The sequence below is a fragment of the Narcine bancroftii genome, chromosome 14 (genome assembly GCF_036971445.1).
Source record: "Narcine bancroftii isolate sNarBan1 chromosome 14, sNarBan1.hap1, whole genome shotgun sequence".
In the NCBI taxonomy this organism is placed as follows: domain Eukaryota; kingdom Metazoa; phylum Chordata; class Chondrichthyes; order Torpediniformes; family Narcinidae; genus Narcine; species Narcine bancroftii.
The window spans coordinates 53508820-53652998 of record NC_091482.1 but is presented as its reverse complement, the minus strand read 5'-3'; the positions used below and the strand labels follow the sequence as shown (position 1 = coordinate 53652998).

At 41.0% G+C, this 144179-nt stretch overlaps 2 long non-coding RNA genes across 2 annotated transcripts; both read right to left on the bottom strand.

Moving 5' to 3' along the window:
- Nucleotides 1-24648: 24648 nt before the first annotated feature.
- On the bottom strand, nt 24649-78223 carry LOC138749738 (uncharacterized). Its single transcript, XR_011348848.1, has 5 exons — nt 78163-78223; nt 52838-52957; nt 28404-28568; nt 25557-25641; nt 24649-24869 (listed from the first exon to the last, which is right to left on the bottom strand). It is a non-coding gene; the product is annotated as an uncharacterized lncRNA (long non-coding RNA).
- Nucleotides 78224-115887: 37664 nt separating this feature from the next.
- LOC138749374 (uncharacterized) lies at nt 115888-132356 on the bottom strand. The gene is made up of 3 exons (XR_011348589.1): nt 132286-132356; nt 125787-125875; nt 115888-117480 (listed from the first exon to the last, which is right to left on the bottom strand). It is a non-coding gene; the product is annotated as an uncharacterized lncRNA (long non-coding RNA).
- Between the last annotated feature and the right edge of the window lie 11823 nt (nt 132357-144179).

Here is a 144179-nt window from a genome sequence, read left to right as displayed (position 1 = left end):
GTTGCTTGCTATGCACTCACCGATCTGGAGGATTAGCAAGATGGACTACAATCTCCAGCCCAACCTTTCTCTCCAACTCACTTTCAAGTTTGCCACTGAAAGCCACAAAAAAACTCCATGGTGGCTGCTCGACTGATTTCTTCCAATCCTCAAGAACCAGATAACATCTACTTTGTAGTTTTCATGCCAGAGGAAAGTTATTTCCATATGATTCATGAGTTATGAAACCAAAGTGATGGCATACGTTGAAGTGATTCTGTCATTGTGCACCTTGATCAGTGCCAACTGCCAAACTATGCTCTCTATGGATAAGTGTAACCTCTTCTAGATCTGCTGCAATGTAAGAAGTTCATATCCCTTTTTAATTCTTTGGGTTCACGATCCTGAGAGCAGTGGTTCTCCACCTTTTTCTTTCCACTCACATACCACTTTAAGTAATCCCTATGCCATCTGGAATTGTTTAAGGTGGTATGTGAGTGGGAAGGTTGAGAACCACTTGCTCTAGACCCAATTGTTACTGAAATATTTTAATAAATTGTCATTTGGCCCATTTCCTTTGAAGTGATGAAACCCTGCACATAACAATTAGGTACAATTAAAACAGTGGTTTTCAAACTTTTATTTCCATCCACATACGACTTTAAGCAAACCCTTACGAATCACAGAGCAGCTATGGCGTAGGGAATACGTAAAGTGGTATGTGAGTGGAGAGAAAAAGGTTGAGAACCACTGCCTTGGAGTATATCCAGCTGGCTTTAGTGTGGTCTTAGAAAACAGCACACAACTTGTTGATTTCACAATATTGCCTCAAGACTGAAAGCTTGTTTTGGATTCACCTTGAAGAATTGATGGTGGGACAAGGCGAAGGGGAAGGTGTTATATCTCCTGCAGTTACTGGGAATTGCCCTTGAGGTGGGAGATGGCCATGGGTACAAGTGGAAGAGTGAACTCCTGAGTGGTGGAGAGGACAGTTCCTTTGGAATGTAGAAAGGAGATAGAAGGAGAAGATGATGAACAAATAGAAAGTGGTGGATATTACCCATGGATGATCCAAAGGATCAAGATGGTGAGGTTCAAGGTGAAGACAAAAGGAATCATCCCCCTTGTTCTGGACGTCAGAGCAAAATATGTACAAAGGAACAAGTTTTTAGTTCCATGAACTGCAGCACAGTTAAGGAAAAAGAGAAATATCTCAGCACCAGTGTGAAAGGTGTCACCATCAGAATAAATACCACAAAAATGGAGAAATGGAATAAAGTCGATAGAGGAAGGAAGATAGGAGATGGTATCATCGATAAAGCAGTGGACATCTGTTGCTTTTTAAAGGACATTGGTTGTATCCTGGACCCCGAGATGGAGACAGAGGGAAGGGAATGTGTGAAGAGGGTGGAATGACAAGAAAAATAATTAAATATTTGTGTTCATTACAAAACAACTTTGATATATTTTAAAAAATGCAAAATGATGGTCATAGCTTATTTCAGTCCTTTGTATCCCACATAGAAAAAGGCAAAGCTTGAACTGATTGAGGGAAGTATAGTGTGGAGGGTCATGTGAATTTTCTGGTGGGAATGTCATCAGAAGCCACTACATCTGTCAATCAAGGTCAAGACCACGCACACTCCTTGCCATTAACCCGTTTAAAAGAACATAACACTGGCTCCTATAATTACATGCAAGTCCAGTTTCATTATTCAGGTGACAGTTGCAATTATTGTAATCCATTGCTTGAAAATGCATGGGATTTTCATTTTGCTCTATGTGTAATAATGCCTTAAAGGTAATACTTTATCTTTTTCAATTGATCTGCCCTTGTGTTGACTTCATGCTGCCAATGCCATCTTCTGTATTTTCAGCTATTCATTTCACCATGTCACCCAGGCCAATATTAGTGGTCCACACAAGTCTCCTCCCACCTGCAGTTATTAACATGTTCCCCATTCTTTTTTTTCCTTCAAGGCCTTATCTAGTTCCACTTGAATTGCATTTGTGTGCAATTCACTTCAACTATTCCTTTTGGCAGCAAGTCCTACAATTTAACCTTTGTTTGTGTAAGCTTGCATTTTTCTATTTGGCACAGACAACGTAGTGGGTAGCACAAGGCTGTTACAGTGGCAGCGACCCAGGTTTGAATCCAGTGCAGTCTGCAAGGAGTTCGTACGTTCTCTCTGTGTCTGCTTGGGTTCCACCCCCACCACCAGAAGAGCTGCAGTTTCATCTCACCCTTCAAAGACATACTAGGGGTAATCAGACAATTGGGGCTCATGGGCAAGAAGGGACAGTTACTTTGTTGTACGCCTATTTCGATCTCATGTCCAAAATGCTGAAATTTGCAGTTACGTAAAAGTTTCTGGACACTCTCAGCTGGTCAGGCATCACCTGTGGGAATTCAAATAAATCTAACATTACAGTTTAAATTAATGTTTTAGTTCTTATTCACCAGAAATGTGGTAATAAAAAATGCAAACCTAAAACATTAATTCTGTTTCTCCGTAACAAATGCTGCCTGAACTGTTCAACATCTCCACCATTTTCATTGTTCTTTTGGATTTAATGGCCACAACTGACATTCTGGCCCCAGGTTTTGCTCCCCACCTCCCCCCCATCCCCAATCCTCATGTCTACTTTTTTTTAAAATCCATTTGTAATTTTAATGACATGCTCGGTGTTACACTTTCATCCTTCTCTTTTCTAAAGCATTCAGCTTGGACATCCTGTTTGAATAAGTACAATCACCCAGATTGCCCTTGTGAAATATAGAGACATTCATAATTTTATTGAAATTATATACTTACTGTAAAAGATTATATTCCAAGTAGCAAACTAACACCAGCACATTTAGCAATATCCAGGCCACGTACTGTCAGATCTATTGCTATCTGAATATTCAATACTGTAGCACATTCTCATCCACATACAGGATGTCCATAGACATTACTGCCTGACAATTCAATGCGTCAGTATATTGCTGTCTGAGTACTGGAAGTCTCAGCAAAATGATATCAGAGAACTCACTGAAGTCAAAGCCCGAGATGGCAGCACACATGCTCAGCAGCTCTGTCCACAAGTGTGGCAGGGCCCAGGGGAGAACCAAACTCGTGCAGGCCCTGCTCCTACCTCTACACCACTGCTGTGGAGGAGGAGCCTGGGAGAGGATCTGACAGGAATGGAGACGGCAGCAGTGGACTAGCAAGGAGCTCAATGGTCAAGGGCCTGTGGGTTGCTGGCTTGTGGGTTGCTGGCTTGTGGGAAACAGATACCGAGACCGGGATATGTTATAGGCCTCCTGAAAGGCCTCAGATACTAGTGTTTCATAATTATATTGGGGGATTCAGAACCAGAGACCAAGGAAGGCAATTTGGATGCCCGGAGCTCGGGGTCGCCGCTGGACTGGACAGGAAGCCATACAGCCATGGAGATTACAGGAATGCAGGAGGCTGAGGCATCAGAGGGGGTGGCAGGATCTAGGGACTCTCTTTTTCTTTTTTTTTCTCATCTTAATAATGACACTAGAGTAATGGCACCTCTTGATGGGCCTATATAGGGAAATAAAAGTGAACAAATTTATGAATTTCTTTTCATGATAATAAAAAAACTCTTGAATGCTAGATGTTCTCAGCGCTAGATGACTTGTTGATGAGGCAAACTCTGAGGTGTTCAAATATAGAATTCAGAATCAGTGAATAATTAAATATAACTTACCATATTTTCTGTGCATCAGAACTGACCAACAGCTGTAGGTTATTTAACTGCAATATTAATTACATGTTTCTCATTAACATCTACTGAGCATTTCTGCTGCTTTGAGTTGCATTTCACAACCTTTTACTTATTTCCCCCTTTCTCCTTAATTGGTCTCATTAATCAATCAACCAGGTGGCTCAATCTACATCCAATCACCACAAGAACTCTGGCCTCATCCTATCACAGACATTCCCTCGATCACAGTGGTTCGGAGATTGTCATTGGCCCCATTTCTTTTGGAGTTATGAAACTGTGCACATAACGAGTCAATACTTTTAAGTATTCCCTAATGTCATAGGTGCTCTGTGATTAGTTAGGAATCGCTTAAGGTGGCATGTGGGTGGAAAGAAAAAGTTTGAAAACCACTGTTTTAATCATACCTAATTGGCTCGTCATCTGCACAGTTTCATAACTCCGAAGGAAATGATGCCATTGACAATTTTTCTCAAGAAACAATTGGGTCAAGAGCAGTGCGATTCTCAACCTTCCCACTCACATACCACCTTAAGCAATCCCTTACTAATCACAGAGCACTGTTGGCATTAAGGATTACTTAAAGTGGAATGTGAGTTTAGAGGGGGCAGTTTGAAAACCACTGATTTAAACAAGCAGCACAGTAACAGGCTCTTCTGGCCCATGAGCCTGTACTGTCCATTTACGCCCAATTAATTCACAACCCCCCTACATTTTGAAGGGTGGAAGGAAACCAGAGCCTCCAGAGGAAACCCATGGAGACACAGGGAGAACTACAAACTCCTGAGATTGGATGTATTTGGGCTGGGCTGCCCTGTGGGCTAGAAGGGCTTGTTATGTGCTGTATCTCTAAATTTAAAAATATAGAACAGATACTCTCTCAGAATCATCATTTAGTTTTCATCAGTTTCTTGGACTTCTATTTCAGAAAATTCACTTCACAAGCAGACTTTAATATGCTCAAGTGCGCTCTCTTGTTGTCACCTGTGACTGGAATATAGTGGCTGTGAGTTTTCTAGAAAATTTGCCTCTGGAATTCACAGAAATGCATTTGAGAAGTTCAGAGGAGAGCACTCATTAACTAACAACATGTCTAAAGAGGCTTGATGTTTTCCCATCTTCCTGACACCAATGCACAAACCTTTATATAGCTCATTCTGAACAGACGCAGCGCTCATCTTGCTTTAGACTACTGCACTACAGATTGAAGGGAAGTTTATTGTGCATTCAGTTCTTTCCCAAAACTGGGATTACATCAATTGCCTTAAGATAGAGAGCAATTTCTCCATTACAAAATGAGAGAAGAAAAATTAAAAATGTACCTGAGGCATTAAAAATCAAGCTTATGGTGATGACTTTTGTCAATTCTGTTATTGACCTTTAAAAGATCATCAGTTAACTTCTAGTGATATTTGTACATATGAGTCAGTCTCCACCATAGAATAAAAATGTTGTAGAATTAATTGCTGAATAACTGTATATTACTGAAGGCAGATAGAAATGAGCACGTCTCTCATATCATTATATTCCAACAATTCTATCTATAAAGGGTAGCATCCATATGCAAAAGAATGAAGCAGATGTTCTGATTAGCATTCAGATGAACAGTTGTCGTGGACAAGTTATTTATTCATCAGAAAGTTATTCCTGAGTTTGCTAAGTTGAAATTAATAGCTAACAAAGATAGAGGACAGTATATCACTCCTTACATAATGTCGTGCCATCATGGCAATACTGTTTGAATTTGTGTAATAGGACTGTGAAAGACAAATGCATGTGGAAGTGTTTAATAATGATCTCATTTATCAACACAAGATTGATGGTTGCAGTGTTAAATACCAGTAAGGATAAAGTTTGCTAAACCCTTTGAGTACTGAATTTTCTCAGCACTTTGGTCAACATGTTATTTGCTAACATCAATGTCTATAATTTCCAGCAAAATCTGAATATCAATTATTTAGCAAGGGATATAACACATACAGCATGAAAACCATGACTTGATTTGAGGAGTGTCAGGACTCAAACTTTTTTACACCACCCCTTGTGACACAGTTTTAAGAAATGAATTTGGTTCTTTTAGAGAAAAGGCCTTTTCACTCTTAACTGTCCAAAAGGTGATTTTATTCTCTACATTGTCTAATGCTGATATCGTGTATTCATGTTAAAAAAAAAAAGGATTTTTCACTTCTTGGTATGAGATTGACTCTGTATTTAATGTTGATTGTCAGGATAATATGTTAAGTGTGACACAATGGGGGTCTTGCACACTCTACGTTTGGTTTATCATTCATCACGGTAACCAAACTGAAGAAATTGCTGTAGGGAACGCACATCTGGACAAGATATATTTCCTACTGTTCATTAAAAATGACCTGAGGAGATCTCAGGTACTGCTGGTGTAGCTGAGGAATGAACTTCTGACAATGAAGGCACTGGTATTAATTTGTTCCAGTCGTCCTTCTTTTTACATTGCTGGGAAAGGTCAACAGCAACATTGAAATAAAAATGAAAACACATGGTTCCTATTCCAAGAGAGACAAAGTCATTCGCAGGTTCAACCCCACCTGCCTGCCAAGTTGAACTGATATCTTTACATCTGCTTCACACTACAAGTGTGATCAGCGGTGATGTGCAGCCTACCGCTCGTCCTTTCTACATCTTGGGAGATTAGTTCCTAATTCTCTCTGAAAAGCAAATTCCCAATCCAATGACAGATATTTTAGGGGTACTCTGTCTAGAATGATTGCATGGGTTCAAGAACGTGGCCAAACCACTATTTCTCAAGAGAGCTTAACAAAGAAATTCTTAATTGACTGCAGCTCAGCCTTCAAAACCATTATTCCCTCAGTGCTGGTCAAGAAGCTACAAGCTCTAGGCCTCTGTACCCAACTCTGCAACTGGATCCTTGACTTTCTCATTGGAAGACCACGTCTCCTCTTCACTGATTATCAAAACAGGCACACCCCAAGGATGTGTGCTTAGCCCACTGTTCTATTCATAATACACCAATGGCCAGTCACAATTCCAATTCTTTCTACAAATTTGCCAATGACACCACAGTTATCGGCAGAATCACAAACGACAATGAGGAAGCATACTGGAGGGAGAAAGATCAGCTCGTTGATGGTGTAATGACCACAACCTTGCGTTCAATGTTAGCAAAACAAAGGAGATGATTGTGGACCTCAGAAGGAAGTCAGGGGAACACAACCCAGTCCTCATCGAGGGCTCAGTAGTGGAGAGGGTCAAGAACTTCAAATTCCTGGATGTCAACATCTCTGAGGATCTGTCCAGGTGCCTCCACGTTGATGCAATCACAAAAAAAAGGCTTGCCAGCTGCTATATTTTGTGAGGTATCTGAGGAGATTTGGTAGATCATTGAACTCTACAGGTGTACCATAGAGAGCATTCTGGCTGGTTGCCTCCTTGTCTAGAGGCTTTTTAACTTGGCCTGCGACAGGCAACAGACTTCACTCCATCGAGGACATCTACATGAGGCGGTATCTTAAACAAGCAGCCTCTATGCTCAAAGACCCCCACCTCCCAGGCCATTCACTCTGCTACTATTGGGAAAAAGGTACAGGAGCCAAAAATAAACACTCAATGGCACAAGGACAGCACCTTCTCCACTGCCATCAGATTCCTGAATAATCATAGACCCTGTCTTACTTTTCATGCAGTATTTTTATTATTATTTTATTTTATAGTATTGTTGTAAGATGGCTATAATATGAATGTTAGCTCTATGATACTGCTGCAGGCATTGAAATTCATGACTTGTTCATGACGATAAATCTTGATTTTGATTCTAAATGCTGTTTTTTCCATCGACACCTAACGCATTCACAGATAAATAAAAGGATCTCTATACAGAAATATTGATGCTATCCTCTGGATGTAATGTTAAATAAAAACACTCATATTGGTCTCAACTACTCCACAGCATCTGTATCTCAGTGGTAACTAAAACAAAGTTGGTGTAGCAGTTAGCGCAACGTCTTTATAGCGCCAGAGATCTGGACCGGACCTGGGCTTGAATCCTGCACTGTCTGTAAGGAGTTTGTACATTCTCCCAGTGTCTGCTTGGGTTTTCTCCGGGGGCTCCGGTTTCCTTCCCCCCTTCAAAAATGTCCCAGGGTGTAAAATGGGTGACATGGACTTGTAGGGCCGAATTGGTCTGTAATAGTGATGTATGTTTTAATTTTAAAAAGATTAATTAAATTTAAATTTAAATTTGTCATCTGTTTCATTCATTTGGTGGAATCTTATCGACCATAAACTTCCCAAAGTCACAACCTTGGCTACACCTCAACACTATTTTGCTGTCTGTAGACCCCTTGAGGAGATCTTGAGGCTGTGATATTGATGATGTAATCACATTTATCTTTCTCATGTAGAAGACATACTCAGTGGTAGTATCATCTTTTCACCGTGTTGAAGAGAAAAAAGGTGTCTTTAAGTGCCAAAGAGCTTCTGACGTGCGCAAGATGGTGTCTTGAGCTAAAAATGCAGCTTTACTTACCTTTAATGGAAATTGGATCCCAGTAAGGAAATTGAAGGATGCTTGAAGAAAATCTGTCTCAAGATTGCTAATGTGTTCATGACAATTAATTTGCCTGTAACATTCATAGAAGTGACTACATGCCATTTTAGTGGGATGGCATCTCAATTAAATCCCTTCTTTTACAATGACCAACGGATAGAGGAGCAAAGATCTGCTGAGCATTTCCAACGCAAATTAAAGCCATAATTCACCTTTCACTGTTTGCCTTCTAAGTGAGATAGATTGTGTTTGAAAAGGAATGTTAAAGTACAATGAGAAAATCTCTTGAATAAAATGATGGACTTCACTATCATTTTCTCAACAAGTTTTCCTGGAATCACTCACAGATCGTTATCTGCAAAGATGATACAAGATCCTATTGCATCATGAAATATTTAGTTGTGTCATATGTCATAGTTAAGCACCCTTACTCCTTGTATGAACGAGAGTACATCCACTCTCTACGAAAGTTGCTTCTAAAGCATATCTTCTTTCATTAACCTGAATAAATCTGTTGTAGAAGCTCCGGAGTTGTTTAATTTACTGTAATTTGCTGTAAAATTACTGGCTAAAATCAGATTTTCAGACCATTTTGTCTTACTAACAAACCAACTATTTCACATTTCTTTTGCACTCTAATCCTTCCTGTTTTTTGCTAATTCAGACACACAGTCCTTGCATTGATTGTCTCCCATTGCCCAGCTTACAACCAACTACACCAATATTCCTTCACCTCTCTTTTGCTTTTGGACAAATGTTCATTGACTCTATGCTTATGACAAGTTTGTCTGGTGAATGTTTCTTTGGAATGTCCTAATGTTGTAAAAAGGCAATAGGAGGATACATACACTATTTTGAAATTGTATTTTTGTGCATTTACCAAAATAATGTTGAAGAAAAGTGTAAAAGAAATCTGGGCTATGGGAGACCAAGCCCATAGCACCCTGAAAGGGCCCATGAAAGTAGATAAGGCAGTCAAGAGGGCTTTCTTAGGTCAGTACAAAACTAAGGTAGTCATGTTACAACTATGCAAAATGTTAGTTAGGCCGTACTTTAATTATCGTATTGTAGGAATAGTGAATGTTGTTGACAAGAAAGAGAATAGCCAAGTCATAGTTCCTAATCTTCAGGCTCTTTCCTGATCGATCCTCAGCAATCCCACCAATCTTTTGGAGAACTGATTACAAGAATAGCGTTCAAACTTCAAAGGATGTTTGAACATTAGAAATCAGTGGAATGGAAATAGTTACCTCAGCCATCTGCCCAGGGGATGGTTCCACTGAATGTTGAGACTGAGCTGGAGAGTACTTCCACACAGGAAACAATAAAGTCCTGGCCCCAATAAAAAAAAACTGTGCCCAGTTATAGAACAAAGAAAAGCAGCAGAAGGCTATACAGTCCTTGAATTTATCAGTCAGTTAAAAAAAATACCTTATTAAGTCAGAGATTTACAGCAGGGAAACATGCCAACCAGTTGTCTACCTAAGCTTGTCCCATTTGCTTTCATTTGGCTCATATCCCTGTACATGTCTAAATATCATTTAAACATTGAAATTATACCTGCCTCTGCCAGTTCAATTCATATACCAATCACCTCCATGTGAAATAGATGTTCCTTTCAAATCTTTCCTCCCTCACCTACAACCCGTGGCCTCTAGTTTTAAATTCCCTTACTCTGGGGAAAAGACTATGACCGTTTTCTTTATCGATTTCCCTCATGATTTTGTATACCTCTGTAAGATCTCCCATCGTCGTTCTGTGCGCAGAAGTCCAGCAACTTCTCATAACTGAAGCCTGCCCATCCCAGTTACATTTGAGTGATTTTTTTTTCCCCCCTTGCAACATTTCCATCCTGGCTCCCCTGGTCCACTTTCCTGGTTGAACTATAGATCACACAAATCTTTTTATCTCTAAATATGTAACAATCTCATTTCTGAACATATTCTAAATACAGGAAACCCTCTGGTATCCGGCCCTATTGATAGAAGTGGGTAAATGAATTTTACGGTTGCTTAAGATTGCATACTGTGTGATTGGCGAACTAACGGCAAGATGCGCCTATTATAAACAGGTGGAAAATTGTTTTCCACATTTTTTTTTGCCGGTTGCTTGAGGTTGCCAATGGTTTGAATCCCAGATAACAGGGGTTTCACTGTGCTCATAATCCTCAATAAAAAGAAATTTTTCATCCTTTCTATTCCCTTATTGTGGATCAGAATAAATGGGCAAACGTGAACTCAGAACTGACATTTTCTTAAAAAATCTGGGATGTTATTCTTGACATTGTCATTGATGTCAGAAATATCAATTCTTCAACACTTATTTCAATTCTCATTGATGCACACACAGACAGACTTCTAGAGTAATTAAATAGCCAAGCTTAAGGGGTGCAGGTCATCTTCATATTTGAATAACCAGCGTTCATTTCTTCAGGTTTTCTGATCACCTGTAATTTGTGTGCGATACAGATGTATATCAGACATTTAGACATATAGCACAGGGACAGGCCCTTCAATCCAAGGCCCCCTGCTGCTCAATTACACCCAATTGACCTAAAACCCCGGTACATTTTGAATGGTGGGTGGAAACCGGAGCACCCAGAGGAAACCCATACAGACATGGAGAATATACAAACCCCTTACAGAGGCACTGGATTTAAACCTTTGTTGCTGGCACTGTAACAGCGTTATGCTGACGTAGCTTTAGAATGTTCATCTAAATTTTCCTGGCAAGATGAAATTGGTCCCTTTCAGGGTGACTATTTAAAAAAAAAATCACAACTGTGTTGTGGAGAAAAGGACGTGAAATAGAAGAAACAAAAATGTACTGAAGTATCCAGGATGGAGCATGCTCTCATTTCCATCTAAATTGACCCGACCAACAAATGGATGCAGCTGAATAGGTGAGTGCTACTGTTTCATGAGTCAGCCATCGATATCTGCTTTTAGAGTTTTAATGTCAATCATACTGGAGTTGCCATTTCACCATTAAGATGAGCAGCCATATCCTGATTGTCCAATGCTTCTGAAAGTGTTCTCCAAAATGAAGTTGGGTGAATAAATATGGTGCCAACCACCACAAAGGCCATTTCCATTTCTTTTCTAATATTTTGCGATTTTGCAATTGAATCAATGATTTCAAGAAAGTGATTAGCTAAGTTGATTTTTGTTGTACAGATGTATTGAACTGTGAACTGCAGACGACTACCAACAACCTCATCATCCAAAGGGTTAAACTCTGGTTTTCTGACAAGGAAAATGACACTGGACACCTTTTTTTTCTTCAAAAGCTTTGCTTCCTGAAGGAAAATTAGGGGTAATGATAGACAACCCCAAGCTGAACACAAAGATAATTTCAGATTTGCTGTATCATATAATAAATTGGAGAAAAATTAAGTTAACATTTATTGAATTTAGAATGTTTAATCACATAATGATGCTGTCACATTGCATTTGTTCAAATGACCTAAAATGTTTTGCTGCTCCTTTTCCTTTGCACTCAGCATCTGATGCCTCTCATGCCAGTGTCCAACAATAGTCGGCCGGCATTGATGGATTCCAGTAGCGCAGATTCTGCTTTTCCATGGTCGCAATGTCCTGGTGAAACCATTCACCATGTTCGTCACTGTCTGCACCAAAATCAGCGGGGAAGAAAGCCCAAGTCCGAATGCAGACGATGAATTTTCAACAACATGTGACATTTCATATGCTTGAAGTAGACTTGAAGTATGACAGGAAATAGGTTGTATCTCAAAAAAAGGTATGTGATATGTTAAGGTAATTTTCAAGATCAGCAGCCCAAAATCCATAAAATACACCTAGGAAGCAAAGTTTTAGTTGTCCAGCGTTATTGTAGCAGAATAGCTGGTAGCTGTGTGACCCTCTATTCAGAACCTCAACCTACAACAATGTTTGGCTTAGACTTGAATGTAGCTGAATATATGGTGTTCTCCATGACTGATGAACCTATTGATTATTTTCTTGGCTCTAATACTGAGAACAGACAATGCAAGAGCTTTCTATCTATATAATCATCAAGCAATCATGTAAAGATAAATATGAAAGCAAGAGAGCTGTTAGATTAAACTAGACCGCTTTTAATTCAGCTCTCGAAGTCTTCATCGAGCAATTGAGAGTTGCTGCAATACGGTGTGATTTTTTTTTCCACAGGACTAACAGGATCACGATGAGATGAAACAGGTCAATAGATTGTGTTCATCAACAAAGACTTGCAATTATACAAAAATTATCTTAAATTATTTTTCCGTCGGCTAAAATCTGTCATGAATCATGGTTGAAAGGATTTTTCTGAGCCGCTGCCAATTACTGACATGTCCAGTGCCTTTCAACAAACCCTTCAAGGCATCATGGGGATCCACAGAGAAAATTATTTTGAGTTGGCATCCGACCCAATAGGCATTAGGAGTCTATCTGCATAAAGCTGGAACTGCCAATGGAATGTGCTGCACAGATAGAAGGCCTTAATTAAACAGTTCACTGGAAGAAAGTGAGCTCCACACTGCATCACCAATTAATGGCATGGATTTTACTTATGCCGAATTCTTAAAGGTTGCTCTAGGCAAAGAAAAGAAGAGGCTATTAATGATCTTAGAAATCTGTGCCTTGGGCTACCTTCTTCCTCTGGAGTTGTCCTTCTGAGCCAGGGATTCTGTTCGACGTGGATATTTCTTAAGTGTCCTGGTTTCTATCAACTGGAAGAGGACTCAAGCAAAAGTGAAAACTACAGAGAAATTCTCATGATCTCAAGGATTCCAAAAGTGGCTTCGAAGATACAAGCAGTGCGCAAATTGACTGTGATACAGTCTGCTTTTTGTCCGTGTGTTACTGTGCAGGCTATGAGGACATGTTGTACAATACAGCAGCTCGGGGAAATCCACTTATCCAGTTTCAGCAACTTTTATGATGCTTTTAACAATGCATGTTGCCCTCAGGAAAGAGACTGAAAGCTGTAGGAACAATTCTGAAATGCTTGGATTCACTCCAGGAATGCATTAGGCCAAATCGCAGCTCTAGTGAACCAATAAAAATAGAAGGATGAAAATAGAAGGATGACATCGAGAAAATTTCATGACCTCAATAATGCATTGAAGGTCAATTTAAATAATAATCTTGGAAACACTACTCTTAAGTAATACTCAGAGAATTGTTACTGATGTATTGTTGACAATGACACCCACTATTCCCATAAACTTCAATGTCACCTTGAAAGATGGCCTTCATATTTATGTGTGTACTGGATGCCTTCACTGCAAGATGGTGGTAGTGCCATTCAAAAAGGGACCTTGAACAAATTGTTTGGAAGATTCAAGATGCATTAGCCTTAATTAATTTTCCCTAAATGTACCAGAACAAAGAGTGGTGACGGACAACGCCTGCTACATCAGAGGAGGCAGGTGATCCTCGACCACTCGCCACCTCCAAAAGGAGTTTCTTTCCTTTCTTCTCTCTTTCTTTTGCAAGATTTAGACAGACTGTGACTAGATTTTCACTGGGTGTTGGTGTACTAGGACAGCCTAGATGGATATATCAGATTGCTCTTTATTGACTGCAGTTTTGCATTCAACACCATTTTAATTTAATTTAACCATACAGCACGGTAACAGGCTCTTCTGGCCCTCAAGCCCGTGCCACCCAATTACACTTGATTGGCCTATAACCCCCATATGTTTTGAAGAGTGGGAGGAACCTGGAGCACCCGGATGAAACCCACGCAGACATGGGGAAAACATACAAACTCCTGACAAACCGCCGGCTTGCTGCTGCTATAACAATGTTGCATTAAAAGCGACATTAAATGTGCCAGTATCCCCTCAAAACTGAAAAGCAAACTCCAAGACCTAGGCCTCAATACCCATTGTGTAATTAGATCCTCGATTTCCACACCTGCAGAACTTAATCAGTGAGGATTGGCAAGACCACCTCTTCCACAATCTCCATCGGCACCAGAGCACCATAGGGCTGCGTACTTAACCCCCACCCCCACCCCCCCGCTCGATTCGTGTTCCAGCTTTGACTGTATGGCTCAGTATGACAACACCATTTACAAATTTGTTGACAATATCACAGTAGTACACACACACACACACACGCACACATACACACACACACACATACATGCACTCACACACACACACACACGCACACACGTGTGCACACACACACACGCACACACGCACGCACACACACACTCACACACGCACTCACACACGCACTCACACACGCACGCACACACGCACGCACGCACACACACACGCACACACACTCTCACACACTCTCTCACACACACTCACTCACACACACTCACTCACACACACACACACTCACACACACACACTCACACACACACACTCACACACACACACACACACACACACACACACACACCACTCTCCTCCCCCCCCCCCAAGGTAACAATGAAGACTGTTCCATTGCATCAGTGATAGGCAATCAATCATTGTTCAATGTTTGCTTGCTCTTTATCCAGACTCCAGAATCTGCAAACCAATTGCAAAATCTGCAGATGTTAAAGATCTGAAATAAATCAGTAAATGCTGGAAAGTCAACAAAGGCAGAAAAGGAAACAGAACTGACATTTCAGGTCAAAGGCCTTACAAAAGTGTTTTATTCCAGAATTTATGATCCGCGTAGAATGCATTTATTTCCAATCGAACCAATATCACCTCAGAGGAAAATAATTACACTCCCTATGGATTTGAATTACTTTTAAAATGTCACATCTGATGGAAGAAAACTGCAAAGAACTAATTCTGAAGCTTTTATTCCCGAGAGTGAAAGAAGCAATAGAATAATGGAGAGATTTATAAATTCATGAGGAGATGGGACAACGTGAATGAGGCATGTAATTGATTTGTGTTAATCTTTCATTATAAAATATATAGTAGGTTAGTCTGGGGGCTGGATACAGGGTCACACACATCACATTACATTTACAGTGACTCAGAAAGGGAGTTCATTTTCGGAGTCGACGCCTCTGGAAAAACAAAGACATAAAGCTGAAGTTGTTTCTTGATTGAAAACTCAAGTACTATGTGTTGTTCTTAAAAGCATTTTTGTGTACATTCAGCATAATTCTGGCAGCTGTTTCAAAACTCAAGTACCATTGGAATAACCTGTGTAGATTTACAGAGTCAAATAACCTCTTAAACCAGTGGGTCTTGACCTTTATCTTTCCACTCACATACCACTTTAAGTGATCCCTATGCCAGCAGAGCTTTGTGATTAGTAAGGGATTGCTTACGGTGTATGTGAGTGGAATCACTGGCCTAGACCCAGTTGTTACTGAAATATTTTGAATGAGAAAAATTGGCATTGGCCCATATCTTTTGGAGTTATGAAACCATGCACATTATGAGTCAATTATGTATGATTAAAACAGTGGTTTTCATACTTTTTCTTTCCACCCACATATCACCTTAAACAATCCCTTACTAAACACAGAGCACTTATTGCATAGGGAATACTTAAAGTGGTATGTGAGTGGAAAGAAAAAGATTGAGAACCATTGACTTGACAAAGATGAGGTCAGAAGTGTGTTTTGGACAGAAATGAAACTGAAACGGTAGTGATAACAGAAAACGTCAATGAAGAGAGAGAGATACTTTGAAACCATTTAGAAGAAATGAACCCTCCTGTGAGAGAGGAAATGCTGTTTTATCCTTATCATAGGACGTACACAAAATCAGTGGCCGTGAAGAAGCATCATTTCACTGTCTCTTTGAAAATGAAGGACAGTTTTGGGATTGAAGATACGGTAACCAAAAAAGTTACTGTTGTGTGTTACTTCTGAAAGAAGGAGAAACACAAAATAAGTGGCAGGAAAGGTAAGAGTCTCCACACCTCTTAAGCAAGATAAGAGAGATTTTGTGAAATCACTCAGATGAAGAAATATCTCTCAAAGGCAACTCATCAAAAGACTCGTGAATTTAAAGTGCTTCATAATTACCTCTGAACTGTGATTTAAATATCTTCAAGCAAATTAAGAATTTTGATGCTGATGTTTAAAATTGACTTTTCAGACTCAAGATTTACTGTAATGTTTTAAATTTTAACACATACACACATATCTACATTTGTGCCTTATGGGAATTAAATTAGATTTAAGTAAGTAATGTTATGTTATTAATAGTTTAATAAAAACTATTATTTCTAATTTACCAATGACTGGTGAATTTTCTATTGCTGTTAATAAGATTTTATTAGTTCATAACATGGACATCTTGTTCTCAGAGGGCATGGTTTAAAATGAGAGCAGGAGGCTTGAAGATAAGAACCAAGGAGGCAACTTTTTTTTGCCTGGAAGGTGACCTGTATCTGGAGTAAAGTAGTAGAGAAGTGGTTGCAATCACAACATTAAAAAAAAACCATTTGAATGGGTTATTGGATAGGAAGGGCTTAAAAGGAAATGGACCAGGCCAAGTCAAGTTTATTGTCATCTGATTGTACAAGTACACCCCGAAAAAGTAAACTCAAAAGTGTGCAGACACTGTGGTTGAAGTAAGAACATAATGCTAGAGAAACACAGCAGGTCAACATCGTACTTCATAGAGAAAAGATAAAGACACTTAACAACATTTTGGGCTTGAGCGCTAGGTATGGAATGATATAAGTATTTAATCTCAACAAATAAATATTTTTTTCATGAATATGAGTGTCTTGGGATAAGAAACCCTTTGAGAGTTTGCCAAATGCAGGTAAAAAGGACTAGCCAGAATACCAACTTGGCTGGCATGGTTACGTTGGGCTAGAGTGCCTGCTCTATGCCACATGACTTGATGAGATCCTTCATGTCATATTTAGTATATATTTTATCTTAATTTAGACATACAGTATGGTAATAGGCCATTTCGGCCGACGAGTCTGTGCTGCCCAACTTACCCCCAATTAACCAGTATGATTTTTTTTTAAACAATGGAAGGAAACTGGAGCCCCTGGAGAAAACCCACACAGGCATGGGGAGAATGTACAAACTTCTTACAGACAGCACGGGTTTCGAACGCCGGTCTGGTCCTGATCATTGGTGCTGTAAAGGCATTGCCAACCATGCCACCCCTGATGATATCTATAGTTCACTTAATAATTGAACTGAGAGGGAGAAGTAGACAGAAGAATGAAATTCCATCCTTTTAACCATATGTAACAACGCCAACTAACATACTGACCTTCTGCTGGTGTGATTTGGACCAACAGAAGCCCAAAACCATTCAACAACAATAAACTTCCCTATATTGGACAATTAAACCATGGCATTCCTCGGGAACCTTGACTATTCTCTATCCACAACTAAAATTGACTATTAAAAATAAATTAATAGATTAATGGAAGCGTTGATTCATTTATTAATTTAGGCTATTGAACAGCAAATATTATGATTCACCAAATCAGCAAATCTGGCTCAGCAGCAGAATGACATGAATGTATTGTTATTTATTCAAATGTTGGCTCACTCTAATTGCCCTTGAGAAGATGGCAATGAGCAAACTTCTTGAACTTTTGGTTCATGCGGTATTTGATTAAATTCAGCGATCATTTGATTTTTTTTTTTGTAAAGCCAATTCTGCTAAAGCCACAGCTGTGAGATTCCTTTGCAGATTAGCTTTCAGCGTAATTTTACAATAGTCATAACCCTAGCACATAGAGACATAATTGCCAGTGACAAGGAGATGCCAACTGACAGAGGTTTGATAAGCATTACATACAGATGACAGAAATCAGAGATGTATTACTGGTGCTGTGACATATTGCATTACCAGTGCGAATAAAATAAGAGAGATACTAAATGCTTAGGCAGTTCAAAGCTGAACCATTTCTTGACTCTCTTGTGGGGCCATTATCTCCATTTACTGCTACTGATAGCCTGGACGGAGCTGTCATCCAGAGATCCAGTTGCATTTCAATTGAATAGGAACTGCCTGGGCTCATGGTGAATCATGAAGTCCTTTAACACTGAAAAGCAATTTATGTTAATTATTTCTACACTGGATTTCCCCTTCTCCCTGTTAAAGAGCCATGTGATATGTAATATGAACCTCCTGATATGGGCATAGGTTCTGATACCAATGACATTAAATGGTTTATCCCTGTTCGAATATAAATTACTTTCACTGTGGCAGGCCTTTGGGGGATTATATCCTGTCAATTTGGTTTCATCATAACATCACTTAAAGTCATCAACAAACAGATAGATAGAATTACATTTTAACATGGAACTTTAGACCGGTTCCATTATAGATATTGGAATGAGCCATTGCACTCAGTTTCTTAGACTGCCAAGGATCAAAGTCGATCGAGTCAAATAACAATTTCATTCATTCAGAAGTAAGATATTTAGACAATGATTTGGCCTGAAGGTTAACTGTCAGTTTTTAGAGATAATTGCATATTTATGAGGTTTCTATCAGTAAATAATGTGGCACCGACTTGCTCTTTTAACTTAATTTCAGACCTCAGAAGCCGATAGCAAGAGAATTTTTTTTCAATTTGAGTGATGAGAGTGGCAAAGATTAGAAGAGAGAAAGTCCTTCAAGCATTGGTTTTCACAGAGCATCACACGAGAGTCACACACATTGCTGCAAAATAATGGGGCCAACATTTAAAACTGCGGTATCTAGAAATTTCTTCTCTCGGTCAGCAGCGAATTTGTGGAGGATGGAGGGAGTCAGGAGAACGGTAGATGTATTTAAGGTGGAGATAAAGAAATATTAGAAAGATCGAAGAATAGAGAGCTACATGAAACTGCCATAAAAGAGGAGTCAAGGGCTACATTAATCAGCCATGATCATATGGTATAGCAGCAGGGCAGGCTGGAAGAGTTGAATGGCCTCTTTCCACTCCAATTCTTTTTTGTTTTTATCAAAATGAAAAGGTTGTAATTTAACCTGGACGCAGATACCTAAGTGTCTCAGGCAAAGGTCATGGCAAACCATGTCAGGCCCAAGAAATCTCTCCAGTACTTTTGTGTATTAACTACAATCAGAGCATCTGCAAATTTTATTTCACTGACAAACCATGTGAACCCTTTCTTTTGTGATAAATCTTTGATGCTCAGATGATGATCAAGTATTGTGAACTATTATAAGGACATTTTTGATCAATAAGAAGTTCTCTGTCTTTCTGCCCCAGCCAACATTCCATTTATTAGTAAAAGTCCATATATCTTTTTTTGAGTTCACTTACAATTTATTTTCTTCACTTTTTTTAAAAACAAATAGAATGCAAATCCATCCAATTCCTTTGAACACAACCAAACTCATCATATTTTCTGGAACAGTACAGGTTTCCCCTTATGGGCGTTTTTGCAAAAGGTTTTCTTCATGAACATGAATACTTAGAGACAAGATTATAAGGAACAATATATCTGTCAAAAGATGTGAACCAATTTCCTTCCTGAAGATACATGCAAGGATTATTCTTTTGGAAAGTGAAATCATGCCTGTTTAAGCACTTTTTACTTCAGGTGCTCACCCAATCAGAAAGAATATATGGGTCCCTTGGCTTTCTGAAGGTGGAAGTCTTACAAATCATGGTACCAGACTGATTACATTAAAATCAAACAGCCAATATGGAGAAAACAACAGTAAATATTTGTATAGTAATTCCCACAAACAGCCTGTAATTATGATTGGATATTAGACCATTAGATATAGGAGCAGAAGTCAATCATTCTACCCATCAAGTCTGGTATCTCTGTTAATAATTGGCTCCCTTTCATCCTAAAATTGTGCTCTCTTGTCCTAGACTCCCGTACCATGGGAAACAACAACTTTGCCACCTCTACTCTGTCTAGGCCTTTCACCCTTTGAAATGCTTTTATGAGGTCTCCTCTCATTCATCTGAACTCCAAGGAGTACAGGCCAAGAGCTGTCAAATGTTCCTTCATTCCAGGAATCATCCTGTTAATCCTCTGTAATGCCAGCAGATGCCTTCTGACATAAGGAGCCCAAAACTATACACTGTGAGGCCTCACCAATCTGAAAATCACATTTTTGCTCTTATATCCTATTCTCCTAAAATGAATGTCAACATTACATTCACCGCCGACTTAACCTAGAGGTTAACATTCAGGGTATTCTGCATGGGGATGCCCAAATCCCTGTGCACCTCGGAATTTTGAATTTTTCTCCCCATCCAAATAACAGTCTGGCCTTTTACTTTTTTCCTCCAAAGTGCATGACCAGACACTTTCCAACGTTGGACTTCATTTGCCCATTCTCCACATCCAAGTCTCTCTCCAGCTTCTCCACTTCCTCATTACTTCCTGCCCCTCCTCCTATCTTTGTATCACCTGAAAACAGCAACAAAGCCATTTATTCTGCAATCCAAATCATTATCATTCAATTAAGAAAGAAATGACCCCAATATTGACCCCTGTGGAGCACCACTGGGAGCCAATAGCCAGAGAAGAAGATTACTTTTTTAAAAAACTTTATTTAGAATATATAAAATCAAAAATACAAAAATATATAAAAGAAACCCCAAAAATAATATATCATTAATAAAATACCATACAGTCAATTATTACTCTACCACATCCCCCCCACCCACCCAACCACCCCACTACAAAAGAAAAACTCCCTAAACTACCCCTATCTCTTCATAATAACCGAGCCTTTTACATAAATAGGTATGTGCCTCATTATTACACACATTTATATATAAAAAATAATTAATATATATACTCAGAACCATACATTTTAAATATGGTTCCCACATTTTAGTAAAAAAAGTCATTATACAGACTATATGTTATTTTTTTCTAAAGGAATACACATTTTCAATTCATTATACTATCTCTGAATACTTATTTCTACTTCATCCTTCCATGTTACTGCGACACATTTTCTTGCCACAGCTAGAGCCAAGCGAATGAATGCAATTTGATTTTAATCCCTCTTTTAAACCCTTCGTAAATAAATGAATATTATACAGACAATTTAAAAATTCTCTAACTTTCATCCAAAAGTTGTACCTTTTTTTACAAGGACCAAACGGAATGTGAGAAAGTCCCTTTTTTAATTCCACAGCGAAACATAAATCATATGTTAAAAAGTCATATCTTTTTAACTTTTCTGGAGTCAGAAATTATAATGAACTAAATTATATCTTGCATTAATTAACCAGCATCATCACTCACCTTTACCCAATCGAGAATAAGATCACTTTAATCCTACTCTCTGTTTCCTGCTAATCAGCCAATGCTCCACCCTTTCTTGTCATTCCATGAGGCTCACATTTGTTACACAACCTCAAATGTGGCACCTCGTCACTGGCCTTTTGAAAGTCCAAATGTACAACATCCATTGCATCTCCTTTCCATAGCCTCCTCAAAAAATCGCAGTGAGTTTGTCAGAAACACTCTAATGACATCATACAAACCTCACCTGAAAGGACAGATGAACCATCAGTTTAACAGCTCTCATCAGAAGAGCTTGTACTGGTGCTGAACTCTAAGCATATTGAAATTTCAGAAGTGAGACTTCAACCCATGGGCGAGACACTCAAAGGAAGGTGTTGTGACAGTGTCAAAGATGATTTCTTAATTAAAAATCGCTGATGAAATGAGGAGTTGCCAAAAGTCAAATGATTGGTCTTGACCTGTGTGATGATACAACCACTACACTGGGTGCACTCCCACCAGCCCACTGCAGGGGGCAATCACTGTACCTGCAGGTAGGCAACCTGGGAGGCTGGCCCCACCTGCTTGCCCATATAAAGACTCGAGCCGCCCGCTTTGGGAGAGTCAGGCACGTGGAGCCAGGAATGTACCGAGACCTGGTGTGCACAAGTTTAAGCTAATTAAAGCCTGTTGGACAGTCTGTGGACTCATTCGCGCAGCAGCGCTCACAACTTGGTAACCAAGTTTCACTTAGATCAACAGAAAAGGAGGTTATTCAGGTCCATGCTCAGTGTTCCAGCAGGGCTCTCCACAAGACCCATGCCTGTCTACTTCTATTGACAGAGAGTGATGTTGAAGATGTGCGAAAAGTACTTTCTCTGATCAGTTATTAGAAATTATTTAGGATTATTAAAGGAAACTTCAGATGCAGATTTCCGACTTATTGTCAAAGTACATACATGAAAACATACACAAGCCTGAAATTCTTGTTCTTGCCGGTGAGGCAGCATTACCACTTATTGTTAATGCAAAAAAAAAACACACAATGTACACACATAACCAAATAATGAAACATAAACAAGCTGACTGTGCAATGTAGAGAGGGGAAAAAATCAATAATATGCAAAAGGAAGGGATCTTAAATGACTGAGGTTTTCCATGAGGAGTCTGATGGTGGAGGGGTAGCAGCAGTTCCTAAAACTGGTGGTGCAAGTCTTGTGGAACCTATATCGCTTTCCTGATGGTAGTTGTGAGAACAGAGCATGTGCCGATTGTTGCAGAGCCTTGATGATGACCTGCTGATGTCCAAAGGCAGAGTTCCCTGTAGAATGCGGTAAACTGCTGTACGCCTGATTACCCGTTCTGTGACTGTACCTGTGACTCCTCCTTGTCCCTTCTTTAGAAAGCTCAGTTTACACAGCAGGACGAGATCCCGCTCCATTGTGAACAAAAACCTGTAGATCAGCGATTTAGTCTCAGCCTCGCGAGTTATCTACTGTGCGTCAGATGTTCTCAGTGGTGGGGGGGTGGTGGAGGGTTTTGCCTGTGATGTCCTTGGCTGTGTCCATTACCTTTTTCAGGGCTTTACACTCAAGGTTATTGGTGCCCTCACACCAGACTGTGATGCAGCCAGTCAGCACACTTTCCACTACACAGCTTGTGCACTAAATCATGACTTGCGCTTGACTTAGATTAAAGTGAGGGAGAGTTGCCAGCCTCATTCTTTCACCCCAGCCTATCTGAACCCAGTGGCAAGACATAGTTGAGACGGCTGGAGACAGGTTAGGAGGCCATGGATGGCTAGCAGTGTTCTGAGTGTGTCTCACTGTCCCCTCTTAGCGCTCCATGACGCATTGCTGAGAATTGCCTTTCTGCCCATTGAACCAGTGATGGTTTCTTCCACACAGTGCACTGAATCCAGGCTTCACACATTAGTTAGACAAACCCTAAGTGTTGTGGGTCTACGGCAGTTCTTGCGGTGTGCTCACAAGACTCTCTACCCTCATCCACCTTTGCAGCCATTGGGAGATGTCTCCTCTTTCACCTACTCCGCCGTGGTGGTACTTCTTCTTCTTTGGCTTGGCTTCGCAGACGAAGATTTATGGAGGGGTAATGTCCACGTCAGCTGCAGGCTCGTTTGTGGCTGACAAGTCCGATGCGGGACAGGCAGACACGGTTGCAGCGGTTGCAGGGGAAAATTGGTTGGTTGGGGTTGGGTGTTGGGTTTTTCCTCCTTTGTCTTTTGTCAGTGAGGTGGGCTCTGCGGTCTTAGTGGTGTAGTAATGACACCACCCCCTCACTTGTTTTCACCTGCTCGCTGAAGCATTAAATACACAGGCTGTGTCCACTACCTTTTGCAGGGCTCTACACTCAGGGGTATCCCATACCAGACTTTGATGCAGCTGGTCACCATACTTTCCACCACACATCTTGTACCAAGCACAGGCAAAGAATTAGAATTATACCAATTACAAGTTCTGGTTATCCATAATTAAAAAGTGGCTCTAATTTTAATGTAATAACATTACCTCATAACACTGCTGAGCATTTAGTGAATCAAATCATTTTATCTTTAAGCAAGCATTTTTGAATGAATTTAATCTTCAATCTTTGTTATTCAGATCAATAGGAGAGAAGACAATGTTCTTAAATCAACGTGTTTGCTTGATAAATTGTCCCATAATTTCCAGGATTGAAGCTTTAGTAATAAGTTCTCTCATTAAATAGGTTGTCACTGAAGGTTACTTTTACACAAGAAACATGAAATATCTTCGATAATGGCAGGATTTCCCCCACCCCGCCCCGAGTGGAAATTTTATGGCACCGATATGATGCTTTGTATCCCAGGTATAATATGATAGAATCCTCCAAATGCACTGGTGTCCAGAAGTGAACTAATGGTCACCTTGGACCATGAATGCTGTAGAATCTGAGTGCCTCTGGGATAAGACAAGTGCAAAGCAAAAAAATTGAGGAAGGAAAGCTGACGCTGTGATTGGTTTGGAGAGCGTGGAGTTGGTCCTGAGGGAGGGAGGTTGTGGAAGGCAAAGAGAGCAACCACTGGCATCACTAGGGGGTGGTGTGGTGGGGGTGGGTGCGGAACGCACCGCGTCACACCATCAGAGGGGGTGACACCAAAATGACAGTCTATAACATTTTTGTGCAAGTTTTCAGGAGAAATGTATTATTTTTAATAAAAATATCCCTGTACTTAGTTATAACAACAAAAACATTTTTCATAAGCTTAAATGTAATAATATATCTACAAGGCTAAAACACGATGCTAATTTACTTTTTGAACCTTCTAATGTGCTCCGGTCAGAGCTGTCATTATTACCCAATTACAATGTTGCTTCAAATCACGTGGTTTCGACTACATGCGCTACAAGCATGCACTGTTGTTTTTGTTGCTGCTGGTGTTTTGATAGTCGCTGCTTTTGTCAAATATTCTGGTGTTCTAGGTACAATATTGTGGTAATTAGTATTTGTGAATCTATAACAATAACATTTTTTTGAAAATGAAGTAGTATGATATTGTAATTTAATTTTGCTAGTTGTTTATCTCACTACTATTGCCATTACATTCAGCGATATACAGGAATTACGATTTATAAGTAACATTTGTACAAACAAAAGTACTAAGGCTTCTGTATGGTCTGGTATGGGAGGATGTCCATGGGGGGGGAGTGGGGCAGGGGTGGCGCCACTGAGAGCAACACCGACAATCGTTAAGTTAAGTGCTGAAACCAGCTTTCAGGGTTGTGGGAGGGGGTGTGCGAGGACAAGGTGTGAGTTGAGGGCCCAGTCAATGGAAGGCGAGGGAAAGAGCACTTCCTCAGTTGTAAAGTCATAACAGGTGGTTAGGGGAACATAGTGATTGGGCAAGCAAGAAAGTGTTTGGTTAGGGAAGGTGATGTATCACTTCTCTGCATTTGATGAATGGTCAGGCAAGAGTTGTGAGTGGCAGTAATCAGGAGGGCAGTACGACCCAAAGGGGAGCAAGTAAGACAATTATCTAAAGGGATCCTATCTGAGGCGAAACAAGAAATTCTCCAATCGCTGTGATTGTAGCAAATACACAAAAGTACTGGAGAAACTCAACAGGTCCACAGTGTCCATGGGAGTCAAAAATATATTTTCGTACCTTTCCCTGTAACTGAGTTGCTGAAGTCCAGGCCACAATCCTAGTAAATCTTCTTTGCCCTCTTTCTATCTTATTGATATTTTTCCTGTAGGTAGAGATCAAAACTGCACATAATACTCCAAATTTGGCCTCACCAATGTCTTATACAACTCTACCATAACTCGCAGCTCCTGTACTCAATACTTTGATTTATGAAGGAGAGGCTTCTACTGTGGACAGAATGTTCTGTCTCCCTGAGAGAGGGGATGGTAAAGTCCAGGCAGGGGTTAGAGTGGGGGCATGTAGCATGGTGTGGATCCAATATGAGTTGAGTTCACTGGGTCGGGTGGGCAACATTTGTGGGGCCCTACTGTAAACGGCAGCATAAAACTCGACTGGGATGAGAGTTTCAAAAGAGAGGTGTGCTTCGGAATCAGATTCACTCATTGTTCCTGGCTAAGTTCCAAGTAAGCCTCAGTCAGTGAACAATGCTCTTGTGGATGCAGCCAATGTGGAACCTGGCTAAGCATCATCAAGCGGGATTCATGACAGGAATTAGTCGATTTTCCTGAGTGGAGCACAACAACCCTGAAAATCATTGCAATCCTCTTCCATTTTGAGAAAAATAAAATCAATTTTCATAAGTAGAATGCTGAAAGAAAGTGATTGGATTTCAAAGCCAGAAAGTCTCTTTTTGTAACAGAAGTCCTTGTTGCATGAAGAGCCATTGAATCATATGGCACAAAGAGGGACCCCCTGCTGATCATCATCTAAGGTAGAACCATAGAACATTACAGCACAGAAATAGGCCCCTTCGGCCCTTCTAGTCTATGCTGAACCATTTCATTTGCCTAGTTCCATTGACTTGCATCCAGTCCATTGCCTTCCATACATTTCCCATCCATCACCTGTCCAAATTCTTCTCAAATATTAACATTGAGTCCAATATTCACTACTTCAGTTGACAGTTCGTTCCACACTCCCACCATTCTCTGTGTGAAGAAGTCACCCCTCATGTTTTCCCTTTTCAACTTTAACCCATGTCTTCTGGATTGTATTTCACCTACCCTCAGTGGAAAAAAAGCCTATCTACATTTACTCTGACTATCCCCCTCATAATTTTAAATACCTCTATCAAATCTCCCCTTATTCTTCTATGCTTCAGGGAATAAAGTCCTAACCTGTTTAACCTTTCCCTGTAACTCAGCTGTGAAGTCCAGGCAACATCCTAGTAAATCTTCTTTGCCCTCTTTCTATCTTATTGATATCTTTCCTGTAGGTAGATGATCAAAACTGCATATAATACTCCAAATTTGGCCTCACCAATGTCTTAAACAACTCCACCATAACTCCCAACTACTGTATTCAATACTTTGATTTATGAGGCCTGTATGCCAAAAGATCTCCTTACAACCCTATCCACCCGAGTTGCCATTTTCAGGGAATTATGTACCTGTATTCCCTGTTCCTCTGTTCTAACACACTCCTCAATACCCTACCATTTAATGTGTATGACCTTTCTTGATTTGTCCTTCCAAAATGCAACACCTCACATTTGTCTGCATTAAATTCCATCTGCCATTTTTCAGCCCATTTTTCCAGCTGATCCAGATCCCTCTGCAAGCTTTGAAAACCTTCTTCGATGTCCACAATGCCTCCAATCTTAGTGTCATCTGCAAACTTGCTGATCCAATTTATCACATTATCCTCCAAATTTCTGACATAGATGACAAACAACAACAGTCCCAGCACTGATCCCTGAGGCACACCATTAGTTATAGGCCTCCAATCTGAGAAGCAATCATCCACCACTACTCTCCAGCTTTTCCTGTCCAGCCATTGTCAAATCCAGTTCAGCACCTTACCATGAATACCTAGCATCAGAACCTTCCTGACTCACATCCCATGAGGTACCTTGTCAAAGGCCTTACTAAAGTCCATGTAGACAACTTCCACAGCCTTTCTTCATCAACCTTATTCGTATCTTCCTTGAAAAACTCTATAAGATTGGTTAAACATGACCTACCACACACAAAGCCCCATTAACTATGTCTAATCAGTTTCTGGTTATCCAAATAATTGTATATCCAATCTCTTAGAGAACACTTTCCAATAATTTACCTACTACTGAGAGCAGGCTCACAAGACTATAATTTCCAGGGTTACTTTTGGAGTCTTTTTTAAACAACAGATCAAAGTGAGCTAACCTCAACCTCCAAACCTCGGGCATGACCTCTTTGGGTAAGAACATATTTCTGCCAGAGCCCCTGCAAATTCTACATTAGCCTCCCCCAACGTATGAGGGAATATCTTGTCATGCCCTGGGGACACATCCTCCCTTATTTGATTTAAGACAGCAAGTACTTCCCCCTCTTTAATCTGTGTAGGTTCCATCACCTCACTGTCTGCTTTTTATTACTTCCCATGCCTCTGTGCTCATTTCCTGAGTGAATACTGATGAAAATTTTTTAAAAAATTAAATCTCTTCCCCCTCCCCCCCATCTCTTTTGGCTCAATACAAAGCCAACCACTGATCTTCAAGGGGACCAATTTTCCCCTTTCTATCCTTTTGTTCTTAATTAACCTGTAGAAAGTCTTAGGAGTTTTCTTTCACATTGTCTGCCAAAGCAACCTCATGTCTTTTTTTAGCCTTTCTGATTTCTTTCTTGAGGTTTTTCTTCCATCTTTTATATTCCTCAAGTATCTCCTTTGCTCCACATTGCCTATACCTGTTATACACCTCTCTCTTCTTCCAAACCAGATTCGCAATATCCCTCGAAGACCAAGGTTTCCTATGCCTGCTAATCCTGACAGGAATATACAATCTCTGTACTCTCAAAATGTCATCTTTGAAGATCCTCCACTTACCTCGTACATCAGTAGTATGATTCCTTGATGAAGGGCTCAAGCCTGAAATGTCGGTTAAGTATTTTTTATCTTTGCTATAGAAAGGACACTGTTTGACCTGCGGAGTTTCTCCAGTGTTGTGATTTTACTTCAACTATGGTGTCCTCAGACTTCCGTGTTTTAATTCTGTCAATTAAAATCACCTGTTTAGAACATTAAGTCAATGCCTAACAACTCATTGGCACCAAAACAGATCTGTTAAACTAGTGCAAAGTGAGGTGACAATGTTGTGGTATTTTGGCATGGAGACCTTCACCCTTGCAGCAATAATCAGTTTTACAAATGAGAGTACAGAATGTGGAGCCAGGCATGTGAAGGGATGAGTGCACAGAACATTTAGTCATCAAACATTGAGGTGGGTGGGGAGGAGTCACGTGATGGAGTAGTGGCCAATCGGGAAAACCAGCCCTCTCCAGGAAAATAGGAAAAAAGTTAGGAAAAAGCAAAGCATAACAAAAATAAAATATAAGAAATAGAAGATAAAGATACAGAGAATAGAAAGAAGATGGCTTTCAAGAAGGAGAAAGTAAAAACAACTGGAATAAAAGTAGAAATTCACTGGAGAAGAAAGAAGAAGGTCTTACCTGCAAGAAGGAACAGGGAACTATGACGGTGAGGAGCACCTGACCCTCGAGGTCACTGCCTGCCCTGCGGAGTCACGACTCACCAGCCTGTGGACTACAAAAATGGCTCTCGGAGCTAAACAAAAGTGTGCAGTGCACAATCAAAGGAGAAAGAGGTCATGGGCGGGAGGGGGGTTCAGCAGAGGAGCAGGCTGTCACAGAGCGAACAGCTGAGGGATGCCCAACACCAGGGTGCTCAGCTGGAAGATGAGGAAGGCAACAGAAGAGGGAGCGATGAAACAGACATGGGAGATAGACAGAGGGATGACCGACAAGAAGATCAACGTCAGGAAGCACAACAGATGAGCAGCCCAGGAGGGGAGGACCAGCAACAAGAGGCCCAGCAAGAAGAGGCTCGACAAAGAGATACAAGCAGCTCATCAGGAAAAACAGAAGAGACACAGACACAAAGAAGAGAAGAAGAAGACACAAACACAGGTACAGACACAGAAGAAGAGTAATAAAAAGACCAAGATCTTCACAGAGAAATAGAAGTAAAACTGATGGACAAAGAGAAATAAAAGGTAAAACTGATGAACAGAATATAGATAAAGTTTTTTTTGAAGAATGAATGATTTCACTAAAAGAATGGTTGTCATTAGAATTTAATCCAATTAAAAGGAAAATGAAAAGAACAGAAGATAAAATGCAAATGTTAGAACTAGTCATGACAGAAATAGGGAGAAGAGTAGAGATGGTGGAAGAGCGGGAAATGGCTGTAGAAAGGGAAGTAAATGACTTAAGAGAAAAATTGGAAGAAAGTGACACAAAATTAAAGAGACACAAGAGTTGTTATCGCAGAAAATTGATATGTTGGAAAATTATAGTAGGCGAAGCAACATAAAAATAGTGGGTCTGAAGGAGGGTGAAGAAGGCACAGACATAAAGGAATTTATAAAAGGATGGATCCCGAAGGTCCTGGGAATGATAGAAATGCAGGAAGAAATGGAAATAGAAAGGGCACACAGAGCATTAGCTCCGAAACCACAGACTGATCAAAAACCAAGATCCATCTTAGTAAAATTTTTGAGGTACACAACAAGAGAAAATATACTGGAATGGGCAAGGAATAAAGTTAGAGAAGATAATAAACCATTGGAATACAAGGGTCAAACATTTTTTTTTACCCAGACATAAGTTTTGAACTGTTAAAGAGGAGGAAGGAGTTTAATACGGCGAAAACTATTTTATGAAAAAAAGTTACAAATTCATGTTAAGACATCCAGCCGTGCATAAAATATTTATACCCGGGGAACAAAACAGACTGTTCTTGGATCCTGAGAAAGCGCAAGAATTCGCAGAATGTTTTCAGGACAGGAGAAGAGATGAAGAGATGTAACAAGAATGAAGAATGCTGATAAAGTATATATAAAGATGTAAAAACAATGTATATGTAAAGAACTAAAGAGGAAAAAGAGAAGGGAAGGAAGGGAGTAAAGGGGCAAAAAAGGAAAGAGAGCTTTGTTATATGTGTTTTTAAAAGTGTTTTCTGGAGAGGGCTGTGTAGAGGGGGAATAACCTTCACTGTAAAATCAGTTGATGCTGCGAACAAGATCGCAATCCAAATGAAAAGGGGAGTTGTGGTTGCACGGCAAGGGATATGGGGCAACCCAGAGAGGGGGGGAACTTTTGGGGTGAAGGTATTAGTAGATGTGGGAACTGTGGGGGTACTTTATGTCTTGGATGTTAAGTGTAATAAGAGAAAACTAAGAGATGAAAATGGGGAAAAGGAGAATGGAGGTGGTGAAGAGGTGGAAAAGAGGTGTAAGCAAGATATAACATGCGCATGTTGAACTATATGACTATAAACGTGGATGGAATACATAACCAAATTAAAAGGAAGAGGCTACTAAATTTAATAAAGAAGGAAAAAAATAGATATAGCATTTGTGCAGGAAACACATCTAACTGAAGCCAAACATAACAAACTAAAGAGAGTCTGGGTAGGACAGGTAATGGCAGCATCCTATAATTCAAAAGCTAGAGGTGTAGTCATACCAGTTAACAAAAATGTACCAATCAAAATAAAGGAGGAAATAATAGATCCGGCAGGGAGGTATGCAATGATAAAGTGTCAGATATACTCAGAATTTTGGAATTTGCTCAATATATATGCGCCTAATGAGGAGGATCAAAAGTTTATGCAGGATATTATTTTGAAGATTGCAGAAACACAGGGAAATATATTGATAGGAGGGGCTTTTAACCTTAATTTGGACCCAATGTTGGATAAAACTGGACAAAAGATAAGTAAAAAGATTAAAGTAGCCAAACTTATGGTTAGATCAATGCAGGAAATGAAACTCAAAGATATATGGAGGAGGCAACACCCAAGAGAGAAGGAATATTCATATTATTTGTGTAGGGTCAAAACTTACTCAAGGATTGATATGTTTTTTGTTATCAGCCCATATTTCAAGAGAGAGTTAGGAAAACTGAGTATAAAGCTAGACTACTATCAGATCATTCACCCCTGTTATTAGCAATAGAACTGGAGGACATCACACCAGGAACATATAGATGCAGGTTAAACTCCATGCTACTTAAAAGACAGGAATTTAGGGAGTTTATTGAACACCAAATTAAAACATATTTTGAAATAAACACAGGATCAGTGAAAGACAAATTTATATTATGGGACGCAATGAAAGCCTTCATTAGAGGGCAGATAATAGGTTATGTGACTAAGATGAAAAAGGATTACAATCAGGAAATAGAGCAGTTGGAAAGGGAGATAGTAATTACAGAAAATGATTTAATAAAAAGGGATGATATAATGAAAAGGAGAGAATTGGCAGACAAAAAAAAACATGAAACATTACAAACATACAAGGTGGAGAAGAACATAATGAAAACAAAGCTAAAGTATTACGAACTGGGAGAAAAAACACATAAAATATTCGCCTGGCAACTTAAAACAGAACAAACTAAAAGAACAATACTGGCATCAAGGAAAAAGGACAAACAAATTACATATAATCCAACAGAGATTAATGAAAATTTTAAGAAATTTTATGAACAATTGTATCAAACTAAGAATGACGGGAAAGATGATAAAATAGAGGAATTTTTAGCTAAAATTAAACTGCCAAATTTTGAAGAAGAGGAACAAAACAAACTAATAAAACCATTTGAAATAGAGGAAGTACAGGATATATTAAAAAGCTGCCGAACAATAAAACATCAGGAGAGGATGGATTTCCAATAGAATTTTATAAAACATTTAAATAGTTATTAATTCCTCCTCTTCTAGAATTAATGAACCAGATAGAAGAAACACAAAACTTCATGTCTTTCTTTCTTTGGCTTGGCTTCGCGGACGAAGATTTATGGAGGGGTATGTCCACGTCTGCTGCAGGCTCATTGGTGACTGACAAGTCCGATGCGGGACAGGCAGACACGATTGCAGCGGTTGCAAGGGAAAATTGGTTGGTTGGGGTTGGGTGTTGGATTTTTCCTCCTTTGTCTTTTGTCAGTGAGGTGGGCTCTGCGGTCTTCTTCCAAGGAGGTTGCAGCCCGCCGAACTGTGAGGCGCCAAGATGCATGGTTGGAGGCGATATCAATGTGGCAGGCACCAAGAGATTTCTTTAAGCAGTCCTTGTACCTCTTCTTTGGTGCACCTCTGTCTCGGTGGCTAGTGGAGAGCTCGCCATAGAACACGATCTTGGGAAGGCGATGGTCCTCCATTCTGGAGATGTGACCCACCCAGCACAGTTGGAGCTTCAGCAGCATGGATTCGATCCTTGCGGACTCTGCCAGCTCGAGTTCTTCGATGTTGATGATGAAGTCATTCCAATGAATGTTGAGGATGGAGCAGAGAGAGCGCTGATGGAAGCGTTCTAGAAGCCATAGGTGATGGCGGTAGAGGACCCATGATTCAGAGCCGAACAGGATTGTGGATTCATCCCAGATTCATGTAAGACAGCAATAATTACAGTAATACCAAAGACGGGGAAGTATCCATTAACACCAGCATCATATAGACCAGTATCTCTACTTAACTTAAGATTATAAGATAATAGCAAAATTATTAGCAAGCAGATTGGCCGATTGTGTACCTAAAATAGTAAAACAAGATCAAACTGGATCTATTAAGAAAAGACGAACATCGGACAATGACTGTAAACTTATTAATCTAATCCACGCAGTTCAAGGAAATAAGAAACCAACAGTGGCTGTTGCTCTAGATGCAGAAAAAGTCTTTGACAGAGTAGAGTGGAACTACTTATTTAAAGTATTATAGAAGTTCAATCTACCAGAAAAATATATAAATTGGTATAATGGACCGTTGGCGAAGGTAGCAGTATTTGGATATGTATTGAGTCACTTTAAATTAAGTAGGTCAACTAGACAGGGATGTCCACTATCCCCCTCATTGTTCACCTTAGCAATAGAACTTCTGGCAGAACTGAGAAAATAGAAAAAAATAAAAGGGATAAAAAATAAAGGAGAAGGAGTATAAAATCAGCTTATTTGCAGATGACATTATAGTATACCTAACAGAACCAGAGGTATCAGTAAAAGAATTACATAAGAAATTGAAGGAATGTGGAGAAATATTGGGGTACAAGATCAACGCAAATAAAAGTGAAGTGATGCCAATGAGTAACACAGACTATACAGAATTTAAAAAAGAATCACCATTTAAATATCAAGCTCAAGCAATCCAATACCTAGGTATCAGGTTAGATAATAACTTACGCCATTTGTATAAACTAAATTATCAGCCACTAATAAAGAAATTGCAGGAAGACTTAGAACATTGGAAAGAATTACCACTAACGTTGATAAGGAGGGTAAACTGCATTAAAATGAACATGTTCCCAAGGATACAATACTTATTTCAAACATTGTCAATTCCTTTAACAGAAAAATTCTTTAATGAACTAAAGAGAATAATGAAATTCTTGTGGAAAGGGAGGAAACCAAGATAAATTAGCATTAGATAAATTAACAGAGAGGTATAACCAAGGTGGTTTACAGTTACCAATTTTTAGAAATTATTATAGAGCCACACAATTAAGGTATTTATCAGATTTTTACCAGACAAGGGAAAAACCAGACTGGACCAAGACAGAACTAGATAAAATAGGGGAGAAGGTACCAGAACAAATATTTTTATAAGTGGGATGAAAAGCTGGTGCAATATAAAAACTCACCAGTACTGCATCATTTACTTAATACATGGAAGAAGATCCACTTAGAAAGGAAAAATATGAATTACCAAATACCAAAATTATTATTAATGCAAAATCCACTAATCCCTTTTACAATAGACAACCTTTCCTTTAGAGAATGGGAGAGAAAAGGAATCAAAAGAATAGAAATTTTGGGGGGAAATAATTTATTAACATTTGAACATTTGAAGTACAAGTATGGAATAACTTATATCATCAATTGAAAGCTTATTTTGAAACAGCTTGAGATTACCTGAAAGAAGCAGCTTGGAATATATGATTACAGACATAATGATAATTAAAAGATTTATAACCAACATGCACATTAAGCTGCAAGATAAGGAAAATGAAATAAACTATAAACCTAAGCAGAAGTGGAAAAAGGATTAAACATAAAGATAAAAAATGAAGTATGGGAAAAGTTATGTGCTGGAACTATGAAGAATACAAAAAACACAAGGTTACGCATGATACAGTATAATTGGTTACACAGGGTATATATAATCACTCCTCAAAAATTTAAAAAAATGGGAATCAACATTATCGGATAGATGTTTTTGCTGTAAGAAGGAAATGGGAACAACAATATATGCAATTTGGACATGTACGAAAGTGAATACGTTTTGGGAAGAACTAAATCAGATACAAATAAAATTACAAAAAAATAACATACCAAAAAAACCAGAGATATTTCTTTTAAGTAACATAAGAAGTAAAGAATTAGGCCTCAAATTGGATAAAGTGCAAAAAAAAATTCATTATGATAGTGATAGCAAAAAAATGTATAATGTCAACTTGGAAAATGGAAGAGAGCATGAGTATACAGCAATGGTACATGGAAATTAATAAATGTATTCCATTGCAAAAAATAACATATAATTAAAAAAAAATAAAGTCACAATGTTTGAAGAAATTTGGGAACCGTACATGGAACATATCAGAGAGAGCTTGCCTATGACCTCCATCCCCTAAAATGAGAATGAAAATGATAAGGACAAAACAACTAGATTCAGTGTGTAATAAATAGATGATGCATTTTTCTTGTTTATTTTCCTTTGTGTGAAGATATTGTTTTATGGTTTTATTGTATTGTATATGTTGAATATTTATGGGTTTTGTGGGGGGTGGGTAGAGGAGAGGGAGGGAAAGTGGAAAAAAAGGGAATAAAGACCACTGTGTAAATTTAATGAGAAACATTTGTACATATTTTGGTTGATATGGTTCATAATGTGAAAAATAATAAATTATATTTTTAAAAAGTTCCTGCACTGGAAATTCTATTGCACATTGTAAAGTTTAAGTGAGCGAAAAAGAAATGGCTTGCTAAATGTGACTGAGCTTTTATTGTAGTGGTGATGTATCTCTGTATTAAAAGATCTAATGCACATGGAAAAAAAAAACATTGAGGTGGGTCAGAGAATTGATAGCTCATTGGTGGGAGCTGTGAAAATAAAGGTGAAGGTTCCATTATTGTAACGTAATACTACATTTAGAAAGGAAGGGTCTGCCTGGTGTAGACTGATCAATGCTGATTAATACCTACATGTGCCTCGTTGTTTTGTGAAAGAAAGTAAATAAGAGAAGTGAGGGGCCCCATGACATGTGTTGCCAGGCAACCCCAGCCAAGCTAGAAAATTTCCATCGGCCTGGAGTTCTCCAGATCAGGATGACTCTCAAGAACATTGCCTTGAGGAGAGGCAAAACCCAGTTATGTGGTTGCTTCACAAAATGATGCAATTTGCCCAAAAATAGTGTGTAGCTTAATGATGGTAGGGTAGTGCTTGTCACATGGGAGAAGACTTTTGTGATTGGTTAAGTCAGATTGCGGCAGGCTATACAAACCCATGCATTTGTATGTTTGGGTAGCTCCTTGATTCCCTCCAGTGAGAGGGGTGGGGTGGTGGGGTGGTGGAGGGGGAGTGGGGAGGTTGATGGACTTCCCAGCAAGCTTGTAAATAAAGGGGTACCAGGAAACTAACATGTCTGGGTCCTTCATTTCTTATGGCAAGTTCACAGAAGAAAAGAGCACCACCCTAGACCTAGATTAAGGGAGTCGAAAAGCAACCATTCACAGAGCACCAATGATGTGACTGAGTCATAATTTGGAGATGAACAGGGAATGTGCAGAAAGCCAATGGGTTTGGAGGAATAGATCAGTGGTGGTGTGCTGAGTGACTCCTGCAGCTAGGGATGTGTGGCATGATATGTGGTGCAAAGAGTAAGAAAGGCTGTTGAAGTAAGATTCACCTGGTGGAAGACAGAGGCTTTGGACCTAACATTCACAAATGTGAGATTGGTAAATAATGCAAAAGCAGGTCTCAATGGGCTTCTTGCTTGGAGTGTAAGGGCATGGAGTGTAACGGCAGAGACCTAATGATACAACATAGTAAAACATTGGTAGGCCACTGGACACCATGTGCAGTTCTGGTCAACACAGTATTGGAAGGATGTGATTCTGCAGCAAGGTGCCTGGGATGGAAAGGTTCAAATATCAGAAGAAACTGGATAGGCTGAGTTTGCTGGAGGAAGAGGCTGAGAGGGATCTGTTTTGGTGCTGATGAATCATTAGGCCTCTCTCTTTGCATGAAAAATGTGCTTGTCTAATGTTGTAAACAGATTTCAATTAAGGGGTATATAGTTATGATGAGTGTGGATAGGTTGGATAGGGGGGAACTTTTTACGTTGCAGGGGCAGCAAAAACAGAAAGTCATCAGTTTAAGACAAGGGTAAGAGATGTTGAGGACATCTGAGGAAGAGCTTTATCATGCAAAGTCTGAAATGCACTGCCTGAGTAGGTATTAGAGACAGGCACTCTCACAAAAGTTAATGTTTCTTGATGAGCACTTAAATTGCCAATACATGAAAGGCTTTGGACCAAGTGCTGGTAAATAAAATTAGTATAGATATGTGTTTGAAGTGCAGTATATCTGAAGGACACATTTCTATATATGGAGAATCTGCTGTATCTTTCCACATGAAGGAAGCAATTGCATTTAGCAATCACGTTTTCAGATTCAATTCATTTGGATAGTGGACATAAACATTACAATCTATGAAAAAAAGAAATCTGGCACTTCTTATTTCTCAAGGATGCAAAGAGATTGCAAAGCAACAGATAGATTAGGTGAAGGTGCCAAGATCTTACAAATTGTCCATTTTGACAGAGGAAAAAAAAAATCTGAATGCTATGAGGTTAGAGGCTTGAGATGCAGAGGGATCGTGTGCATTGTTCACAATGCACTGAAAAGCAAAATAAAATGCTTGAAGAATTCAACAGACAAGGGAAATCCTGCATCAGGACTGAGTGTGTGAAGGGAAGACTGCCAATAGGGAGACATAGTAGGAGAGGGGGAATGAATGCTGGTTGGAGTCAGTTTGGGGGTGGAGGGTGGTGTTGTTGAGACTGAGACTGGGAGGCAATAGTTGGAAACAGACAAGGGAAAATAAAATTGTAGTTGGGGAAGTGAAGAGGAAAGAAAACATGGGAGAAGAAAGTGAGTCAACACCAACACAAATGGACAATCATCCAACCCAGGCATAGTTCGCCACTTAATGAGGCCCTTATTTAATATTTAAAGGTATAGTGCAAAGTGGAAGAACTCCATTAGAAATGGCACCTCATTCCTATTCACCACACATATTATGCCTCTTTCTTTTCAAGCCAGAATGTCAGTAACATTAATTATACATATTGAAGTCCCAAGGTATCATGAAAGATGAGAAGAAACCAACCTCTATTATGTGGAGTAGGAAAGAAGGCTGGAAAGTAATTTACCCTTTGAGGAAACCTTTAGCAGTCAGCTCTCTTGTTGTTTTGATATGGGTCATGGACAAAGTCTCCATGTTATTTCTCCAGGAAGAAGTATACATTAACACAGAAAAAACTTGGTGAAAGTTTTCTTCATCAATTGGAAAGTTTTCTGTCCAATTGCTCCATGTAGCCAAAAATGCTTTTTACAATAGCAGAAAATGACATCTTTACACATACACAGCACTGAGGGAAGAAAAGTGACTCAGGGAATGAAAATGTCCTGAAATTGAGAAATAATTCAATGTAGTTTCAGTGTTGTTGAAAGTTAAGTGCTCAGAAATATAATTGCAATAATTACAGAAACAGTAGTGGTGTCACATGTGGTAGGGTCCTGTGAATATGTTGTAGAGAAACGTGGATAATAAATTGGATCCAATGTCTGAGAACATGTCCTAAAGGCAAACCTGGTCATTAGATCTAAAACCAATTTCAGGACCAGATTAAAGCAAATCAAAAGGAACATCAAAGTAGAGCTACTGTCAAAGAATTATTTTCAAGAAGAGTTTAGCTATGATTGTTACCTGTCAATACCATTCAGAGAGATCAACCTTGACTTCCCCAGAAAAAAATAGTAAACATTCCTCCCTTTCCACCTTATTTGAATAATCATATGGCATCATTTAACTAAGTGATCCTTAATGGTGTTTACCTCCTTTATCACCAAAATTCGTGCTCTGTTCCCACAGACCTTTATTTTCCCTTTTTAACAATTTAAATATTGTCACATTTCCAGTTGCAAGAACAAGCTGGTGTATGGACTCCAGGCATATGTGAGTTTTCCTTAGTTTCTGTTCTAAATTTGTATTATTTGATTTTATTTTGGAAATTGTTAGGTCTGCGTATAAGCAGGGGCCAGTTGCCCAGCCAGGATGTAGGTTTGAAGTGTTCATTTCATTTATGCTGTGGAGTTTTAACTGAAGAGCATGTGTTATTGCCCTTTGCAGGTTCCCCACCTGGAAGACAGGTTTAAGATTCCTGGGGCAGACAACAAAATCCAATCCATGAACCAGAGATGAGGGGTTGAGAGGAAGCAGTTAGGTAGCAGATTCCCAACCATAATTCTGGAACTCCCACCAGACTGGTTGGGTTCTCGGCTCCAGGGATCTTTCCACAGAGAGAAGCAATCCTTTCATTTCTGATCAAAAAGAATGTCCTGTATTTCTAACCACTGAAATGCTGGAAGAATCCAGTTGATCTTGCAGTCCATAGTGGGTTAAGATATATTGTCTCAAGGTCCAAAACATAACTTCATAAAACAATAAAGCCAGAGAACAGAACAAGATTTTTTGAAATGATTTGTTTCATAAGATTACAGAATTAGAAGTTCAAAGTTCAGATTTTTTGTCATAATACATACATGACAACACATCCATCCCTGAGATTCTTCTGCCTGTGAGCCAGGCAGGATTTCTACTTAGCGGCAGTGCAAAAAAGTTTTACTCAAGATATGTATACAAAAGGGAAAAATGCAAACAAACCAACTGCAATGCAGAAAATAAATATTCCATTATAAATAATGTGCGAAGTAAGAGTCCTTAAACGAGTCCCTGATTGAGTTTTTTGTTGAGGAGTCTGACGGTGGAGGGGGCACAGCTGTTCCTGAACCTGGTGTGTTCATTTGATACTGAACTTCAGACTAGAGTCTGAACACAGAAGATCGTTCAAGAAACTAAATCTACAAAATGTTGTTCAAGATTTTGCCACAAGGAAATCTGCAATGGGTTGGACACATTTTTGCAAATACTATACTGAAGAATGTGTGGAACTTCAAATGACAGGTCAAATTGACTGTGAGCTATTATGACCTCCAGGGTTCTTCAATTATTACAGTGACATCAAGACTGAGTTTGCTTGACCACATTACAGGTGTTATACATAATCTTCTATAGTTATTTCAAGTTACATCTTCAACTCAGGACAATCAATGCCCCTGCAGATTTAATAGCAGAAATGATAATATTTTAAAGGGATTTTGATTTCACAGAACTTCAAGGTTTAAGGGCGATTTCTAAAATAATGTCGATTCAATAGTGACCAATAATTGTTTAAATCATTGCAGTAGATATATGGTGCTATGAATTAATGTACTAAAGATGAACTTCTGTTAGATATGTGCAGAATCAAAATATAGTGAAGGCAATTTGGGTCTGATTTAATATTTTCCAATAGATAGAATGGAGAGAAAATTGAGATAATATCTCTCGACTGCAACTTGATTTGTGCAGCTGATTGAATTACTGAATTAAACTTGCTGCAAAATGACATCTGCAGATTAGTTATGAGAGAATACAATGAACCACATGCAGCCATGTGAGACAAGTACTGAGTCTTTGCTAACATCGCTAATGGATAATATTCGGGGGAAAAAATTGAGAACATCTTTGAATGAAATTCTATTGTGCAAAGTCAATACTTGGTACATTGATATTTTTTTGGCTAGCATTCTAGTGAGGTCACACACTAATCCAAATGAGAACATTTTTAAAAGAGTGGTCAGTAGATTTTTATATGAATATATTAATAATTACTTTTACACCCACATGACTGACATTATGCTCTCAAAATAAATTATTTTCTGCAATAGTGACTTTCGAAGATCTCAGTTAATTTAAAAGTGCATGAGAGATTTGAGTTTGCATTACGAGGCACTTACTGAATGAGAACAAATTAACCACAGCCTTCTTAGAAATGAACCTGGCTCATAATACAGAAAGAAAACCAAGAAATTATGCAATACTTTGGATCGTGGGGCAACACGTTGGTGCAACACCATTACAGCACCAGCGATCGGGACTGGGGCTCAAATCCCACACTGTCTGTAAGGGGTTTGTACATTCTCCATGTGTATGTGTGGGTTTTCCCCAAGGACTCTGGGTTCTTCCCACCATTTGAAATGTACGGGGGTTGTAGGTTAATCGCCCATAATTGTGCAGCACAGGATCATGGGCCGAAATGGCCTGTTACTGTAATGTCTAAATTTAACTGATGAAGTCTGATTTAAACATAACAATTTCTCATAAATAAAAGGTAATAAACATTTACGAGAAGGCATTAAGCTAAAAAAAAATCTCATCTACAAAATTTGATTTAGAATCCCTTGGGAAATTGGCAACTTGCAATTCAAGAAAATGATGGACTTGCAAGTATCTAAAGAATTAAGATTTGGTTGCTAAATTTAGCAATAATCTGATTAAATGATACAAAATATTCATCAATTAAAAGATCCTTAAAGCTTTGAATATTCTCTCTGAAAAAAGTGATTGGATACAACAGGATTTGAGAGAGAAAAATTATGAAATGGAAAATGTTTTCTAAATTGTGTCTAAATTCTCATAGAATATTTACCAATTGGGTTCCCTGACACAATGATCACCTTTGTCTACAATTCCAGTTGGCTGTATAAATTCTATTAAAATGAATACTTTCCCTAAATTTTTATATCTTTTTCAATCTGTTCCAATATTTGTCCCTAAATCTTTTTTTTAAACTTACTTGACTCGGCCATATCGTCTTACATATGGAAGGGTAAACATCCTCGCCTTAATAAAGTTCTTCTTCAAAGATCTAAAGAGATGGTGGAATGGCTCAACCTGACTTTAGATTTTACCATTGGGCAGTCAATATACAAAGCCTTAAGTTTTGGTCCTTCTTTCATAATATTCATTATGGATATCAATGGAGCTGGGCTCATCACTTCCATTCTCAACTAAGTGAATAGATAATCGTTTGAAGTAGGAAATAGGCTGTTGAAATATAATTCTTTGTAGTCCCCTTTTGAACCAGAATCTCTATTTCACTGCACTGTGGTAAGGTCATAATTGGGGCCAATTTATCCCTTAAAGAAGATCTTAATTGAAAATATCAGAAGATAATATTATTAATTATTCCAAATTTGGTTTTAATTGATCAAATTACATTAATCCCCTGCTCATAACAATCCTTGATGCAACTCATCCCTTTTTGGGACCAGATCTACAGCATTTTATTGTCCATTCTTAAAGGAATAAACCTATTTTGAGCCAGAGGCATTTTAGATAGGCACCCTTTAGTCCCAATTTGATAGTTTATTTTATTCCAAATATTAATGATATATTTTAATGAGGGGGCATCTTTTACACCCAAAATTAATTTTTAATTCTATTTATATAAAAAATCTTATGCTATCCTTTCTCCAACCTTATGCAGCTCTATTTTTGCCCAAGAAAGCTTGACTTCTCCATCAAAGAAGAAGACAACAAACTTCATTTTGGCTTCCCAATAATATTGCTTGAAGTCTGGGAGCTTCAAACTTCCCATCTCATAATCCCATGATAATTTATTACTAGAGACTTTGGGTGGTTTACCCTTCTAAAGGAATTTACCGATGCTTTTGTTTAAGTCTTGAAAAAACCTCTGAGGAAATGAAATTGGTAATGTCTGGAAGAGATAGTGTGCTCTTGGCAACGTATTCATTTTTAAACAATTGACCCTGCCAACAAGAGTTAATGGGAGGGTCATCCATTTACCAACATCTTCCCCAATTCTCTTAAGCAAGGGAAGATAGTTCAACTTATATAAATTGTCTAAGTTACATCTACCTTTATCCCCAAATATTTTTTAATCATTTAGCGGCCACTTAAATTGTGAATTTCTCTGAATTTGATTATAATTCCCTCCCATGTGGCATATTTTCACTTTTATCCAAATTGACTTTATAACCCAAAACTATCCCATAATCATCCAGTTTAGATTGCAGTTTTCTATTCTAAATGGGCACACCAAAACAGGGGTTATATAAATCTAGACAAAGATAAGAGATAGATTTGGGTACACCGATTGATGACAAAAGCTGGTCTGACTTATGTCTCATTCTCCTTGAAACAAAATAAATTGAATTATCCACAATGCATATTGCACTGCCTTTTCAACATATACCAGGAATGCAACCAATAAGACAAGGTAATAATTTTTGAGAAGAAACAGTTTGAGGGTGGTTCGGTTGGGATAGGAGAGGAATACAGGTCAAAAGGTCATGTGGATATTTATAATGCTTAGTTTTCACCAATTAAGAAGACATTGATGGAAAGTAAGAACCATTCATGCAGGGCCATAGTCTGGTAATAGCATTCAATTGCTCGTTTTTTTTTCATAATTGCATTAAAAAACAATATATTGATGATTATAATCACCACACCATCATATTGGGAAGAGTCTTGTTTTCAGTCATGAACGCTTAGGTTTTATTCCTTCAAAAGGCAAACTATCAGGTCCTTGCTGTGTGCCACTTCCAATTGTTGTTGACAGATAATGATAGACAGTTGTGACCATAGCAACAGGTGGCTTGATACTGAAAATATCTTTTGTGATGTTATATTTAAGTGTTATACGCAGGGTATGATGCTACAAGATTTTAGGCCAATCTGCCAAGAAAATAACAAGCGTATGCATTGAATGTTGGACTCCATCCCGCATATCCAAGGCACAAAAGTGCTGAAGTAAATCCACAGGAAATAAAGGGTGACCAGTGTTTCGGGCCTCATTATGGTGCACTGTTAGCCAGAATCAGACACACACAAAGATAAAGACTGTACAACAGTCTTTAATCCACAAAGACTTCCACAGAGCCAGACTGAATGTGGCTGCAGCGACCGGGTGGGGCTTGATCCATTCAGGCCGACAGATTGACAGCCGGCCAGGTGTTGCCCTGACCCCTTACACTCCTGCAGGTACAGAGGTTGCCCTCTGCAGTATGCCGGTGGTGTACCACCACATTCACCCCTTTCTTTAAGATTGCAGTAACAAGGAATCGCACCCACTATGTACATACAATATTTACAGGTTGAGATGACTCGGCGGCAACCAGGGTCTCTGTGACCATCGTAGGACTGGCTCCTGGTCACTGGTCAGAGGGGAAGTGGGGGGGCTGGCAGCAGGAGAGTGTGTGGCTAGTGTGGTGCCACGTGGGGGGGTGGCCGGGGGAGGGGCTGGGTTCAAAGTATGCGGGTGGTATTGGATGGGTGGGGGGTGGGTTCGTCTCCTAAAGCTGAAGTGGGCCCCTGGTGTCAAGGAGGCCCTGCGTGCCCCATAGCTGACTGGGGATGGAGATGTATGCCCACTCAGCGTCGTCCTGGGTTGGAGGGTGGCGTGGTGCGGTGGGTGCTCCTGCTGGTGCCAGGTCCCTGGTTGAGATGGTGCCCTCCCTGCCACTGCCGAACCTAACGTAAGCTTACTTATGGTTGCATGAAGGAGGAAAACCTGCTCCAGCAGTGCTTCGGCCTTATATTTCCGTACGCGCTTATGCAGAAGCACCGGTTCCGGGGACATGAGCCATGCTGGGAGTGACATTCCAGTCGCCGACCTCCTGGGGAATGAGAACAGACGTTTGTGAGGGGTTTCGTTGGTAGCCATACACAGCAGTGACCGAATGGGATGGAGTGCTTCGGGCAGGGCATCCTGCCAGTACTCAACAGCCCACCCTTTTGACCTGAGAGCCAGGTGGACTGCCTTCCAGACCACCCCATTCTCGCATTCCACTTGCCCATTGCCTCTCGGGTTATAGCTTGTCGTGCGACTGGCCGCGATGCCCCTCACCTCAGATACTGGCGCAGTTCATCGCTCATGAAACTAGACCCCTGGTCGCTGTGGATGAAGGCAGGGTAGCCAAACATGGTGAAAATCTGCCCCAAGGTCCTGATGACAGTGGCCGTGGTGGTGTCCAGACAGGAGATGGTGAAAGAGAAGCGTGAGTACTCGTCCACTACCATGACGGTTCGTGGAAGGCAGGGGCCCTTTGAAGTCCATGCTGAATCACTCAAAGGGCAGAGTATCATTTACAATGTGGGCCTGCAGGGGCGGAAGAAGTGGAGTTTACACTCTGCACAGACCCGACAGCCCTCGGTCATGTCCCTGACATCCCTGATGGTGTACAGCAGATTTCGGGTCTTAACGAAATGGTACAACTGGGTGACGCCCGGATGGCAGAAGGACTCATGCAATGTTTGCAATCTGTCATCATGCATAGACGCGCAGGTGCAAGACAGGGCATCGGAGGAGTCGTTAAACTTCCCGGGGCGGTACTGGATGTCGTAGCTGTAGGTCGCCAGCTCGACTCTCCAGCACAGGATCTTGTCGTTCTTGATCTTGCTCTTGTGGGTAGTGTTAAACATCAATGCCACGGCCTACTGGTCTGTGAGGAGCGTGATCTCCTGCCGGTCAGGTAGTGGCGCCAGGGGTGGACCACTTCCACAATCGCCTGGGCCTCCTTTTCAATGGCGAGTGACCTAGCTCCAAGCCGTGGAGGATCCTGGAGAAGAAGGCGACGGGGCACCCCCCTTGGTTGAGGGTAGCAGCGAGGGCCACCTTGGAGGCGTCATTCTCCACCAGGAAGGGGGAGTCCTCATCCACAGCCTGCATTGTGGCATCCGTGATGTCTTGCCTGATGCGGATGAAGGCTGTCTGCACCTCGGGTGGGAGGGGAAAAGTTGTGGCTTGGGCCAGTGGACGGACCTTGTTCAAGAAGTGAGGGACCCACTGCGAGTAATAAGAGAACAGGCCCAGGCACCTGCGGAGGGCCTTTAGCGTGGGGGTGAAGGGGTAACTCCATTAATGGGTGCATCTTTTCCGGATCTGGGCCAACGACTCCATGGGCCACAATGTACCCCAGGATGGCGAGGCGGGTAGTGCTGAACACACACTTCTCCTTGTTGTAAGTGAGGTTCAGCTCCGCAGCTGTCTGGAGGAATTTTTCCAGGTTAGCAGATAGTGATGTTATCCAGTTATGGGAACATCACCTTCAACTTGACCCGGTCTATCATGTGATCCATCTCCCACTGGAAGACTGAGACCCCGTCCGTGACCCCAAAAGGAACCCGGCAGAACTGGTACAGACACCCGTCCGCCTCAAAGGTGGTGTAGGGCTTATCCTTCGGGTGGATAGGGATTTTGTGATACACCGACTTCAGGTCAATCATGAATAAAACCCGGTAGTGGGCTAACTCATTGACCATGTCGGTGATCCTTGGCAGGGGGTAGGCATCCAGCTGGGTGTGCCGATTAATGGTCTGGCTGTAATCCACGACCATCCTCGGCTTACTTCCCCCTTTGACCACCAGGACTTGGGCTCTCAAAGGGCCGTTACGGGGCTCTATAATGCCTTACGTCAGGAGTCACAGCACCTCCGCCTCGAGGAAGTCCCTGTCTGCGGTGCAATAGTGCCTCCTTCTGGTGGAAGGAGCGCCGGTGGGGTGATGTGCAGTGTGGAGAGGCCGCAGGTTGCCCAGGGCTGGTAGTGCAATATGAGTGGAGGTTGTGACCCCACCCCTGAAGACAAGGGTAACACTCTGCAGGTGGCACTGGAAATCCAGGCCGAGGAGCAGTGGTGCGCAGAGTTTGAGCAAGGCCAGAAGTCTGAAACCTGTTTTAGTCTCCCCTCCCACCATTATATCGACTGAGCAGCACCCAACAATCTTATCCTTGGCAGCAAGGGCAATCGAGCAGGTGGTGGGGTGGACCTTTAACCTTGGGGAATGGGCCATGCTCGGGTGAATGAAGCTCTCGGTGCTGCCACTGTCGAACAGGCACTTTGTTACCTGCCCGTTGACTCACACATCCATCATCGAGTGCCCGAGGTCATGGGGGATGTCCTTGGTCAGTGTTTGGAGGCCAGGACCATCTCAGAGTCAGAGTCATCGCTATTCGGAGGGATGGGGAGCATCAATAGGGCGGCCTGGTCATCGCCCGTATTGACCACATCAACATTGGTCGTGAGGTGCAGCGTGCGGTAGCTGATGGCCACTGGAGGTGTGGGGAGCATCGGTAGGGCGGCCTGGACACCGCCCGTGTTGACCATGTTGCCATCGGTCACTGGGTACGGCGTGCGGCAGCTGATGGCACCCAGAGGTTTGGGGAGTGTCGGAAGGGCAGACTGGTGCGCCCATGTTGACCACGTCATTCTCAATGTCATCGGGGGCCCTCCATGTCGGGCGCTGCCTGGCCCAAGATGGCAGCAGCATGTGGGGGGCCGCTGCATGGCTGGCCTCCTTCCCCAACCATGTCCGCTGTGCTGGGGGAAGTGATGTCATCACGGCCGGTGGCAGTGACGTCATTATGTCAGTCAGAAGTGACATTGCTGTAGTTCTCAGTGAGCGGCGCCAGCGAGGGCGGGTACTGGTGCAGCTTCTTGGGGCACACGCTGTGATGGTCACTGATGGGGCCAGATGTTGCACGAAGTCGGGGGAGGTGGAAGTCATCGCGGGGACAATGGCGCCACCCGGCACCCGAACGTGGGGGGGTCCACGGGGAAGGTGGGGAGGTCATAAAGGGCTGCTGAGCTGCCGGCAGGTTTAGAGAGGCACACTTTTGCAAAGTGGCCTTTCTTGCCAAATCAGGTACAATACTGGTTCCTAGCTGGGCAGTTTTGGCGCGATCGTCGATCTGATCCACACCAGGACCCACAGTACTTACAGGGGAGCCAGGCACCTGCCGCAGCGACGTCCTCCTCCCCAGCTCTGCCTGGGGCTGCAGCTGCAGTGTGAGAGGGCCATGAGGGAGCATGTGGGATCCTGGAATCGAAGGCTTCGACATGCAGGGTTGCTGCTTCCAGGGTTTGGACCACTTCCACAGTCCTGGTTAGGGCATAGATGTCTTCAAGAAGCTTCTGCCAGAGGACCCTCGAGCGTGGCCCTCGGACGAAGGCGTCCCAGATGAGCCTCTCGACCTCCTCTGCGTCTACTCCAGGTTCAGCCAGACACAGTCGGACCAACTCTCGCAAGTGTCCCAGGTAAGACTCAGCCATCTCCCTAGGTTGCTGGGCTTGTGTGTTGAAGAGGTACCTTGCACAGACCACATTCGTGGGGGCTTTGTACAAGTTCTCAAGAGTGTCCATTGCGCTCTTGTACGTGGAGCAGCCTTTGTTTACCTGGAAGGAGTGGAAACCCAGCTTTGACGTGAGTAGGACCAAACTCTTCCGATCGGAGTCCAGGATGTCGCCCTTGTGTGCCACCATGATTGCCTCGACCGCGTACTGCCAGATCTCGAAGCATGTCTGGGCTTTCGGGTGGTGTGGGTCGACCTCGAGACTCCCTGCGCACAGGAGTTTTTCAATAGCCGCCTGTGGAAAAATTTTGTGGATTAAATTGTGGTGCACTGTTAGCCAGAATCAGACACATACAAAGATAAAGACTGTACAACAGGCTTTAATCCACAAAGACTTCCACAGAGCCAGATTGGCTGTGGCTGCAGCAACTCAGTGTGAGGCCTCGGGAGGCCGGCGCAGACATATCCCGGAGTGTGATTGACACCTGACCGGGTGGGGCTTGATCCATTCAGGCCGACTGATTGACAGCCGGCCAGGTGTTGCCCTGTCCCCTTACACTTCTGCAGATACAGAGGTTGCCCCCTGCAGTAGGCCAGTGGTGTACCACCGCACTCATCCCTTCATCAAGGTATGAGTAAAAAGCAGGGCTGCCTATTGCACTATGTCTGTAGATTTTCCTGTTCAACTCTGAGGTATTTGTGGTGCTGTTAGATCCCTGCTTTGTCTGCGGGTTGTCATTCCGATCTGTGGATCAGTATTCCCAAGTTAGTTAGTTAGTTAAGCCCCCTCATCTCCACTGCAAGAGACAATGAGTTCCCTCCAGTGTTCTTTTTCTTTATTTGCCATCTGCCATGTCTCCTGGGCTGGTGACTGCTGTTACATTTCCTGTTTTCAATGGAAGTTTGTCAGCGTAAACTCTCTCTCCCTCAATCTATGTTTCCAACAACTGCAGCGTGCACCACTGATCTTGTGAGCCTTCATCCATATATTCATAAGATGCAATCAAATCACTGAAGGAAGAGACAATGTCCTGATAGCTCACAGTTCTCCTTAGGCATCGATCTTATTCGTTTTGATGCCTTTAGTTAAGTACATGATGCAGAAACAAACAGAAGAATATCATGAGATAATGCAAGTTAGGAGCGGATTCGGGTGGAGAATAAACAACACGATCCAAGTAATATGTTTGTAGGCAGTAAATTCGAAGCAACTAAACCCGATTAGTTTATCCTTTTGGGATTATGTGAGAGCATGACTAAAAGATACGGGTTTCTATTTCAACATTTCCCTCAAAGGGACTGGAAAATATTTGCCAATTCAAATTAACTATAAGCGCACTTTGGATCTGAAGCTCAGGTTGCCGATGGTTTGGACTGAAGGTTGCGTGGCTACGGAGGCCGCGGGTGCACTGGAGACGGAGCCACGGACACTCAGTGACTCTGGGTGGGGGGAGGGGGATCTCTCTTTTGCTTCCCTTTCTGACGGTAAGAGGTGCCGGGCAATTACTGCTGATGGCGAATCTTTGTCTGCCTCAAGTCAATTTTGCACATTACACCTGTTTTATTACATCACAATAAAGGAATCTTGAACTTGGTGAAACTAATGAAAAGTTTGGAGGGAGGTGCAGGATTCCTGTTTCCTTATCATCGTGCCCTGCCGAATTCAGCACTGATAAATTTGTACCTAGATTCAACTGGTCATAGATTCAACTGGTCGTAGAAACGTAAGAAAATAGGAGCATGAGTATATAATCAAGTGCCTCTAGCCTGCCCCGTCATTCGTTACGATCATGGCTAATGCATCTCAGGCCTTGATATCAAGGGGGTAGATACAATAGGATAACCTGTTCAGAGTAAAGAAGCAATGAATATGATCAATGAAATACTATGGTTATGGGTGTGCCTTGTAGGTCATTGCTACTTGGGGTCTAAAGGAATCTCTGGGGGTTTTAAGTTGCAAAACAAGCCTTACAATGTTCCCTGAAGAGGATTGTAAATTCTAGAAGTACTCTAAATCCTGCTCCTCCATTCTATTTGTAGGCAATGGGAGCCAGGAGACAAAGGAAGCCAGAAGAGACACATTGTGAAACTGCACTGAGGAGGGAGATCTATTAAGGAAGAAATGGAGTTCAGGTTTCAGGCCAAGATGAATCATTCATTCATTCATAGAGTTTAAGCTGCAGGGTACAAAAAAAAAAGACTTCCTGTCTGGTTCTCTTCTCTACAATCTCCATTGCTAGCTGCTTCAATTCCTATTGGATAGATTGCTTACCATGTGAGATTTTTATTTTTTGGCTTTGACTTTCAATAAAGCGGACCAGAATCAATTTTATATGGGAAACGTTCAATTACTGATCCAGCAGCAGAGTGGCGTGGTCCTAATTGAGATTTGCACCTGGCAGATTGCTGGTACCCAACCCTTCAGTAGAGGCAAGGGAGCAGCAGTGGATGCTAAGGTTTGGAAGGCAGCCAAGCTAGCTTTGAACAAGGAGAAACTGAGCTCTTCATCATTGCCAGTTGATTACTGACTTCATGCTTTCAAAGGGAAGCTGGACACCACTTCACGTAAATTATATTGATAACATCAGCAATTACTCAGCAGGGAAGGCAGCATCTTTGGAGAAATCAACCAAGTTAAGATTGGAGATCAATGACATTTTTTAAAAAAAAACAGAATTGAATCCTGAGGGTGTGCAAGAGTGATTATTAAGTAATGAGATATTAATCAATATTAAATTATGGCAATCACCAGAGCAAAGGCAGTGCAATATTCTTTTACAGCAATGAGTTGTCGAAAAGCTATCAGAATGGCGCAGATGAGGATCTTGGGCTATATCCCTTGAGCCTTAGACCCTACTAAAGACTGCTAATTCTTTGACCTGATACTTTAAAACTATTTCTTCCTTAATCAATGCCACAAAACTTACTGAAGATGTCTTTTAATATTTCTAGTTTAGACCCTTTCTTTGCTTCTAAGACATTAAGCATTATTCCAAATCAAAAAGCTTGCTTTCCACACTAAGTTTAGTTTAGTTTATATAGCACTTTTAAAATAACTCACGTTGACCAAAGTGCTGTACAGATCATAAATTACATCTTAAGCAGCTCTATAAAGTGCATAGTAAAACTAGGGCTCGAGGTTCAGAATTGTACATACAACATGGTAACAATCACTTCAAAACCCTTGAGAATAAAAATACAACTTCAGCCTGGATTTAAAAGAGTCAAAAGGAAAGGGCTGATTTGATGGAGGGTGGAATATTGTTCCATCGTTTCAGGGCTGCAAATAGCAAAGGCGAGATCTCCACTGAGTTCGAGATTTGAGCTCGGAACAACCAAACACCCTAAATTGGCCAATCTGAGGGGTTTTGGAGTAGGCCAATCAATGATGTGGTGGGGGGGGGGGGGGGGGGACTAGTCCATTATTGGCTTTGTAAACAAAATGGAGAACTTTAATAATCTATTCTAAGCCATACTGGCAGCCAGTGAAGGGAGGCCAGAATAGGGGTGATATGGTCCCTCATCTTGGCTCCTGTCAGGAGCCTGGCTACTGCATTCTGCACAAGTTGCAGATAGGATAATGATGACTGACTAATTCCCATATATAGAAAATTAGAGTAGTCTAAATGGGAGAAACTGAGGGTGTTAAGATGTCCAAAATGGTGGATTATAGCCCACAAGATACATTTGCAAGTTATTCGGTCGGGGGAGATTTTATTTCCTGCTCCACTCCACTTGAAAAATAGTTCAAATATGAAGTCAATGTATGTCCTTATTAAGTCAAGGATATAATATTTATAATAAACTAAGGGCAAAGACCAGACAGGCTTAATTTCATCCAAGGTTCTTGGAGACATTCATCTCAGCTATTTGGTCCAAGGTCTTGGAGTACAAGGAGAATATGGTGTGCATCATCTAAACCCTTGGAGTTTATCATCTGGCATTCTCAGTCAATCTGCTGGAAGAAGGAACCAGGATACATACTGGATGAAAGAGAAAGGATCCCTTTGCTTTGAAAGTGGAATTGAAATACAGATCAACTGCCAGGGCAAAGGTCTCCTCTTTCTCTGACAGCTGCAAAGGTCTGAAGGAAATGAGTTTGAATTGTCTCTGCCCAGTTCCTGTTGGATGTAAACCATAGCACAGCACCAAATGTAATTTGGCAATTGGCAGTTTCAATCAGAAATGTCACAAGGATAGCTAATGTGGGAAATTGAAATGTCACATTGATGCAGTGGAATGATATTCTGAGGCGGGGGTTAAGACACATTGTTAAGGCATGGTAGAAGTGTGCAGTATTTTGCTACAAGCACCACACTTCATTTTAAAATACATGAGATTAAAAACAAGTTAATTAAAATTGGTGTTAAATTGACCACTTCAGGTTATTGAATGCAAAGCGTAACATGGTGTTTTTAAAAAAAAACGGGACTGATTCCACGATAATTAAAACAGTATTTAAACAAAAATGGATTTTTCTATTTCCTAAGGATTATAATTTGACATCTTATGGAAAGTAAAATAACTGAGATTGTGTTTTATCGGTGATCAGTGATTAGTTCCTCATTTGTGTATTGAGTGCAAGGGGAAACACATTTATTGCGAAGGAAATATTAAGCCTTGTTGGTACATGTAAAAATTCTGAGCTCCTCAAATTTATGAATATTTCTTACTTCATTTTTGGTGCTCACCGGGACACACTCTATCTACAGTATTTGAATGTTATGTAATAGCAAGAGTAGGCCCACTGTCTAATTCACTCAGATCAGAACTGTTTTTTTTTGCTATTTACCTCAGTCCAACCTTATTTCATGAAACCAATTTCATTTGATCCCTTCAATATGTATAAATCAATTTATCTCCGACTTGAATATTGGAACAATTCAGTCTTCTTATGTAAGCGTAAATTAGAAGCCAATTAGAGATAATGTGCTGAATAAAAATGTAGGTTTCTTTAATATTTGTGAATAATAACATCCCCGAATTACTCACAGGTTAGTCGCAGACTTGTTTCATCTGGAGACCAAAAGAATTGCAGATGATCTCTTTGAATCAGTTTGAGACAGATTTACCGGCTGCAGAAAGGTTGCTTCTCCTATTGCAAACCATTGACTGCGAAGAAAAGTGAAGAGGAAATTCTTTACTCAGATGAATCTTTGAAAGAGTGGCCCTACTCTTGCTACTATATCGTAGGCAACATCTAAATAGATAAGAGTGTTCCTGTGAGCACCCAAAATGATGCACAATTTATTCAGAAGTCTGAGAAGCTCAGAAGTTTTACATATACCAAAATGGCTGAATATTTGCTTTGAAATAAACATGTTTCAATTTGCACAGTACATAAATGAGGAACTAATCACTGATCAGCAACACAATCTAAAAACACACAATGTGTGATAGTACAGATTCTATCACCAATGTGTCTATGTTCATATGTACAGATGGTAGTGTAGGATGACTGTGATTGCCTGAGAGTGTAGCCACACCTACTGGCAAGTTTTAAAAGGATTGCTCCTAGCCAGACCAGGCCATTCTGGACTGGTCGACCTACTTGTGATATGCTCCAGTCTTTTAGTTAATTAAAGCCTTGGTTTGGATCAACAAGTCTTTGGTTCTTTCGACGTGCACTACACAATGCTAAAGAAACTTAACAGGTCAAACAGTGTCTATTAAAGCAAAGGTTAACAAAAATACATAACTGACGTTTCGGGCTTTAGCCCTCCATCAAGCTATGGCAAAATGTTGGTAGGCATCTGAGCAAATGAGTAAGGGGGAGGGGGAGGTTCGGTCGTAGAGCTTGAGAGCGGCAGGGGTTACAGACGGGGAGCAGTGAGAGAGAATCCCACAGAACTCCTTTCAGAGAGCAAAGGAGAATGTTTTCAGGGTAGGCGTCCCTCAAAGAGATTTTGCAGAATTGACCAGTTTTAAGTAAAATTTCATAGAATTGTTGTAAAAAATGTACAACTTGATGTTTATCCTGAAGATGTTCTTCTTTGCTCTCTTTTGCCCGTATATAGTCACATGCCCATATATAGTCTGAAGGCTTACTTCCCATAAGCAGTATAGTGCAAGTATCTCATTCATTTTATGTTCATACAATTAGAGAAACAGAAGCAGTGATGAAAATAGATGTCAATGGGCAAGTCAGAAAACATGGAGGAAAAAAGTTTACATTTTAAACTCCCAATAGAATTGGGAGAATTTAGTGATAACTGTCCTTTAAGATGTTGAGAAAGGGAAGAGAGAGGGAGAGAACAGCAGAAAAGAGAAAGTGAAACTTCAAAAGCAAGGAAATTCATCATGTTTCTGAGGCAGCTTAAGAAATGTTTAAAGATGCACCATGGAATGTGTCCCATCTGGGTGTATCCCAGCTTTTTAATGGGAATTGTTTTGCATAAAGTTCAAGAAGTCTATGAACTTACCTCAAGTCATCACATGAACCTAGTTTCTCCACAAATTCCATCGGTACCACGCACCAGCTCCCAACAAACAAAGCTGTCCCATCTCACCATGCTCACGTCGTATTCTCTCCCTTTCAATCACAAGAACATACCTAAATTTGAAATTTTTAAAAAACCCTTCACATTTAAGAAGTTTACTGCAGTTACCAGACTCTTAAAGGGGCTTCTCTTTGGTTAAAAGATGATGCCCTTGCAATGTTTTAACTATATTTTTCTCTATACTCTGCTCCTCGTCTTTTCATACTACATGCTTCACACTTTGACTTACGAGCACTTTTTTTCTTTATTACATGCTGCATTAAGCACTTGCCTGGATAGCAATCAGAAGTGTTCACTGCACCTCAGCACATGTACTGGCAACTCAATGGGAATCTCTCTTCAAAACTGTGGTTTGAAAGGGCCAACACTCATTTTACCCCGTGATCCACAACTTCCAAAGACTTCAAGTATCATCTTCAAGTCAAGCTTATTGTCATCTGATTGTACAAGCACAACCCAACGAAGTAGGGTTCTCCGGTCCTCGGTGCTGTTATGCCTCTCCAGCAGCAATGGAGAGAATGATAATAAGAGAGAGTGGAACAAAATTAATTTTTAGTCAGGAGGAAGTTTTAATGGGAGTATTTGAATCATTAACTAAATATTACCTGAAATTGCGATGAAGTGTAAAAAGATGCATAGTTCATAGATATAAAGGCAATGGGTCAAGTAGACGAATGACACATTTTCATACCATAGCCTTAAACATCAATAGTAGTTTTGAGAGTGCCAAAGCTTTTGAGACTCCCGTATGGCTTCTGTTGGAGTGGCTTTCAGCCACTCTTCTTCGATTAGTAGGGAAGAAGTAAAGAGAAATGCAGGGAAATGACACAAAAGATGCTGTCAATCCATGGCCTCAGTGTAATTTGCAAAGATGAATGAAGTGTTTTTTAGACTGCCATCACTCCTGTTCAAATGTATTTGCATCTCTCACAGGCCTCTGCCACTTTTATCTGACACCCGGTCTTCTGGGTAACATTACAGGGATGATCTCGCTGCTAATCACCTATCACATGTGATGAATTTCTGCAGACTCAGTCCTGACTTGTTAAATTTGGAGCCAAGGGCTGGTGGCTTCATTCCTGGCAGTTATTTATCAAAGATGACAGCTCACAAATATCTCAATCTGGGAGAAGGCATTCTGGTGACACAGAGGCTCCGCGTGAAATTGCAAAAGTCAGCGTTTATTTTATCAGAGTTGATCCAATCATCAGGGGTGGTTTGACAGTTGGGATTGTTGCCGCTTCTTGGTTGACTATCCAGTGGTCATTTTAATCTATTCTGTGCAATACAACGTGAAGTACTGATATAAAAATGCAAAGGAAAACCCTGGCAATGTTTTCTGTACTGCTGGACTTCTTGCTAACTTTGTCATACATTGATTTTTCTTTCAGAATAAGAGTTGACATTATACTTCAGTGATTTAATTTATTGCTTGAAGCATGAAAAAGGACAGGAAACATCATTTTAAATGGGTGACTTTATGATGCTCGGACTTTGACCAAAGTGAAGGAGCTTTTAACTGTCACAGGAATGATAGGATCTTTATGATAACTAAGACATACCCTGAATGTGGAACATGCTTTGATTTAGCTCATCTGGCTGGATTTTAACTCCTAATGTGAAGCAATTTTTCCATTAATATATTAGGAGAATGTTTTCTCATGTTAAAGCCATCTAACATTATTTTCTGCACAGCAGTGATCCATATATCATTGTTGTTTTAAAGGAATTTTTAAAAAAAATCTTGTTCAAACAACCTTATTCCAAGTGCTATGCTAAAATATTGCCAAGGAACATAAGAAATAGGAGCAGGAGTCGGCCATCTGGCCCATCAAGCCTGCACTGCTACTCAATGAGGTCATGGCTGATCTGATGATAGGATCAACTCCACCTACCTATCTTTTCCCCATATCCCTTAATTCCCCCTACTATATAAAAAAATGTATCTTATTGCCTTAAATATATTTACTGAGGTGGCCTCCACTGCTTCTATGGGGCTTGAATTCTATTGATTCATCACCTTCTGGGAAAAGTAGTTCCTCCTCATCTCTGTTGTAAGGTAAAACATCATGAGATGGGAATGTGTAAGGAGTTACCCTGTGCAGGGCTGTAACAAGAAGGGGAGGTGTCCTTGTACTCCTGTTAGGTAAAACATCATGAGATGGGAATGTGCAGGGCTGTAACAAGATGTGAATGCATCCTTGTACTTACAAGATAAGAGAGACATTGATGGATTGAGAGGCAGGAAGCTAGCAGGGAAAGGATAGCAACAGTTTTAGTCATTGGACAAGTAATGATATGATGATGTTCTAAGCACATATCCAAGGGTATAAAAAATCACCATTTTGCTGATAACGGCAGAATGCATTCTCTGACTAACATGGTTAGTTGCAAGTGTTACAATCCGGTAATAAAGAACAAAGAACCCTGATTTCGACTCAGTCTGGTGTTTGTCTCACTCATTCATGAACAAAGCAGACCTAACAATTTGGTGACCCCGACGTGATGGGTGAGTGAACACTGGACGACGGTTTCTGTTTTTTCTGACAATCATCTCAGCCGGCTGATAAGAAGGTCCAGAGAAGCCTGTTTTAACAAAATTCTCTTTTTTTTTAAATCTTTATGATTGTCAGTAAGAACTGGAGATCGGACAAATTAGACGACCACAATTGAAGGTCGCATGCCAGGATTGTAACACGTAAGTGATTACAGACAAGATAAAAGTCCTTAAGGTGTTTGAATGACATTTATTAAGTGCTTCGCAAGAAACTACTAGAGTTTAAAAGTCTTTATTGTGTCGTTGCAAAGTCCAATAGAGTGAGAAGGTGGTCTATAAACAATTGAGGACCTAAGTTTTCTGCCCTAAACTGGTTATTAAGAGGAGAAATCTCCCACGTGAAGGTTGGGCTTTGAAAGAAAACAAAGGTTCAGGCTTATTGGCCTCAATTGTATCTGAGAGACTGACTTATAAATGTCCGGTAGGTATGATAATGTCTGTACACTTGAGAAGTTAAGAATTTATTTCCCCAATTCGCCGTGGTGGAATACCACAGCAGACACTAGAGACCTTGAGACAACAAAAAAAGTACTCAGGGACGCCTGCCTGGTGAACAAGAACGACGACAGAAGGCTGCGACAGCTGTGTCCGGATCAGGTAGGAGATATTAATGAAAAAGTTGACAAACTCCTAAGAGACACCCAGTTTATTCGAAATACTTTTGATAAGTTAAATGAGGGTATTCCCAACATCACCAAGGAGATAAAGTTACGTAAATTCATAGATTGGTACAGGGAAACAGGACAAAAGTATAGCCCAAATATTTGGTTTTCTAGTTGTAATTTAACTTTCAGACCCCTTTGGGAAAACAGAGAGTGGAAAACGAGCAATCAGAGTATACAGGACAGTCTGAAGTCAATTGGAGGACAAGACTTAGAGACTGTTCCTTTAAAAGATATTAGTCATCCAGCTTGCAAGGAGACATTTTTAAAAGCAATTTTCGTTGACATAGATCCCCTAAACGGACAAAAACCTAAATTAAAACAGGCATTAGAAAGCGGTCCCGCAGCTATGGCTGTACAGTTGCCTGCTAAGACTTTTGACCAAGTTATTAAGGAAATTAATCAGGAATTAGAGGAGCGAAATACCAGTAATGCGGCATTGGAAAAACAAAAAATGCTCCGAAAATGTGTAGACCGCTGGAGGAAGAGGGGTTGGTTACCCGGGGGCACTGAGATGTTCCTGACAGGTGAGGGAAAAAAAAATTTAAAACGTAGAGGCTTAGATAAGCTGGAAGAAACAAAACACAGAAGGGAAAGGAAAAGTGCCTGTTTCCAGTTTCCAGCCACGAAGTGTCCGGGTTTGCTCTCTCCCTCCCTCCTTTCACCCTCCCCCTCTCTCTCTTCTCCCCCCCCTCCTCTCTCACCCACTCCCCTTCCCAATCCCAATCTGTGGCGGTGCTGCCCTGAAATCCCCAGGTTGGGCAGGGCAGAGAAATACAATTTGGTTTTAATTTTGTGCCCACAATTCCAGCTCCGCATCAAATGGGATCCTGTTTTATCCTCTCTCCCTCCCTCTTTCCTGCACCCCCACCATTGCGGGATCAGGGCAGACATTGTGGGCTGACGTGTAGCTCACTCGAGGTGGGAGGGAAGGAAGGAGTGATAGTTCCCAGTGGTGGGAGACCCAATCTGATCCAGACCAGTGATCACAGGATGAGAACCTTTTAAAACCTTTGAAACGAAAGTGTTAATCTGAAGACTTTTCTCCCAGTGGGGCCAGTGCAAGGCATTTTCCCTCTCTATCTCTTGTGCTCTGTGTATCTGCCTCTCTATCTCTTTCTCTCGCTATGCTCTCTCTCTCTCTCTCTCTCTCTCTCTCTCTCTCTCATAGTCTCTGGATGTATGTGATGTCATGTATGTACTCTGACAATAAATCATTTATAAGTGAGTCTTATACAATTAAACAAAACGGGACACAGAAAACAAAATCTTTAATCGCGAGTCAGCAAAAAAGAGGGTGAGAGACAAGGAGATGCAGTACCGCGATGTCCTAGCTATATTCGAAGAATTTGGTCTCCCTGATAACCCACCTATTATGGCCCCTGTAGAAATAGCTTGTAGACCCCCGCCCTATGCATATGTGGAGTCACAAGGTGCCCCTGGCACCCCAGATGGGATACTGGAGTCACGTCCCTTATATCCAGATATTGAGACACTGGGGTGTGACAAGAACCTCGGGAATAGGGACACATCAGACGAGGTACAGGCCCCTTTATAAAAATAGAAGGGGGAGTAATAGATGTGGAGACCCCTCTGGAGTCCAAGAAAATAGAAAAGGAGTTAGAGATACAGAAATGGAACATGAAAAAGGTTCAGGATAACATTAAAAACTTAAACAGAGATATTAATGTGCTGGGGCAGATCAGTGAGGATCAAAAAGAATTAATGGTAGGTGTATTGAAGGAAGTGGAAAAGATAACTACAACACTGTCAGGAGAAATTAAAGCTGAAGGAATGGTAATAGGAGTAAAGGACGAAAAGTGTAGTACAGATGAGGAAACGAGATACGATCCACCATGGGAGGAAAGTAGAAGGAAAAGACTCGGGAGGGAGAAAAATAGACATGCCTACCTGGACATAGTTAGGACAAAAGAGAAAGATGTGAAACAACTAAACTATGGCCGAAAAGATTATCTTAGAGATGAACGTGACCAATATACCTTTGACCCTGAGACATTGGAAGCTGATAGGGACAGTGACAGTGACGAAGAAGAGTCAGAACAAGGTGGGATAAATAAATGCATGCCAAGAGTAAAGAAGGAGCAGAAATCCCCAAAATTGAGATATCAATGCCCATTACTGATCACGGGACGGGGAACTCAAAAATATGTACCCTGGTCACGAATGGACTTAGAGAGTTTAATGAAAAAACTACCTCCGTTGAGTAATGGGGCTAGTCCATGGATTTCTTGTTTTGAGCGAGAAACCTGCCAAGAACAATTAGCACTCGCAGATGTCAGAACTATCATGATAAGATTAAAGGCAGAAGGGGCCCTGAAGCAAATAGAGAGAATTGTAAGAAGCAGTAAATTGGGGGATGAAATAGAATTTAACCCACTTCGGAATAAATTTTGGGAAGCACTTAGAGAAACATTTCCTACACCCTATAGTTTGGATGCCTTGGTAACCCTTCAACTAAAGGAAGGAGAGACTGCACACGAGTATTTCACTCGAGCATGGGACTTATGGGAAACAGGGACTGGAGAAAGACCCGACCACAGCCCCTTAGGAAGGGCTCACTTTCGTAATGGGATAATAAACGGACTACCTGCTACGGTTCAAGCAAAATTAAGGGACATTGTGGGATTAGAGACAATGTCAGAGGATTTGTGGAAAAGACACCTGACACATGCAATCAAACGACATCGTCAATCAGAGCATGCTAAGTCAGAAAGTGCGTCCCAGAAGGAGGTGGACAAGACAACCGATAAATTGGTGAGAGCCATAGAACATATAGGGGTTAAATTAGCGGCCCAACAGATAGTTCGATCTATGCAGTATAATAGCGTGTGGTAAGAATGAGGCGTCCTGGAGAGGATATGATATTTACATGTGTGCCTTTAAAATAGGATATCCTAAATGGGGTCTACATGTCTGTCCGTCTTGGGGTGAGGTTTGGTGGTGGACAGGACCCGACACTAGATGGATAAGAAAACCCCTTAACAAAGGGTCCAGCAAACCTTATTATATTTTTTTCACTAAAATCTCCCTGATACGTGGTGCTGTGACCTATTCAATGAAAGGAGAGAATCCCCTGATTTTGACAGTAAAGGCGGGGCTGCGCAACCCGTGGAATATGAAGGGATGGAGCTCTAAGACATGCGAGGGGGGCACAGGGAGAGAACATGGTGTCGGAGACCTCTTCTATCTAATGATTGGAGTGTCTATTAATGGAAAAGATCCTTGGGGAGTGGTGAGGTTCGACTTACTAACATACACAAAGGACATAATTAAACCCACTTCGAAAGAGGGGGAAGTGAGAAAATTCGACAGTACGAAGATGTCCAGGGGAGAGAAGATAGCAATTGAGACAGGTATTGATGAGTCAAACTCCTGGATAGATCAGATGGGTAAATATGCGGACCAAGCAGGCTATGGGAACTGCTGGGTCTGTGCCCGAGGAAGGCCATTATTACGGATGAGCAGATCAATTTTTGAGGAGACAGATGCTATGGACTGCGCCTTGAACCTAATGTCAGAATCCAACCCACTGAATAGGTGTCTGATATGGGAACAGACGTTTCCCATAGCTCCGGCTAATGTAGCTCCCCCTGTCTTTAGATCCACAGGCATAACTAATGTTACTTGTTTTGCCAACAACAACACAGCAGCGCACGTTTTCCATGTGGGTTGGCTGCCCAGCGACTCGTGCAGGACTCATGTTGATCTCTCACATAGCAGTAGTGCAACCCGCTTGACCCAGGCTAGGGCGGATATTTGGTGGTTTTGTGGAGGAAGAGTGCTGTACAACTGGCTCCCCGCTAACTGGGATGGTCGGTGTGCTCTAGTAACCCTTAATGCGCCAGTGCTGATTGTCAAAAGGCAGGAGGGAGACGAGGATTCCCTAGAATTGCGCCACACAGAGAGTTGGCTGTGGAGAAAAAGGAGGAGTGTTGGACTCTTGGGGCCGGGAGGAAGGAACCCTGATGGGGTATGGATTGATGCCATTGGCCAAGCCCGGAATATTCCGGACGAATTTAAATTAGCCGATGAGATTGCAGCTGGGTTTGAAAGCTTTCCTGTTTTTAGTGCAATTTTTCCCATCACTGTAAATAAGAATGTTAATAGGATCAACCTTATTCACTATAATGTCCAGCGCCTTGCAAATTTGACCAGGGACGTTGTTGAGGCAATACATCAACAACTGTCAGAAACTTCCCTTATGACACTTAAGAATAGGATAGCGATTGATATGGTCCTGGCAGAGAAAGGTGGAGTGTCTGCTATGTTTGGAGATCTATGCTGCACTTCTATCTCTAATAACACAGGGCCAGATGGATCACTCACTAAGGGGTTAACGAAACTTAGGGCATTGGCGAAAGAATTAAAAGCCCAGTCTGGAGTCTCCAATCCTGTTTTATCCTGGTTACAGGGAGTGTTTGGGAGATGGAGCACATTGTTAGGACAACTTTTGCTGGGTTTGTTCATTTCTGTATCAATTTTTATCACTTGTGGCTGTTGTTGTATTCCATGCATTTGAACGCTGGTCACGAGGACCATAGAGAGAGCCTTTGCTGACCGTGATGAACTGCCTCCGAAATATCAAGCTGTGCAGGCTGTGGAGCAAGACTATCTCACATTACAGGAGGTGGAGAAAGTTGCTGAGATCGATCTGGAGTCTGAAGGGGAATGTGATGGGAAGGAGGGATTGTGAATTAGATTGTTACACATATAATTTTAACCTTGCTTGTAACCTAAATATTATAACCTTGATTGTAGAACAAATATTATAACATTGATTGTAACACAAACATTATTAATCAGATTGTAGAACAAGTATTATGAATTAGATTGTAGACCATATGTTAACTTGGGAATTTACTAATGTACGGGGGGGTTAGCTAGTTTTTTGCTTGGGGGCAAATGGGATGAAACTTGTAAACGGGCAATGGGATCGGGGTGACGGATGGGGGGTGTACGCAAAGGAGGGTTGGGGGAGCCCTCGCCCACCAGCCGAACTGCCCTGTGAACAGAACCCGTATAGAGCTTGGCAATAATAGGCGAACCAATGTAACGCGGTGGTAGCATAGTCAGGGCGAGATTGTCCTCTAAAGAGGACAAAGGAGGGATTGTAAGGTAAAACATCATGAGATGGGAATGTGTAAGGAGTTACCCTGTGCAGGGCTGTAACAAGAAGGGGAGGTGTCCTTGTACTCCTGTTAGGTAAAACATCATGAGATGGGAATGTGCAGGGCTGTAACAAGATGTGAATGCATCCTTGTACTTACAAGATAAGAGAGACATTGATGGATTGAGAGGCAGGAAGCTAGCAGGGAAAGGATAGCAACAGTTTTAGTCATTGGACAAGTAATGATATGATGATGTTCTAAGCACATATCCAAGGGTATAAAAAATCACCATTTTGCTGATAACGGCAGAATGCATTCTCCGACTAACATGGTTAGTTGCAAGTGTTACAATCCGGTAATAAAGAACAAAGAACCCTGATTTCGACTCAGTCTGGTGTTTGTCTCACTCATTCATGAACAAAGCAGACCTAACACTGTCCGAAATTTACTAGCTTGAATGTTGAGGCTATGTCCCTTAGTTCTAGTCTCCCCTACCAATGAAAGCAAAATTCCTACTTCTATTTTATCAATGCCTTTCATCATTTTATGTTTCTTGAAGATCCCCTCTCATTCTTCTAAATTCCAGCGAGTACAGTCCTAGACAATCCAATCTCTCCTCATAGGCCAACCCCCTCCTTTCTGGTATCCACGACGTGAAGCTCCTCTTCACCGCCCCCAAAGCCAGTACTCCCTCCCTTAAATAAGGAACTTCCTCAAGTAAGGAACCACAGCTCCTGGAGTTATTCTCATAAAATGATGAGCAACCTTAATGAAAAAGGAGCTAGAAATTAATTCAAATAACCAAGTTTGACTCAGCTGAGTTGAACAATATTTTTAACACATTTCATCTCCTTATTTCTGAAGGAATTTTGATGCTCCTTGGTTTAACTCCCACATAACCCAGCCAAAATGATGTCCACAGTATAGGCCCATGCAAAATTCATCTGCCATGAGACATCCAACCCCACTTGTTTATTTGCTCGCTAAACAAAACAGGCTCTCTTCAAAATAATGGTTTCAAAAGGCCAACACTCATTTGGTCCTGTGATCCACAACCTCCAAGGATTTCAAATGTCATTTAAAGTCAGGTTTATTGTCATCTGATTGTACAAGTACAACCTAACGAAACAGTATTCTCCGGTCCTTAGTGCTGTTACGCCTCAATGAGCAGCAAATTGAGAGACACATAAATAGATGGGATAAGATTAACACAAAATTTATTAACGAATTAACAATAACAGAATTACCTCAATAATCTTAACACCCGAACATAAGCCTTTATGGCTACTCTACATTAACAACAGGTGTATGTGGGGGAAAATAACCCCAGACCATTACAGTCCAAGCTCAAAATGCCCCAAAAGAAAACTCCAAAAACAAAGCCTCACATCCGTCATGTCAAGTCTATTGGCCAAAATGGTGCAGCAGAGTCTTGACTCCAGGCGTGGGATTCTTAGTTTGGTTACACGCTGGTCTTTTAGTTGGTCGTGATCACTGATGACTTATGACTTCCCTGAGTTTCAAATGTGGCAACAACTGCCTTTGATTTCTTAACACGGGAATTTTCACCCAGTGACCTTCAAGTCACTACACGAGGTTCATGCTTCCGAACCCCACTTTTGGGTTAACAAAGTGACCTTCTGTCACACAGGTCTTCCCCTCTAAACACCCAGCCTTCAAGTGACTCCTGCCACACGGTCTTCCTCTTGGAAGGGAACTGGAGAAGCCCAGACCGGTTGTGCACACACTCTGGGTATCAGAGTGGCACAACCTGCTATCAGGAGAACAGTGCTGGCACCCACAGACAAAATACCTCAGTCTCCTTTCTCCCATGAAACTATTGGGTGAACACACTGACAGTCTGACTGACTCCCTCCAACCAAACGCAGTGTGCTGGGCTCTTCAACTGCCCTGGCGCGTCCCTTCAGCTCCCCCTATTGGTGGAGAGAGGTTGACAGCAGGGGGCACGCTCTCCGCGAGCTCACCAGCTTCCAGCGCATGGCTCTCCTGCTTTTGACGGCTGTCAAACAGCGCTGTTTCAGTGCTTCCCACACAGCTCTTGGTCTTTTCTTTCCCTTGTAGGTTCAGTCCTGTCCCTGATCCTAAAATAAAATTGTCCAGGGTCCATAAGAGTGCAAAACATGCAGACATACAACCAGACATAACACACATACAGACAAACAATACATATGCAGGACAAGTATTTCATCTGTACAAATTCATGAATGTGAGAGTCTTGGATGGTTTGTTTGAGCAGTTCCTTTGGTCGTTCAGCTTTCTCACTGTTCATAGGAAACAGCTGTTCCTCAGCCTGGTGGTGCAGGCTCTGATACTCTTGCATCTCTTAGAGCTTCCTTGAAGAAATTCTGCATCCTTAGTGAGTTCTGAGACACTCTGGCCCATGGTGCAAATAGAACATTCTGGCTGGTGTCAAAGAAACTGGAAGTCATGCATTGGAGGAATGCAGAAGTCCCATATCACCAAAAAAAAAATGCAATCTATAAACTACCTACCTCATCCCATTCCTCCATTAGTTTCATCAGTCACTAGAACCCTCGAAATCAGAGTGAAGTCATCCTTGATAGAAAGAACTGGCAATGAAGATAGAGAAGATAAGAAGTGGGTTTTCACATTCAATAATGCCACTCGCCCACATTTCCTCACTGCAGGTTGATGTAGGGGTTGCGTTAAAACATAACAACTTGCTTTCAGCTGTTGAAATCACAGTATCCTTAGTAATGTGAAAGAAAACAGGCCCCAGGATATAAGCCGAAGTCAATGGGTATTAAGAGATCAACAATAGTTCAATAATACCTCACTTAAAAGAGGCTGGTTGTGTTTTCAGTGAAGATCAATCATCCCAGCCCCAAGACACAATAACCTATTTCAATTCTACACTGATATGTCTGCCCATGGCCTCGTGCTCTACCAAATTAAAGCTACCCACTCAGAGAGGAACATCACTTTATATTCGATCTCAGCAATCGCTAACCAGATGGCATTAATATCAATTTCCATCAACTCCCTCCACCGGCTCTCTCCCTCATTCTTCTGCTTTCCTTCCTACCCGCTTCCTTCTCCTATCAGAGAGCTATCTTTCAGCCCTCTCTATATCGCTTCTCAGCTTCTTGCTCCTCTACCCTCCTAACTGTACCCAACTATTATCTTCTACCTGTCAGTGGTGCTCCTCCTACTTCTCCCCACCCCACATTTTACTCAGGAATCTGCCTCATTCTCAATGCTTCCAGAGAAGCGTTCAGGGCCAAAATGCCAACTGCTTTTTACTTTTGACTCCTGACACGTGGCCTGCTGAGTTTCTCCAACACTTTCTTGTGCCACACTCAACCTCAGCATCTGCAGATTCTCTGGTTTACCTCCAAGACTGGAGTTCCACAGGGCAACACCTTTACTAATGATTGTGTTGCGTCCTCTTCCATCCACAGCCACTCAGCAAATGAAATGTTTGCCCCTTCATATTCAGGACTCATGCACTAACTCATATTTACAGCCCAATTCCTGCTGGATACACAGAAGTCCTGGTGAAGGAGTTTCACCAAATGACAAAAAAAAATTCTTATCCGAACTGAAGACTGAGTATATGAGAATATCTTTCCCAATCTGACTGTTCCTTGATGCGATTAGCTGAACAATAAGCATCTCACTATTGTTCGAGAGATCAGTCCAATGACATCTGGTGATTGAACAGGCCATCTACACTGACTGCAGTATCTCCTTTTAGTCTGACAGGTTATATTTTTAAAATAAAACTTTGCTTGCTGTAAACAGCTGAAATTGCAGCTTTCCCTTGGATGCAAGATGATATTTTGCACTGTTTCCTGCTAATTCTTTTTAAAATTTAGACATACAGGCCATTTCACCACATCCCATTACACCCAAATAGCCTACAACCCCTGATACATTTCCAATGGTGTGAGGAAACCAGAGCCCCTGGAGAAAACCCACACAGACAAGGGAAGAACGAATAAACTCCTTACAGACTCGGTGGGATTCAAAGCCTGGTCCTGAGTGCTGGTGCAGTAAAGGCATTGAGCTAACCATGCTAACCCAAGAAAAAAAATGATTTGGGTCCGTTCTTTCTTGCATCACTTGTTTGGTACCATTTTACAATTAAGCTAAATTACAATTCTGAATTACATTCCAGGTGTTAAAGCACAACTTCCATGGCTGCATCACTTAAGTAGAATCTCACGTTAAAACAGCTTCAGTATATAACAAATTTATTTTTAAAAAAAGAGGTGAATTGATGTGAATGAGCAATCCTCTTAAATGTATCTAACTTTATATTGACATCAAAGTTAGTTCTTTAGCTCCATTTCTTAAGGCTTTCAATTAACTCAGTAATGTTTAAATTTTATGAAGTTCTGGGACAGAACTCCATGAGAACTTTAACATCATTACATGAAGAATGGTAGTCTGATGGAAAAATCAAACACAACATACATTCACACAAAAAAAGTGGTTAAACCAGCAAATCATAATTTTGTCTCATTTTTGAGATACTGTACATTTACAAATCATCTGTTCTCTCAAGGCCTGCTGAGATACCACTCTTCGCCAACTTCTAAATTTCAGGGTGATAAATTAGCCACCTGTATAACCGCACATCACTGTTAATGCCAGCACAGTAAACCACTCTCCCTGCAAGTACCACTTATGAACCAAGAACACCATAATCAGCATATGCTGTTGTGTGCCAAGTAACATTAGCACCACAAAAGTGCTGGGTAATGATCACCTCCAACAACTGAGAGTAGAAGCCCCTATTATTAAAATGCAATGGCATTAACATTTCCACCTAGCCATTCATTGACATCCTGCATCTCACTGTTTGAACCAGCCAAAAAAAGCTCATCAGAGTCTGGGTATCGTCTAGCAAGTGACTCATCTCACAACACCTTTCCAACACCAGCAAGGTACAACTCAACAGAAACTTTGCATACTCCACTTGCATAATGGATATAGTGGGTCCTCCAGCCCATGTGAAAACGTACCAAAATGCTGGAGGAACTCAGCCAGTCTTGCAGCATCCATAGGAGATAAAGGTACGTTATTGACATTTTGGGCCTGAGCTCTTCTTCCAGGAATAAGCAAAGATAAGAAAAGAAACAGGAAATCTCGGAATAGAGACAGTTATGGTTTTTAGGCTGCAGGCACAATCAACCAAATTTGCAGTCTAAAAGTGGAGGAATTTTTAGTCGTTGCGATTTGTCCTGCAGGACTCCTGCTACTTTTCGGGGGGAGCTTGCAGTCTAAAAATCACACCGCAAATCTCACCTCATGAATTTGATGTCCAGCTGATGATGTCGGCCACGTTTCTCCATGCAAAAACACCAGGACTAATGCGCACAGGAACTTAAGGCATGCAGTGTAAACGACCACTGGGAGATCAACGCAATTGTGGTGGTCAGAGCTGAGATGCTCAACAAAGTGCTCGCCCAGTCTCTCCAATGTAGAGGAGACCACAAAAAGGAGCACCGGATCCAGCAGATTCCATTCACTCCATGTATCTGTTCTGAGCAAGGTGTCCAAATCAAACGAACATTCCTCTGCTTGGACTTGATAAATATCCGCCCATTCTCTTCAAAATTTCACATCTTATCTAGAAATGCCACTAATTGCACCTGCTGCAACCATTGTTCTTGGCAGCCAGTTCCAGGCACTCTCCCAATAAAATATTGGCCTGCATATATTGCTTAAACCGCCTTCCCTTCACCTTAAACATGCTTCTTTCCCCCCCAAACAAGTTATCTCATACACTTCCAGCAGGTCTCCCTTCAGTTTCCTAGTCTCCAGAGGAAGAGAAAATCCCATTTGTCCAATCTCTTCCCATAATTCATACGCTCGCACCCTTTCCAAAGCTTCCAATGTCATTCCGGTAATGACGCGGTATTCCAAGTGCAGTTGAACCAAAGTTTTGTTGGTTGCTACTTGACTTCCTTTCTTTTATACTCAATACCCCATTCAATGAAGCCAAGCCTCCCATGTATCTTCTTTACCACCCTATCTGCATAGTTTTGATTTAATATTGAACATAATCTAAGCTGCAGTTGTATGGAGGATCGGTTACCTTCTGGGTCTTGATTCTCCAATCTCTATACACAACGAGCACAACTTCTCACTAGCTAAGAATCTAGGCTTTCTAATATTAGCTGAGCAGTAGATTCTGAACATTAACAAATTCAGCCTGAAGTTAGTCAGGAAGTGCATAAGATGAGTGAAGCACTGTCTGAAGCCCTGTGTGTCCACATCTCTGCAGCCCACATTCCCACAGCCCATTTGATACACTGCTACAACACCCTGGGAGCCCAGTGTGGTCCACTTACTTCTGCAGTCTATTGCTCTCACCTCCTCTGCACTGTATCCACCCTGCCCAAATCCCAGCACCATCCAATGCTCTCATTCCTCAGCCCACCACCAACATCAGCACCCACATCCCAACTAAGTCCATCCATGACTCCAGCAGCCCACACCACAGTTATTTATTGGGCATATTGCACCAGCCTTCTTCCCACAACCTAGCTGCCCACATTCATAGCCCACCAACTTGCACGTCAGCAAACACCACCCACACTATATCTAAACATCATCCCTCCTCGACCTCAATCCAGCGGGTCACCGCCATCCGCCAAGACACTCACCTCACTGAGCTGAACAGTCCATGAGCCGCAACCCACAATCTCAGGCCATGTGAAGCCATGATATTTGCAACTTGAACTGATCTGACAGATGATTTTATGCAAAACAAAAAGCACAGAAATGCTGAAGGAACTCATCTAGTCTCACAACGTCCTTGGGAGGAAAATATATATTACCAACATTTTGGGCCTGAGTCTTTCTTCAAAGTATAACCAAAATGGAGGTCGGTATCTTAGAGATTAATGGGGGAGAATGGGAGGGGGAGGAGTCCAGACCTTGCAGCCAAAAGGTGCTAATTGGATATGAAAAGAGGACAGGTGAGAATTAAATTTTGGTTCTGTGAAAGGGAGAGAGGGAGGGGGAGAGGGGAAAGGAGACTGGGAGATGAAGTGTGGGGGGGGGGGGGGGTTGTTAACGGAAGCAAGACGTTGATGTTAAGGCCATCCATCGAAGGATGCCTAGACTGAAGATCAGGTGTTGTCCCGCCAATTTGTGGGTGGTCTCAGTCTGCTATCTCCAAAACTAGTAAGATTGCCACTCTCCCCTTAGCATCAGTCCAGCCTGAGAGTGGATATTTGGGGTGATCCCATGTGCCAATTTAGTTAGTCTCTCTCATTGGCATGGAGGGTAATCAGTAACATCTCTCCTACTGGCGTCCAAACCCAAGCTGGATTATCAGTGACAATGACGTGGAGCTCATTTCTGTGCTGTCGACCTCTGTACCTCCATACCTGAGGTAGATAAATTTCCCTGGCAAATGTCTACAGATGCGTAGTGGAAAGTGGGCTGACCGGCTGCATCACTGTCTGGTATGGGGCACCAATTCCTCTGAGCGGAAAGCACGACAAAAGTTAATGGACGCAGCCCGGATCATTACAGGCAAAACCCTCCCCACCATCGAGAATATCCATGGGGGGATCGCTGCCGTCAGAGAGCAGCAGCAATCATCAAGGATCCACACCACCCAGCACATGCTCTGTTCTCACTACTACCGTCAGGAAAGAGGTACAGGTGCCACAAGATTCACACCACCAGGTTGAGGAATAGCTGCTACCCTTCCACCATCAGACTCCTCAACAACATACTCAATCAGGGACTCATTTAAAGGCTTTTACTTTTGTACATTATGATTTTCTTTCTCTGTATTGGAGTTTGTTTTTTTAAATTCCTTTATTTATGTTTATGCTGAGTACAGTTTTTTTTACACAACCAATAAGTGGTAATTCTGCCTCACTGGCCGGAAAATGAATCTCAGGGTTGTATGTAATGTCATGTATGTACTCTGACAATAAATCTGAAAATCAGGTTGACCACCCATTAAGACAAGGTTACAACTCTCAATTAACTTATTAACTACATCACCACATGTCCCTACCTGCTGGAAAGAGCAGTTGTAGCGATGATGTTAAGATTCAGATTTTTTTCCCAAATTGCATGAAACTATGAAGAGTGATATTTAACATTCTTTTAGAAATATGTGAAGATATATTACACAGTAAATCACTGGGTACAGCTTGAACCTCATAAACCCAAACGTACTGGAGTTCTAAGAAACTTTATGACAAAGAGGAAAAACAAATAGGGAAGATAATAATAGATTAGGAAAGACCCAATATGAAGTACAATGAGGGTTTAACTCTTTGAAATCAATTACATATTTTTCCCCAGCTCCTATTGTTAAACACAAGCACTTATGCCAAAACATACATCTGTATATAATTTAAAAAACATGCAGATTTTTTTTTAAATGATGTAAATTGAATGTTATGCTTTAAAGGATTGCAGGAAGAGAAAATCCTTGTGGTTTACATGCATAAATCGTTGAAGCTAATAGGATTAAATTAATAAGCCCACCAATCGTACACTAAATAGCTCTACATAAGGGGGTCCTTCTGGTTTATTTGATGCTGGCAGCGTGCACTTTTCGGTGGCTCACCTCAAGGAGTAAGGTGTCCATTTTTGGAGAAAACATTCATGATATTTCAGTTGTCCTCTGCACCAACTTCTCCAACTGACGCCATACCCAGACTTTGTGAGGGTAATGGAAACCCTGGATCCAACCACTATTTATGGTATAAATTAACAGCAGTAATGAATGGGGCAGTGTCTCCAACCACTACTGTGCACCCTGAATCTTGGTGAAAGAGTGACACTTTAGAGAGAGATTCTGCACAGAATAATATCTCAGGAGCTTGCCAGGCAAGGGAAGGAAATGCCAGTGTTAGTGCATGGCTAGAAAGATTAATGTCCTCTGTGTTATCCCAAAGACCTGCTCCCATGCCTGTTGACTCCTGTCTATTGCCACATACATTACTCATACACTGAACATGACATCAACACTTACACAACCTCACACACTATTTTTACCTAATCCCCCGACAACCATGGTGGGCAAATGATGCACCCACATTGCTACACATTTACCAACTCTCATCCCTCTCACAAACAGAAAATGGTAGCTTACAGATGCAGACTGGAGTAGCATTTTTGGGTAGGGATCTAGATTGCTTGGACGCTCAGAAATTTTAAAAATAATTGCAGATGATCCATAGACTCAAGCTGCTGAAAGTTCAATGGTCAATAGTCGATCAGCGAATATTAAGGGTAACATCGTTATCTCAACTTTCCTGTTTTTTCACTTCACTCCACCACCATGTCCCTCAATCGCTTCTGCCTTATAGCGTCCACGTGGCTCAACACACCCATTGGATCTTCCCCTTCCTCTCACCATAAAGATATCCTCGTACCTTTCCCACAACAAATGGCTGATTGCAGCAACAAAGTTGGGTGTCAGAAGAAAATCCAACACCAATTGAGATGGACCATGGGCATTTTTATTTCTGGCCAGGGGCAGTGACTGTGCAGTGGGAGGAAGGAGCGGGCACTGGGTGAAGTCCTGGTGCAGTGAGCTGGGAGAGTGAACAGCTGTGTGGAGCACGAGAGCTGCGCGCTGAAGCTGGTGAGCTCGCTGAGAGCACCCTCTCTCCTCCAATCAGGAGTGCTGAAGACACGCTCAGTGGCAGTTAAATTGTCCAGCGCTGAGGACTGAACTGCCAGTGTTTTCAACTGACAGCTCCTGCTAAAAGGCAAGAGGTTGAGCTGATCTGTTCACGGGAACCAACTCTGCTGTTCTGACAGCACATTTTACACTCTGATTCCCAGAGTCTGACCTAGGCTTCTCCAGTCCCCTTTGGGGAAGAGGACTTTGTGTGACACAAGTCACTCGCTATAGCCCAAGGCATGGTTTTGGCGGAGAAGACTTCATGTGACAGAGGGTCACCTGGAACAACCGTAAAGAAGGCTTCAGAGGTGCAGACTTCATACTAGTGACTAGGAGGTCACCTTGAGAAACTCCCTTGTGAGAAAACTGAAGGTGGTCATTACCACACGAGAAACTAAGGGAAGTCTCCTGTATTTACCTGCCAAGGTCGTAAGTCTGCCCAGTGACAACTCTCCACGTTCAACTCAAAGACCTGTGCACAACTGAACATATACATTAAAGCCTGGAGACCAGATTACGTGGACTGTTCTTGTGATTGACATACTTGACTTGGGGTTTTGTTTTGGGAGTTTATTTTGGGGCATTCAGATTAGACTGAAATGGTCTGAGTATTTTTTTCACATGCACACTATAAATATCCATTGTTAGTATATAGTTGCCATAAAGGCTTATGTTTGGGTTTTGAGTTTATTGAGATAATCATATTATTGATAATTGTTAATAAATTTTGAGTTAAACTTAACCCATCTGTTTTCGGGTCTTTCAATTGCAGCTAGTAATGCGTAACACAATCCATCTGTTTGCTGATTTTCCTAAGCACTGGAGCTTTCTGGGAAGATCATTCTGAATGCTGTGAAGGTTCTCCAACCTATCATGAATTAGTGAGAACATTGAAGGGCTGGAACGGTGGGTGTAGTGGTTTCAGTGCCAGAGATTCCTGTTCGAAACCAGCACTGTCTGTATGGAGTTGGAACATTCTCTCCGTGTCCACATGGGTTTCCTTTGGGTGCTCTGGTTCCCTCCCACTTTCCAAAGACCTATGGTGTTAGTAGGTTAATTAGTCATATGAGTGTATTTGGGTGGTGTGGCCTCATTGGCTGAAAGGCCTGTTATTGTATCTCCAAGTTACATTCAAATATTTTATAAAATACGAGAAAAAAAGATACATTTCCAAGTGAGGGTGTGAAGTAACGTGAAATCCACCTTGCAAATGTTATACAACCAATTTTCCCCTCTTCTCTATAGATGATACAGGTTGTGGTCATTCTTCAGAAGGAAAAGTATTATTTCTTCCCATTCAGTTGAAAAACAGTGGACATTGTTGGCTATACCCAGCATACTTTAAGTGCTACACCAAGGATATCTTTTGGTTGACAATGGCTATCCCAAACTAACAGTGACCCTGCTAATTCAGATCAATCTTGTCCTCAGCTGTGACGCGCTTCCACTTTCGTGATCAATCAAGAGGTTTTGGAGTCCAGGACGAATCTGTCACCTCCTGAATCTCTGTACAACTCACAATGCTGGGAAAACCGCTGCTTTTTGCTCAACAAAAGAAACATCTCCTTTTCTCCGATGAACTGCATCTCTGACATGTACCACAGTGAACAGCCATCTGACCAGCACATCTGATCAGCTGCCCTTGGCCAGTCAGGCTAAGAAATTCATGGTGACTGTGACCTTCGCCTGGAAACAAAGCATCTCGGTAACAATAGGTAATGGATATCTGATGCTACTCTCCTAACCTCCAGACACATTGAATCATCAGAAAGTCAGATATAAAAGCAGAGCTTCCATCTTTTATGATATGGTATGATACTCTTTATTGTCCTTACGCTGTTATACCAGCTAATGAAACATGATTAGCATCAACCGGAATATAAAATAGAATACAATACACCAAACACACACAACAAACCATATGCAATAAGACCGTAATATTCTAAAATAAATTGTTAAAAAAAGATTACTGATTCTGAAATATAAATGCAGCCCCACTCAATGCCGCAACTTGGTGTTAACATTATCACGGCTTCGTGAAAAAAGCCCCTCTTAAGTCTGGTAATTCTCAACCGAGTCTGCCCGATGGTAGGGGAGTAAATAGTCCATGATTAGAGTGTGTTGCCTACAGTGTCTTTGATCTTTGAAAGAAATGTTGTTCCCCTCTTGGGCTCCTTTGGACCCCTCCCCCTGCTCCTTCTTGCTGTGGAGACATCACAAATCTCTCATGTCTAAGAGTAATATAAAAGAAGAATACATTTGGGATTCACTACAGTGTTTGCGTTTTTAAATGCAGCCATCTTTATTGGTTACATTTACACACCTAAGGGGAAATAGTAGGAAAGTTTAAATAATTGGATCGCACCATCTAAGGCCTGGCACAGGTACAGTTGACTGAATGGTCTCCTTCCAAACTTCAAGGAGCCATGATCCTATCAAATATTACATAATAAATTTGCGTAGCTGTCAAGTTTTCTTTCTCCAAACTTATCAGAATTTATTCTCGTGAACAAGCCATGAAATTCGGTGTTTTGCAGCAGCGTTAGAGTGCAAACATACATATTATAACCATCTTACGACATTACAACATATTTTTAAAAAGTGCACAAAAAAGTAAGGCAGTGTCTTTGATTCATTGATTATTCAGGAATGGCAGCAGGGAAGAAGCTGTCCTTGTGCTGCTGTGAGCTCGTCTTTAGGCTCCTGTACCTTTTTCCCAAAGTGAAGAGGGGATTGCCTGGGTGGTGGGGGTCTTTGAGGATAGAAGCTGCTTTTTTAAGACACCACCTCATGTAAGTGTCCTTGATGGAGTGAAGTCTTGGGCCTGCGAAGTTAACAACCCTCTGGAGTTTACTCTTGGTCTGAGATTTGGCCCTCCATACTAGGCAGTGATGCAACCAGCCAGAAAGCTCTCCACGGTACACCAGTAGAAGTTTACGAGAGGCTTCGGTGACGTACCAAATCTCCTCAGACACTTCACAAAGTATAGCCGCTGGCGAGCATTCTTTGCGATTGCATCACTGTGGAGGTTCCAGGACATATACTTGGCGATGTTGATACCCAGAGATTTGAAGCTCTTGACCCCCTCCACTACTGAGCCCTTCATAAGCTCTGGGTCATGTTCCCCTGACTTCCTCCTGAAGTTCACAATCATCTCCTTTGTTTTGCTGATATTGAGCACAATGTTGTTGTCATTACACCATTCAACGACCTGATCTATCTCCCTCCTGTACACTTCCTCATTGCCATTTGTGATTCTGCCAACATCTGTGGTGCCATCTTATAGATGGCATTGGAATTGTGCCTGGCCACATAGTCGTAGGTGTATAATGAGTAGAGCAGCAGGCTCCTTGGGGTGCATCTGCATTGATTATCAGTGAGGAAAGGACATTGTTTCCAATTTGTACGGACTGTGGACTTCCACTGAGAAAGTCAAGGATCCAGATGTAGAGTGGGGTACAGAGGCCTAGAGTTTATAGTTTCTTGACCAGCACTGAAGGAATAATGGTATTGAAGGCCGAGCTGTAGTAGATGAAGAGCAGCCGTATGTATGAGTTGCTGTTTTTGAGGTGATCCAGAGTTGAGTGGACAGCCAGCAATATTGTGTCTTATGTGGAATGATCGTGACAATAGGCAAATTCCAGTGGTTCCAGACTTTTGCTTAGGTACGTGTTCATTCTGGCCATGACCAGACTCTCAAAGCATTTCATCACAGAAGAAGTTAGTGCTACTGGGCAGTAGTTGTTGAGGCAACTTGTTGAGTAATGGGATGATTGATGCCCTTTCCAAGCAGGTAGGAATGTCTATCCCCTTTCATACTTGCATTGCAGTGAATCGGCCATTCAGTGTCCTGTAATAGGAATGGGGGTTGTGCCTTTCATACTAGACCACTCCTAATTGGGACACTGAACCCTTTCACACGTGTGTTTGGTCTGTTCTGCCTTTAATAGGAAGTGTCTGCAATGTTGCTGCTCATTTCACACTTGCCTGGTCTCAACTCCGGCATCTGCAGAAGTCGGGGATTGTACTAGGGGTTGAGGCTGTCAATCCCCGCCGTGAAATGACATCATCTGATGTTGGCATTGAGCAGATTTTGCTTCCACACTTGCCTCTTTAAAGATCGATTGGCGTTCGATTCCTGGGAGTACTGGCAAGTGTGAAAGGGGCTTCTGACTGCAGCAATGAGAGGTCTGTGAACGCTCCGGCTAGTTGGTTGTTGCAGATTTTCATTACACTGCCAGGTACGCCGTCAGGGCCTGATGCCTTGCAAGGGTTCACCCTCTTGAATGATGTTCTGTCATCACCCTCAGAGACAGATATCACAGGGTCCTCAGCCTTTTCAGGGATTCTAATGGGCACTGTTAGGCTCTTCTTCTCAAAATGGGCATAAAAGTTTTTCAGCTCATTGGGTAGTGAAGCATCATAGCCATCTATAGTATTTGCCCTCACTTTGTTGGCTATAATGGCCTGCACTCCCTGCCATATATCTGTCTCTGTCTCCAGCTTCCACTGGAATTGTCGCTTTGCTTCAGAGATGGACTTCCGCAGGTTGTACCCAGACTTCTTCTAATGCCCTTGCTCTCACCTTCAGCAGGTGGCGAACTCTCTGATCCATCAGGTTGGGGAATGCCCAGTATATGCGCGTGGGTGAACACTCATCCACGCAGGTCTTGATGAAATCGGTGACACCTGTTGAAGTCAATGGATGAGTTCTTGGATATGTTCCTCTCCATCGATTCAAAGCCGTCCTGCAGAAGTTTCTCCACGTCCCTCGACCATACTTTTGCCGTTTTCACCACTGGTGCTGTGGTCTTCAGTCTCTGCTTGTCCGCTGAGAGTAGAAGTACAGCCAGGTGATCAGGCTTAATGAAGAGTGGACGAGGCATGCCTCAGTCTGCATTCTCCATGGTGGTGTAACAGTGGCCAAGTGTGTTGATTCCCCTGGTCTCGCATGTGACGTGTTGGTGGTAGTTTATCAGAGATATCTTCGGTGACCTGATTGAAATCTCCCACAATGATCGAGAAGGCATCAGGATACGCTGTCTCGTAGCCATTTATCACAGTGCTCAGTCCCTCCAGTGCCAGCCTGATGTTTGCCTGGGGCGGAATGTACACTACAACCAGGATGATGGCGGTGCACTCCCTCAGCAGGTAGAAGAGGTAACACCGGATTGCCAGATGTTCCAGGTCAGGAGAGCAGGACTGGGTCATGACACCTGTGCACCAAAATTAATTGATTATGACACAAACGCCACCACCCGTGGTTTTTTTCAGATGCCGGTGTTCAGTCAACGTGATGGAGGGTGTAGCCCTTGGGCTGCAGTATCGAATCCAGAATGTCCACATTTAGCCATGCCACGCAGCACTCCCTGAAGTTCATCAAGTTTGTTCTCCAAGGACTGTACATTGGCCAGGAGGATGGTAGGGAGAGGAAGCTTGACCTGTAACCTTCCTCTGCATCCACATGGTCAGGTCTTAAAATCTAAAACCTAAAATAACCTTGGAACATTCATCTTTGTACAGAATTATTATCAGTTCTCTAAAACCACTGCACCATAGCTTTTCAACACAATAGAGCATTAAAACTTGCATGAAGGTCATCTCTTGGATACCGAAATATAAATGTTCAATCAAATTGATTGATAAATTTTGTTGAGCTTACATCTTCACCCCTTTCCCCTCACCAAAAATGCTGAATCTTAACTTCAGCCAAATAGTAAATCAGAAGAATTCCATTCAATGTAAATTAAAATATGACATCTTCCAGACAGTCAGTTCAATGCAGCAATTCAGTTTTAATATTCTACTCACAGTTTATGATCAAGGCACCTCCGGTGAAATACTGCTTTGAATCCACATTTGAATACCTGTTGAAAGGGAAAAAAAAAACCCTCAAAATGAATGGGTGGTGAATTTTAATTAAGCGAACAACTCATAACAGCGCAACAAAGATTGTCAGATTATGAACCATTGGGCTCGTTTTCTTGCATTAACATTGCTTATGTATTAATTTCCTTTCATCCGTGCTGAATGTACAACTTTCACCTTCTACCGAGATGCAAGACTAATTTGTCCAGAGCCACTTCAGAAGAATTTTTTTCTTGCTAACGATTTTGGAGGAAATAACACTTGATACAAGGCCCATTGATACATTTCTCCAAGCAAATCTCTAGAATGTAAGTGACTTACCAGGAATTATAACAACCAATGATTCGCTGTGCAAAGTTCTTGAGATGTGCAGTGGAAAGTGTGCTGACTTGGCTGCCTCACAGCCTGGTATCTCCGAAAGGAAAGGCCTGCAAATGCTAGTGGACATGGCCCAATACATCGCAAGCAAAAATCTCCCCACAATTGAGAAAATCCACAGAGAACGCTGCCGTCGGCAAACAGCCAGTACACGCTCTGTTCTCACTGTTGCCATCAGGAAAGAGGTCTAGGTGCCACAAGACTCACACCACCAGGTTCAGGAACAGTTGCTACCCCTCCACCATCATACTCCCCAACAACGAACTCAATCAGAGTCTCATTTACGGACTCCTACTTGTGCACATTATTTACTACTAAATTGTTATTTTTTTCTGTATTGCAGTTTACTTATATTTCTTCTCTTGTTTAAATTTCTCTCTTTTGTCTAAGTATCTTCTTCCTGAGTACATTTTAGAGCAGTGGTTCTCAATCTTTTTCTTCCCACTCACATACCACCTTAAGTGGGTCTTCGGTGGTATCCGCTTATTATGCTCAAGAGTTAAGGGCGCAAATTCAATATCCTTAGGGCGCTTAACTCTTGCGCATGTGCCAACTGAACTCCAATACATGAACACTCCGTGCACGTACCAACCAAAGCCTCACATATGCACACTGGAATCAAGATGGCCACGCCCAGCCTACAGACCCCCAGAACCCCACGACGCCGACTAACAAGTTAAGCGCAGACCAGAATGTGGAAAGAATCGCCAAGATTGATCAACAAAGTCAGGAAGCTTCAAATTGCTATCATAAAATCCTCAATTAAAACAAGATTTGACTAAAATGTTTGCGTTAAGACTGGCACTCCATGCCCTTGGGCAAAATTCCAACAGAGGTCTATTTTGAGATACATCCGATCCTTCGGTCCCAATTATGGTCATAAGTCGGGCCTTATTACTGCCGACTATGGATTGGTAATGAGTATTACCTGATTAATTTCTTGCACTCTTCTTATTTATTCTGTAAGGTTTATATAAATGTTTGCACTGTGTTGCTTCCACAAAACAACAAATGTCATGAGAAAACACACAAGTGCTGGAAAAACTCAGCAGGTCAAACAGTGCCTTTATGTAGCATCATCAAAACATTTTGGGCTTGAGTCCTTCATCAAGGTGTCACGTCAATAAATTCTGATTCTGATTAACATATCCTGCACCTTCAGGGCTGTTTAAAATAGGATTAATATCAAATACCTTAAAATAGTCTCTCTCTTATTTTGATCTTGCTTCACAAGGCAGACTTCAACTTTGTTTTATGTATTACTTTGATATAAATTTTTTTTGTAATTTCCAAAGCATTCTGCAAAATTCTGCATTGTCCATTTTCCAATGGACAATGGTTTCACTCAATTTTTAATTATTCCCTGTAACAGAGCTCAGCAGGATTATGAGAGGCAGAGAGAGGTGCCTTTTTCCCAGGGGAGGAATAGCAAACACCAGAGGGTATATATATACACAAAGTGAAGGGATGCAAGTTTAGGGGAGACATCATATGTAAGGTTTTATTTTACACACAGGGAGTTGTGGGTGCCTGGAATGTCTTGCCTGGGTTGGTGGTGAAGGCTGAAACATTAGGGGCATTTAAGAGACTCTCTCTCTTAATTTTTTCTTCCATCCATACACATGGATGGAATAAAAATAGAGAGATACAGGGTAGGGAGGGTTTGTGTTTTTTAAGGAATATATGGGTTAGCACAACATTGAGGACTGAAGGGCCTGCACTGTGCTGTAGGGTTCTATGGAAGAGAGACTCCTAACTTCCAATGCCTAATGATATTTCTAATGTGCAACCAGAATGTCAAAAAGTTACCATGAAGCTGAATGAGAGGGACCAAAAAAGCACCCCTGATTTTCGCAAAAACAATAGCAGCCAAAAAAGTGGAATTTCTGCAGTGAAATTGAGAAATGGGGCATAGCTGCAATCAACATCTGGAAAAATAAAACTGAGAAAACTGCAAAAATATTATCGAAAGGAAGAAAATTATTTCAATTAAAGCAGAGGAAGAGGTGGAAGGGGAAAGCGAGGCCATTAAACAAATTCCTTCGTTTCCACAACAATCATTTTTAATAGCGAGATAATTTCCTTCAATTCTTTTTATTACTCTGACTGTTTCATGCAGCGCTTGACCTGGACACCAGATTAACCAGTGCTCAGTAATTAAAATAAAATATTTTCCCTTGTTAAGTTGGAAAAAAAATCTACATCCTCAACATATGGCTGACACAAATGAGCAGGTTGCTTTGGGTTTGACTTTACATGAGAAATGTTGATTATGTTGTTTCTGCTCTGGACTAATAGGCCAACTGAATTTGATAAGGAGAATACGTCACCTTGAGCACTGGCATGTGAAAGGAATGAGTGAGCCGAACCCAAGATATTCCTTGCTGTCGGTACTAAATTTCTCTTACATTTCCAAATCTCTCGATGAGAATAAGCCCCTCCATTCACAGGCTGCTTTTAAGCAGGCAAAAATGTGCTTCTGAGGAATGTTGTCAAATGAAAAGCATTGACATTGACCTCACATGGTCAAAAGGAGCCCAATGCAATTTTCTAATATCAATGGGTGGTGTGAATTCCTTAAAGAGGAACACATTGTTTCAAAGGTTGCTTTATATGAATTCTTCCAACAGTGTGCGAGGGAAAATTTGGTTTGCCGGCTCCCAGTCCTAACGCTCAAATATCAGATTGCAAAATTAAAGTTAGCACAGCTGAACAGTCGGAGAATGTGACCAATGAACAATCATATTCTTTTTTTTTCAAAAATTAAAGTTCCCCAGTTGTTGTTTTGAGGCAATCTCCCCAAAGCAGCAATAATTAGTTTTTAATTGACTAAAAGATGTACAATTTAGAGCGGTTGTCCTTGGGGATTGATTGAGCAGTAAGAAGATTTATGGTTTTAAAGGGATGAGCCACTATCTTAAAGACAGACAACTTACCTTAAGGTGTCAATTAGTTAAAGGGCATTAAGGCTTAAGCTCTCTCCACTTATTATAAAATAATACCTTGTATAACAAATGGCATAATTCCTGGAATCATAAAGTAATATATATTTACTCTGAATGATTCATTGAGAATCTGCTAGCAATTGTGTAACTGATTCAAAATAACCCTTTCCAAATTACATTGGTAAATTGCCCAATATCAGGATTTGTAACATATTCTTTAATGGATGCCATCTCCCATATGGTATTCAATATTTCACTGACGTTCTGAATAATCTGGGTTGTATTACACCCTTGTCCAACATTCAGAAGATTTTATTGTCAGAAGGTTCACGAGAATGTTGACAGGATTTCAGGGTCTGAGTTACAGGGAAAGGTTGTGCAGACTGGGGCTTTTTTCTCTGGAGCATAGAAGATTGAGAGGGGACTTGATAGAGGTGTTTAAGATTTTAAAAGGGACAGACAGAGTAAATGTGGATAGGCTTTTTCAATTAAGAGTGGGGGAGATTCAAACTAGTGGACATGGTTTAAGATTGAAGGGGGAAAATTATAAGGGGAACATGAGGGGAAATTTCTTTATGCAGAGGGTGGTGGGGATGTGGAATGAGCTTCCGGCAAACGTGGTCGAGGCGGGATCATTGGTTACATTTAAGGAAAGACTGGATCGTTACATGGATAGGAGGGGACTAGAGGGGTATGGACCGGGTGCTGGTCAGTGGGACTAGGAGGGTGGGGATTTGTTACGGCATGGACTAGTAGGGCCAAACTGGCCTGTTCTGTGCTGTAAGTGGTTAAATGGTTATATGGTTTTATAGTACACTCATCAGTCATGGCATGACAACACGGGCAACATGGTTAGCACAACTCTGTTGCAGTACCTGCAACCTGTATTCAAATCCGGCGCTGACTATAAGGAATTTTGACGACTTCCCCATATCTTCATGGGTTTTCTCCCACACTTCAAAACGTACCAGTGTTGGAGGTCAGTAGGTGTAATTGGGCACCATGGTCTCCGTGGCTGGAAAGGCCTGTATGTATAAGAAAATTAATCCAAAGTCCATATTGATTGCGTCTAACACATGGAAGTTCAGTAGCTCCTCAGAATTGATTGTTATTGCTCAGGCTTCAATTCAGACTAATCACGTTCAGTCTTGTGACTTCAATCAACCTGAATATTGTTCTTGTGGAATAATAGGCAGAAAAAAGACCAAGTCCTGTTTCTGCTCCACACTTTTCAGGATCCCTTTCTGTTCTTGCCTCAAGTATCTTTGTAATGTACAAGAAAATGGTCATCCATTGTTAATTAATGGTAAAGCTCACAATGTCAGTATAGCTTTCTTCCGAGCTAGACCACCTGTGGAACTTCCCACATCCAGCGTTAACTCAAGAGTGGAATAAATCATATAATAATTTTAAAAGTTGTATGGGCATAAAGAGATCAAATTCTTCCCAGCCAATGTGACATGGTATAAATTTGTTACATTTCCATCATTCAGCTTTTCTTTGCAGTATAGTGATGGTTGGGTAGTTCATTGGAATCTTTAACTGTGGCTAAAACTATGTATTTTTTGCATTTAAGCTTCCTGGAGGTTAGACAGGCTGTAATATCAACAGCTCCCACAATTTGGAAATTGGAACCCTTCCAAGCATTGTTGTGACACGATTTCCTTTACAAGACCGAGGTATTGTTAACTTGGTTGGGAACCATCTGAAGGAATTAGTGGAACACACAGCAATTAGGTTGTACATGGATTGCAGGGAAAAAGTTAATGTGTTCATCATTATCTGATAGTTGTGAACCCCTAACTTGACTGTTCATGCATTTGGTAAGAATATTCAAAAGCTGTCCCACTCCCTGCCTTATCCACCTATCACCTCCTACCTGTGGAACTGTGCTCATCCCACCACCATTTTGTTCAGGCGCCTGCCTACATCTTGCTCATACTTTGATGAAGGGCTCAAGCCTGAAATGTTGGCTATATATCTTTATCTTTGCTACATAAAATACACTGTGTAACCTGCTGGGTCTCTCCAGCTTTGTGTTTTTACTAAAATCACTGTCAACTTTACTCTCTTCCAAAATGAATTTAACGTGGTTGCTCTGATTTATGGACCTGGAATGAATGACCAGAGTCAGAATTTATTGTTGTAACCAAGTCACAAAATTTGGTGTTTTGTGGCAGCAAACATTCATATTATGAACCATCTTACAGCAAACATATATATAAAAAATAGTTGTGCACGAAAGGTAAGGCAGTGTCTTTGGTTCATTGATTATTCAAGAATCTGATGCCAGTGGGAAGAAGCTGCCCCTGTATCACTGAGTGCTCGCGTTTTGGCTTCTGTACCTTTTCACTGATGGTAGCAGAATGAAGAGGGCATGGCCTGGGTGTGGAGATCTTTGAGGATAGAAGCTGCTTTTTAAGAACCCGCCTCATGTAGATGTCCTTGATGGAGTGAAGTCTGATGCCTGTGATGCCTTAGGCAGAGTTTATTCATCCTGAGATCTGGCATATCCATAGCAACCAGGGATGCAACCAGCCAGGATGCTCTCCACGGTACACCTGTAGAAGTTTACAAGAGTCTTTGGTGATGAACCAAATCTACTCAGGCACTTCATAAAATACAGCCTCTGGAGAGCCTTCTTCATGATTGCATCAACATGGGAGCTCCAGGACAGATCCTCAGAGATGTTGACACACAGGAATTTGAAGTTCGTGACTCCTCCCACTACTAAGCCCTCGATGAGGATTGAGTCATGCTCTCCTGATGTCCTCCTGAAATCCACAATCATCTCCTTGGACTTGCTAATGTTCTTCTGACCACTGTGGTGAAATCGGCAATCTTGTAGATAGCATTGGATTTCTGCCTGGCCACACAGTCGAGCACATATACAAGAAGAGCAGTGGGCTAAGCACACATCCTTGGGGTACAACTGTTCTGATAATCAGTGAGAAAGAGATGTTGCTTCCAATTCAAACAGACTGTTGTCTACTGATGAAAAAGTCAAGGATCCAGTTGCAGAGTGAGGTACAGAGGCCTAGAGTTTGTAGCTTCTTGACTGAGAGAATAATGGTGTTGAAGGCCGAGCTGTAGTCAATGAAGAGCAGTTGTATGCATGAGCTGCTGTTTTTGAGATGATTCAGAGCTGAGTGGAGAGCCAGCGATATTGCGTCTGCTGTGGAGCGATTGTGACGATAGACAAATTGCAGTGGGTCTCGATCTTTGCTTAGGTGCGTGTTAATTCCAGCTATGACCAGCCTCTAAAAGTATTGAATCACAGTAGAAGTTAGTGCTACTGGGCGATGGTCATTGAGGCAGCTCATTCTACTCTTCTTGGGTACCAGGATGACTGATGCCCTTTAGAAGCAGGTGGGAACTTCTGACTGCAGCAATGAGAGGTTGAAAATGTCTGGCTAGTTGGTTGACGCAGATTTTCAGTACCCTGTCAGGTACGCCGTCAGGGCCTGACGCCTTGCAAGGGTTCACCCTTGGATTATTCACCATAATATTTTCACTAATATTATTGGATTCTTGTACTTATTTGAAATGTTATTATTAAATAAACTGAAGAACAGCACTAAAGCCTTACTGCAGGTGCTCGGGAGAGAAGTCATAAATGAGAAGCTTCTGAAAACCTGGGAATACTGAGGTGGGTGCTTGGCCACAGGACTGAATCAGTGATTCATCTCTCCTTTCGCATGAATAGAAAAGCTCCCATGCACAGTTTTGGAGAAAAAAAAACCATGGGCATTTGCTAGTGTTGAGTGCAATACACATTAGTGATGGAGACACTCAGTAGATCACACAGCATCAATTAAAAGCAAAAAGGCCCTCAACAGCTTGGGCCTGAGCCCTTGGTTAGGCATATCAAATAAAGCAATCAGATTCCTGAATAAAAGTGGAGGGAGCACAAGCTAATGGGTAAGAGCTAATAGGTGGATGCAGGTGTGAGGGTAGAAGGAGAAGTGACAGGGGGAGAGGGCTGAGTGCTAAGAAGGGTAGCTCTCTGATAAGAGAAGGAAGGGAAGAAGGTGGGGAGCTGGAGGATGGGAGACAGAGGTTGGTGGAAGGCGGTTCAAAGAAACTGGAGGGCGATATTCATTCTGTCTGGAAGGAAACTCCCGAGACGGAATACAAGATGTTCCTTCAATTTGACGGGGTGGCCTCGATCTGGCAGTACATGAGGCCGCAGACAGATATGTCTATGTGGTATTGTGTGTGGAATTAAGGTGGTTCACCACTGGGAGGTCCTAGTGGTATGAACTTTTCCAATTTCCATAAATCACTTTAATATTGCCAAAGGAATAGAGAAGTTATTCATATAACAAACAGTAGGTTCATTCCCATCTATTTTAAGATGCACCCAGAGGAAATGGTGCTGAGGAATTGCAATGAGTTTCTATCAAATCAGAGGGTCTCAGAGGAGAGACACTAAACATTTGGAAGCAGCTTTCTCACTGCCTCAACCAAGACAATCTTTATTACTGCTGAAGATTGCTCAGCCCGAATAGATGCTAATTTTCCCTTATGTTCTCAGAAGAAAACCTTCTTTTGGGGGATAAGGATGATGCAAATGTTAAAGCATTTAAATGAACCTCCTAACACAGATGGAAACTAGTCGATAAACAAACTGCTGGACAACATCAATGCACGAGGTAGGCAGCAACCAGAGAGGGAGTTGGACAGTCAATGTTTTGTGTTCAAAAGACTGAGAAAAGGACAAGGAAGACAAGGGAGTTTCAAAGAGGAGAGGAGGGGGATCATTATGGAATAGAGAGTCAAGGAGGGGTGAAGAATGGCAAACAGATGGAGCTAAATTGAGGAGTGGGGGCTGGGGTTATTGAGGTCATCGTGCATTTTAGTGGTGTTCACTACAAATGAGCCTGGAAAAACTCTGAAATTTTCTCATTGTACTTTTGATGCCCTTTGTTTTTCACAACCAGTGGAAATCATCTTTTCTTTGCTCCTTTATTGGGGATATTTCCATAGATTTAGAATTTAGACATTCAGCACGGTAACAGGTCATTTTGGCCCACGAGCCCTTGCTGCCCAATTAACCTCCACCCCCGGGACCTTTTAAATAGTAAAAGGAAACTGGAGCCTCCGGAGAAAACCCATGTGGTCACTGGGAGAACATACCGACTCTTTACAGACAGTGCGGGATTCTAACCCCTATCCCATTCACTGCCTCTGACAAAGCATTGTGCAAACCGCTACACCAAGTGCGCTGATGAATTCAGTGTAGGATTAGCATATTTGACGGCAAACAAGAGCCCCAAAAACTGCCCTGGGTCTTATACGTGAAGGTGACATTTTGGAGACCATGTTATTGCCGCCTGTCCGCCCGGTATTGTCACTGGGGCCTTGTATCAGGGAGGGAAGGATCTCCCCCAGGGTGCTACTTGAAGGCCTCCCCAAGCATCGCTGTTCCGAACCCTTATCCCAAACCCCCCCCCAGAGTGCCACTGTTCCTAACCCACCTGAGTGCCGCCGTTGCTGCTGTTGTCCTGGACATAAAAGGTACCTGTTCAACCTAGCATTTGCCCTCTCAATGAAACAACAGCAAATAAAACATGGCAGTCATCAAGGTCACGTCTCACGAGACCTGGCCTACTGGTAAATAATCTGAAACATGAACCTGCTTACCTGTAAATACACTACATGTACACTAATTCTTAAAAATTCTTGAAATGGATGGTTTTATATGCCAATGGATCTTGTATCCTGTCAAATACAGAATACTGAGCCATTCCTGTGGCATATTGCCTATTCATAATTTGTCTAATTTTTGTTTGTCAATTGAAAATCTACCAAAATCTCTTCAGAGTTTCAATTTAGTATCTCCATGAGTTAAACTTACTCTACTTCCTTTGGAGTTTGCGGCGGTTTGGTATGATATCGGAAACTCTGGCAAATTTCTACAAATTTTTGGAGGAAAGTGTGCTGACCAGCTGTATCACAATACCCCTGAGCAGAAAGGTCTTAGACACAGCCCAGGGCATTGCAGGCAAAATGCACCCCGCCACTGAGAGCATCCACAGGGAACACTGCCGTCGGAGAGCAGCAGCAATCGTCACGGATCTACATCACCCAGGACACACTCTGTTCTCGCTGTTGTCATCAGGAAAGAGGCATCGGCACCACAAGATTCGCACCAGGTTCAGGAAAAGGTGCAACACCTCCACCGTCAGACTGCACAACAGTAAACTCAATCAGGAACTCCTATAAGGGGCTCTTTTTTTCCCCTCTCTGTATTGCAGTTTCTTTGCAGTTCTTTATTTGTTCACATGTTTACATTGAGTATATTTTTTTGCACTACCAATAAGTGATACTTCTGCCTCAACCGCAGGAAAAAGAATCTCAGGGTTGTATGTGATATATTTATGTACTCTGATAATTAATTAATCTGAATTAAAAGAAGGTTTTTGGCCATAACATTCTCATATCTAGACTGTGGAAAATCAGAATTCCTCGGTTGACTGTGACACAATCGTCAAGTGAAATAAGATTTTAAAAAAACCTAGTTACATTGAAATAACTCACTTGAATTTCCCATTCAAATTGGTGATTCAGATGTGTTCTGAAGCAAGTACATTCTATAATCTTACTCTAAAGATGGTGCTGCATCTCCCACCAAAGGTTTTCTATTCCAGATGGCAATATTATAAACGACAATACAAGGGTACGGCTTCCAGTCTGACAACAATCAAAAATAAATTGAAAACATTCATTAATAATACCAATGGTCACCTTCAATCAGAAATGTTTAGTAGTTTATTTCTGAAGGTTCTCCGAAGAAGGATATGGTGAATGGCAACATTAACAAAAGATATATAGATGACTGACTAAAAGAACATTTAAAAAAATGTTATTCAAGGTTATTTTGACAAAGTGATGAAGGTTCACAAGCTGTTGAGTTTTTAAACTATTCTCTGTACAGAGCTCCATTCGACAGAGACATGCACACAACCTGTTTAAACAAGTAACCATCTGAAAGCTTCATTTTGAAAAGAGTGATAGGAGCTAATCAAATATTAATTTATTTTTATGGTATTCTGCTCTGACATACTGACAGACCTTGTAACCCTGTACCTTCATCTATTTATGCAGACAGAAGGGGAATCAAACTTTAAACTCAATCCTACTTACTTCCTTTGATATTCTTTGGTTGGAAGGATGGTAAATGCACACCATGGTCTGTTCTTTGTTATCAGTGCTGCGCTAAAACGCACAGAAAATTCACCTGCAAAATAATAGTTTTGGTGCCTGTCATAAAAAAATTTCTGATGGCGATCAGCCATAGTAAATGCTGTGATGCCGCGAATCATTTATTTAGCGAGTGAAGAGCTCCACCCTTCCTCATCAGGTGACGACGATGAGTAAAACAAAAAAGAGGGGGAAAATCTTGTGATTATGGTGCGAATGTTTGCGGAGATTTAGTGTGACATCAGAAATCCTGGCAAATTTCCGCAGATACGAGGTGGAGAGTGTGCCTACTGGCTGCATCGCAGTCCAATTTGGGACACTGGTATCCTGACCAGGAAACCTTTCGGAAGGTACGGTGCACAGCCCAGGACTTCACAAGGAAAACCTTCCACAGCATCGAGAACATCTACAGGGAACACTGTTGTTGGAGAACAGAAGCAATCATCAAGGATCCACGTCACCCAGCACTATTCCTAGTAAAGCCATCAGCAAAGCAGTGTAGGTGCCACAAGATTCACACCACCAGGTTGAGGAACAGCTCCACCATCAGACTCCTTAACAACAAACTCAATCAGGGAATCATTTAAGGACTCTTCTGCACTTTATTGAATTGTTTTCTCTCTGAATTACACAGTTTGCTTAAATTTATCCAACGTGAGTACAGTTTTATTTTTCACAACCAATAAGTGGTAATTCTGCCTTGCCTGCAGGATGAAAGAATCTCAGGGTTGTATGTCATGTATGTACACTACAATAAATCTGAACTTTGACTAACAAACTGAATCTCAATGGGGACAACACAAAGGAGATGATCATGGACTTCAGGAGGACTACACATGACCACACTTCACTACACATTAATTACTCAGTCATAGAGAGAGTAAAAAACATCAAGTTTCTTGGAGTTCACTTAAGACCAAGCCTGGACAAATAACATTTCCTCACTTGTCAGGAAGGCACAACAGCAATTGAATTTCCTGAGAAGATTGTGGCAGCCAAAGCTTCTGGCCACCATCCTGTCGACTTTCTACAGGAGCTCTATCGAGAGCGTCCTGGCTGTCTGCTTCACAGTGTGGTACAATTTCAATAGAGCATTGGATTGGAGGTCAATCCACAGGAGATAATCACCCACTGCCCCTCCCCAATCAAAGTGATCGACCTCGATCACTGATTGAAGAAGGCTCACAAAATTGTTGAGGATCATTCTTTGCTTTTCCACAGTGTCATCCTTAAAATGTAGAGAAACAAAACAGGAAATCAGAGCATTTCAGCACACAGAAAATTCACAAAACTGATTTTGGATATGAAGGGGTTATAAGGACAAAAATAAAATCTGTATTTACAGTGAAATCATCAACTTGTGGGTAAATAATATATTTTATACCAAATTATCCATCACTTTTGGTAATATTGACTTACAATTATTGATCGCAAGAGTTTGAAATGATTGTCCTGCAAAGGGAGGCCCTCTAGACTAGTGTGTGTGTGTTTTTTTAAAAAGGAGATTAGACGAATGAGGTGCGATCTTATTAAAATGCACAAGATCCCAGGTTGAGTTGACGTTGAGATGTCTCTCAAGGGGGAGAAACTAAAACAAGAGGCTGGTCATTTGAAATTCTTCTCAGAGAGGGCGGTGAATTTTTGGAAATCTCTAACACCAGCGAGTTGTGGAGGTTCAATTGTAGTAGAAGAAGACAGTATCATAAAAGTTTGTAGAAATGTTCAGGCAGAGCAGAGGAGTGGAGGCCACAGATGGCTCAGCCAGTCACGATGAATGGTGGGGAAGACATGAGGTGCTGGGTGCCCTCTCCCTAGTCTTATATTCTTGAGTTTCTTATTTTTTTCCTCCAAAAATAGACTTTATTCACAATAAATTACACTGATCAGCAAATATGTTTCTTCCTGAACATTTTTGGGTGTATTTTATGAACTTTGGGTGATCTGATCATGAAAATTGCCTTAAAACTTTACTCTCACTCACCTTTTTTTGTGATTTCCTGTCATATTTTTAATCTTCTTCAAGCAGATAAAACCTTGAAGTGCAAAATGTTGTTGACAGTTCATTTTCTACATTCACACTTGGACTTCTTCCCTGTTGATCTTGGTGCAGTCAGTGGCAGATATGGCGAAAGGCCTCACCAGGGCATTGCGACCATGGAAAAGTGGCACCTGGGCAACGGGAATCCATCAGTGCTGGCCGACTGTCGTTGGACACTGACACAAGAGACATCAAATGCTGAGTGCTAATAAAAATCAATGGCAAAACATTTTTAGGTCAGTTGAACTAACCCAATGTGTCAATATCATTTTGCAATTAAACATGCGAAATTCAATGCTAGTTAATTTAATGTTTCTCCAACTTGTTACTTGATACAGCAAATCTGAAATTATCTTTGTGTTCAGCTTGAAGTTGTAGATCATAATCCTGATTTTTATTCAGGAAGCCAACCTTGTGGGAAAAAAATAGTTGCCCAGTGTTATTCACAAAAAAAATAAATCCTCTCAAAGTCGCTTCACACCCTTAGTCCATTTTTACATGCACTCTCCATTTACCATTGCCACTACTATGGCATTTTGTCATTACTACACCACCCCCCCCCCCCCACACCCCTGTTGGTCCAGTGATGGAAGGACCTCTAGACTGTGATCCTTCTCCCAGTGCAATAAAAATGCCTTAAAACAATTATTGTTAACTCCAACACAGAACCCAATGACCATATGATAAATTGCATCTTTGATTTGCATGTTACAGAACCTACAATTTAAAATAAGGAGGAGTGTCTTTGGCCTTGTTTGTGAACAGAGAGCAACTGGGGTGGACCCTTCCCTAAGTTATAGAACATTTTTATTCAGGTGTAAGTGAGAAAGATGGCTTGAAAGGAAAGCTTCACAATTAACAAAGTTACCTCGAATTTTGTCCAGACGTACCCAATTCTGAGTCAGTCAGATGTGTATTTATAATCTGCATTATATGAGCCAATAAAATTGGACAGCTTTTCAGAATGGTACAATTTAGTTAAAATACATACCTTGACAGTTCTCATAGTAGGTACCAGCATATTTCCGTAGAAAGTAAACAGAGTAGCTGGCCCAGCATGTTTAAACAACCTGATCTAAAATAATAGTAAATCAATCTTAAAAGTACGCTGAACTATCCCTGAATTATATTAGATTGGAGAAGTCAGCTTCGTGGCAAGTTTTAAAAGTATTGCTTAACAAAAATAAGTGATCAGGTAACACTGTGAACTTCGGCGCGATACACTCCAATGTCCATGAAAAGTAAAAGACCAGTAAAATCCCCATTATCCAGAATTCAACCAACTGACAGCCTCAAGCTATTGGCAATAAATAAATAGCTGGATAAATATAGATAAACGATGGATGGATAAATAAATAATATGAATGGGAAAAAAATTGCAGAAAATAAATAGGTGAATAAAATTGAAGTTTAAAATGGGTGCCCCCGAGTGGATAGTTTCCCAGTCACGCAGCATGCAATTGTTGGCTTCATGAATGCAGTTGAAGTAAAAGCACAAGTACTCACCTGGTCAAACAGTGTTACTTTATGTAGCAAAGATAAAGATGCACAACTAACATTTCAGGCTTGAGCCCTTGATGAAGGGTTCAAGCCCAAAACATTGGTTATGTATTTTTATTTTTGCTGAGTAAAGTGGACTGTTTGACCAGCTGAGTTTCTCCAGCATTGTGTTTTTACACAACATACAATCTCAAGCAACCAGAAGATTAATTTATCTGGTATCTACCAATCTCCACAGGTGCCAGATCCGACTGATGATACTTGAAGTTCCTCCAGCAGGTTGCTTGTTGCTCCAGATTCCTGCATCTGAAGTCACTGAGGTTTTCCGCCATGCTTGAATGGCTCAAGACCTCCACAGACTCGTCAAGCATAAGAGAATTTTAACTCTTCAGGCACTCCACAGTAGGAACCCAACTCACATCGTTATTCTTTTACTTGCCCATCTTTCTACTGCTCCACCATATTCTGCCCACCCTTCACTGGTGTCTTGCGCCTCACGATAGCCACCTTCACCTTCTCGCATTCTGGAATTTAAGAAGATTCAGAGATGATCTCAGTGGGACATACAATTCTGAGGGGTGGGGAGTCTTGATAAGGGCAGCATGGTTAGCGTAGCAATTAGCACAATGTTATTACAGCACCAGCGACCCAGGTTAGAATCCAGTGCTGTCTGAAAGTACTTTCTCCCACTCTGCATGGGTTTCATCCCACCCTCCAAAAATATTGGGATTTGTAGATTAATTGGGATATTTAGGCAGGAAGGGGTCCTGGGCCAGAAGGGCCTATTACCGTGCTATATGCCTAATAAAAAGGTTACAAGATGAGAGGATGTTAACCTTGGAAGAAGAATCAAGGGAAGGGGAATTAAGGAATATAAGTTTGGGATAATTAGATAGACACGAGGGAATTTATTTTCTTCGAGAGTTCTGAACCTTTGCATCTCTTTAGCTGAGTGAGTTTTGGGTGATTGGGATAAGTTTTTGAATGATATGGAATTCTAGGACTGTGCAAAGTGGTTGAATAGTGTCCCATTTCTCCCTCAGTCTTTTTCTTGTTAAAACTCCACAATTTTTTTTTTGTCTTTGCCGACTTACACGGATGAAAAATGCACAACGCAGTGGAATCACTGGTGTCGGGGATTCTCTCCACGAGGGACTCTTAACTGGCACTTGGCAGGCATCAACAAAGTTGTTCGAGTTCTTTATATCTCTTTCAAATGGTAGCATGTGCAAGGGAACAATTTCAAAAAGAGCATTTAAAATGTTCCATCAAATTTACCAAATTACTCAGCTGGCCTAGTTTAGGTGCTTTGAGGATTTTCATTTGTGGGTTTAATTTACATGTGCTCAGCTCCAATAACTCTTAAGCTTGGAGAAATCACGTTTGCCATTCCATTGTTTTACATAAAGCTTTTCACATTCCTAAGTAAGTGAAAGACTATGCTTCACTAATTGAAAACAGTGAGCACTTTACACAGGCTGTAACATGAAATACAAGAAGACTAATGCCATGGCAACAGACAATACCTCCTGTCAGTAGTTAATTATGTTACATTTCAGCATTTACACCAGTTCAATTAGTCTGATTTTTCGTCACTTGGAGCACATTGCACTCAATCAGCCCATTGCCCAAGGATTACAGTTCGGAGTTTGAGTGGTTATTTGGAGATTAACATTTGATAGAATATTTCACTTAATATAGTAAGATTATGACCAGCACAGGGTATGAATAGCTATAGGTTTGGATTGTGACTTCTAATTATTTTCTAACACAATTACACTGTCTTAATAATGTGTGTCTTATCCAATTTTCTTTGTTTTCAAAGTGGCAAAGCTCCCAGTCTTGCTGTTAACCTGGTGAAGGCGCCATTGTGCTAGCTCAGTGAAAGAAGGCATTTTTGTCCAACTTCTCCACAGCCTCTCATTGCGGTCCCTGACAAATCATGTGGGTGGGCCAGTGCTGAACAGTGCTCAGTAGGATCACAGTCAGTTACGTATGAAAAGGAACTTAGCAAGCCAGAGCTATCCAACTGCACCAGGCTGCAAATGCAAGATTACATGGCTCTAATACATTCTTGCACCAATATGGCTCTCACTTGTGTATAATTTCACATCCATCCTGAAACCCTGAATGCCAAATGTAGTCATTTCAATGTGCGATACACTCCCTTCAAAATTAATTCTACTCAACCTTCTTTGTTCATCACCTTTAGCAAGGCAAGCATTGAAGTCACCACTCATAATCTTCACACCATTGAAGGACTTCACAAATGAAACCAATGCCACGTGCCAGAAACACAACAACTGAATGAGCAACTAGCCAAGTGTTGGAATTAGCTCACAGGTCTGTTGAGGCACCATGTTCTGCAGTGATACAAGAGGGCTGCAGATGCTGGAATCTGGAGCAAAAGTCTGGCGAAACTCAGCAGGTCAGGCAGCATCTGTGGAGGCAAATGCAGGGTTTACTATTTGAGTCCAAACCCTACAAGACTGAATATGGAGAGTGTTAGAAGAGGCCTAAGATCCATCCATCCCTCTTAAAAACTGAAGTGCCATTTTTAAAACAAAGTTACTTAAAGTTGCAAACGAATGTTTATTTAATTAAATAAAGTTGAAATACAGGTATCAAGAATCTTTAACAGCTACAGTAAAAACCCCTGCTCTCAGGCACCTATGGGGATTAGTAGCTGTGGGATAAGTGTACTTTCTGGTTGCTTGAGAGTTGCTCTTACTTTACCTAACTAACACACCTGGTTTTAAGAATAAACAATTTGAAAGACAATAATACCTCACTGTACTTACAGTGAACAAACTTCACTTACATGTATATATAAACTTTAAAGCATTTTACTTTATTTTCCATCACAGTCTTTGAAAATAATTAACTGTAGCTGCATCTGCGGGTCCCTCCCCCTCCACAAGCCACCCAAAAGATGTACAATAACATTATAGGTAATTACTGGTAACCACCACTGCGCCCCCCCCCCCTCCACCCCCCACCAAGTTTACAGATAAAGTCTCTGATCGGAGCAACTCTTATTAAGCAGGAGTAAGGGAGAAACTTTAAGAGAGTCACCCCAACAATGAGTGGCATCAACCAGTTCTTCATCCTGGGTGACATTTTATTTTATTCAAACATAACTTTATTCAAACAGCTACTATGAGCAAAGAATGACCACGGCACCCTGTTGGCTTAATATTTGCTCCTTACTTCACCAAAGATTTATGTCAGAGAAAATTTATTTTTACAATTTTAAACGTATATTTTTAATTTTTTTAAATTGTTCTTGATTTTTTTTTTGTCAGTTGGTTGAATTCTGGATACCAGGGATTTTACTATATTTGTTTTCAAATATATATTGAAAGATATGAAATCAAATAAAATACCCAGATTTGGTCATTTTAATGAAGTTCCATTTAAACCCTTTACATTTGAGCAGTGGGGATGAAGAGTTAAATCAAGATTCCTTTACAAAGTTGCAAGGAACCAGCCAACAAAATTGTACTTTCTTTTCTTTGATTTTTCCAAGAACCAATAGATTGTGAAGATGGTTCCTTGTCACTTCCAGAGAAAGTCGGCAGATGCTGCGATTGTAGTAAAAAACACACAGAAATGCTGGAGGAACCCAGCCGCTCTTGCTGCATCCACAGTGGGTAAAGATATATTACCGACATTTCAGGCCTGAGTCCTTCTTCAGGGTACAAGCAAAGAACAAGGAACCAGACCAACAAAAGATGTTATTTGTTTATATGAGGAGAGGTGAGAATTGATGTTGGCTCTGTGAAAGGAGACAGGGGGAAAAGGCATGAGAGAGGGGGAGAGAGCTGGAGCAAAGGTGGCAGGTGGAAGAAGAAGAGGGGAGGAAACTGGAGAGGTCGATCATAATACAGTCCGATTGGAGGGTGCCCAAATTGAAGATGAGGTGTCGTTCCTCTAATTTGCGGCTGGTCTCAGACTGGCAGTGCACGTCAGTAAGGGAATGGAACAGGGAATTGAAATGGGTGGCCCCTGAGAGATGCATGCTCATGCAGCAGACCCGTGCTTAACAAAGTGATCTCCCAGCCGGCAACCCCCCCCCCACCAAAATGAAGAGGAGACCTTATCACTTCCAAACTTTCTCCAGCTGCTAACCATCATAATGCAGACCCCAACCACAATTGATGTCCAGGTTTTTCCAAGAGGTTAATTTTTTTTTCTATTACATTAAGACCGTCATTTGTTATCAGCAACTTGGATGGTCCACAGTGAGAGCTCGACATTTCCTCAACAGAAGTATAAAGACAATTAATCATATAATTTTTATATCATTGTAATGTGGAAAATATTTCAAACCAATGTTCCTAAAAAGCTCTTATTAATATTTTTCACTATCTTTGAATGTATCCAACGGACTCTTGCAGAAGAGAACATAGAACAATACAGCAGAGTACAGGCCCTTCAGCCTTTGATGTTGTGCCGACCCATATATTCCTTCCAAAACAAAAAAGTGCTAAACCATCCCTACCCCATAACCCTCTATTTTCCTTAATGCTCCTAATATTTCAGCATCCAACACCATCGCTGGAAAGCATTCGAGGCACCCACATTTCTCTGTGTAAAAAAACTTACCTCTGATGTCTCCCCTAAATTTCCATCCCTTCAAACTTTGCACATATGTCCTCTGGCGCTTGTGGATCCTGCCCTGGGAAACAGGTGCTGGCTGCCCACTCTAGCTATACCTCTCATAATCCTGTAGACCTCTATCAAATCTCCTCTTACCTAGGAATACCTGGTGCCGTAGGTTTCTGCGAGGGGGGCTGTGCAAAGTGGCGACTCTGTCTGCCTTACGGTAGACAAGAGCTGAAGAATTTCACGAACGTTACATTCTAAATGCACTATTATGTGACAATCATGGAACATTTACCTTACCCTTCAGTGCTCCAAAGTGAAAAGTCCCAATTCTGCTAACCTTGTCTCAAAAGACTTGTTTCCCCAATTCAGGCAGCCTCCTGGTAAATTTCTTCTGCACCCTCTCCAGAGCTTCCACATCCTTCCTATAATGAGGTGACCAGAACTGAACACAATGCTCTCAGTGTGGTCTTCCCAAAGATTTATAGAGCTGTAACATGACTTTTCTACTCCTGAATTCAATCCTCCTATTAATGAATCTCAGCATCCCACTGGCCTTCTTAACTATCTTATCAACCTGGGTGGTGACCTTGAGGGATGTATGGATTTGGATCCCGAGGTTCCTCTGTTCATTCACACTCTTAAGTAATTGACCATTACCCTGTACTCAGCCCTCTGGTTTGTCCTTCCAGAATGCATCACCTCACACTTATCCAGATTGAATCCATCTGCCATTTTTCTGCCCAACACTGCATCCTGTCTAATATCCTCCTGTAACCTTCAACAACCCTCAGCTCCATCCACAACTCCTCCAACTTTCGTGTCATCCGCAAACTTACTGATCCATCCTTCCAGTATATTTTATATATATTATATTATATATATTGTATAATTATATATATATTATAGTATATATTATTTATATTTTATATATATAAATAAAAATAAAAATCACAAAAAGCTGAAGCGATGGGGAGGTGTTAGCTCTGAATACAGAGGAAAGTGAAGGGGATGGGGAGCTGGAAGTAAGGAAAGATGGGAGGAGGGGTTTAACAAACAGGAGAGGTTAATGTCAACATCGCTGGTTGGAAGAAATGCTAACTACATCCACCCCCCATCACTTCTCAGCCTTTTTCTCTTCTACCCTCCCACCCATATCCACCTGTATTCCTTCCTCTTCCCCCTCATTTACTCCTCCACATTTTTTATTCAGATGCCTGTATATTTCACTACACTTAGAGAGTCTGCAGACTTTTTTGTTTGACGCCATTCTGCATCCATGTGTAGAAAAACTACATAGAAGTCTGTAACACAGAAACCACACGAAGCAAACTTGATTTGTGTGTCTGATCCAGCCAGGTTTCTTCTCACTTTAATTAATCTAAACATATCAATGTAGAATTTTTTTCCTTTCACGCTTCACCAGAAACCCATTAGATCCACACAAATGAAGGCACAGTTAGCACAATGCTATTACAGTGCCAGTGACCTGGCTTTGAATTCAGCATTCTCTGCAATGAGTTTGTATGTTCTCCCCAGGACTGTGTGGGTTTCCTCTGGGCGCTCTGGTTTCCTTCCACCTGCCAAAAATGTACGGGGTTTGGACCAGGGATGCAATGCAAATGTTTTAAGGTGCCAGATCTCACCAAAAATGGCAACAAGGAGGTCTCGTGAGACCCGGTTGTATTTGGCGTTGTATAATTAACAGTGAACTGTAGGACAAGGAACAAGGATGACTGGTCGTGGAAGAAACAAGCACATCTAGAATAGAAAATAGCGCTCAGAGAGAGTGGGTGGGGAGGGTGCATGACATGTTTGGTGCAGGTCCAGCTGCATGGGGGATTATGGGTATATGACAGCTATTGATCCTACAATGAGCCATTGCTGCCCTGAGCAGGCCGATGAGGTGTCGGAGCAGTACTCCAGTGAGCTCTGGCAGCACTGCACTTGTGGTTTGTAGGTTAATTGGTGTACTCAGGAAGTATAGACACGTGGGCCAGAAAGGTCTGTTTAAATGCTATATGTCTAAATTCAAAAGAAAACACTTTAATCGCTTCCAAATCTCTGTGTGAAGAAGGCTCCTTAATTCCTTAGAGCAGTGGTTCTCAACCTTTTGTTTTGACTCACATTCCACCCTAAGTAATCCCTGGCATAGGTGCTCCATGGTTAGTAAAGGAACAAGGGTTTACTTTAGGTCCCATGAGTGGTGGGAATTAAATTTTATTAAGCAATGCCTTTCAGCACTGTTTTTTTGTTTTTATTTCCTCAAACGGTGAAAACATCCATCATTTTGCTTATTGAGCGCCTTCTTAATTAAAGACCTTCGTATTATCCATCAACCTCCCTCCATTCTTCGGTGATGATAGCATCCATTTTATTCTTCATCTCAGTCTATAATCATGATTGAGTTTCCATTCCAAGGTTAGTTGTGTCTCGTTGCTCTTTGACGTTACATTCTCTCTATGTTGTACAGTCTTTTTACTCTTTCATATGCCTTTCCAAATACATTAAATCCTGCGATATTTCATAGCCAGTTCGGTTCTATATCCTGCCATGTTTCCACCTACCCCTGCTTCATGAGATTCCTTTCCATGGGTTTTAAGCCAGCTTATCTCATGTTTTTACGCTTCACCTGAAGTCCCTTTTCTTTTCAGTGTTGCATAAGCAATGCACGTGCCAGGGTTTAATTAAATCTGAGTGACGACAAATCATTTGATGCCACAAATTCAAATCAAAATCAAATCATAAACTGAAACAAACACACTGCTGTCCGTTAAATTTGCAGAAAATCTACAGCAGGGACCGAACAAGTTGTGGCCTCCAAGGGCTCCATTGATATCTACAGGACCAGATTTAGATTGGTAATGTGTGACTTGTTCCTGTGAGATATCAGTTCACTATCTACTGAATACCTCCCAGGATTTGTCTCAAGATGATGTGTTGAAGGAGAAAACTCCACTATAAATGCAAACATGGCAGGGACCCTCCTCTCAGTGCATGCTCAGAGTCCAATCCTATGTTCCAATATCTCAAGCAGCTAACAGTAGCAGACTTTGAAGATTTGACTTAATCAAGCTAGCACAGAGTTTAAGTATAACTACTTCCAGATCCATGGCATTGTAGATAGATAGACAGATATTATTTGGGCTTTTCTGCCTACATTACCAGAGGCCACAGACAGTCCTGGAGTCAGCTCGAAACTCTCCAATGGGTTACTGTTTAGAATTGCATGGAAATCAGTGTTATGGATAGCCAAACCCAATTGGCCATTTTTACAATTACTCTTTTCACTACTCCCAATCACCACCCATCCCCCACATCCACCTGGTTTCAGCAATGTTTTTCATGAGGCCTGATTCTGTTGGATGTTTCCTCTCTGTCTTTTTACAATCTTGCAGAAGTCTTTAACACCTACTTTTATGGTCTTGCCATATTATTGACCTGATCGCCAACATCTGCTTGCAGTTTGGAGAAAAATATCATGTGCCATCTTTTCCTTTCTTCCTGGTGGTTCCAATAGCATTGTTGCAAACTTGATTGGAGCGCTTGCTTTTAGAATTTTATTTGGAAAGCTTGGGCATGGTGACAGCTGCCTCGAGCTAGAACTGGCGTCAGATTCCCATCCCTCCTTAGCATTCCACAACCAGCAAAATCCTCGGTGTGGGGCCAAGTCCCAAGCTGATAGCACTCATCATTTATCCATCCTTGCTGTTAATTGAGTGCGGCAGAAAATTCATCAGTACTGGTAAATCCTCATTGGAATTCTCACAGACAGTATCTTTACAGAAGTTCTGCCAAGTTAAAATGAGCACTTCAGTGCAGTCATTCTCAATTCTACAGTTATTGCGGTGACCTCATTCACATTGGATTATAGAGACATTAAAGCGCAGAAGACCATTCAGCTCTTCAAGTCTATGGCAGCTGTGTGCAGAGCATTCCCTGCTCTTCCCTGACAAGCCCTACCAATTAATTTCTCACATTCACTGATCCACTTTCTTTTTGAAAACTCTGATTGCTTTTGTGTCAATATTCTAATAGCCAGGAGATGCAAAGGACAATAATCTTTTACTCAAACAATGTTTCCCCCAAATGCAAAGAAAATTCAAAGATATTATTGCGATTCATGGGCTTATATTATAGGGAGTGGCTGGATAAGTTCGGCTGTTTTTTTCCCTCTGGAGCATGGTAGACAGAGGGACATAGATGAGATGAATCATCACTGCTTTTATTTTTCAGGGTAGATGAGACGAGAGGGTATAGGTTTAAGGTTTTTCGGTCCTCTGTGATTAGTAAGAGATTGCTTAGGTGGGAAGGGAAGGTTGAGAATCACTGCTCCAGACTCAATTGTTACGGAAATATTTTGCTTGAGAAAAATTGTCATGGAACATTTCCTTTGGAGTTCTGAAACCGTGTACATAATGAGTCAGTTAGGTACAATTAAAACAGTGGTTTTCAACTTTTTTTTCTTTCCACCCACATCCCACCTTAAGCAATCCCTTACTAATCACAGAGCACCAACGGCATAGGGAATACTATGGTGTGTGAGTGGAAAGGAAAAGGTTGCAAACTGATTTAAAAAGAGCCTGAGGAGTGGTTACTATTGAGCTGCCAGATGAAGTGGGAGAGGCAGGTACAATTTCAACATTCAAAAGACATTTGGAGAAGGGTTCTGTAGACATAATGAGAGTGCCTTCTTGGACAGCATGGATGAATTGTGTTGTGGGGGCTGCTTTGTGTTGTCCGACTCTGTCACACAAGTTAGGTTCATTGCTAATTCACAGTTGAAAGAAATGTTGCATTAATACTGACGAATCCTCAAATTGCTTTGGATTCCAAGTCAAGTTTCTGGTCATCTGATTGTACAAGTACAAGCTGACAAAACAGAGTTCTCCAATCCTCCAGTGCAAAATATCCAGACACACAACCAGACATAACACACATCCAGACAAACAATATACATGCAGGACAAATATTTCAACTATACAAATAAATAAATATTGCTTTGCATATATGAGAGTCTCGGATGGTTAGTGTGACCAGTTGCTTTGGTTGTTCAGCATTTTGACTGCCTATGAGAAGAATCTGTTCCTCAGTCTGATGGTACTCCTACAATACTCCTACAACATATTCAAGCATCCAGACACATAATTGCACTTCATTTACTTAACAAAAACCATCCCAAAGTTGTTTTGGTTTTTTTTTCGCTATGAATTTCTGGAGAAAGCTTTGAACAGAATTGACATTAATGCAAATTGGGTAATTATTGACATCAGTCACTGGTACTATTAAAAAATGAGATTTGTTGCAACTGGCATTCTTTTTGAAAAGGAGAGTTTATTGAGTAGTACCAAGCCAAATCAATCTTAGATTTCATTAAAAAGCCACAAGAATAATCATTCAATTTGAAAATGACACCAAAGTAATTCATGTTCTGGCCTGGTAATATCATTGAATGCTCAATTGTAACTGTTCCAATTTGAGATGGTGTATGAATCAATCATACACAGAGAAACAAGATTTTTAGCCCTGTTTCACATTTCTTTCAGCTGTGGATTAACAATGAACCCAACTTGTGTGACAGAGTCGGACAACATAGAGCAGCCCCCACAACACAATCGTTCACACTCATCTTCCTTTAATGCCATTTATTTTCTCCACTTTCTCATTAACCCTTCCCAGATTCTACCATTCACCTATATACTGGGGATAATTAAACTCCAAACCTGCATATCTTTGGGTTAAAGGAGGAAACCCAGAAAGCCATCCCAAGATTCAACTTCTTGCTAACTGTGGACTGGTGAACACACAGTGTTATCCACCAGTTTCCCCAATTAAATAGCTCTGATAATCCAGCACACTTGGGTCCTGGATTACTGGACTGATGGATGTAATTTCTACTACAAGCTCAACATTCTTATACAAGACACTTTTTTCCAGATGTCACACATTTTCCAGTGAACCAAGAAACTTTAAAGGGTCTGGGAAACTAAGACTCAGATGAGAGAAAAGGCAGCGCAGATACAATGGGAAAGGAGGGTAGGAATGTGTCCCAGTGAATAGAAAAGGTATGTGGCAAAAATCACCTGGTGATCCAAATGGTGAACCATCAGGAGGTGTGGATCAAGAGTTCGAATAACCCAAAACGTTGACTAACCATTTCTACCCATAGATGCTGCCTGACCCATGGAGTTCCTCCAACAGCTCATGGATTCCAAACAATAGAATAGCACATTATTGCATTACCAATTCCTCATTATCCTTATGAAGGCTGGGATGAGCCACTTCCTTCAATCATTTTCTTATCCTCACGACTGCAGCCCAGTGGTTCATGGGAAACGGGGTCACTGTTTCAGTCTTCAGGATCGCTGGGGTTTCACAGTTCAACACAAAATCTTTATCCATTCACTTTGCCTGTAATTAGAGGTTAGTATCTTTATTAGCACATGACACTAATTCCCAAAACCAGTCCCAAGTGTTGCTGGAATGAACTTGCCACGTAAAACAGTTCAGTGATGAATCACCAATTATTCCATCAATTCAATTAAAGAGAGATAATGGAAAAAGAGACAATGAAGGGTTAAAATCTGTTATAACATACACTAATGTGCTCAATAATGAGATAGAATTAGACTTGCATTGGTCGTTGAACTCCTTTGCATACCTAAAGCATGATTATTGAGTAACTGCCAATACAAATGCAAGTGAAGGACACATCTACACTGTCAAATGTGAATTAGGTCTCTGTGTATCTCAAATGCTTTTGAATTACTTCAGTTCACATCTCTATTTTAGTACATTAGGCATTAGACATATGGTTTATCTTCCCTTCTAAATGACCATGTTGTACTTGCTACAATGGAGTGTAGTTTTCTTGGCTTAAAGCAATAGCTCTTGAGCAAGAGTGAGATGTTATCTGAAGGTCCCATTTCCCTTCAAATTGACATAAATGATCCCACAGCTGTACCTCAAAAAGTAGAACTCTCCTCAGGCCTTGACAAATGGGCATCAGGTTATTATCACGTTGCTATTTGCGTGAAGTTGCCCTATTCAAAAAGACTTGCAGCATTTCTAACATTACAACAGTAAATACACTTCAAAAATACTTTTAATGCCCATAAAAGGCATGAATAGTGCAGTGTGAATATATGTTTTTCCCACTTAAGCAAAAGGCATTAACACAAAATAATGATTCTGGCAGCACATAATCAGGAAAGCAGACTTTGCAAAAGAGAAAGGAGGTCATTCTGATTAACATTTGACAGCCACACAGGTGAATATCAGACCACAGGAGCAAGAAATGTTATGCAAATCATAAAGGAGCAAGAAATATTGTGCAAAAGATAAATGCACCTGTAAAATGATACACTTGGGTATTGATTTTAATCACACTGTGAATATTGCAGCATGGTATCACTTAGCTTCGCAAAACATAATCCCAATCCTGTAATTAGAATTGAGTATCGAAGTGAGATCTGGCAGAAGGAACCACACTTGGCAGATTTAGATAGGATCCAGAATAGAGCAGAGAAGTGGTAGATGGAGTTCAATCCAGACAAGTGTGAAGCGATGATTTTATAACTTGACATCAGAATACAGAGTAGAGGAACAGAGAGATCTTGGGATCTAGATTCATAGATCCCTCAAGGATGCCATGCAAGCTGCTCAGGTGGTTATATAGTTGCATGGTGTGCTGGCCATCATTGGTCAGGGGACTGAGTTTGAGATTAAAAATGTAAACAGACTGACTGTGCAATACAGAGAGAATAAAAAAGAATTAAGTGCTCAAATAAGAGTCTGTAAACGAGCCCTCGATTGAGTTTGTGGTTGAGGTGTATGATGGTGGAGGGGTAGCAGATGTAGCAAGTCTTCTGGCACCTACACCTCTTTCCTGTTGGCAGCAGTGAGAACAGAGTGTGTGCTGGGTGGTGCGGATCCTTGATGATTGCAGCTGCGCTCCGATGGCAGCATTCCCCGTCGATGTTCTCGATAGTATGCAGGGTTTTTCCTGTGATGTCCAGGGCTGCATTCACTACAATTTGGAGGGATTTACACTCAGTGATATTGGCATCCCTGTACCAGACTATGATGCAACTGGTCAGCACACTTTCCACTGCACATATGTAGAAATTTGCCAGGGTTTCTGACATCATACCAATCCTCCGCAAACTCCTGAGGAAGTGGAGGCACTAACGTGCTTTCTTCATGGTGCCATTAATGTGTTGGGTCCAGGAAAGATCCTGCAAGATAGTGACTCCCAAGAACCCTCCACCTCTGATCCCCCAATAATCACTGGATCATATATACCTCTAGCTTACCCTTCCTGAAGTCAACAGTCACCTCCTTATGTTTGGTGACATTGAGGGCAAGGTTGTTGAAATTATTAACGTTGGAGCTTACATATAAAATTGCAAAACATACGAAGATGCCATTGGGAGGATGTTTAAAAAAAATCCAGCAAAAGGTCTGCAATTTTTGGCTTGTCCTTTGGAGATTGAAATGGAGGAAAAGTTAGGTAAATTGGAAAGAAGTTTGAACAGTAACGCACCAGAATGAACAAGCAAAAATTCAGTAGAGAAGTTACTGAGATAGAAGACAACACTACATGCTGGAAACATTAAACCAAACAATTAATAAGAAGCATCATCTATTGCCTTCTTCAGAGAAAATTATATGCACAGTTGATAGGAACTGATGTTTTCACTAAACTATATTTTTCACATTCCAGCAACATTTGACATTCAATTCACACATGGCCTTTACTCCCACACGAAACATCACTGAAGATCTTTCAAGCTATCAAGGACCAAATACATGCCACAGATCACGAAGTTATCAAGATTATGTACTTATATTTATTGTTTAAATGTAAAGTGTATCGAAATGCTCACAGAGAGCTCAGTAAAAGAAATTTAAAACTCTGGAAAAGGTGGTAACAGGGTGGAGACTTTGATCTAAGGGAGAGAAAGGTACCTGAAGAGGAATAGCAAAAAAAATATGGTGCTTCCTCGATAGATTCCACAGTCTTTTGGGGCTCTACATATATGCTACCATCAGGGCAGGGAACGTGTGTGTTTTTCTTAAAGGGGAAAAATCACTATTATTTAAGGAGTCAAAGAGATTATACAATTGTATTGTTTTAAAGAAGAATATAGATAGAATAGTAACATTTATTAGTTTTAATCTTAATGGTATTAATGGGATTATCAAAAATATTAAAGGCAAATATAGTAATTTTAGAAGAAACACATCTTATCAAATTGCAACAGGAAAAATTAAAAAGAGGATGGGTGGGACAAGTAATATCATCATCATTTGGATCAAAAGTAAGATGTGTAGTGATTTTAATTAATAAAAATATACCAATAATAATACAAGAGACATTAATTGTTGGCTGGAAGATTTGTAATGGCACACTGCAAAATTTATGTAGAATCATGGATGGTTATGAACAGTTACGCCTCATGTTATGATGAATGCTATCTTTTTGAAACCGCAGAGGGAAGACAAGATATATTGATTGGAGGAGATATCAGTTTTTGTTTCGATCCAATATTGGACAAATCAGCGAGAACAGTAATAAAGGCAAAAGCTGCAAAAATGACTATCATTTATGAAGAATTTAAATTTAATTGATATATGGAGGCAACTCAACCCCTTAGAAAGAGATTATTCATTCTACTCAAGGGTACATGACTCACACACAACTACTGAGTTATTTTTAATGTCTGTCCAGCTACAAAGTGGTAAAAATTGAATATTTGGCAAGACATTTATCAGACCACTCACCATTAACATTAACTATCACAATAATGGAAAATCAAGAAATTTTATATAGGTGGTGCCTTAATACTACATTATTAGAGGAAGGATTTTTGTTAATTTATTAAGAGACAGATAGAAATATCTTTTGAAAACAATCTTCCTTCCACTGACAACCGTTTTCTAATATGGAATATGCTGAAAACTTATTTGAGGGGGCAAATTATTTCTTATACTCAAAATCATAAGAGCGAATATGCAAGAGATTTATAAACTCAGGAGAAGGATATAACAAAACTGGATAAAGAATATTTGATATCAGGAACACAAGAAAAATATAGAATTTTAGAGATCAAAAAGTTACAATATAATACACTAGAATGGAAAATAAAACAATATTAAAAGCTAAACAAAAATATAATGAACTAAGAGAACAGGCACACAAGGTGTTACCTTGGCAGGTTAAAGCAGAAGAGTCACCCAGAATGATAAGTGCCATAGAAACAGAAACAGATACTAATAGATATAATCAAAATAAATAAATAATGCATTTTGCAATACTATATAAAACAATAAAAATCAGAATTAGTAGGAGATGAAAAATAAATGGTTGAATTTTTAACAAATGTTGAACTTCCTAAACTAGAAGAGAGAGAGAAAAAAATGACTTCGATGCACCTTTTACAAGGGAGGAATAGAGAAAGCTCGAGTTACTTTACAAGCTAATAAATCCCCGGGGGAAGTTGGGTTCCCTCCTAAGTTCTATAGGCAATTTAAAGATTTGTTAATGCCTCTGTTGATGGATGTGTTAGACCTAGATCCTCCTCCTGAAAACTTTTTTCAAATGCTACAATTACAGTCCCAGTGAAGACAGGTAGAGACCTATTATAAACATCATCAGGCAGACCGATATCGCTTCTGAATGCTGACTATAAAATTCTAGCAAAGGCACCAGCCTACAGATTGGATCAGTATTGACCAAAATTAATACATCCCAATCAGGTGGGATTTGTTAAAGGAAAACGTTCTTCAAATAGCCTAGGTAGATTATTCAATATAATACATATGGCAAAAACAAGTTTGAATACAAACATAACTATATCTTTAGATGCAGAAAAGGCATTTGACTGACTAGAATGGTCTTTCTTATACAAAACCTTGGAAAAATTTGGTGTAGGCAAAAAATTTAAATTGGATAAAACTCTATCATAAACCACAAGCTAAAATTATAACTAATCACCAAATGTCATCTATTTTCCCTCGAGTAGATCAAGTAGACAAGGGTGTCCTCTATCACAGTTCTATTCATCCTAGCTATTGAACCTCTGGTGAAGATTTTAAGTAATGCCATTGCAAAATTTTGTTTGAAAGATATCAAAAAGGTAGTAGATTTAAATGGAAGAAAGATGAAATTAAATACTTAGAAATAATGACAGATAATAATTTACATAATTTATATAAGCTTAATTAAAACCCTCTTAGAAAACAGGAAAAAGATTTACAGAGATTGAAAGATGTGACAATTACACTAATAAGAAGTGTAAATTGTGTAAAAAGTGAAGATAATCCCAGGATTACAGCATCTCTTTCAATCATTGCCTATTGCACTATTTAAATTATTACATAATTGTATAAGACAATTCCTATTGAATGACAAAGTACCAAGAATTGCACTGGAAAAGATAACATGGGAGGACTTAGACTCCCGGATTTTAAGAAGTATGATCTATCACCACGTAAGATTTCTATCCTCTTCCTTTGAAGAAAACAGTCCCCCTTGTGGATTCAAATGGAACTGAATTCATTAAGAGGAGACAATGAAGGAGTTTATTTTTTCAGTGGAATGTTAAGTCAATAGCAAAAAAAAAAGACTATCCTATATTAATACACATGATTAGAAATACAAGAAATAAATGAATGTATTGGGGAAAAAAAAGAACACAGAGGACATTATTATGTAAAAACTACCTATGAATCTGAGTAACAATGTATTGAATTCATGGTATAACAAAAGAATAAGATATGTTGATTGCTATAAGGAAAGATCTCTTAGGACTTTTAAACAATTAAGAAAAATCACAATCTAAAGAACAAATATGACATTTATAAAAATATAGCAACTATATTTGGAGTATGTAGGAGCCCAATATCATAAGTAAAAAGCTGCTACTAATTATAAAAATATGTGACTTCCCCAATGAAGACTTTTTTTTAAATTAAAATAACTTTAAACCATGACAGTGTCCAGATTTATACTATGACGGGGTTGTTTTATATTGTACATATGCAAACACATATACACACACACATACATATCACACACACAAAAACATACACATACATAGACTTGAACATTTTAATATGTATATTTATGAAAAAAAAAAGCAAAATAATCTAAATTAAAATTATGTACTTAGCCATGGGTACTAGAGAAAAATTCAATGTTAGAATTGTGAGGGTAGCTTCACAAATATAGCGTGAAGCTCAAACAACTTTGCTTGTGTTTCTTTTCCATTGGGCCAGATAACAACTGGTCAAAGAAAAAAGATGAAGTGATGTGGAAACATGCAAACATTGCAAAACTCAAGTCATGGTCAAACACTCGAGACATTTTTGCCAAAGATTGCAACAGTACTGATGCAAAAACAGCAGGTGGTAACAAAAGTGAAAAAGAAAAGGAATTGGGGGAAGGTAATGACAAAGATATTAAAATTGTTATGTGGAGATATAAATTATGGGTTTGGTCATGCAACAAATATTGGTCAAGAAGTTTAATGCATTTGTATCATGTACATTGTCAAAATGAGAGACAGGATGCTGGAAATTGAAAAGGAGACATTAGGAATTATACTTGAAGAAAAAAAACTTTTCATTCCTGTTGCTAGACTTTGCATATTGGTCACAGATTGTAAGCACATGCGGCTGAAGGCAAGATCTATGATGGATGCGTCAAGAATGGAAAGGCATTCTCTTGTCTCTGTCTGTTACAGGATCGAATGTAAAGATTTAAAGCATATTGCCGCTACAGATGTGCTGTCAAGTTCACCAGATGGGAATTCAGACACTAGGAGTGAAAGCATGATCATACAATTGAAAATAGCAGATGATGATCTGCAGCAATAAGGCAGCTAAGGCTGCACAAAAGGTATCAATGATCTTCTTATCATATATTTCATGAAAATAGAAAAGAAAATTAGGTGCTTACACTGGAAATTCAAATCAGTGAGATAGTTCTGTAAAATGTCATAATCCAAGAATGGTGAGTGTTGCAAGTTAGTACAATGTGCTTGCAACAGGGTCTGAATCCAGCACTGTCTGTAGGGTGTTTGAATGTTCTCCCCGTGCTCACACAGGTTTCTTCTGGGTGCTCTGGTTTCTTCCCTCTCTTCAAAAACATACGGGATTGTAGATTAATTGGTTACATGATGTATTTGGGGCAGCATGGGCTCATGGGGCAAAAGGGCCTGTTGCTGTTCTGCATTCCAAATTAAAAAATTATAAACATGCAAATTCAAAAATCTATAGGCATGTTTTTTTTTCTTTCTTTGGCTTGGCTTTGTGGATGAAGATTTATGGAGGGGCAATGTCCATGTCAGCTGCTAGCTCGTTTGTGGCTGACAAGTCCAATGCGGGACAGGCAGACACGGTTGCAAGGGAAAATTGGTTGGTTGGGGTGGGGTGTTGGGTTTTTCCTCCTTTGACTTTTGTCAGTGAGGTGGGCTCTGCGGTCTTCTTCAAAGGAGGTTGCTGCCCGCCGAACTGTGAGGCACCAAGATGCACGGTTTGAGGTGATATCAGCCCACTGGCGAAGGTCAATGTGGCAGGCACCAAAAGCTTTCTTTAGGCAGTCCTTGTACCTCTTCTTTGGTGCACCTCTGTCTCAGTGGCCAGTGGAGAGCTCGCCATGTAACACGATCTTGGGAAGGCGATGGTCCTCTATTCTGGAGACGTGACCTACCTAGCGCAGTTTGATCTTCAGCAGCGTGGATGCTGTCGGCCTCTGCCATCTCGAGTACTTCACTGTTGGTGATGAAGTCGCTCCAATGAATGTTGAGGATGGAGCGGAGACAACGCTGGTGGAAGCGTTCTAGGAGCCGTAGGTGATGCCGGTAGAGGACCCATGATTCGGAGCCGAACAGGAGTGTGGGCATGACATCGGCTCTGTATACGCAAATCTTTGTGAGGTTTTTCAGTTGGTTGTTTTTCCAGACTCTTTTGTGTAGTCTTCCAAAGGCGCTATTTGCCTTGGCGAGTCTGTTGTCTATCTCGTTGTCGATCCTTGCTTCCGATGAAATGGTGCAGCCGAGATAGGTAAACTGGTTGACCGTTTTGAGTTCTGTGTGCCCGATGGAGATGTGGGGGGGCTGGTAGTCATGGTGGGGAGCTGGCTGATGGAGGACCTCAGTTTTCTTCAGGCTGACTTCCAGGCCAAACATTTTGGCAGTTTCCGCAAAACAGGACGTCAAGCGCTTAAGAGCTGGCTCTGTATAGGCATGTATATTTACAGAAAAGGCATTCTGTCATGGCATAATCCTAAAATTTCACTTGTTGAGTTGGAAGAGTTCATTTCAGGAAGTTACTTTTACTACTGCCTCCTACAGGATGTTATCTGTTCACTTTTCCTTGAGAAACTTTACTTTCTGTATCTTATTAAAAGGCTTTTTTCACAATTGATGTATTCTTATTGCTTCAAAAAAAGTCGTAGATAATTATTGTATGTTTAATAAGACAATTAAATTACTTCTCAAAGGTGTATTAAGAATTTAAATGAAGGGCAACAGTGGGTGTGGCAATTATGCAACTCATTCAACTGTAAAATCTGGGGGGGGGAAAAGTTTTCAATCTGACTGAAGTTTGATACCCTGCAACATGATGAGATTTAGATTCACACACAAAATGCAGTTGTTTTCAAACTTTTTTTTACCACTCACATACCACCTTAAGGAATCACTATGTCAAAGGTGCTCTTTGATTAGTAAGGTATCACTTAAGGTGGTATGTAGGTGGCAAGAAAAAGTTTGAAAACCACTGTTCAAAATCATACTTAATTGTCTCATTATGTGCAGGGTCTCATAACTCCAAAGAACATGGACAATTTTTCTCAAGCAAAATATTTCAGTAACAATTAGGACTAGAGCAGTGACTCTCAACCTTTTTTTTCCCTCCCACTCACATCCTACTTTAAGTAATTCCTTACTAATCACATTGCAAGAAGATTACTTAAGATGATATGGGACTGGAGAAAAAAAAAGCTTTGAAAACCCCTGTGCTAAAGGAACTCAACAGGTCAGGAACCATCTATGGAAGGCAATAGATAGTCAATGTTTCCAGCCAAAACCTAAAAGTACATTTACAATGTTTCAGCTCAAAACATTGACCATCTATTGCCTTATTTGGACGCTGCCTGACCCACTGAATTCCTTTATCATTTTGTGTGTTCCTTCAGTTTTTTCTGCAATCTCTCTTGTTAACCTATGACATTAGAATATACTGATTCTACAGATGGGAACCTGCTGGGAAGTGCATAAATCAAAGTAAGATCTGTCAGTAAGCTAACTCCTTGGAGGCGACACAAACTTTAGGAATCTCACACCTCCAAATCTTATTGACAGTCTAATAACGAGTTATCAGTATGGAATATTTCTCAGCTTTGTCACGATATAACAAATGCAGAAAGTCTAATCATAAGGGGGTGCTCCTTCAGGAGGAAAAAGGAGCAACGAAGGAGAGGGAAGGGAGGTGGTGACTCCACAGAAACTTCGGATGGATTGACTGAAGATATTGACTACCTGGGCAGCATGGTTAGCACAGCAGGTAGTACAATGCCATTACAGGGCCAGAGTTGGAATCCCACACTGTCAGTAAGGAGGTGCTGCTTTGTCCCCATGTCTGTGTGGGTTTTCTCCAGTGGCTCCAGTTTCCTTCTGAAATGTACTAGTGGTTGGTAGGTTAATAGAGTGGCACGGGTTCGTGGGCCAAAATGGCCTGTTGGTCTAAAAAAAATTTAAATTAACACAAGGTGGCATGGATGCAGTGGAAAATAAATGAACTTAGCTAATAGTAAAATATTAAATAAAATCAGATACAACTGGATTTAAATAAAATTTAATAAAGGGTTTATCCTGATTTCATGCTGAGTAGCTAATTGTTGAAGGATAGTTAATTGAATTTACAAAGAGGGTGTGACACCAAAATGACCGTCCAGTGTTTCAATAGAAATGTATTATTTTTTATATACAAATATATACAGTTAGTAATAACAGCAAAAACATTTTTCGTAAGCCCATCTTATATCTATTACATCTATCAATATACCTACAAAGCCAAAACTCTGCTAATTTACTTTTTGAACCTTCTAATGTCCTGCAGTCAGAGCCCTCACCCACTCAGTGTCACCACTGCCACCCTGGACACTTCAGACATACAAGGAACACATACCTCTTTCTCCTACGCTCGGTACACCCGGTCCATGGTGGAGGGGTGAGGTGAACTCCCTGAGTTATAGGACAAGGTGACACCCTATGACGCCACTGAGATGGTTGATAGAGTTTAACAAAGGTCCAGTTTAAAGAGACCAAATTATAGCCCACAAAGTAATCTCATCTAATAAGGAATTCAGAAAGTGCATTAGAAAACCAAATTTCCTGACAATAAATTCTGATTCTGAGAATGTGGAACTTGGTATCGCTTGCAGCTTAGAGATAAAGGGTAAATTAGATGGGTACATGAGTTTTAAAGAAATACATGTTCATAGTAGGGAGGCAGAGTAGGAAGAGAATTATGTGAAGTATAAACTCGGTTGGGTTAAATGTCCAGTTTCTAAGGGAAAATCTTACAGTTAAATTCTGGTGCATGAGGCTCATACAATAAAGAAAGAAAAATAAAATGGATAAAGACTTCCTATAATTATTATGTTGAATAATTGAAAGTTAGTCCAGACATAGGTTCCATTGTTGCAGATCAGACTGGTAATAACAAAGCCAGAACATTTCTAATGTTCTGGAGAGATTTTGTTGAGATACATCTCCATGAGAATTTATCTTTGAGTTGGTGATTAGTGGTTCAGTGATTTGAGATGTAAACACTTCTGAAATTTACCATCGACTTATGTAAATAAAGCAATTGCAAATTCCCTTTTCTCCCTAGGGTGAATAAGGATTTCAGGATTATTGTCAGAGTACATACAGGACATCACGTACAACCCTGAGATTCCTTTGTCCTGTGGCTATAGCAGATTTACCCTTAATTGGTAGTGCAAAAAATAAACTGCACACAGCATAAACATGTAAACAGATATTGAATGTAAACAAACTGACTGCACAGAGAGAACAAAAGCAAAATCAATAACGTGCACAATTTAGTGTCTTTAAATTAGTCTCTAATTGATTTTGTCATTGAGGATTCTGATTGTGGAGGAGTAGCAGCTGTTCCTGAACCTGGGGTGCAAAGTCTCGTGGCACCAAACCTCTTTTCTGATGGCAGCAGCGAGAACAGCGTGCGCTGGGTGGTGTGGGTCTTGAATGATTGCTGCTGCCCTCCGATGGCAGTGTTCCCTGTGGAATAACTCAGTAGTGGGGAGGGTTTTGCCTGTGATGCCTTGGGCTGTGCCCACTACCTTTTGGAGGGCTTTACGCTCAGGGGTATTGGTGTTCCCACACCAGACTGGGTTGTAGCCTGTCAGCACACTTTCCACCACATCTCTGTAGAAATTTGCCAGGATCTCTGACGTCATACCAAACCTCCGCAAACTCCTGAGGAAGTAGAGGCACTGATATGCTTTCTTTACAATGCTGTTGGGACCGGGAAAGATCCTCTGATATAGTGATTCCCAAAAAACCTAAATATGCTCACCCTCTCCACCTCTGATCCCCCAATAATTAATGGATTTCATATCTCTCTGGTTTTCCTTTCCTGAAGTCTACAATCAGCTCCTTAGTTTTGGTGACATTGAGTGCAATGTTGTTGGTGGTGCACCATTCAGCCAAGTTTTCAATTTCCATCTGTACACAGACTCCTCTCCCCTTCCTTTATACAACCCACTCCCGTGGTATTGTCAGCAAATTTGTAGATGGTGCTATTGCCATACTGAGCTACAGTCATACGTATAAAGTGGGTATAGCAGGGGGCTAAGAACACACCCTTGCGGTGCTCCAGTACTGATGGAGTTTGTGGAGGCGAAGTTCTTACCAATCTTCAATGATTGTGGTGTGGAGGTGAGGAAATCCATGATCCGATTACACAGTGAAGCAAGATCAATTTTCTGTCCAGAAGTAATAAAATCTAATCATCTAGGAGTGGATGCTTCTGGAGAGGGATGAAACCATTTCCTACAATTACACTGACCAGGCAGATCTGCTGTGGTTCACCCAGACAAATCATGTTAACTTCCCATTTAACACAAATGGGATACATACACTAATGTAACAGATGCCCTCCAGCTTCACATGATGATAAGAAAGATGCAGCACAGAAGATGAATTTTCCATTTCAGGATCTTTGAAGGAGCTATCCACTCAGTCCCAGCCTCCACTAAATACTTTGTTTTCAAGCATGCTCAATATGGAACTCCATTTTGAAAGCCACATTTGAATCTCCTTCAACCAAGGTTTTGAACTTCATGCAGAATCAACATTTATTGTCATTAATAACTCACAAAATTCATTGTTTTGTGGCAAACATTTATATAAACCACCTTACAAAAATAAATAGAATAGTTCATGAATAGTGGCTTTGGTTTATTGATCATTCAGGCATCTGATGGCAGATGGGAAGAAGTTATCCTTGTGCCACTGAGCGCTCACTTTCAGGCTCCTGCTACTTTTTACCCCCCGCATTGGTAGCAGAGTGAAGAGGGCATAGGCTTGGTGGTGGAGATCCTTGAGGATAGAGGCTGCTTCCTTGAGCGACCGCCTCTTGTAAAAGTCCTTGATGGAGTGAAGGTTGGTGCCCACGATTTCACAGGCCAAGTTAACAAATCACTGGAGGGTTTTTTCTTGTCCTGAGCATTGACACCTCCATACCAGGCAGTGATGCAGCCACCCAGAATGGTCTCCACAGTACATCTGTAGAAGTTTACGAGTCTTTGGTGACGCACCGTATCTCCCCAAATACCTCACAAAGAATAGCTGCTGGTGAGCCTTCTTCGTGATTGCATCAATGTGAAGGCTCCAGGACAGATCTGAGGATGATGTTGCATTCCAGTTACACAACTTTATTTTTTAAAAATCTCTTTATTACAATTCAAGCTCTATTGCCAATTATTCTAAAAAAAATTCTTATCCTTCAGTACTGATCCACCTGTGGTTGAAGTAGCTACCATTTATGAAATGAGTTTAACATTTTGAGCTCCTTTCATGCATTTTGCTTCATCTTCTCTGTTGAAAAGAAACCAATTAATTTGCCATACACCTTCATCTCTGGTGTCTCAATTAAAAATAGCTGCTCAAATAAACTTCTTAATGCACAATGGCCAGAATTGGTCACAATATCAGACTGGTCTAATCAGCAATTTATAAACTTTGGCATTGTTGCCTAACGGGATTAAAGTGGGAAGGTGGATTTAGACACCACCGACAGATCATTGTCCCCACAACTGAGCGGTGGTCAAAAAGTGCATTGATTTTTTTTTAATTCCACACTTCCAATCAAATATACTTCCCCTCACTAGACAAAATTAAATGTCTTACAAAGTGATGTTAAACTCGGACACATCCGTTGTGTTTGCTCTACCATGAGACTCTTCCCCACCCACATGCCCTTCCTTTACCTACTCGATCTGGAGCTTGCATTTTCCACATTATTAATGTGACAACATGTGGCTCACTAGCTGTGAACCATTTAGGATATCCTCAGTTCACAAAAGACCTAGAAATACAAGCCTTTTACCCATCTTTTGTTACTCATGCCAATCTGCTTCTTGCTGATGCAACAAAGCCAATAAGTGGTTCAATTTAAAATAATGTCCTTTCAATTACACACAAGGTAACTCAAGCCAGAACAAAGACTTAGAATCACTCATTGCATTGGAGGAGTGGGGAAATTCACAGAATGCTTCTTTTTTCTTACTGTTAGAGCCAAGAATATGAGCATATACTCTCCTTGTGATCAAACATTCTCATCCTGTTTGGCAGACTCTGAATAGAGCCAATCTCCTGGAGCCTGTGTAGAGTCCAAAGTCATTTAGTAATGGCATTTAATGAAGTTGGCCTGCCAGAAATACATCCTCTATGGTACTGTAGAGATACGAGTGAACTGTCCAAGTTCATAGTTGTAACAACTCAACACATTGAAGTCAGTCCTCCAAGTCTACATCATTAAAAAAAAAACAACCTGACAGAGTTTGTATCCAAAACATGAGTGGAAATTCCTATTTGCTGGATCAGAATGTTGATCCAGAATGCTGAATACCGTTCTTACATGGAGAAATCGTGTTGAATAAACAACAGAAAAAAATGCAGTGAAATCCATGTACAGTAAAACCCCTAGTGAGGAAATGAAGAACATAAATGTTAAAAATTAAAATAAGACAAGTAGGTAAAAATAGGCATGTTTAAAATCTTAAAGGTAAACATTCTCTGAAGTAACACAAATTCCATTGGTGAAGAGGGGAGCAAATATTAAGCCACTGGAGTGCCTTGGTCATCCTTTGCTCATTGAAACAGCAATGGCATCATCCAGGATGAAGGTTGATGCTTCTCGCCGTTGGGGGAAGAGTCTCTTAAAGTGCTTCCTTATCCCTGCTTTGTAAGAGTTGCCCTGGTCTGTAAACTTGGGAGGAGGGGTTCAATTACTGTTCATCGTTCAGCTGGCTCCTTGGAGGGGAGGAACCTGCAGATGCAACAACAGTCGAATGTTTACAAAGAATATGACTGAAAATAAAGTAAAATCCTTCTAAGTTTTATACATTCATGCAAATTTATTCAGTGCAAGTAGTTTTGTTTTCAAAACTGCTTATTCTCAATGTAAGTGTATTAGATAGGCAATATAAGAGCAAGTCTCAAGCAACTTTAACCTGGCATCTACCAATCCCCATAGGTGCCTGATGCCAGGGATGCAAGGAAATTTAACAGGTGAATTACTATTTTGAGCAGTTACTGTTATTTTAAAGGCAAATACAATGGTAGCAAGTTGTGAGGTTATTTGTTTCCTTGTTGAGAGAAGGTCTTCTAGGGCAGCTCCCAGCATGCCTAAAATACTTGGGGGGGAACACACGAGAGGTTCTGATGAAGGGCTCAGGCCAAAATATTGACCATTCTTTTTACTCACTGATGCTACGTGACCTGCTGAGTTCCTCCAGCAGATTGGGATCCCCCCCACCGCCTGTCCCCAAAATGCTGCCAAGGAGAAATCACAAAGAGTTTTTCACAACCTAATCTGTCTCGATCGGTGTCAGTGCGATTCATCCATAACATTTTGTATCAAAAGTAGGTTGAATCCTTTGTGATCTCAAAAAAAACCTCTCAATTACCGGAGTTATCATACTGATTAGGCTTTGCCTTTCACCTTGGCAGACAAACAAATGAGGTTTTGCCTTACCCTTTGTCAGCAACTGCCAAAGTCAAAGTTTGTAAGTCAATGGATTATAACACCCCCTTCTTTTACCCAGGCATTCTAGTTACGCTGCCAATATTTATGCACAGGCAGAAGGAAGGCAAATTACAACCTACCAACACAAATGATTGCACACCTCATCTGAAGAAATATAGGGATTTGCTGATTCACATTTTCTGTGACACAGTATTAAGTTGATTAATAAAGCATAATGGGTAGCTTTAAGGTCTGTGCTTGAAATGTGTTCAAATGATTAAGTAGGCCAGTTAGTGAATTAAACCATTGCAATTGGATTTAAATTGATAGCGGTTGTGCATTGGCTGATCTCTGCATCATAGGTTAAATTCTTCCTGCTCAGGAGTTCACCAGTAATTTTAGTCTCTCGCAGTTTTATCCCGCTTATGTGTGCATCTTTTATCCTTTTGCTTCAGTGTCTGAAGAGGCAAATTGAGACTAAATAGTGCCATTTGAGCTATTGGCTTGGAAAGATGCTCAATCATTCGACACTTTTTAAATTGTTCACAGGAAATGGGTATCGGTGCCATTTATTGACCATGTGAAATTGACCTTTGAACTGAGTGCCTGGCTAGACTGCTTAATCTTGTTGATATGGCCAATAGGACAGCCCAGATAAGTATGGCAGATTTTGTTCCCCGAGTGACATAAGTGCGCCGTGGTTACCATTATTCTTAGTATGTCAAGATAAATAAAACCAACCCAAACACCCAATTCTGGATGCTGGTCCAATAAGTTAACTCAAAAGATACTGCACCATTTAAAACAAAAAATTGTTCATTACAATTTTTATCATAGGATCAGAGAATCGCTAAGTCAAACATGCACTTTAGGCCCACGCAAACTTCACCAGAGGTCAACAACCTCGAACTCAATGTCACCAAAACCAAGGGGCTGATTGTTTACTTCAGGAAGGGAAAACCAAGGAGTACAATCATTGGGGGATGAGAGGTGGAGAAGGTGAGCAAATTTAAGTTCTTGGGAGTCACCATCTTGCAGGATCTTTCCTGGACTGAACACATTAATGGCACCATGAAGAAAGCACATGAGTGCCTCTACTTCCTCAGGAGTTTGTGGAGGTTTGGTACGACATCAGAAACCCAGGACCAATTTCTACAGATGCTCGGGTGAAAAGTGTGCTGACTGGCTGCATCACAGTCTGGCATGGGGACACCAACACTCCCGAACTTAAAGCCCTGCAAAAGGTAGTGGACACAACCCAGGATACCACAGACAAAACCCTCGAGATCGTCCATAGGGAAGGTTGCGTTAAAGAGCAGAAGCAATCATCAAGGATACACATCACACAACACATGTTCTGCTACCATCAAGACAGAGATATAGATGCCTTTAAGCCTCCCACTACTGGATTAGGGAACAGCTGCTACCCTCCACCATCTTCAACAACAAGCTCAATTAGATTCATTTAAGGACTCTTACATTTCTTTCTTGCTTCCATATATGCGCACCTTCTTGAGAACAGTTTGTTGCACTGCCATTAAGCGGTAATTCTGCCTCGCCCACAAGAAAAAGCATGTGATGTGATGCATGTATTCTGATGCTAAATCTGAACTTTGAACCAGGACAATGGAACTGTGAGGCAGTGACTCCAACAGCTGATCACTTTGGCATTTTGAGAGGATTGTGGAGGATCACGGGGCATTCCTGTCTGAAACCCAAGTCAGAATGGTGTGTTTTTAAAAAAGGTTTTGAGATGTTCCTGGGAGGCCCGGACAGCTCCAAAAATGGGGGTTGACTTGTACGCCAGATATAACATAAAACCATTAAAATGAGGCTAAAAAAGGAGGGTTTACCTATCTGCTGGTCGACTTGTACACCAAAATAGTCAGAAGTCACATCACCTGTCAATCGAGGTTGGACTCCGGCCACCCATTAGCTCCTTTGAATGATGTTGTGTCATCATTAGTCAGACGCCAGCTCCGAACGACATGATTTCTAATGCATGCCACAGTTCTCTGTCTCCGCTCCTGGGTCCTAACGACGAATGCTGCTCTGCACCAGATTGCTCAAGTGTGGACATCGCTGGAGGAATCGTTGGTAAGGAGTGTAGTACTGCAATCAATCAGTGCTTGCAGGGAGCTGCACACCCATTGGTACAGGGAATCAAGAGTGTGTTGGCAAGTCCCTCTCTGTGAGTGTGTACATGTGCAGAGGAGTGTTAGGGTAAGCATCCACTGGTATCGCTGACCCTTGCGCTCAATGTGCCCATTTAAACAACGATAGTTTTTGTCTCATACCATGTAAAAAATAAGTGGCCATTGGTATTGGAGTCCAACCTGGATTGGATGTCAATTCCTGTAGAGCTATTAAATAATGAGAGTAATTAAGTATCATTTGACATCTTTCTCTGTTTGGTTCCGGTGTGTACAATAAAATTACCTTTGATTGTGACACTTGTGTCTAGACCCGTCTCTCTGTGAACCCACCAAATCTGATACTATTCCCAACACAACAATTGCATTGGACAAGTACAGAACATTTTGCAGTGCATGTGCTAAAGCAGAAATACACAAAACTCATATTCCCCCACAAAATTACAAGAAACATTAATGTTAATTAATATTATAGTCAGTCTAACGGTGCACTGGATGGAAGTATTATTCCACAGTCCATGAATATATTGCCATCATTTTTTGATGTGCATGCTAACACTTCCATCAAAATGTATTTGACAAATTCCACACATCTTAAATAAAACGAGGAAGTCTGCAGACACTGTGATTGAAGTAAAAACATAACAATGGAGAAACTCAGCAGGTCATACCATGTACTTGGCAAAGATAAAGATACACAACGTTTCGGGCTTGAGCCCTTCATCAAGGTATGAATAAAAAGGTACAAAGATATACAAAGTACACGGTTTGACCTGCTGAGTTTCTTCTGCATTGTGTTTTCTCATGTTTTGAGTCAAGAACAAAGTAAAGTAATCTGTGATCTTTTAATTGCATTGCAGTGGCACTTAGCAGCTATTGATTGTATGCCTACACAAGTAGACTGGGTCACAATTACTGCTACTGCTCGCCTCTCAGTGAAAGAGCAACGAATGATATTTTAATGTCAAAAACTGTCATGGGGAATTTTTAGCAGCTGTTTTAAAAAATAATCCATGAATATAAAGGTTAAAGGATGGCAGAACTGGAAACAATACTTATTTGACTCACCATTGATTTAGACAGTGACATATAATGCAACCAGTTTGAAAATGTAAAAGTCAATTTGTGAGGCATTTTTAAATCCTGTCTGGTTGCGTTAGTGAGAAAGGTTTGCTAAATTCTCTTTACAACCTTTAAATTGCTGCATTTCAGAGACTAAAGGCAGATGTTCATATTCCAAAATCAAATGAAAGCTCTATCCACTTTTCACAACTCAAGCTACCAAAGATACTTCACATTTGGATGGTGTGACAAAATTTCATCGGGCCAGATTTTATTTATAATTCTTTGATCATAAACGTCTTCGGTTTCAAGAGTTTTTTTCTCTCATATCAAAGTATCAGACCAAGAATTTTGTCATCTACCAGTCATAGTCTGGGAGCAATGTTGTGAGGAATCCTGGGAAGTTTTGCTATTTGCAAATCACTATGTAAATTATCGTATATTTTGGTGTACAAGTCGACCAGCAGATAGGTAAACCCTCCTTTTTTAGCCTCATTTTAATGGTTTTATGTTATATCTGGCGTACAAGTCAACCCCCATTTTTGGAGCTGTCCGGGCCTCCCAGGAACATCTCAAAACCTTTTTTAAAAACACACCATTCACAAAGCTGTAAATTAAGTATATAAAAAAAAAACTCTGGGCCTACCAGACAGCAATGGTGACAGCCCACGGAGCTGGAACGACAACATCATGCTCCCACTGGGAGGAGGAACCTTGGCCTACCAGGCAGAAGTGGTGATGGTGACCTCAGGGTGTCAGGACGGAGTGGCTATGGCGGTGCCCAGCAATGGAGAGGAGCCACAGCGCCGGTGATGGGGAGGTGCTTTCAGAAGCGACTTATACACCGAATTGACATCAATCTGTTTTTTTTTGGTGAATTTAAAGACTCAAAAGTACATCCAGCATACTAGTCGACCCATCCCCATTTTGAGAATATTTTCTAGGGTTTGATGACTCAACTTATATGCCAAAATATATGGTACGTCATTTCAACTAATTTGCACTGTTCCTGCACAGTATTACTAAGTAGACATCAGAATTAAAATGGTAATTTATATCGAAGTTGTGCTCAATTGGGGAAAGAAGAGGTAAACATTACAACATCGTAGCAGATAAGCTCACGATCCAACTATCATAACTGAAAGTGCAAACTGTCCAAATTGCAGATTTCCACCAAGAGAAGAGAATAACTTAAATCTGCCGCAGTACACAAAAGTGCTGGAGAAACTCAGCAGGTCGCGCAGCATCCATAGGAAGCCAAAGATCGTCAACGTTTCAGGCATGAGCCCTTCAAGAAGGCTGTAAAAAAGAGGGGGGGGGGGCCACGAGGACACACAAACATGTAAGAAGCAACAGATGTGTATTGGTGGGAGGGTAAAAGAGAAAGCTGAAAAATGATTGGGGGCAGGGCAGGTTTCTTTCTGAATGGATAAGGAAGGGAAGAGGGTGGGAATCAAACCTCTCCAAATTCCTGAGGAAGTAGAGGTGTTGACGTGCTTTCTTCATGATGTCATTAGTGTGTTGGATCCAAGAAAGATCCTCCGAGACAGCGACTTCCAAGAACTCAAGTTTGTTCACCCTCTCCACTTTCAATTACCCAATGATCACTGGATTGTACACCTCTTGTTTTCCCTTCCTCCTTGGTTTTGGTGACATTGAAATGGTGTGAAGTTGTTGTTGGTGCACTATTCAGAAAAGTTTTCAATCCCCCTCCTCTATGCTGACTCATTGGTCCTTTTTATACAACCCACGATCATGGTATTGTCAGTGAATTTGGAGATGGTGTTGTTGTACAAGCCACCCACTCATCGTTATAAAGCAAGTAGAGCAGAGGGCTAAGGACACAGCCTTGTGGTGCTCTGATACTGATGGAGATGTTCTTATCAAACCTCACTGATTATGATCTGGAGGTTAATTGATCTCTTGAGGCAAATCTTCCATTATCCTCTGTCATCTCAGCACAGAGACAGCTGCACTTACACAATGGCTTTGATAGCTGGTGAGGCTAGACTCTCCAGACTCAGACACTGTCAAAAGTTCTCAGTATACTGAGGTCACCAACTCTGATTCTTTTTGACATTCAGTGAAATTTGGAGCATTAAAAAGCTAACCAACCCATGCACACGTTAAAAAGCCATTTAAGATTACTATAACTAAGTTTATTTTTAAAAATGCAATCTTTGCTTTCAGGCCGATGTCACCTGAGTTTAACTGCAGGTAACACAGTGCAGGCTTGGATGCAGCTTTCTGCCTTGGTTGTCTACAAAAATTTCCATTTCCTTGATCGACCCACAGATTCCACCAGGGTAGCAGAGGGACAGGCACAGCTAGAGGGAGCTGCTGGACAGAACATTCCGGGACTTCCAGCCACAATACTTCCGCGGGACAAGTTTCAGCTTTCGCGCAGGCATTTGGGCTGATTGTCCCCGAATGCAATAACTTCATTTCCAGTGGTGGAAGGTTAGCTTTTAATCCATCACTTGTCACAAAATTTGTTGTTTTGCAGCAGTGTCTAAATAACATTTAGACCATAAATACCCTAGCTCTCAGCATCTGTAGTCTTGTTAAACACAGATCACTGGCCACCTCTCATTGGACTTGTTGCTTCGTCCTGTTCCTGCACATCAACCTGGCCCAGATCATCACAGGGGTTCTCTCAGGGTCATTCTGCTGACAGAATGGCTTTGATAGTCCCCAAGATTTCCCCCCTTCCCCATCCACCCAGCTCAGTTGTCAAATGTTCCCTTAGACCTGACAAAAACTAAAAGGTGTTAAATGAAGTTAAAACGGTGAACAAAAATATTGAAGTTAAAAAAAGGTGACATGACAAATTTATTGATATCAAACAAAAGTTTTTCTTTACCTTCCCTCCCGAAAACTATCACTCCCGTTCTCTTCAGTGGGAACTCTTGTATTTGTGCTGAGTGTAATCTGGCATTGGCTCAATGTCCAGTTGATGAGGTGCTGAGCGGAATGCTTTCTGTGGCTTGGGAAAATCCCAGCTATAGGCTGTTCTGCCAACAGACGTCACTGGGAGACCAACAGCTACAGGTTTCAATTTTTTGATGAGACCGCGGAGAATAATTGGAATGAGGAACAGTTGGTGAATGCTCGGAAGGTTTAGGACATTAGGGGTCAAATGCAGGCAACTGGGATGAACCCAGAATGCCAGCTTGGTTGGCAAGAGTGAGTTGGGTCGAAGGGCCTTTTCTCCACAAATGCAGCTCCAAGATCTTTCAAGCAGATTAATCTTGTACAGGATAAAGTAGCCCACTTGCTTGGTACTCAATTTATCACCTAAACATTTATTTACTCTGTATCCAACACAGCATAGCTGTAGTAAATACCATACATAAAATAAAAAGTACAACAGTTACTCATCAAGGCTACCCCAAGGGGTGGAATGATTAGCAAAATGCATCAGTGATCCAGGTTCAAATCCGGCACTTTCTGTAAGGAGTTTGTATGTTGGCTACATGGGTTTCCTCTGTTGTGCTTCAGTTGCCCCCCACATTTAAAAACGATTCAGGAGTGTTGTAAGTTAATTGTGGTGTTCAGGCAGCACAAGTTTCTGGGCCTGTTCCAATGCTACAAGCCTAAATTTAAGAAAGAAATAATTTAAAAGAGCTCGGACTTCTGCCAGCAAGATCAAGGACAGTAAGAACATGGGCATATCACTACCCAATAAGTTTCTTATCAGGTTACACAGTTTTTCTCACCATTTTCTCAAGGGAAAACAGGGAATACCTGCATGCTTTGCCGGCTTTGTCCATGTCGTGGAAAGTGATTTTAAAAAACATTCTGCTTAAGAATAGTTTCCTCTTTGTCAATGTATTTTTTTTCCTCCATTTTTGCCCATCGTATGCACATTCATTTGAAACCAAAATGGGCCAGTGTTTTATTTTGTAACAAGAGAGAGCGTGTAGAATGAGTGCAATAATTCAGTAGCCTGCAGGTGAAGTAGAAAAATCTATACAGGCTGTTACATGGATCACACTGTGCCACGTCCCCTCGAGCTTTTATTTTGTGATACTTAGCACAGAAAACATGTCTACCCTCAAGGAGCAAAGTGTGCCATTTAATGAAAAGTTGTCTGTTAATAATGACATTCATCAGAACAGAATCCAACCTTGGGGAAAGGATTGCATCACTTGTGTTTGGAGTTAAATGTTTTGGTCCTGTTCTCTCTATTTGTCTGAGGAAAAGGTAGTTAAAAGCTCAATTCTTTTAATCTAGTACTGCTTTCTGTTGTGCTTGGTCTCTCCAATGTTTCATTTAAGAACAGATGAACTGAAATGTTTGGAGTATTTTTATTCGACCCAGGTTATCTATCATTCTAACAAAAAGAGTGATTCATCGAATATTGAAACCTATGCATGTACATCTCCCTACCTGTTTGATCTGTTTGTTTTGATGTTCTCGCACACATAACTGCCATGAGTCAGTAGTGAAAGGGTCATTTTTCCAAGGGTTCAGCACAGCTGCAGAAGTAAATGATGGATAGTTCAGATCAATTAAAATTGTTCAGCGTTCACAATCTGGTAGTAATTGTGTAGAGTGCAAATAGTAAATCTAACTCCACACTGAATTTCATCATGAAAACAATATAACATTTATGAGGCACCTTTTATACCCTCAGACTGCTGAAGGGCCAGCACATTTAAAAGGTTAGGAAAAGAGATACAGGGCCAGCGCCACCAGGTTTCTTCCCATAGGCTGAACGATCGAAGGAACTGCTCACATGAACCATCCGAGATTCATACTTATCAAACAATATTTATTTACTTATTTGTATCTGTGAATGCTTGTCCCACATATATGTGTTTTTTTGTCTGCGTACATGTTGTCTGGTTGTGTGCCTGCACGTATTGCACTGAGGACCGGAGAATGTCGTTTCATCAGGTGACTTGTGGAATCATATGACAGTAAGCTTGGCTTGACTTATTATAATGCAGACAATGCAGAAAGCCAACTTATTCACAATAAGATTCCATTAACTAAAATGAACAGAAATGACTGTGTTGAGGAATAAATGAATCAGAATTTATCGTCACAAAATTCAACATTTTTATAGCAGCATCACATTTTATAAACATCTAGTGACAATTATTATTAAAATAATAGCGCACAAAAAGTAAGGCAGTGACTTTGGTTTGTTAATTATTCAGGAATCTGATGGGAGCGGGGAAGAAGCGGTCCCTGTGCCGCTGAGTGCTCGTCTTTAGGCTCCTGCACCTTTTCCCTGATGGTGGCAGAGTGAAGAGGGCATGACCTGGGTGGTGGGGATCGTTGAGGATAGAAGATTTTTTTTTTTTAGGACCCTGCCTCATGTCGATGGCCCCCCTGGAGTGAACTCTGGTGTCTGGTGATGCTGCAGGTTGAGTTAACAAGCATCTGGAGTTTATTCTTGTCCTAAGCTTCGGCACATCCATACCAGGCAGTGAAACAACCAGCCAGAATGCTCTCCACCATACCCCTGTAGACAGTGATATACTGAATCTCCTCAAAACACCTCAAAGTATAGCCGCTGGTGAGCCTTCTTCGTGATTGCATCGACATGGGGGCTGCAGGACAGATCCTCGGTGATGTTGGCACCCAGGAATCTGGAGTTCTTGACCCTCTCGACTACTAAGCGTTCAATGAAGACTGGGTCGTGTACCCCTGATGTCCACAAACATCTCCTTTGTTTTGCTGACATTGAGCGCAAGGTGGCTGTCGATACACCATTCAACGTGCTGATCTATCTCCCTCCTGCACACTTAACTACACGTTATCAAGAAGTAGACAATATTTGAAATTCTCCACCTAAAAGGCTTGAAAGACTTTTTCTGTAAAATAGGTGTTGGCCTGTGATTACTGTCCCAGAATTTACAAATTACACTGGTTAATGAAAAATTTGCTTCCTGAACACTTCTGGGTGTATTTTATGCATTCAAGGCTGCTGATCACACACACACAAAAAAAATCACCTTAACATTTTCCTCTCACGTTGTTGTTTTTTTTTAAAAAGACAACCTAGTTTTGTGATTTCCTGTCATACTTTAAGTCTACTTCAAGCAGACAAAGCCATGAAGTGAAGCACATCATTGAAAATTCTTTTTCTGTATTCACACTTGGAACTTCCCTGTTGATCTTGGCACAGTCTGTGACGAACATGGTGAAAGGTTTCCTTGTGACCATGGAAAAGAGGAATCAGGGCAACCGGAATCAGTCAGTGCTGGCCGACTATTGTTGGCCACTGACTTGAGAGGTATCAGAAACAGAAATCAACGGCAAAACATACTCAGGTCAGTTCAACTAATGCAAACGTGTCAGCGTCATTGTGCGATTAAACCTGCTAAATTCATTAAAAGTTAATTTAGTGTTTCTCCATTTTCCTACGTGGTACAGCAAATCTGAAATCATCTTGGTGTTCAGCTTGAATTTGTCTATCATAATTCTCAAGTTTCTTTCAGGAAGAAAACATTTTGAAAAAAATTGTTGTCCAGTGTTATGAGATCATGGCCAACAAAGAACATACCCTGCCACTCACTTTTGGGATTAAACTGTGCCATAACTAGTCTCTACAGTAGTTATAATTAACTCTAATATAGGATACTGAAAAAAAAAGGTCCGCTGATGCTGGGGTTGAGCGGAATACTCAGACTTGCTGGAGAAACTCAACGGGTCGCGCAGCATCCATAGGAAGTAAAGGGTAACCAACGTTCCAGGCCTGGGCCCCATTCGTCAGATACAAGCAAAAAGAGGTAGGCACCTGAATGAAAAGGTGGGGGACGAGGGATGAGGAGAGATGGGAAGAAGGCAGCTTTCTATTATACTTGTTCTCATTTCCGCTTTCATTATTGAACTGGTAATATTTGAAACAGCCAACATATGTGTCTTTTCTTGAGAATGAAAAAAAATGGTACATGGGATACAATGCCAGCACTCATTATCGGTATGCCAAAATGTATATATTTTTTTAAAATTTAGGCACACAGCACCGGAACAGCCCATTTCACCTCATGCATCTGTGCTGCCCAACTTACACCTAATTAATCTACACCCTGTCATGTTTCGAACAGTGGGAGGAAACCAGAGTCCCTGCATGAAGACACATGGAGAACGTACAAACACCTTACAGACAGCGCAGGATTTGTACCCCAGTTCTGATCGCTGGTACTGTAAACTGGTTGCAGTAACCGTTTCGCCAACCATGCTGTATCTTTGAGAATACAAGATCATTTATTTCACTGTAGTTTATGTGACCTGCATGGATTGGTGGGGGGGGGAAACACAGGACAATCTCAAAATTAAATAAATGTCTGCTAAAAACCTTTCAAACCATTGAGGACCCCTTCCACCCTGCACACAGCATCTTTCTCAGCTGATCCCCTCAGGGAAGTATCAGAGGAAGCGCCACCAGGCTGAGGAGCAGCTTCTTCCCACGGGTGGCAAGGACACTGAACAACCAAAGGAACTGCTCGCACTAACCACCCAATACTCTCATATGTACAAAGCAATATTTATACATTGTTTGTCTGTATGTGTGTTTATGTCTGGTTGTGTATCTGCACGTTTTGTACTGAGGACTGGAGAACATGGTTTCATATGACAATAAACTTGACTTGGACAACATACCGATAATAAGTGCTGACATTGAATCCCATGTACCATTTTTTTATTATCAAGACTGTTGGCTGTTTCAAATACAACATGTTCAATAACGAAAGCAGAAATGAGGACGAGTATAATAGAAAGTGGCCTTCCTCCCATCTCTCCTCATCCCCCACCTTTTCATTCAGATGCCTACCTCTTTTTGCTTGTATCTGACAAATGGGCCCAGGACTGGAACATTCCTATGGATGGTGCGTGACCTGCTGAGTTTCTCCAGCCAACCCCAACATCAGCAGACCTTTTTTTGGTCAACTCCAACGGGTTAGAGACGGGTACAATCACCGCATTTAAAAGACTTTTAGACTGGAAAGCATCGATAGGAAAGATTATAGGGCTATGTGCCCAAATAGGGTCGAGCTCACATATAGTCTATCGGTCGGTTCGGATAAGATGGACAAAAGGGCCCGTTCCGTGCAGTATCACACCACAACTTTAATAGCTCGTGTTCTTGGACTGCAAGCAATTTTCACCACTTGACAAAAATAATTCTCTTTTGGCAGATATTACTGCGAACCAATCCTTGTAAGAATAGTTTTAAAGTGTTTTGGGACGCAGTAGGGTTGATGAGAATGAGGGCCACATGTAGGAGTCAATTCATTGTCAGGAGTACCATGTGAGATTGTAACTAAAGCTATGTTTTGGCTGAATGCACTTCAGCAGTTCCAAGCAACAATGGACTGCACTTTAACAGTGACACACATTTTCCTGCCATTCACTGACCACAGCATGTAATGCTTTTATACCTGTCAATAACAGAATAGAAAATTTAAGCAGGAAAGAGCAATTATCACATCACAATCGGTTTGGAGAGCGCAAGTGCAATGCTTATATTCTGAGGCAGCAAGACTTCTTGAAGGAGAGAGTAAAGATTTTGTACTTTCGTCTAAAGAAAGAGGAGGTTGGGGTTGTAATTTGCCGCGGGGGATGGGAAAAACAGAAACAAAGGCAAAGAAAATATCCATCTCCAAAGGCTCAAAGATTTAACTTGGGTTGGATGAAGATTATGACAAAGAACAGTGTGCATCTGTTTGCCAACTTAAATGCAACAAAAAAAGATTATCAATAAGATTTAAGAGTGTGCACCTCTCCTCAGATGCTGGCAGGTCCGCTAATTGTTGCAGCATTTTCTTTTTTTTTAAACTTACTTCCAAAGCTAGGTGGACGTATTTTCTTGTGACTCAATGTTGGAAGTTGGCAGCGAAGCGCACACACAGCCATATTACATATGTGACTTGCATTTTTGCCACCTGATCACACATTTTGGAAAGAGTTGGGATAGAAGCCATCCTTTGAGCTTTCAATGGAAAACAATTCAATTGTACCTATGGCTCAATTCCAACTCTTCCTCAGTGGCTCCTTCTGCCCTGTGTAAATTCTAGCTTAACCATGCTCCCATCTGTTATGGGAGATTAAATCAGGTCAGGTCGGTTCACAGAGAAGCAAGCCCAGACATTTGCTAAACAGAGGAAGCATGATCTTTATTGCACACATGGGGAAATCGTAACGAGGAAGACATAAAGCAACTCTTGGTACTATAAGCATTCACATTGGATACAGCGATCTCCGATACCAGTGGTCGTTACTGAATATTACTACACGTTATACTAGCACACTCTTACAAGACAGACTTCAACCTGCATTCCCAGTTCCTTGTTCCGACAGGGTACGGCTCAATGCTATGTATTCCCACACAGTTCTACAGTGCGCTTTAAGTGTAGTACATTTACCAACGACTCCTCCAGCAATGTCCACAGTTCACGACCTGGCGTGAAGCAACGTTCAAGGAGCCAGTGCTTAATTTCTCCTTAGCAAGTTGTGACTTTATTTTTAGTGGTTGAAGAGGGCATAGATTACATTTACCTACTGGTTCCTGCAATATATAAACAATACCCATAAAATGGGAAGCCATGCTGGAAAATGACCCCACTGCTCAATTAGTTTAAGTTACCCTGCAGCTAAGTTAATAGCCATTGGCCTTGAAAGCAACAAATAAAGGAAAGCCAAAGGCAGAACCACGCTGAAAGTTAGGCTTTGAAGAGGACACGGTCGTAGAGAAGGAAACACCAGTGAATGGGTGGCCTTGCTCATGACCCCACAGAAATCCATGACACTAATCATGTTGCCAAAGTTGATTGTAATCATCGGCGTTCCCTTTAATAACCATGGGATTATCCAGAATGCCGAAAGGCTTGGACAGAGGAGATTTCTCCAGGTTGTTTCCCCATGGTAGGGGAATCTGGGACAAGAGAGAACCACTTCAGGATAAAAGGATATCAATTTAAAACAGAAATGTGAAAAAAATTTCTTTAGTCAGAGGGTTGTGAGACTGTGGAACTTGTTGCCGCAGGTGGCTGCGGAAGTGAGGTCATTGGGTGCATTTAAGGCAGAAATTGACAGGTATTTCATTAGTCAGGGCATCAAGGATTATGGGGAGTGGGGCTGAGTGCAAGATGGCTCAGCTCATGATAGAATGAGTAGAGCAGACTCGATGGGCCTACTTCAGCTCCTACACCTTCTCATCTTGTGAAAAGGGGATTGGGATTTGTGAGGGTGCCGAAGGCAAGCATTACTCCTGAAGCGCCTTAGCCATTAACGGCTTCCTAATCACATCGGGGGAACTTGATGTCTCCAAAGGAGCTCTTATATTATGTTCCAATTAACTGGGCAGAGTCTTACTGTGTTGAAGTATTGTTACAAACCACTACAGATAAAAGCGGTAACTATTCTATTCTGCCATTGGACAAGATGGATCCTGGAAGACCAATTGGAGATTGGAAATTTTTGCATTTTATTATATTCTCATACAATATATTATCACGATTATTAAATACAACCATAGAACATTACAGCACAGAAAACAGGCTCTTTGACATTTCTAGACTATGCCGAACACTTATTCTACTTCATCCCACTGAACTTCACCAAGTCTCCAAACTTCTATCATCTATGAACCTGTCCAATTTTTTTTCTTAAATGTGAAAATTGAGCCTGTATTCACCAATTCAGTTTGCAGCTCGTTCCATAATCCCATTACTCTCTGTGTGAAGCAGTTGCCCTTAATGTCCTCTCCCCAAACTTTTCCTCTTTCGCCCTTAATCCATGCCCTCTGGTTTGCATCTCACCTACCCTCAGTGGAAGAAGCCTACTTTGATTTACTCTACTTATGCCCCTCATAATTTTGTATACCTCTATCAAATCTTCCCTCATTCTACATTCCAGAGAATGAATTCCTAACCTGTTTAGCCTTCCCCTGTAACTCAGTTCCTGAAGTCTCTGCAACATCCTTGTAAATCTTCTCTGCCCTCTTCCAATCTTATTGCTATCTTTCCTGTAGTCAGGTGACCAAAACTGCTCACAATACTCCAAATTTGACCTCACAATTGTCTACAATAGATGGACAAAAATTGTAGATAGAAGCAGAAAACATACCTTGTATGATTTCAGTTTTTTTTTGGTTTCATTTCCTGAAAGGGAGAGGCATGATAGAGATTAAGAAATGGATTAACATCATGGTTAAAAACAGGGGAGACATAATGGCCCTCACCGAACAGCAAGGCACGTGAGCAGCAAATGACAGGCAAGCCAGAAGGTTAAAAGACAAAGATTGTGAAAATAAAATCACTTGCATTGAAGTTTTTAAATTCCAGAAACTGTTATTTTCCATTTTTACAATAAATATATAATAGAAGTTCTTAGCTGTCAAATGGAGCTTTTGATGGGTAACCTTTAGGAAGTTAAAGCCAATACCATCTTGAATACAGACTTTCATCCATTGACAAGAAAGTTATGATTCAGATAACAAACTGGACAAATTATGCTGATAATTCCAAATCCATTACAACAAAACTTGATGTTAGTTGTATCATGGGTTTTGATTGCTTTCAACCTATTTTATTTTATATAAATGATCCAGCAGGAACTTCTGGCCCAATTAGTCCATGCTACCCAATTAACCTACCAACCCTGTATGTTTTGGAGGGTGGGAGGAAACCACAGCATCCAAAGAAAACCCATACAGATCATGAGGAGAGCGTACAGCGGCAGATTTGAATGAAGGCCACCGGCACTGTAATAACGTTGCGCAAACTGCTGTGGATCTTTGGAGTGATCAACGTTAAGTTTAACAAATGTATTTTCAAAACCAAAAAAAACTGACAATATTGCAACAAATGTATTAGCTAAACATTGTAAGCGGTTTAAACACGAAAGTCTGCACACACTGTGGATGAAGCAAAAACACGATGCTGGAGAAACTCAATGTATTTTATGGAGAAAAGATAAAGATGAATAGGGTGGTGAAGAAGGCTTTTAGTATGCTGGCCTTTATCAATCATTGCTTGGAACATAGGAGTTGGGAAGTGATGCTGAGATTGTATAAGGCATTGGTGCGGCCTAATTTAGAGTTCTGTGTGCAGTTCTGGTCGCCTAATTATAGGAAGGATATAAACAGAGTGGAGAGAGTGCAGAGAATATTTACCAGAATGTTACCCGGGTTTAAGCATCTAGAGTACAGGGAGAGATTGGGAAGATTAGGTCTTTATTCTTTGGAGCGTAGAAGGTTGAGAGGGGATTTGATAGAGGTATTTAAGATTATGAAAGGGATAGACAGAGTGGATGTGGATAGACTATTTCCGTTAAGAGTAGGAGAGATTGAAACAAGAGGACATAATTTAAGAGTTAAGGGGCATAGGTTTAGAGGTAACATGAGGGGGAACTTCTTTACTCAGAGAGTGGTAGCGGTGTGGAACGAGCTTCCGGGAGAAATAGTGGCGGCAGAGTCAATTTTATTATTTAAGAAAAAGCTGGACAGGTATATGGATGAGAAGAAGGTGGAGGGTTATGGTCATTGTGCAGGTAGGTGGGACTAGAGAGGAGTGTTTGGTTCGGTGTGGACTAGAAGGGCCTAATGGCCTGTTTCCGTTCTGTAATTGTTATGTTATATATGTTATATGAGGGTTGGTGCGAGAACACAGCCTTGCTTCACGCCATTGTTAATGGAGAAGGGTTCAGAGAGCATGATGCTGAACCAAGCCATGAAAGACCCCAACAATGAAGACGCTGTTTACATCCGGTACCGCACGGATGGCAGTCTCTTCAATCTGAGGCGCCTGCAAGCTCACACCAAGACACAAGAGAAACTTGTCCGTGAACTACTCTTTGCAGACGATGCCGCTTTAGTTGCCCATTCAGAGCCAGCTCTTCAGCGCTTGACGTCCTGCTTTGCGGAAACTGCCAAAATGTTTGGCCTGGAAGTCAGCCTGAAGAAAACTGAGGTCCTCCATCAGCCAGCTCCCCACCATGACTACCAGCCCCCCCACATCTCCATCGGGCACACAAAACTCAAAACGGTCAACCAGTTTACCTATCTCGGCTGCACCATTTCATCAGATGCAAGGATCGACAATGAGATAGACAACAGACTCGCCAAGGCAAATAGCGCCTTTGGAAGACTACACAAAAGAGTCTGGAAAAACAACCAACTGAAAAACCTCACAAAGATAAGCGTATACAGAGCCGTTGTCATACCCACACTCCTGTTCGGCTCCGAATCATGGGTCATCTACCGGCACCACCTACGGCTCCTAGAACGCTTCCACCAGCGTTGTCTCCGCTCCATCCTCAACATCCATTGGAGCGCTTACACCCCTAACGTCGAAGTACTCGAGATGGCAGAGGTCGACAGCATCGAGTCCACGCTGCTGAAGATCCAGCTGCGCTGGATGGGTCACGTCTCCAGAATGGAAGACCATCGCCTTCCCAAGATCCTGTTATATGGCGAGCTCTCCACTGGCCACCGTGACAGAGGTGCACCAAAGAAAAGGTACAAGGACTGCCTAAAGAAATCTCTTGGTGCCTGCCACATTGACCACCGCCAGTGGGCTGATAACGCCTCAAACCGTGCATCTTGGCGCCTCACAGTTTGGCGGGCAGCAACCTCCTTTGAAGAAGACCGCAGAGCCCACCTCACGAACAAAAGGCAAAGGAGGAAAAACCCAACACCCAACCCCAGCCAACCAATTTTCCCTTGCAACCGCTGCAATCGTGTCTGCCTGTCCCGCATCGGACTTGTCAGCCACAAACGAGCCTGTAGCTGACGTGACTTTTTACCCCCTCCATAAATCTTCGTCCGCGAAGCCAAGCCAAAGAGAGAATATATGTTATATGTTATGAATAACCAATGTTCCAAGGTTGAACACTTCATCAAGCCCTTTATATCTTGAAGGTCTCAAGCTCAAAATGTTGGTTATGTATCTTGTGACAGATTATATCATATATGATATTGTATATAGATATGTTTTTGAAAATAGCTTGAGAGAGTAGTGTAGGTCAGAAACAAACACTTCACAAAACAGATGTCATTTAAGATGCAAGATCTCTGCTCAAACCAGACACTCTGTGCCCAGGACCTTTGTAAAGACAATGGAAACAGCTTTGCTGAAGGTTTTCACAAGGAGGTGCAAACAAAAGAACCCGAGCTCAAGAAACTTCAGAAGCAGGTGGATTATTATTGTTTTCAAAGCAACAGTTGAACTGGATCAAGCTTGGATCCTGTCCCATAATCTGTCTGGTTGCAGTTTGCTGTTCTAAGAAGGTCATGTGGCTTTGCAAGGTGGGGGGGCGGAGGGCAAGAAGAGAGAAAGGGAGAGAGATATTCTGCAGTCATAGCAAGCTGGCAGGTTGTTGAAACCCCATTTTAAAGACAGGTTGTGAGTTCGGAGTTCAGCCTGTTAAAAACCATTGTGGGCCATACAAAAGGAAATGGCTGGCTGGAGTGTTTCACCTGAAATGATGGAAACAAAGGAACTCTGTGGTGACCTGCAGGTTATCATTTGGAAAACTCTAATGGGGCAAGTTTCTTTAGCAAGACACTGAAGTGGCTGATCAGAAAGAATCAATTTGCGTGTGTCCAATGAGCAATGAATCTCTCTCTGAAACCAACAAAAACCTTCCTGAGCAGTAACCATTTAAGTACCAGTGCTTAGTGAAAATTTATATATGTTAAATTCTGTGCACAGTATAAGAATTGCCTGACACTGGTCAATTTGGAGGAGTGAGAAATTAGATTGAACCATGAATCAAAGAACTTTTCTGAACTTTATACACATTACATACATGTGCGCTTAGAATTAGAAGGGGGTCAAGTTGAGTTAGTGATGGTAAGTTGAGGTTTGATCCTGTTTTTATGTTTAAAGAAAATTAAGAACAACTTTTGTTTGCGTGGCTGCGTGTCTTGGTGAATGTCTATGGCTGCTGGGCTTTGGGATCCTCTGGGCCTGTAAATCGTTATCTTTGGTCCATAAAGTACACTGTTGGACTTGCTGAGTTTCTCCAGCATTGTGCTGCAGTGCTGATATTGTGAAAGGGTTATTTTTGGTGCTCCAGGCTATAACTCTTGGGTATCATATGCGCAGAGACACTTGTAATTATAGCTCTCTGCAATCACATTGAACAGCTAGTGCAGGCCTCCATTCTGTGCTGCTGTACAGCAACCAATCTTTTCAGACTGATATTCCTTGCATCCAATAACATCCGTAACCTAAAGCTATTGTTAGCCATAGATTCATGTCAGCAGTATCAAAGAGGTGATTGCTAACAATTCATTTCATATCTGACCCTCATGTGCCCTGATATTTGACTCATATCAAATGTCATTAGGCGTGTTTCTAAACCTATACTTTTGAGGTAAAGAGTGATGACACATGGCAACCCAGTGTATCATCTAGCCCCAAGAAATATTTTAGTAAAAAGCATCTTTCACAAGAAATAGCTTCTTGCCCTCTAACCCACTGTTAATGATGACCTTTAAGCGAGAGGCATGGCTAGACTGTAAGAGATTTTTAGCTGCAGGGAGTGGCATTGATCAGGTGGTATACTAGTAATCTTCTCTACCTGAAGGCTATCAAATTTATATCTAAAAAAGAAAACATCTTGTCGGTGTTCAGAAGGGGTTTTGTAGGTCTATCCCTTTGCAAACAGTTTGACAGATTTATTGAGTTAATTATTAATTTAGGTCAGTTTCATTTTTTTTTATGGAGGGAGTGTTAAAGCTGTAAAAACAGCAAATACGATGACCTTTATTGTACAATTATTTTTCAACAAAACTACCACTTATCAAGTAAGATTACGGACCAATCCTTTTTGTCAAATTTAATCGGAAACATTTCCACAAATTAGGTTATATGTAGATTTCCATCAGAAAATTGACATTCAGATTTTCATTTTATTAAAACCATGATTGTAACCTTAACTGACATCATAATTTTTTAAAATAATCTAGTCCAGCATCTTCATGGGCTCACGCACCTCAAATTTGGCCAAACTAATGAGGTTCATGACATAATCCTGTTATACTATTAACTGGAGGAGAACAGCAACAAGACACCAAAGTCACATTCATATCTATTATCCATTGACAAAGATTTTAAAATTGGCATATTTTCTACCAGAATTGCAAGGCTTAAATTTTTTGCTATCATATTTGAAGCTGAGTCAAAAGCTGGAAGTTTAGTCCATAAGACACAGGGGCAGAATAGGCTATCCAGTCCATCGAGTCAGCCCCGCCATTCCATCAACAGTTGATTTATTTCCCATCTCAGTCCCACTGCCCATAACCTTTGATGCACTGGCTAATCAAGAACCCATCAATCTCTGAGTTAAATACACCCAATGATCTGGACTCCACAACCCTCTGTGACAACAAATCCCACAGATTTCCCACACTCTGGCTGAAGAGATTCCAACTCACCTCTGTTCTCAGTAGACGCCCTTCAATCTTGTCCTAGATGCTCCCACCATGGGAATCAACCTTTCTCCATCTACTCCTTTAACATGGATGCTAGTCTAAAATTATTCATAACAGTGAACAAAAAAAATCAAAAACAAATGGTAGAAGCCCAAGTACTCAATCATGATAAAGAGATGAACAATTCTAGTTCATGCAACAGGAGGCACAGCTGACAATGAGGTGAAGGAAGTTGGGGATGCATTAGGTGATGAAACCCACTGATTAGTGCTAATTGGTAAATTAAGTGCCCAAGTTGCTTAACCTAACAATGCAACTGGCATTTCCTTTCACTGAAATTAATAGGAATCAACAAAAAAACATATTCTCATTGATTTTTCTTTAGGAACATTAAAAATATTCTTCCCAACAGGGGAAGATGAACTGCTCCAAGAGGGAAAATAAAATCAAAGTTGCTCCTATTCCAACTTCAACTACAAATGTTAACACATTTGCAATAGTTAGCAGGATAATGGGCTATCAAAATGTACTGCGAGATAGTGAAAACCTGTTCAAAAAGTTGGCCAGCATTAAAACTGTTTTGTTTCTAATTTGGAGAAGAAAAAAATCTCTCAATCCAAGTCTTTCAATCAAATCAGGATACATCATGTGAAGGAAGAATTGTATTGAGGCCCACAATTCCAGTTGTTATCAAAGTTCTTAGTTTGGTCAACATTTGGTCAACAAGGGGTCAGCAGTGGAGAGTGTCAAAAACTTCATAATCCTGGATGTCAATCCTCAATGCAATCAGAAGAAGAGTGAATCCTCAATGCAATCAGAAGAAGACTCCCAGCAGCTGTATCTCGTGAGGAGTTTGGGGAGAGCATTCTGTCTAGTTGTATCACTGCCTGGTGTGGAGGTGCCAATGCCAATGCAAAGGACAGCAAAAAAGCTCCATGGAAATGTTAACTCGGCCTGCAACATCACGGGCACCAGTCTTCACTCCATCGAGGCCATCTGCAAGAGGCGATGTCTTAAGAAAGCAGGCTCCATCCTCAAGGACCCTCACCACCCAGGCCATGCCCTCTTCACATTGCTCTGATCATGAGGGTGGTACAGGAGTCTGAACACCAACACTCAACTCAGCTACTTCCCTTCTGCCATCAGATTTCTGAATGGAAAGTGAACTACAGACACTACCTCACTTTCTCCTAGTGACATGTTCATGACAATAAATTCTGACTGGTCTTGGAGGACCTGATATTAACCAATCAAAGCATTCCTGAATAGAGGCCAATTTTTTGAGGCCTAGAGTTTTTTCAAGTGTATGGTTATCTGCATAATACAACCAAACAAAACTGTGTTCTCCAGTCCTCAGTGAAAAACAAGCAGACATACAACAATACAATTCAAATGCAGGACAAGCATTCATATCTACAAATATATGAATACTGTTTCATGAATATGAAAGTCTCAGATGGTTAGTGTGAGCAGTTCCTTTGGTCATTCAGCATTTTCACTGCTTGTGGGAAGAAGCTGTTCCTGGGCCTGGCAGTGCTGGCTCTGATCCTCCTGTATCTCTTTCATAATGGGAGCAGATGAAAGATTCTGTGTGTGGGGTGGAAGGGGTCCTCAATAATTTTGCGTGCCCTCTTTCAGACAATGATCCCAGTAGATCACGTCATTATGGGGGAAGGAACTGCCACTCTTATAATTCTCTGATCCATTTCTGAACAGCAATTGCACCGCACTGTGATTCAGCCAGCCAGGGTGCACTCGTTAGTGCTCCTATAGAAGTTTGACATAATGGTGACTGATAGTCTTGCCCGCCTCAGTCTTCTCAGGAAGTGCAATTGCTATTGTGCCTTCCTGACAAGTGAGGAGATGTTGTGTGACCACAATAGGTCACTAGTTAAGTGAATTTCAAGGAACACTCTCCACTACAGAATTATTGATGTGCAATGAAGGGTGGTCGTTCCTGGTCCTCCTGAAGTCCATGATCATCTCCTTCACGTTCTACCAAGGCTATGCTGAGCCATTTCAGTGGGGAGTAGCTCATTAAATCTTACTTCTTTTCTAGTTCCTCGGGACCAAGTGTGATTTCCACTCCTTCCTGGGGAACCCACAATTTCAGTCACAGTTGCTTGATGAATTCGTAGTTTGGAATTGGTACACTCCTGCTTCCATTTCTATGCCCTCTGAAAAATGGACACAATTTCCTTCATATCATCCAAGATTATCCATTTTCATTTTGAACTGCACGAGTCAGAAATTCCCAAATGACAGTAAAGAGGTTACACGTTTCCCAGGAGACCTTGAGAAAAATCATTGATTTTTTTTTTCACCTGGCAATCTCTTGTCAAGGCACAACTCAAAAGAATCATTTTTTTTAAAAAAAAGGAAGTCTAATTTTCAGACACATGCAAGACGGCACCTGTCCACTGAAACCGACAGAATGTAATTGAGGCCTGGATGCTCATGCTGTTGGCCTGAGAGAGCATCCCGACGTGGGTTCATTTATTCTGCCCGTAGAGTGCAAGGACCTATGAAGGATGCACTCGTAACGTCTCCAGTTGTCAGCTTGGTGTCACACTATACTTTGTAAACCTTGAACAGTCTTTTTCAAGAGGACATATTCCAAAATAAATATGTCCAATTCTGACTCCACATCCACACAAAAGCAAATAAAAGCTGTTTGAAATCCAAACAATTTGGAATTGTCCTCTAATGTTATTTAAATCCAATTTTTCAATGACAAATTTTACATTTTTAACATTTGCACCATAAACAACCAGGTTTCCTGAACAATACCTGCTTTCCAGTCTAATTTCTTTCATCACCCTGAAGCTCTTGAAAAGTATTTTTCCGCTTCACTGTTTCTTTCTACACAGATTTATCCGACTGAAGGCAGTAACACCTTTCTCCATCAAGTTTGAACCCTTGCTACCCAATTAACCTACAACCCCCATAGGTTTTGCAGGGCAGAAGAAAACCTATCCCCCAGAGGAAACTCACACAGACTTGAGGAGAGTGTACAAACTCCTTAAAGGCAGCACCAGATTCAAATCAGGATCTCAGGCGCAATAATAGCATTGCGCTAACCGATTCACTAGCTGTGTTGCTCATGCTTGTATGTTTGTCCCATGTTTTATGCAACAATTAAAATGTACAGTTTTACTTCTCACAACATTGATCCTTGAAAACAAAAATTGAGGGTCTTCTTTTATTTTTAAATTGCTTCTATATCAGGACGTATGTATCGATCTTGTTGAGCTTATTGGCTTAACTGAGTACAACTGTATAGTGTGTTACTGAAGAGGCATGCGGAAGGTCAGGAAGAGGGGGAAGGCTGTTTCCTGAAGGACTGTTTGGAATCTGTTTGGCCTTTATGACAATATTATTATTTTATCATTAGTTTCTGGTAGAGACCAGAAATTCTCAAGATATTGAGGGAGATTTTACATCATGACCTGTAAATGAATGGTCTTGTGCCATAGGTAATTAATGGATAATGGAGCCTTCAGGATGAAGAAAATAAATACATTTATATTTTCAACTCTTTAAAGAGGTGCATCTTAATTTTGTTATTTTTAAATTTTAAATTTAAATGTACAGCATGGTAACAGGCCCTTCCAGCCCACGAGACCATGCCGCCCAATTACACTGAATTCACCTACAACCTTGGTACGTTTTGAAGGGTAGTCATAAACCGGAGTCCCCAAGGAAAACCCACATTAGACACGAGGAGAACGTACAAACTCATTACAGACAGCCTGGTCCTGATCTTTGGCGCTGTAACAGCATTGTGCTAACCACTACATTAATAATGAAACCAAATATATCTTTAGTTTGAGTTTAGAAGAATAAGTGATGACTTTATTCAAACATTTGAAATCCTGAGAGGGTTAGCCAGGGTAGAAGTTGGAATGCTTTCACCAGTGGGGCAAGTCATAAACAATGTTATAAAAATAAGGGGCAGATCATTTAATACAGAGAAGCTTCTCTATGGGTCGCTAACATTTGAAATTCTCTTCTCTGAACAGTACCGAAGGCCCGGTCATTAGATATATTTAATGTGGAGATAGATAAATATTTGAAAAATTAATGAATTGAGGGTTTTAGTCAAGAAGAGTGGAGGCCAGCACAGCCTTGTGTATGACCCCACCCTGCCCACCTGCAGACTGGAGGAACAACCCCAGATTTTGCATCTGGGCACTCTCCAGCCAGATGGCATGAACATTGACTTTACTGCTTTCCATTAAAACCTGCTCGCCTTTTATTTCCGCACTCCCCCTTTTCCCATCTTTCCAGTTCATCTACACACCCAGCCATCCCTCCTCCCCTCAAAGCTGCTGCCACCTCTCTCCTTTCTACCCCTATCATCTCCTGCCTTTGCCACCCCCCCCCCACCCATTCTTTTGTTTGAGCATCTTCTCACACTTTGACAAAGGGCTTCAGCACGAAACATTGGTTATGTATCTTTACCCTTTGCTCGATAAAAGATACTGTTTGACCTGCTGAGTTCTTCCAGCATTTTTATTGTGTTATTTTACTTCAACCACAGTGCCTACAGAATTTTGTGATTTACTCCTTGACGCCAGCATAGATCAGCCATGATGATATTGAATGTTAGGTCAGGCCTGAGGTGGCCTATTCCAGCTCCTATTTCTTTAGTTTCCATTTTGGTTAATTCGTATAAAAAGTACCAAGGATTCAAATAAGCTTTGTTCCTTTGAGTCCAAACAAAGCTTAAGTTACAGAGGAGCATTCAAACTCTGCTGAGAATGAATGCTTATCTTGAAATTAATTCTAACGAAACTTCTTATGGAATCCCAGAAACTTTAGTGGCAATTTGGCAATGAAACCCACAGCAATACCTTCATGCCATGCCTGTTTTCTATATGCATACTTCAGGCATTTGTTCTCACAGATGAAGCTTTCAAGACAGAGTTGTTTGCAGGCATTCCAAATTCCAATGAGAAGCAATCAGGCATAGCATCACACAGAGAATCCAGTTACCATGTTGCTGGTATCAGTTGACATCTGCAATTATAATAACTCAGGCAACATTCTCAATGTTGGCCATTGTCACCTTTCATAAGGTAGTTTTCAAGGTGTTGTACAGAACTTTTCAAGAGCACAAATTCAAGATTATTTTAGTGTCACATATTAAAACAGAAAATGTGATATTACACAAAATGCCCTTTAGTCTACCGTAAGACAGACAAATATTTGCTATCAGCAAAAAAAAAAGCTTAGTGCCCCTTACAGCCAGCAAAAGAGAATTGCCCCACAACATCGATGACTTCAACTCCTGCGCTCCTAGAATCTCTGCAGCCATACAGTCTTCAGTCCGAAACATCAGCCTCCCCGAGTACCAGATGCACACCACTTACAAGATCAGAAAACCTCCAGAGTCCTCACACATCCTGGTTCTGATGCTTCTCTAATCAGTCTTACACCAATTTAATCTGGAAAAGTATGGAAAGGCAACTGAAAGCCAGTCTCTAAACTAACAGTTTTCAAACTTTTTCTTTCCACTCACATACTGCCTTAAGGAATCCCTATTACATCAGTGCTCTGTGATTAGTAAGGGATTAATTAAGGTGGTATGCGAGTAGAAAGAAAAAGTTTGAAAACCACTGTTTTATTCATACCTAAATGACTCATTATGTGCATGGTTTCAGAACTCCAAAAGAAATGGGCCAACAATTTTTCTTAGCAAACTATTTCTCTCACATACCACCTTAAGCAATCTCTTAGTAGTCAGAGAGGACCCATGGCATAGGGATTACTTAAGGTAGTATGTGGGTGGAAAGAAAAAGTTTGAAAGCCACTGTTTTAATTTACCTAAATGACTCATTATGCGCACGGTTTCATCACTCCAAAGGAAAGGGGCCAATGACAATTTTTCTCAAGCAAAATATTTCAGTAACAATTGGGTCTGGAGCAGTGATTCTCAACCTTTCCTTCCCACTCACATACCACCTTAAGCAATCCCTTACTAATCACAGAGGACCTATGGCATAGGGATTATTTAAGGTGGTATGTCAGTGGTAAGAAAACCACTACTCTAAACTAAGTTTTCTGAGTCCTGACATCCAATTGTAGTCAAAGGAATTTCCTCCTTGAGCATTTAATACATAGCAAAATCTGTGAGCCACAGCTGAGTGTTCAGCTAGGAGAGGGAGGGCATTGGATAGCCAAGTCACCTTTAGCCAGGTTTCATTTAGTCAACACTCAAGCAAAGGGCCAAGATATTGAACCCAAACAGAGCAAGGTTGATTCAATCCCTTGGGATCAGAGATGAAAGAGATGGAGGGTATAGCCCCTCAGGAAGCTTCTAAATATCATGTCACTACCAGACTTAATAATAATGATACTGGACAGAAAAGAATAAATCAAAC